Consider the following 144,179-nt stretch of genomic DNA (forward strand, 5'->3'; position numbering starts at 1 on the left):
CCATTTCTCACATTTGTAGCACGTCTGCATTCAGATCCGCCACATTTCCAGTGCCCACTGCCACACGTGGCTGTGGCTACCATGACGGATGAGGCGGGTCTAGAGGCAGCGTGAGCTGGTTATCATACCCAACAAAATTATTTCTGCTTCTGGAATAGGGCCACTAGACCAACTAGATCAACTGCTCATCAACGGCGTCCACATGCACCGTCCACACATGTTGTTACGTAATTCTCTGAAAAAGCCAAGACCAAACAGACTTCTTTAATGATCTGTGGGTGACAGTCTTTGTGGTAGACCCAGCCATGTTCATTCTATGCACAATGATTCAACTAAAGTAGTATTTTTCTTTTTTTTTTTTTTTCTTGAGACGGAGTCTTGCTCTGTCGCCCAGGCTGGAGTGCAGAGGCACGATCTCGGCTCACTGCAAGCTCCGCCTCCCGGGTTCACGCCATTCTCCTGCCTCAGCCTCCGGAGTAGCTGGGACTACAGGCGCCCGCCGCCACGCCCGGCTAATTTTCTGTATTTTTAGTAGAGACGGGGTTTCACCGTGTTAGCCAGGATGGTCTCGATCTCCTGACCTCGTGATCCGCCCGCCTCCGCCTCCCAAAGTGCTGGGATTACAGGCGTGAGCCACCGCGCCTGGCCTAAAGTAGTACTTTTCAAAGGTTTTTGGAACATGACCCCAGTGAGAATTTATTTTATGCCAATCCCAAACACATAAGCAGGTAATACACTTTGGGAGGGACTCTCTGCCCTTCTGAGCTCTCATCATGTGCTGTTTGTGAGGCTCCGGGGTGTTTTCTCAATGTGGCTTGAGGTCTACTGAACCCACACAGGACCCAGCAGGGGCCCCAGCCTCACTGTGAAAGCCTGGGTCATGCCTGGATTTGTGGTGTGAGCTCCTTCCCTGAGGGAGAAGCTCCACGATCCCAGGATGACACAGGACAGGCGGGGACAGAGGACACCACACACAATAAACACACATGCACCACACACAACACACATGCCACACACACCATACGCAACACACACATACCACATACACACCACACATGCCACACACACCACACATACACCACACACAATATATACACAACACACCCACCACACACACACCACACACACACCACACACCACATATACCACACACCACATATACACTACACGCACGACACAACACCAGACACACCACACACACACACCACGCACACTGCACACATACACTGGACTCACACCACATACACTGTATGTAACACAAACACACAGCACACATCACACAGGCACACCACACACCACCCAAACACACACACACCACACATCAGGAGCAGGGCCCAGGGCCTGTCCTGGCGTCCCAGTGGCCGCACTCTCTCGCTAGTGCTTTGCCTGGACAGAGTGTGGATTCTTCAGCTGCCCTGCGGCTCACAGGGTCCAGCTTTCGAGTGTCCCACTGCGATGACTTTGTCAGCTGGGGTGGTGACTTTCCGAACAAGAGAATGGGTGGCCCAGTCCCCCGCATTTGTGATGGCAAGTTCACATCCCTGTGAGGCCCTTGAATGAGGTGGCAGAGCGCATAAAGGGTCCTCTCTGGCAGACACAACTGCACGGTGTGACATAGCGGGGACACCTACATGAGAAGACCTCACAGAGAAGTCTGTTGGTGACAGAATGAAGACAAACACCAACCAGTGCGTGTGCATGCATGCTGCGTGCATGTGCCTGTGTTTGACAAAGAGGAGAGGACACAAGGACACGAGCACATATACATGACACACACAGCCACGCATGACTCTCGCCTCCAGCGCTGGGCGAGGCCAGGCTCCCTGGGCTGGCCCTGCCCTTCTCCTGGCCCTCTGTCCCTCTAACCGAAGCAGCTGCAGCTACCTGGCCCAGGGCCTCTGCCCCTTCCCTAACCCACTCCTCCCACTCCCTGGGCCTCGCTGCAGTGTCCTCTCCACAGGTGGATCTTTCTCCCCAGCCTCTGTCAGGCCAGTTTAGCTCAAATGGTGCCCTATACTATTGGCACTCAGCATGTTTTGCACGTGGAGCAAAGCAGCCAAATCTCTGTTACATGTATTTGTCTAAGGGTTCCCACGTGCGCAGCATAATGAGGAGTGTGACATTCATCTCCCCATGGCTCTGAGCATCACAAAGGGGCTGGTGGCTGTCACTCAGTGCTGGCCAGGTGGGCTGCTGTAGAGCCTGCGGTGAAAGTGGACGGGCCCCGCCCCTCCTTCCTCTGCCTGAGGACATCCAGGTAAGACCAGCTACAGAGCTCGAATGTTTGAAATGACCGCAGTGAGGATGAAGCAGCCCACTGTCGCCCAGGGCCTGACTCAGGAAGAGGTAAGAGCCTCAGACAGTGGCTTGGCCATTCGTGTCTCTCTCAACTTTGCTGTTTCCAGAGAAACCGGCCTCAGTCACTCTGCAGTCCAGTCCTGCTGTGGCCCCATCCACACAGGCCTGCTTTGCTTCAAGCCTATCAACACATTGCTGCACTTAACTTTACCCCAGCTCCATCCTTCTCCCCAATCCTGGAAGGGCTGTCTCTTCCTGTTTCCTAAAGATGCCAGAGGTTCTCTTAGTGAGCAGTCTCCCTCAGTCTCACTGTAATGGGTCAATCAATCAGAGGATAGCCTTGTCCCAGAGCAAGCCTCTGGGGCTCCCAGTAAGAGTCTCAGCTCAGATGTCACCTCCCCAGGATGTTTGAGAACGCACATCCCAAAGTACTGTCCCCACCCTGGGCCCACTGCCCTCCTGTCCATCTTGCTTGTGACTTGCTGACTTACTGTCTTCTTGCCAGACCATGAGCCTCAAGGGCCAGCCCACATCCCACTCACCGTGTAGGCAGGACTAGAGCAGAGCCCAGCACACTGGAAGGCCCCAGTAAACTCGGAACTGTTGGGCACATATGAGGGTAAATGGAGCTGCAGAGTGAGGAACAAGGGGAGGAGGCGCGGCCTGGGGGACACAAGGAGTATGGCAGCCACCTGTGTGCTGACTCGGCTATCCAGGCCACAGTGTGAATCTGTTCAGGTCCCCAGGACACAGGCAGCACCAGGTCAGGATGCTGGCATGACAAAGGGGCTGCAGCCTTTGTCCTCCAGGCTAGATCATGGAGATCTTAAAAACGGAGAGATAATTGACACACTGTAAAATTCACCCCCTGAGAGCATTATTCAGTGAGTTTCAGTAGATTCACAAAGTCAGACTGCCATCACCACCAATGATCTCCAGAATATTTTCATAGTCCCCAGGAGAAACCCCAGACCCATTGAACAGTTACTCTCCCTTCTCACCTGCCCCTCCCAGGCCCCGGAAACCACTAATCTACTTTCTGCCTCTACAGATTTGCCAATTCGGGACATTTAACATCAGTGAAGTTATATGAAATGTGGCCTTTTGTTACTTCTTTCACTCAGTACTTTTTTTTTTTTTTTGAGACAAGGCCTTGCTCTGTTGCCCAGGCTGGAGTATAGTGGCATGATCTCGGTTCACTGCAACCTCCACCTCCCGGGTTCAAGAGATTCTCCCGCCTCAGCCTCCTGAGTAGCTGGGGATTACAGGTGCACACCACCACGCCTGGCTAATTTTTGTATTTTTAGTAGAGACAGGGTTTCGCCATGTTGGCCAGGCTGGTCTCCAACTACTGTCCTTAGGTGATCTGCCTGCCTCGGCCTCCCAAAGTGCTGGGATTATAGGCGTGAATCACAATGCCTGGCTACGCTTAGTCCATTTTTAAAATGCATTTATTTTGTAGGATGTATCAGAATGTCATTCCTTTTTATGGCCCAAATAAAATTCCATGCTACAGATAAACCATATATCCATTCGTCAGCCAATGGACAGTTAGCTTGTTTCTGCTTTTTGGCTATTGTGGATAATGCTGCTGTGAACATTTGTGTGGATATGTCTTTTCATTTCCACTGAGGAGAAGAATTGCTGGGTCACATGGTAATCCTGTGCTTCACTTTTTGAAGAACCTCCTGTTTTCCATGACAGCTGCACCACTTTATTTTTATTTTTTGAATCTTTATTTTATTTTTATTTTTTGAGACGGAGTCTCTCTCTTTCACCCAGGCTGGAGTGCAATGGAGCGATCATGGCTCTCTTGCAGCCTCGACCTCCAAGGCTCAAATGATTCTCCCACCTCAGCCTCCCTGGGACTACACGCACGCGCCACCACACCCAGCTAAGTTTTGTATTTTTTATAGAGATGAGGTTTTGCCATGTGGCCTAGGCTGGTTTCCAATCCCTGGGCTCAAGTCATCCACCCACCTTGGTCTCCCAAATTGTTGAGACTACAGGCATGAGCCACTGCACCTGGCACAGCTGCGCCCCTTTGTGTTGCTTCCCACCAGCAGGGCAGAAGGGTGCCAATTTCTCTACCTCCTTGCCAGTGCCTGTTATTGTCTTTTTTACTAGAGTCATTCTAGAGGGTATGAAGCAAGTATGAATACATATCTTTTGAGAGCAAATATCTCTCTCCTATCATCCCCAAATTTTAAAACTCTTTCAGTGACACATAATAATAAACAGATTCCAGCCGGGCGCAGTGGTTCACACCTGTAATCCCAGCACTCTGGGAGGCCGAGGCGGGCAGATCACCTAAGGTCGGGAGTTCGAGACCAGCCTGACCAACATGGAGAAACTCCGTCTCTACCAAAAATGCAAAATTAGCTGGATGTGGTGGCACATGCCTGTAATCCCAGCTACTTGGGAGGCTGAGGTGGAAGAATCCCTTGAACCTGGGAGGCAGAGGTTGCAATGAGCCGATATCGCGCCATTGCACTCCAGCCTGGGTGACAAGAGCGAAACTCCATCTCTAAATAAATAAATTAAATTAAATTAACAGATTCGAATGCCCCACAAGTGCTGTGGCTCAAGAGGTGTGGACACATGGATGAGGCAGACCAATTCCTACTAAAGTGACTGTGCTAGTTATTTACCATCCCTCTGCCTCAATTTCCACATCTATAAAAAGGAGACAGTAATATCGTTAAATGAGGAATTAATGAGATGACATACGTAAATCATCCTGAAAAGTGCCTGAAAACAGTAAACTGTCATTTCTTCTTATTACTTTCAAATAAGCTCCTATTAGCAACAGAGATACTTTTTTTTTCTTTTTTTTTGAGAAAGAGTCTCACTCTTATCATCCACAATGCATTCAGTGGTGCAGTCATAGCTCACTGCAGCCTCAACTTCCTAGGCTCAAGTGATTCTCCCACTTCAGCCTCCCAAGTAGCTGGGATGACAGGCACACAGCATCATGCCTGGCTAATTTTGCTCTGTTTTGTTTTTTGTAGAGACAGAGTCTTGCTGTGTTGTCCAGGCTGGTCTTGAACTCCTGGCCTCAAGTGATCCCCCTGCCTTAGCCTCCCGAGTAGTTGGGATTACGGGCATGAGCCACTGTACCCGGCAGAGCAACTTCATTTGTTGCAGCAAATTAGAAACAGCGATCCACTGGCTATCGTGTGATCTTATCAAGGGATAAATACAACAGTGACAATCTCAAAGACAGCTGGTGGGGTACAGGGCCCCAGTCAGAGACCCTCTTATATATGTGACTGACTTCAAATTGTCGCATTGCTGAGCAAGAAGAGCAAGATGGCCTGGAGTGATCTGAACAGAAGCCACCGGAAAAGTCATACTCAGAGACTAAAGGGAGAGGCTGGAGGAGGCAGACCACAACCTTTCAAAGTGTGGGATTTACCATGCATACTAACGAGTATTAACACTTAGCTAAACAGCTTAAAGAACAGCAATAAAGAGACGACCCCTAGGTTAAGACGCAGAGTACTGCTGGCACCTCGCCTGCACTGACACAAGAGCTACTGGCCACACATGGCTATTTAAATTAAATGAAATAAATCTTGGTTTTTTTTGTTGTTGTTGTTGTTGTTGTTTTTTGAGACAAAGTCCCGCTGTTTCACCCAGCCTGGAGTGCAATAGCGCGATCTCGGCTCACTGCAACCTCCACCTCTCTGGTTCAAGCGATTCTCCAGCCTCAGCCAACTGAGTAGCTGGGACTACAGGCACATGCCACCACACCCGGCTAATTTTTCTATTTTTAGTAGAGATGGGGTTTCACCGTGTTAGCCAGGATGGTCTCAATTTCCTGACTTCGTGATCTACCTGCCTCAGCCTCCCAAAGTGCTGGGATTACAGGCATGAACCACCACGGGGGAAATATAGAGGGGATCCCCAGTCACACCAGTAAAGCAAGAATATCCCTTGAATGACAGCAGTGGAACCTGACACGGAGAAACCTTGTGACCAAAAGCACACACGGAAGGCATTAGAACAGCAAAAATAAGGTGCTCCCTCCAGCGAGGGATTCCAGTAGGAGAGAGTCTTGAAACCCATACAAATTGTTATCCCAAACAGCCTCCGCAACATCTCGCCTGCAGACTATCCCCGCCAGTATCTGCTCCTGGATGGCATTCTGCTTCTCAAATGACTTTCCCTTTCCCCGCCCCAAAGGCCTCTGACATGTTTGATCTGTTTCTCCCTCAAAGTCCAGGGACTTTGGCAGGAAAAGATTAAACATACGTTTTGCTCCCTCCTCTCATCCATGTCCATTTTGCACACAGGAAGGAGGCAGCACAAGGGAACGTGAAGAGCCAGGCCTGACTCTCAGGCGAGCCCCATGCGTGATCTGGTGTCGGTGGATGTGCTAGGGAGTGCACCCAGTCCGGTGCAGGACCTTGATGGGATATTTTTCCATATACATTGATCCTGGTGCTGGGCTGACTTGTAAGATGGCCTCCATAGCTAATTTTTCTCAAAAAAACTTTCAAAAAACCCCACAGAACCACAGATGTCAGACGACCACCACTGTTTCTGGCCCTCCACACTGTCATCTATGTGCTCTCACATTTGCTCCAGCCAGCACATTTCAAATCCACACAAACATGGTGCGGGGCATATATGCACGGAGCAAGGACAAACGAGTTTCTTTCCATCCCCAAAGTGGACTCTGGAAGGTTCTTTGGCAGAGCTGGTTCCTCACAGCAGTAGCCTGAATTTTTTTTTTTTTTTTTTTTTTTTAGACGGAGTCTTGCTCTGTTGCCCAGGCTGGAGTGCAATGGCATGATCTCAGTTCACTGCAACCTCTGCCTCCTGGGTTCAGGTGATTCTCCTGCCTCAGCCTCCTGAGTAGCTGGGATTACAGGTACCCACCACCACACCCAGCTTATTTTTGTATTTTCACCATGTCGGCCAGGCTAATCTCAAACTTCTTTTTCTTTTGACGGAGTCTTGCTCTGTAGCCCGGGCTGGAGTGCAGTGACCGGATCTCAGCTCACTGCAAGCTCCGCCTCCCGGGTTTGCGCCATTCTCCTGCCTCAGCCTCCCGAGCAGCTGGGACTACAGGCGCCCGCCACCTCGCCCGGCTAGTTTTTTTTTTTGTATTTTTAGTAGAGACGGGGTTTCACCGTGTTAGCCAGGATGGTCTTGATCTCCTGACCTCGTGATCCGCCCGTCTCGGCCTCCCAAAGTGCTGGGATTACAGGCTTGAGCCACCGCGCCCGGCCGAACTTCTTTTTCTTTCGAGAGAGAATTTCACTCTTGTTGCCCAGGCTGGAGTGCAATGGCATGAGCTCAGCTCACTGCAACCTCTGCCTCCCAGGTTCAACCAATTCTCCTGCCTCAGCATCCCAAATTGCTGGGATTACAGGCATGCACCACCACGCCTGGCTAATTTTGTATTTTTTAGTAGAGATGGGGTTTCACCACGTTGGTCAGTCTGGTCCCGAACTCCTGACCTCTAGTGATCCTCCTGCCTCAGCCTCCCAATTACAAAGTTGGGATCGCTTTGTAGTCCCAAAGTGCTGGGATTACAGGCGTGAGCCGCCACGTCTGGCCCAAATTTTGATGGAGGGAAATCCTGGTGAGACTTCTCAATAGTAGCAAAAAGGGCGCTCTTGGCCACAGCCCGATGAGCCTAGTCCACCTCCTCAGAGTTCCCACCCTGAGGGCCGTGCCCTCCCTGGCACAACCAACTTAATTCCCAGCCAAACTCACCTAAAGTAGATTTCAGATAAAGAACTACAGGGAGTGAAAATAAACCACACGAGGGTCTCATACTCGGTCAGCCTAGCTATTTTGCTTGTTATTCTTGGGTTTTGGTTTCGGCCTTTTGCACTCTCTGGTCTGTGGGCCGCCTCCTGGGGATCTGCCTTTCTCACTGGCTGACCTTCCTTGAGACTGAGCCCTTCCTAGTCTCTGGGCAGGATCAGACTTCCAGCATCAAGAGGGCCTGCCCGGGACCGAGGTACTTCGTTGAGCGCTTGGTCACTTGTGGGCCTTGCCGCACGGTCTCGCTCACTCAGCCCTGTCCCCTGCAGTGCCCACAGGCCGAGTGACAAGCTGCCTCCTGGAGCGCATCTCTGTGGTTGTGCCCGGACGCCCAGCTCAGTTAGCACTTGTAGCTTCCTTTCTTGTGTTCCTGCTCTTGATCTCAGCCACTCCTCCTGCGCTTTTCAACAAGAGCTTCGTAGCTCATGACAACCTCCTCCTCAGGATCTTTTGGTTTTCACCATTTTCTTTCCTAAAAGGGAAACCTTTAGCTTTTCAGGACTTCAGCCCTGTCACTGGTCACCAGATTTTACCCAGCGCACCATGGAGATCAGGGCCCCCCAACCGCCGCCGCCTCAGGCATTCACCTCATTCAGACACCAGTGGATATCCTACCACACAGGCGCCGGGTCTAGCCCCAGGGCTTTGAATGGAAGCAACACGCCACCTGGGAGCTTGTTAGCAATACAAGTGCTAAGGCCTGGCGCAGTGGCTCACATCTGTAACCCCAGCACTTTGGGAGACTGAGACGGGCGGATCACCTGAGGTTGACCAGCCTGGCCAACATGGTGAAACGCCATCTCTACTAAAAATACAAAACTCAGCCAGGCACGGTGGTATGCGCCTGTAATCCCAGCTACTTGGGAGGCTGAGGTAGGAGAATCACTTTAACCCGGGAGGCAGAGGCTGTAGTGAGCTGAGACTGAGCCACTGCACTCTAGCCTGGATGACAGAGCAAGACCCTGTCTCAAACAAACAAAAACAAAAAACAAATTCTAAGGCACCAGCCCACAACCACAATCATAATCTTCTTCCCACACTTTCCTTTTAGAATTCATGTCTCATCTCAGGAGCCTTGAACAACTTTATTGAGGTGGAATTTACATACAGGTCATAAAATCACCTATTTTCGTAAATTTTAACCAATCTTAAACATTCCCCTCATCCCAAAAGCGCTCCTTGTGCCCATTCGCAGCTACTGTCCACAGTCAGCCCAAGTCCCAGCCCCCTGCTAATCCACTTCCTGTCCCTACAGTTTTCCCTCTTCAGGACATTTCACACAAATGGAACCATACAATACATGGTATTTTCCCCTTGGCTTCTTTCATTTTATCAGTTTTTGAGGTTCATCCATGTTGTAGCATGTACTTTGTCCCTTTTCATATCTGAGTAAGATTTCATGTGTGGATATAACCTACTGTGTTTATCAATTCACTAACTTATGGAAAGTTGGGTTATGTCCAGTTTGGCACCAAGAATAGAGATACAAAGATCTACATGAACTACATGATGCAGCTACAAGTATTAGTTTACAAGTTTCCTATAGACATATTTTTTTAAATTCACATGGCTCTATTCCTAGGAATATGGTAAATTTGTATTTACCATAGGAAATTGCCAAACTGCTATCCGAAGGGGCTGCAACTAGTTTCTCCACACCCTGACCAACACTTCTTACTGCGTATCTCTTTTATTATAGCCATCCTAGTGTGAGAGAAGTGGTATTTCATAGTTTTAATTAGTATTTCTCTAATGGCCAAAGATGTTGAGCATCTTTTCAGTATTTATTGGCCATCTTATATCTTCTTTTAGAGAAATGTCTGTCTATTCAAATCCTTTGCCCATCTTTTACATGCATTACTTCTTATTGAAGATTTCTTTATATATTCTAGATATAAATCCTTTATCAATATGTGATTTTTTTCATGTCCATAATGGTGGCTTACGATACACAAGTTTTTAACTTTTAATGAAGTCCAATTCATCTTTTTTTTTTTTTTGAGATGAAGTCTCGCTCGATCACCCAGGTTGGAGTGCAGTGGTGCAATCTTGGCTCACCTCAACCTCTGCCTCTTGGGTTCAAGTGATTCTCCTGCCTCAGCCTCCTGAGTAGCTGGGATTATGGGTACCCACCACCATATCTGGCTAATTTTCTAGTATTTTTAGTAGAGACAGGGTTTTTCCATGTTTGCCAGGCTAGTCTTGAACTCCTGACCTTATGATCCACCTGCCTCAGCCTCCCAAAGTGCTGGGATTACAGGCATGAGCCACCGCGCCCGGCCCAATTCATCCATTTTACCTTTGAAAGATTGTGCTTTTGGTGTCACACGAGGTATTTTTCCCCAACCCAGAGTCATGAAGATGCTTGCCTATGTTTTCTTCTAAGTTTTAGAGTTTTAGCTCTTACATTTGGGTGTGTGGTCCATTTTGAGTTAACTTTTGTGGAAAATATAAGGATCTAAATCCATCATTTTACATGCGAATATCCAATTCTTCAAGCCTCATTTGTCGAAAGGGCAAATCTTCTCCACATTGAAATGCCTTGGCACCTGTGAGCAAAATTGATTAAGAATGAATCTAAGGGCTAATTTCAGGACCCTCAAACCTTCAGTTTATATATATACACATATATATATACATATATATATGTCTATCCTTATACCACATGGTCTTAATTACTATACCTTCATAGTAAATTTTACTTGGAAATGCTCCAAATTTATTCTTATTTTTCAAGATTTTTTTGACTATTCTGAGTCCTTTGCATTCCCATAAAAATTTTAGGATCTGCTTGTTAATTACTGAAAAAAAGTCAGGTGGGATTTTGATAGGGACTGCCATCTTCAGTCTTCCAACCTATGAACATGGAATGTCTCTCCATTTATTTAGTCATTAATTCCTCTTAGCAATATTTTGCAGTTTTCAGTGTACAAAGCTTGCACTTTAGTCAAATTTATTCTGAAGTATTTTGACTTTTTTTTTTTTTTTTTGAGATGGAGTCTTGCTCTGGGGCCCAGGCAGGAGTGCGGTGTCACGATCTCTGCTCACTGCAACCTCCACCTCCCAGGTTCAAGCGATTTTCCTGCCTCAGCTCTCCAAGTAGCTGGGACTACAGGTATACACCACCACACCCAGCTCATTTTTGTAGTTTTATTAGAGACGGGGTTTCACCATGTTGGCCAGGCTGGTCTCGAACTCCTGACTTCGTGATCAGCCCACCTCAGCCTCCCAAAATGCGGGGATCACAGGCTTGAGCCAACATGCCCAGCCCTATTTTGACCTTCTTGATGCTACTGTGGATGGTATTGTTTAGTTTTGTTTTCACAATTTATTGCTATATTGCATATAGACATATACAACTGATTTTTGCATATCTTGTATCTTGCAACCTTGCTGAACTCATTAGCTCCGTTGCGTGCACAAGAGTGTGAGTATATGTACCCTTTAGGATTTTCTACATACAGAATTATGTCATCTTCAAACAAAGACAATTTTATTTCTTCCTTGCCAATCTGGATGTTTTCCCTTGCTTTATTGCACTGGTTAGAAACTGCAGTACGATGTCAATGAGTGGTGTGTATAGACACCCTTGACTTACTACTGACCTTAGGGGTATATTCTCTCATCCTAAGTAGAATTTTATTTGTAACATTTTTTTATGGATGTCTTTTTTCTGAGACGGAATCTTGTTCTGTCGCCCAGGCTGGAGTGCAATGGCACGATCTCAGCTTGTTGCAACCTTTGCCTCCTGGGTTCAAGCGATTCTCCTGTCTCAGCCTCCCAAGTAGCTGGGACTACAGGCGCCCACCACCACGCCTGGCTAATTTTTGTATTTTTAGTAGAGACGGTGTTTCACCATATTGGCCAGGCTGGTCTCAAAGTCCTGACCTCAAGTGATCCGCCCACCTCGGTCTCCCAAAGTGCTGGGATTAAAGGCATGAGCCACTGCGCCCAGCCTATGGATGTCTTTTATCAGGCTGAAAAAAATTCTCTTCTATTCCAATTTTTTTCTGTTTTTATCATGAATATGTGTTAGATTTTGTCAAATGCTCTTTCCCCATCATTTGAGATGACTCCTGCCTTCTGCCCTTTAATCTATTAATATGGTAAAATGCATTAATTGCTTTTCTGATATTAAACATGTCTCACTTGGTCATGTATCTAAATCTATATGTTATTTAACTTGTTCATGGGTTTTTACAACTATTAATATTTTCATGAGGGATTTTCTATCAGGGTAATACTGGTTTCACAGAATAAGTTAAGTATTCCTTACTCTTCTGCTTCCTGAGTCTGTGAAAAATGGTATTTCTTCTTTAAATGTCTGGCAGCATTCTTCTTGTTTTGTATGCTTTCAGGAATAAACAGGAGGTCATCTGAAAGTGACTGAGCTTCATTGCTGATGAAACTACCAACATCACTGGCACTGAAGCCTGAAGGTTCTTCCCCATCTAGAATAGTCCCTTCTTAATAGCCAAAGGCAGATAAGGGTCACCTGGCTGGGGCTATAGGTAAAACTAAGCCTGGCTCATGAATGGGCAAGTCACAGTACAGCTGGTCTTCCACATCTGTGGATTCAACCAATCATGGATCAGAAATACTTGGGGAAAAAAAACAAAAATAATATTCATTAAGAAGTACAGAACAGGCCGGGTGCGGTGGCTCAAGCCTGTAATCCCAGCACTTTGGGAGGCCGAGACGGGTGGATCATGAGGTCAGGAGATCGAGACCATCCTGGCTAACATGGTGAAACCCCGTCTCTACTAAAAAAATACAAAAAACTAGCCGGACGAGGTGGCAGGCGCCTGTAGTCCCAGCTACTCCGAAGGCTGAGGCAGGAGAATGGCATAAACCCGGGAGGCAGAGCTTGCAGTGAGCTGAGATCCGGCCACTGCACTCCAGCCTGGGCGAAAGAGCAAGACTCCGTCTCAAAAAAAAAAAAAAAAAAAAAAAAAAAAAAAAAAAAGAAGTACAGAACAGCTATTTATATAGCATTTACATTGTATTAGGCATTATAAGTAATCTAGAGATGATTTAAAGTATACGGGAAGATGTGGGCAGGTTATATGCAAATACTACACCATGTTACATAAGGAACTTAAGTCTATGTGGTTTTTGGCATCTGTAGGGGTCCTGGAAACTGAGGGACTATAACACTATGTGCTGATAATCTCAGCAATCTGGAAGGCACATGCACAACTCCAAACTCAACAATTTTAATCGATCCCACAGTTTCAAAATCTTTTAAGATTCATATATTGATATAAAACTTAATCAGCAGGTTTAAAACAGGAAGATTCAGGTCATTAGGAACATAAAACCATTTTCTCCTCATCCCTAAGATATAGCCTTGCAAGTATTCGAAAATAAAAAACTCCATGACTTTTAACTATCTCTAAAATCTAAAATGGTAGTTCTCAAACCTGAGTGATGGTAGGTCTGTGCCTCTAACATTACTTAAGGGTAATGGGGAACTTAAGGGTAAAGGGGAACGTGCTTCTTAAACTGCAGTTTCCTGGGCCGTAATTTCAGTCTGGGTGAAACCCAGGAATCTGCACTTTCAATATCCCTCAAACAGCTGCTATAGCCGGCACTCACACTGCACTCAGCACAGTCCTGAGGCGGGTTAAAAGTATTTGGCCTGAGGACGCCTCAGTACCTAAGTCCTTAGGGTAATGAACTGCAACCTAACTTAGTATGTAACTAACTAAAAGACCAATTTAGGAGTACAGTCATGCATGGCATAATGACATTTTCATCAATAGCAGACAGCACATAGACAGTGGTCCCGTAAGATTATAATACTAGGCCAGGCACAGTGGCTCACGCCTGTAATCCAAGCACTTTGGGAGGCTGAGGCGGGCAAATCACGAGGTCAGGAGTTCGAGACCAGCGTGACCAACATGGTGAAACCCCGTCTCTACTAAAAATACAAAAATCAGCTGGGCATGGTGGTGCATGCTTGTAATCCCAGGAGGCTGAAGCAGGAGAATCGCTTGAACCCGGGAGATGGAGATTGCAGTGGGCTGAGATTGCATCACTGCACTCCAATCTGAGCGACAGAGCGAGACTCCGTCTTTAAAAAAAAAAAAAAAAAAAAATTACACCACTGTATTTTTACTGCACCTTTTCTGTTTGGTATGTTTACATACAAATACCATTGTATTCCAACTGCCTACAGCATACAGTACAGTGACACGCTATACAGGTTGGTAGCCTAGGAACAACAGGCTATCCCAGGCAGCCTAGGTGTATAGTAGGCTATATCTTCTAGGATTGTGTAAGTACACTCTAAGATGTTCCCACAACAATGAAATACAAAATTTTGCAAAAAGTATCCCCACCAAAAGCGATGAATAACAGTACAATGCATAACGGTATATGTTTTCATGCTTTTGTGTCAAACAGTCTCAGACAATCATAGCAGCCAAGCTTCAGTCAACACGGGCACTAAACTGTTTAAATTATATAAAAAGGTAAACATCACGTTGTACTCAATCAAGCTGTCTCCGTATATCAGTTGTTTTTCTCTACCTCATTTCTATTTTCTGTTCAAAAACGCTGTCTGGCCATGTGACAGACAGGAGTTCTTTGAACCTATCCTGGTTTGGAGGGCTATCCAATTCTAGAATCTTGAATAAATGCCAGTTAAGATCTAAGCTAAGTTTGTAATTTTGTCTTTAATGGCAATAACAATCTCTCATTCTTACTGATCACTCTTAAAGACCATCCATCTCCGATGAGTAACAAACTTAATGTGCAATAAACTCCTGTCTCTTGGACCTTTAATTCCTTTCTGCCCCAGAGGAGTAACTTAATGGTGACTTAGAAGCACTTTGGCAGATACTGATGAACAAAAAGCACACAAAACACCACTTTTTAAGGATCTAAGGTAGCAACTGAATTTTCTGGAAGGGGTGATTTGGGCTCAAGACCTTTTAAAAAGTGTTAACTGTTGATAAGGCAAGGGAAATAAAGGCATGAAAAGACTGGGAGGCCGGGCGCGGTGGCTCACAACTGTAATCCCAGCACTTTGGGAGGCCGTGGGTAGATGACAAGGTCAGGAGTTCGAGACTAGCCTGGCCAATATGGTGAAACCCTGTCTCTACTAAAAATATAAAAATTAGCCAGGCTTGGTGGCACATGCCTGTAGTCCCAGCTACTTGGGAGGCCGAGGCAGAAGAATTGCTTGAACCCGGGAGGCAGAGCTTGCAGTGAGCCGAGATCATGCCACTGCACTCCAGCCTGGGTGACAGAGCGAGACTCCATCTCAAAAAATAAAAAAAAATAAAGACTGGGGAATAATTTGTAATAATTTGTATAAGAGAAAATGGTCATACCAGTCAGCAGCTAATTAAGTTACATGATACCTAGCTAGTTGCTGACTCCCAACAAGCAACCTGAGGCTGGCTGACAGCTCTTTGCCCTGCAATCCTGTCTCCAACAGGTGGTTAAAGTAGAAGCAACCAATTAGACTCTGACCGGCCTTCCCTTCTACCACTCATTCTGCTACAACATTAAACTGGAACAACACCACCGAGGCTATAAATCCAGCCTGGTCCTGTAGGATTCAGATTAGGCTTTTCTGTCTGTAAACCTGTGAAGACCTTTTCCACAGTCCTCCTGACCATCTACAACAGGAGCATAACCATGGAAAGGTCCAGCCTTCCGTTTATGACTCAATGAGCACCATTTCTCCCACGAGACAGTAGCTCATTGAGGGGTGGCCGGGCAGCACGGGCTCCAGGACAAGCAGATACCTTGACTTTCTGAGGTTTAAGAGTCATCCTTGCATCCAGCTGATGGGATGATTATCAATTAAGAACTGCATTTCCTCACCAGGGACTACAACCCTCGCTGGGCACCAGGTCTGGACTACTTCTTGGATCTTACAGAGGCCTCTGTAGGTGACACCAGCAACACTTAAGCAGCCTATAACACCAATCATCACATCATAGGAAATGCTATACTTAACCAACTCCACGCTCAGCCAGAGAACCATGATGGAGGGGACCTGGGGTGCCTTGATAGCACAACTGGAGGTGCCCCTTAACCACAACCTGGGTCTCAGCACCTGAAAGCCTGACATGGAGACCGATCTAAAGACTGACTGCTGAACTTGAGAGGAACTTGCTCAGAGCATTTCTTCCATTGCTTAAAGGCACCTCAGGCACTATATCAATTAACTTGCTCGTTTTTTCAATTATGTACTGTCATACGTTTCTTTTGGGGGGATTTTCTTCTCAAACTCACTCAAACCCAGAATGTTTTCACTAGATAGTACTTCCCAAACACTGATGACCTAGAACATAATCTGAAAAAAATTCTTCATGACATGAGAGTCTTAAAATTGTTCCTTTAAAAACTAAAAAAAAAATACAGCACAAAATTATATCCTCCCAAGAATCCTCAACAAAAGTACGACAAATTTACTTTAAGACATTCCGGTTTTTACAAAGTGCAAAGGCAGTTGATATTATGGTTAGTTATAAAAGGAACTTTAAAGTCCCATTTTAATAGTTTCCCAAAATTCTATGAACCTTTTTTGAAATCCATTAAATCCCACAATATGCCCATCGGAAAGATAAAGCTGGTATTTTTTCCATGGAAGTAGAGCTCAGAACACGAGACTTTAAGTCGGTGATTCACCCAGTTCCTTCAAGACTGTGTCCAACCAGAATCACATCAGCACCTTGTTCCCCTGTTCTAATTTGACACTGTTAACTACAGCTATTTTTAAACGGTAGGGGGAAAAAAAAAACATAAAAATGATCTTAGGAAATTTTTTAGTATAAAGACATAGAAACTAGGAAAGTTTTTGGATATTTTTCTGTGGAATGCGGAAAGAACCTGAAACTTCATCTTTCAATTCATGATAAAACTACAGAATAGTGTGTGCATAAAACATAAGTAGTAGTAGATACAGTGCCTGACAAGCCAAAGGTCTTGACCGTAGCTAAAGGAATCCTGCTGGAACACAAATCCTGTGCATTTGTGTGGTTCTGGGGCACATGCAGAAACGGCGATTCCAAAGTGTTAACATTCTGTCCGCTAATGCTCAGCTAGGAGAATTATGACTGTAAACTGAGAATATGCTTCAATTGGTATTTTACTTTTTATTTTCTCTTCCTGAAAACTACACCAAAATGGCCATCTTTAGACCTAAGCTCCTCAATGTATCATCACAGACCACCACAAGAACTAATGCCTTCATCAGCTTGACGTTTCTAGTCCAAAGTCCAGACGTCATTACTAGTTTTAAGACACCAACAGTGGAAAGTGCTTAAACTAAGTGAGCAGCTGGGTGCGATGGCTCACGCCTGTAATCCCAGTTTTCGGGGGCTGAGGCAGGTGTATCACTTGAGGTCAGTAGTTCGAGGCCAGCCTGACCAAAACAGTGAAACCCTGTCTCTACTAAAAATACAAAATTCGCCAGGCATGGGGACGCATGCCTGTAATCCCAGCTACTCAGGGGGCTGAGAGTGAGGAGAATTACTTGAACCTGGGAGGCGGAGAGCTGAGATTGCGCTACTGCACTCCAGCCTGGGCAACAAGAGCGAAACTCTGTCTCAAAAAAAAAACACCTTATAAAAACTGAACAATGGAAAGCTTATCACTAGTCATACTTAGAATAGACACAAATGATTTACAGATAACATGTTAGTGGCTGGGTGCAGTGGCTCACACCTATAATCCCAGCACTTTGGGAGGCTGAGGCAGGCGGATCACCTGAGGTCGGGAGTTCAAGACCAGCCTGACCAGCATGGAGAAACCCTGTCTCTACTAAAAATATAAAATTAGCTGGGCATAGTGGTGCATGTCTGTAATCCCAGCTACTCGGGAGGCTGAGGCAGGAGAATCGCTTTAACCTGGGAGGCAGAGGTTGCGGTGAGCTGAGATCATGCTATTGCACTCCAGCCTGGGCAACTAGAGTGAAACTCTGTCTCAACAAACAAACAAACAAATGTGATTCGAATTATGTTGCTAGTTTTATGGGCAACGTACTGTCACTGAATGTGACAAACTTTGCAAAACCAAATTAATCTTTCCAAAGTGTTTTTAAAAAAATAGGAAATCATACTATTATTCTAGATAAAGAAATCAGAAGGTCAAACATGTTACAAAAATCATGCAAGGAAAGAAACTAAGGCACAGAGACATTTTAAAATAGAGAACAGAACGGACTCCAAAATCCCTGCCTAAGGCTAATTCTGATCGGAATCTCAGTCCAACTGCCACCTGGGACGGTACTCCCTAAATCTCCCCAAATCATAACCATCATATAACTTCAGGCGTTTTTTGTTTTGAGACAGTGTCTCACTCCGTTGCTCACTCCGTTGCAATGGCACCATCTCGGCTCACTGCAACTTCAGCCTCCTGGGTTCAAGCGATTCTCCTGCCTCAGCCTCCTGAGTAGCTGGGATTACAGGCACCAGCCACCATGCCTGGCTAATGACTTTTTATATTTGTAGTAGAGACAGGGTTTCACCATGTTACTCAGGTTGGTCTCCAACTCCTGACTTCAATTGATCCACCCACCTTGGCCTCCCAAAGTTCTGGGATTAAAGGCGTGAGCTGCCATGCCCAGCCTGGCACATTTTTATAATGTAACAGTGACCACAAATTTTAGGAGCCATCTCTGCTAACTGCATCTCTGAAGATAGGTGGTGGAACACCACATCAATTTACATTTATCTAGGAAGAAAGAATTATTCAACCTGACAGTTATAAAAATTTGTAATTATTCCTTTTGGCCCCAACCACCATCTTCCAGTAATTTGCCAAAATTATGAACACAAAAGGGAAGAGGAGAGGCACCTGATATACTTCCTCTAAACCTTTTAGAAAACATGGAGTTGTTCCTTTGCCCACATATACGCATACCTGTAAAGAAAGGTGATACAGTAGACATTAAGGGAATGGATACTGTTCAAGGAGGAATGCCCACGTTACCATGGCAAAACTGGAGCAGTCTACAGCGTTACCCAGCATGCTGTTGGTATTGTTTGTAAACAAGGTAAGCACAAGATTCTTAAGACAATTAATGTGTGTATGTATAGAGTATAATGAGCACTCTTAAGAGCCAGGATAGCTTCCTGAAACTCGTGAAGGAAAATGATTGGAAAAAAGGAGGAAGCCAGAGAAAGGTGCCTGGGTTCCACTAAACACCAACCTGCTCTACCCAGAGGAGCGCACTTTGCGAGAACCAATGGAAAGGAGCCTGGGCTGCTGGAACCCAGTCCCTATGAATTTATGGCGTAATAGATGTTAAAAAATCATAATTACATGGCAAAGAACTTTCTAAGGACAAAATTATTTATATCCACTTTGTTCCATAAAATATTTTAGGTGGGTTATGAAGTTATTTTTATATATCCACATTTTAAAAATATACTAGAAGAAAACATACACTTTTGCTACTATGTAAGTAGCACTGAAGCCAATTTAAGTTGGAACTGATTTGCTTATAAGTTACAATAAAAACTTGAATACCGAGTGTGGGTGCCTCACGCCTCAAATCCCAGCACTTTGGGAGGCCGAGGTGGGAGGATCTCTTGAGGCCAGGAGTTGAAGACCAGCATGGGCAACATAGAGAGATCCTGTCTCTGAAAAATCAGCTGGCTGTGGTGGCACCTGTCTGTAGTTTAGCTACTTGGGAAGCTGGGAGTACAGGATCCAAAGTGCTGGGAGTACAGGATCCAAAGTACACTCCCAAAGTGCTGGGAGTACAGGATCACTTGAGTCCAGGAGTTCAAGGTTACAGTAAGGTGTAACTGTACCACTGCACCCCAGCCTGGGACAAAAAGCAAGATCCTACCTCCAAACAAAACAAAACAATGCTTGGAAGATAAAACGTGAAATTCCAGTCTAAAGAAGTTTAATTAAACCTTCACCTGCAGTTACACTTTCTTGTTTTTTGTATTTTTGAGACAGGGTCTCCCTCTGTTGCCCAGGCTGGAGTGCAGTGGCGTGATCTCAGCTCACTGCAACCTCTGCCTCCCGGGTTCAAGCAATTCTTGTGCCTCAGCCTCCTGAGTAGCTGGGATTACAGGTATGTGCCACCACACCCAGATAATTTTTGTATTTTTAGTAGAGACAGGGTTTCACCATGTTGGCCAGGCTGGTTTTGAACTCTTGACCTCAGGGGATCTGCCCACCTTGGCCTCGCAAAGTGTGGGATTACAGGCATCAGCCATGGCACCCAGCCAACAGTTACATTTTCTAGACTAGAGGTCTAGAATGTCCCTTAAATTGCTAACCCTTTAGGAAGGCAGCCTACTACCTTCACTTTCTCGGGACCAAAATACGCAAGTGTTCTTGCCATACTATTGACACCATTCACACCCTCTGCCACGTCACAAAGCTCCACATGGTAGAACATACAATGACCCACTTGCCTTTAGAAATCACTCCCGCAATCTTGGTAGTTATTTTTTTGAGCACACATTAAGAGAATGGGATTCTGTTGGAAGTGATAAAGCAGCTAGCTTTACTCAGAATGTGAGGACCAATGTTATAACTCCATACCAGAAACTGAATTAGTGATGCAATGTAAAAAAAAAAAAATTTTTTTTTTTTTTTTTGGAGACGGAGTCTTGCTCTGTTGGCCAGGCTGGAGTGCGATGGTGCAATCTCACCTCACTGCAACCTCCATCTCTCGGGCTCAAGCAATTCTCCTGCATCAGCCTCCCGAGTAGCTGGGATTACAGGTGTGTGCCACCACGTCCAGCTAATTTTTTTTGTATATTTAGTAGAGATGGGGTTTCACCATGTTGGCCAGGCTGGTCTCAAACTCCTGACCTCAGTAATCTGCCCACCTTAGACTCCCAAAGTGCTGGGAGTACAGGCGTGAGCCACCACGCCCGGCTGGGATGTCCAAAAATTCAAGGTGAATTTTAACATCTGCAAACTTCTCCCCCTAGAAATATAACCAACTTTTAACACTTTTCCAAAGATCAACTATTTCAGGTTATATTTGAAAGAAAAAGACTAATTAAAACATCCTGCATCTAAGGCTTAAAGGTAGAAACAAAGATAATGATGGTTACTTTTCTGTAGTATTCAACAGATAAACTTTATTGGGCACAACTGTCTGTTTTAAAAGAATGTAGCTTCCCTCTCTGTAGGAATACATTCTGAAAGCAGACCTGCTATTTAAGTCACTACTTATCTAGTCATGAGCTTAGACTGCAACCTCCAGCCCCATGTTTTACAAATGAACTAAGAAGACAATTTAGTGTTCATGAACGCTAAGACAATGCAAAAGCAAACGTAAAACACAGATATATCTCTTTGGGCGCAGTGGCTCATGCCCACTGCACTTTGGGAAGCCAAGGCGGGTGGATCAGCTGAGGTCAGGAATTTGAGACCAGTCAGGCCAACATGGTGAAACCGTTTTTATTAAAAATAAAAAAATTAGCCGGGTGTGGTGGCAGGCACCTGTAATCCCAGCTACTCGAGAGGCTGAAGCAGGAGAATAGCTTGAACCCAGGAGGTGGAGGTTGCAGTGAGCTGAGATCATGAAACTGCACTCCAGCATGGGCGACAGAGTGAGACTCCGTCTCAAGAAAAAAACAAACATAGATGTGTCACTTTATTCATAAAAATTAGATGTACAGTCTTCTCAATCACAATGAAGTAGAAAACGTGAAACATCCTACTAAACTTTTAACACTGCTTATTACAATTTTTATGTATGCTAGAAGATGCTAGTGTTCTAAAAAAGATGTAACAACTAAAATATTCCTAAAACCAAACATTATATGACAAGCAAAATCGACTGCATGGAACTGAAAGTGTAATCTCAAACATCAAAAATAAAGCCAGCCGGGCGTGATGACTCGCACCTGTAATCCCAGCACTTTGGGAGGCTGAGGTGGGAGGAACACTTGAGTCCAGAAGTTTAGGACCAGCCTGAGCAACACAGTGGAGAACCCATCTAAGAAAGAAAGAAAGAAAGAAAAAAAAGAAAGAAAAAAAGGAGAGAGAGGGAGAGGGAGAGGGAGAGGGAGAGGGAGAGGGAGAGGGAGAGGGAGAGGGAGAGGGAGAGGGAGAGGGAGAGGGAGAGGGAGAGGGAGAGGGAGAGGGAGAGGGAGAAGCAAAACATGGTAAGGCCTTAAGTGATGCCCGATGATGACAGGCCAGCTGAACGGCGGCATGCCCTGTGCCAGGCATAGGCCTGCACTGTGCTCACTTGTCTTTGACACGCTGCTCTCTCCTAAAGGACTGCTCTGAAAATGACCACAGTTTTGTCCTTAGTAGCATCCATCAGATTTAGATTAAAGTAAGAATCTAGTAGCTACTTTAATCTAGTGCTTAAAGCTACTTTACCACAGTATTACAGAAAAACTAGAAGTAACATTTTGTTAAAACCAGGTCCCCAGTACATAAAACAGAGTAAACACAGTGCAGGATAAAGACTGACTTTAGGAAAAAGAGTTACTGCTGATGTCATTTCTCTAACAGTCGTCAGACTTTTCTATGAGAAGGCCAGAGGCTCACACTTGTATACACAACGTGCAGGTGCAGGGAAGACCAAGGAAAGCAGCTATCCAATTTTTTACAAAGCCATACAGAGACAAGTTCAAGGAAAAAGCTTTAAGAGTTATTTTCACAATCTGTACGTGAACACAATTCACAATGCTGCCACTCAACCCTGGGTTGTTAACAACTGTTAACCTATGTTAACATCAAGGTTGGTTTTGTTTTGTTTTCTATTTTTTTAAACAGAGTCTTGCACAGACTCTGTCGCCCAGGCTGGAGTGCAGTGGCACGATCTCAGCTCAATGCAACCTCCGCCTCCAGGGTTCAAGCTATTCTTCTGCCTCAGCCTCCCGAGTAGCTGGGATTACAGGCATGCACCACCACACCCGGCTAGCTTTTTTGTATTTTTAGTAGAGACGGGGTTTCACCATACTGCCCAGGCTGGTCTTGAACTCCTGACATTGTGATCCATCCACCTTGGCCTCCCAAAGTCCTGGGATTACAATAGGCATGAGTCACTGTGCCCAGCCCAACATAAAGTTTTTAAAAGACTTTCTGTCCTTTCACATTATAATGTGCTTCAGTAACTCCAACATAGAAACAGATAATTTTAAATGTATATATAATCTTCTTACCCTATTAAGGATTTTAGGTAGTTTGTGTGGTACATAAAGCTCTTAACTTTCCCCCCAGAAAGCATAAATTGAAAATGAGAAAGAGGATGGTAAAAGCAGAGCCAGGAGTAAGCCTACTCACTCACTGAACAGTCAATGTAAAAAAACAAATGCGGCCGGGCGCGGTGGCTCACGCCTGTAATCCCAGCACTTTGGGAGGCCGAGGCGGGCGGATCACAAGGTCAGGAGATCGAGACCACGGTGAAACCCCGTCTCTACTAAAAATTACAAAAAATTAGCCGGGCGCGGTTGTGGGCGCCTGTAGTCCCAGCTACTCGGGAGGCTGAGGCAGGAGAATGGCGTGAACCCGGGAGGCGGAGCTTGCAGTGAGCCGAGATCGCGCCACTGCACTCCAGCCTGGGCTGGGCGATAGAGCGAGACTCCGTCTCAAAAAAAAAAAACAAAAAACAAATGCACAGCAAGGCCCCGTACTTTTGTGTCACCTCAGAGCTGGGGAGGGGCCGACGCACCACTTGGACCAGTGTCCTCACTAAAAAATTAAGTAGCAGCTGGGCGTGGTGGCTCACGCCTGTTAATCTCAGCACTTTGGGAGGCAGAAGCAGGTGGATCACCTGAGGTCAGGAGTTTGAGACCAGCCTCAACATGGAGAAACCCCGTCTCTACTGAAAATACAAAATTGGCTGGGTGTGGTGGTGCATGCCTGTAAACCCAGCTACTCGGGAGGCTGAGGCAGGAGAATTACTTGAACCTGTGATGCGGAGGTTGCGGTGAGCCGAGATCGTGCCATTGCACTCCAGACTGCGCAACAAGAGTGAAACGCTGTCTCAAAAAAAAAATAATAATAATAAATAAATAAATAAATGCATACATACATACATAAGCAGAAAGAATGCCAATGTCATGTTTAGGCAAACTTATGTGCCATGACATTTTTCAAAAACCGTCTGCTACTTGGTTTACCAATATCAATCATAAGGGAAGACGGAGACTCTAGGAATGGCTGGAGAAGTAACTTAGACTCAATGAAGTCTCTCAACTCCACATGCTGCCTAAAAACTTAGTACATGACACAGAACAAACCAATTACTATAAAAATTAAGTATAAGATTGCAGATTATGAGCAAAAGAAATCTAGGCTTTTTAAGTCTCCTGTATGGTTAAAAAAAACAGGTTTATGAAGATATTACTTTCATGATATATTGAAGTGTCTTTAAAATATAAAGTTATCTGGCTAGGTGCCATGACTCACGCCTATAATCTCAGCACTTTGGGAGGCTGAGGAGGGTGGAATGCTTGAGCCCAGCAGTTCGAGACCAGCCTTGGCAACATGGCTGAAACCCTGTCTCTACCAAAAATACAAAGATTAGCCAGTCCCATAACCCAGTCTCAAAATAAATAAGCAAATGAATATATTTAAAAATTAAAGTACTACTCGGGAGGCTGAGGCAGGAGAATGGCGTGAACCCGGGAGGCGGAGCTTGCAGTGAGCTGAGATCCAGCCACTGCACTCCAGCCTGGGCGACAGAGCGAGACTCCGTCTCAAAAAAAAAAAAAAAAAAATTAAAGTATCTATATTCTTGTGATGAAAAATTTTTTAAATTTCTTCAGCATACTTTCTCTCCAAAAAGACATCGTTTATTTACTTTTTTTAGTTATGGAAAATTTTTTAAGTTCCGGGATACATGCACAGAACGTGCAGGTTACATAGGTATATGTGTGCTATGGTGGAGGCATTTATTTTTTAAGCACAAAAACAATTTTGGGTTATAATTCCTAGTATACAGAGACACAGATGCCTACATTCTAATGACTAATATAAAACCTTTTATTTGGCAATTTGGAAATAAACACTTTTTAGATATTAACTTATGAAATATGGTTACAGAAAATTATTCACAGAAAATATTACACTATAGATGGATTACTCAAATCACTCCAATGAAGTAATTTACTTGAGGTGTTCATAAAGCAGCTCAGAGTCTGGGCACAAAATAGAGATCTGAGTCTTCATTCCTCTGTAATCCTGCGTGAGATACTCAATCTCTGCCCCTTCCTCAAAAGACTGTTAAGAACAAAATAAAATAGCGTGGAAAGTGCTTGGCAAGGTACTTATTAAGCATTTATGAATGCTTTATTAGTATCAAATGCTTTTGTCATCACAGAGTTTAATTGTACCAGAAACAAAAATTCTCCAACAGAGTGATGACTGCTTTAAATAGGGGAGTTGATTCATTCGTTTACAAATACTAGTCATCAACTTTCAAACTTCAGACTAAACTCTGTTATATTTTTGGAGCGATATTTACAGAGCTGTACCCGCGATAGATACCACAGACAGAATAATCTACCTTCAGCAAGGAAGGTCAGAAAATCCAGACTCAAGACGGGCACCTGTGCTTCCCAATGGCTCATTTCCTCCCTAAACTACAGACTTCTTCCACCAAAGCCGAGGTAGACCCTGTCTTCAGTCCACCTCAGTAACCTCCACGGTCTTGGGGCATAGACACTGCACTGACACAAACCTAGAAGCCCGGTGTCCCGAAGCCCCAGTTTGCACTCATCCCTCACCAAGTATCAACCATTCTCCCAAAAGCAGGTCAATATCCTGGACTTAAGCACGAGATCCTTTGGCCAAAATGAATTGGGAAACATTTTTTTAAAAAAACACTAATTAAAACATGCCATAAATTCCACTTTTTACCTCGTTGATTAAAATAATCAAGAAAGATAAAACATACATAGGTGTTAATATTAGGATGGTGCAAAAGTAACTGCATTTTTTGCCATACAAGCAATGGTAAAACTGCTATTACTTTGGCACGAGCCTGTATTACTTTCATTTTTTTATATCTTAGCATTGAGAAATAGTGATTTTTCACTATAGAATCCCATTGTTTATTATTTAAATATGAGTAAAAGCATTATAAGAAATATTCAAAGCAAGAATAGATATGAAAGTATAAAATACACATTATTTAACTCTATTTAAAAGAATTTTTTTAAAGATCTTGTAAAGTTGAATTTTATCAATGTCAAACTGCAAACTTCAATATTTAATATATGTGTGGTATCGATGATTGCCTCCTCTTCTTTCAGGTATTATTGAATATTATCAATCAAATAAAAATTCTATTTCTTTCCGTTTCTATGCATATCTGACATTTACATGTGGTGAAAAGGTTATTTGGCCCAAAAACTTCTCAGAATCAAGTTTAACACATCACAATTTGCTCATGAGCACAAACTTTACAGTCAGGAGTTGCACATAAAGGGTTTATTTTAAATGTTTTAAGGATAAGATAGAGTTACATCATAATTATAAAAATTACTTACAGAATTAACAGATTTATATTGTGTATACTTCTAAATGCAGAGAACAGGGAACTGTCTACACATTGTATAAAATAAAATTAAAATTAAAAATGAATTCAAGCTTGAAAGATGAGGTCATTTACCTAATTTTAAAATGTGAACACGAAGACCTCTGACCTGTACACATTCATTCCAACTGCACTAATGATGGAAAACACAAAGAGCGCAGCATTTCCAAGGAACCACAGACATTTCAACCATAATTATTTTGTTATAATAATTGTTCCTGTTTTGTCTTTGGAGAACTTTCATTTTTTTAAGACAATCAGCTTAAGAGTGTTTTCAGGCACTACAATTTGTGACAATCGGAACAGTCTTCTAATGGGTCTACAGTGTTCAGAGATTCAAGCCCAATGCACTTCGTGGTTTGGCACATAAAACGATAAAAGAAACGAAATCTGATTTAGAAGTAACTGTGATTTTTTTTAAAGAAAACACAGTCCCTTCAAATGCTGCATGACATTTACAACTGGAAAATCACCTTCTGTTGGCACTACATTTGCTTCACCAGTGCATTTTTATCCTAAAACCACTAAAACGGCACAGTAAGCAAATATACAGGAAACTGAAAACAAATAAAAATAAAGAAAACAAAAAAACCTAAATATCTTTAACATGCAATTTTAGTCAGTTACATTGAACATTCTACTTAGAATAGAGCATGCAAAAAAGGATGGTCTGCTTTTAAGATTTTTCTCTGAAGTTTTACGTGGCAGCCTGACATCACACACGCACGCACACACAATACAATAATACTAGAGCAGGTAAATGAGAAAGGCCGATAAATTTTATACATAGATTCATGTCTTGTGTTGTCACAAGTCCCATGATACTTTTGGAAATTAATGTTGAATTCCTGGAACAAGGAACCAACATTCAGATACCAGAAAAATGCAAGCAATGCATGCAGATCTGACACGTGAGCCTAAAACGAAGCCCAAGATACAAGGGCTTGGGAGCAGAATTAGTCATAGCGTCATTAAGTGTGGTGTAAGCCACCAAAAGAAAGACAGAACGGGGGAAAATGGGGAGAGAAAAAAAAAATCTTCCCTTTCCCTCAGCCCTAAAGGCAATAAATGGAACAATGATTAAACTCATCGTCATCATCACCATCATCATGTTGCATTCACCTAGAAACTGGGAGACCATGTGGTATAAAAAAAGTCATTAAAGTTGCTTGCAGAAAAACCACAATGCAAGTCATTAAGTAATGCTAGAAATGTCTCAATTGACCCAACCCTCAAGATACTTCAAAATGAACTTTATTTTTCCACCCAAAGTGACCGAGCCAAGTTCTGCACAGTCCGTGCATGCTGGACACACTTGCAAACTCCTGCGCTGTAATGTCAGTCTGGCCTCCGGGAGCCAGGCTCAGCTTCGAGATTTACATGCAGGGACTCTTAAAGAGTCAACAGGAAAACACATAGCAGATCTGCAGAATAACACCTGTTCGCACACGAGAAGCACCTATGACTTGGGTATCACACTGCTTTCAGAAGCTTGTCCCTGGCTGCCCACAGTGAAGCACCAGGGACAGAGCGACTGCAGCTGTGGACAGAAAACTGAGGTACTGTGTTTACATGGTGAGTGGTCGTTACCATCCAACAGCACAAGGCACAAAAAATGGGCATCAAGCAAACCATGCATAACGAGGCCTGGAAACCATCAAGAACAGCCACAAAAGAGGTCACTCGGACCTCTGATTCAAACTTTTGGTGTTTGAGTGATAAGCATGCACGTTTAGGCTCTGCCCAAATATCAGGGAGGATTTCCAATCTCCACAAGAGACTGGTTTCACATATGGCCTTTCTCCTGGTTATCAAACCACCAGGGTTCCTCCAAAACAAAGTGAGAGCAGCTGTTTTGCTGATCAACCAATCACACTAGCAGTTCTATTTCAGTTTAAAACAACCTTGCAGGAATTAACCACATAAAGACTCCGTGGCTAAGGGCTGCTATTACTTACACCCACCAAGCGAACACAAACGACTGGCTTTCTTCTATGGTAACGCATCACTGACATGCAAACCCCAAGGGGCCACTGAATGGAATGAATCCACATTAACAGCACACCTGGAGCAGGAACATGCACCCCACAAGGTGTCAGGAGACTAAGCTGCTATTTGTCTAGACATTCTTTGTGAGGAAAAGCCAGGGGGTAGGGGAAAGGGGTGGGTTGAAAGTTTCTGACCATAATTATACATTAGCAATAATAGTAATAAAAATTTAAAAGTCCCAGAGAGCTTGTTAGAAGGCAACAATGCCACTCAAAACTTACACTTCCAATATAAAAGCACAGTATTCTTCCAGAAACTTACCAAAAACACGCAAACCAGTCATGTATTGTTGCCTTTTAAATTCATGTACTGAAATCCAGATTACCGATTTGTACACAATGTACCACATGTGCTGTCCAAAATACACCTACATTACACTGTGTGGAACAAGGACCTGGGCTTTGCTAAAAAGAATTTATGATTAAAATGTAACAACAACAACAAAAATTCAAAGCTTAGAATTAAAGGTAGCCTTTTACCCAGATTCTTCACCAGATTGTAAAATTCTAATGAGTCATTAACTGTTCACAAGTAATTCATATTTGGACTTATGGTTTAAGGGCTCCAGATTGAAAAGGTGCTCTGAACTTCTGATTTTTTGAAACAAGCTGAAATGTTCCCATATGCTTCCTGTGCCCAAAGTTTAATTTGAAATAAAGAGCAGTAATATCATAACCATGACTGACTTGGGTAAAGCACTCCTGTTAAACTCAAGAAAATTATGTCACCCCCATACTAATAATCCACAAAGAAAAGACTGCCAGTGGGGTGTGTGGGGAGTATGGGGTGTGTGTGGGGTGTGTGTGTGTGTGTGTGTGTGTACACATGTATCTGTGTGTATATATTATATATGTATACACACATATAGATATAGGTAGATACAGATACATATATCTCAAAAAAGGCAATAACGAAAACATCAAACTATGCTTGCATTGTGGCGGCAGAATAAGAGGGTTAAGGTGAGGGGGAAAATGGTTAAGATCTATTACAATTTTAAATGACTATGATACTAGCTTAACTTTTACCAAACTTGCCTGTAACTCCCCTCCAAATAGACAGACTTCTTTTAAAAGAAAGGGGTTCTCCTTACACAAAATGCTTTGTGTTCACATCAATCTGTACTATTCAGAACAAAACCAGTTCTGCTGGCAGAGATTGTGGGTTCGCAGGGACATTTAAGCTTTCATTAAACTGGAAAGCAATCAAGTCTTTATGTCTACAAATAATACATTTCATAGTTCCACAAATTTGGCAGTTTGTGATGACATCTAGGATGTTTTCACCAAATCGTAGACATAAATATGGAAATCATCATCAAACTTGATGAAATAGACGGAGGGCTTGGCTTCTACTTGATGAATGACCATGCCAGTCCTTTTGGAGCCATCTTCTTTGGCATATTCCACTTGTTTGCCTACCAGGCTGTCCACAACTTCTCCTGGTTCCCTTTCTGCTGGAGGTGAATCATCTATATTTAAAAAAAAAAAAGAGAGAGAGAGAGAGAAAATTTCTAAAACAATTTTTAGATATAAATCAACTCATATTTATTTTCATAACTTAAAAAAAATTTTTTTTAATACCCTGAATTCATGATTATCTAGACCAGGAGTCAGCAAACATTTCGTAAAAGACAAGGCAATAAATATTTCAGGCTTACGGGCATATGGTCTCTGTCCCAACTGCTGAACTCTGCCACTGCAGCACGAAAGCAGCCACTGATGATATGCATATAAACAGATGTGGCTGTGTTCCAATAAAACCTTTTATCATAGTTTGCCGACCCCCATCTAGATATATGAACAATTTTAAAAATCATAACCAAAAATTCATTTGGTCCATATTTAATCTGTAGCTGTAATTAAATGAAAATAAGTTTGAGTGGCTTTGAAAGATAACTTGAAAGCAGACAATTCCTACAGGGATTACTGAGAATATGGCACATATTTAAAATGCCTAAATACCATTGGTTTACTCTGAATCCTTAAAGCCTCTTCCCCCTCAACTTCACTGCATTTCACATCATCTTCCTAACTCAGTTCCAAAATTTAAGTTTTCTATGCTTTAAAAATTGGTACTGAATGAACTTCACCCCAGGACAAGTACAGGGGAATCTCTGAGGATGGCCCAGGCATCTGTACTGCCTAAAAGGTCCCCAAGATTAATGTACTGCTTCTGGCCTCTAAGAAAACCCACAGCAACAGCAAACCATTACCACCAACCAAAACAAACAAAGTAAAAGAAAAAAAGAAAGGGGGCTTGCTAAGCAGTTACAATTCTATTTTAAGAAACTGCATGGGTTCTGAAAAACTCAAAGCTCTTTTCCTCACAGTGGCAGGTGGCCTTCAGGTAGGGAAACCAGAGGTTCCAGCTACATAAGACAGTCCACGTTATCCTGGCACAACTGGTAGCAATGCCATTTTACTCTCACAGGTATCCTGGTGTGGACCATATAACGTACATCTATTAACAGTAGTCTGCCTCTTTGGTTACAATAAATTCTCTCACTGAATGACAATCCAAAAACTGCTACTGTGATCTCTGGTACTAAGAGTCACAAGCAATAAAAATAAAACATCTGAGCATAATCAGTTCTTTTAAAAGAATAAAGAAATATAAGCTGAACTCTTTTCTTTAAAAATTATCTTCCCTTAAGCAGTATCATCATACTGTCATATTTTTATGGCACTTTCATGTTTACAAAGGAATTACAAATACACGATCGCACATAAATTTTATAGTAACTGAGCTAATCAAGGGAGTCATGTAGAGGCCTGTTTTAGCATCAGAGCTAGTACTCGAACAGGACCCTTTCAGAACTCATTAGATCAGAGCACCACCACTGTTTCTAAAGGTAAATACGCTTCCACAGCGTGTACATGCACGCACACACACGTGCACACACACACAAATGTAAGTTTGGAGAATTAACGGAGAGGGAAGATCAAAAAATGGTTAGGAAAAGTGATGGAGAATTGCAGACACCCTTGCATTTCCTATGATTAGGTTAACAGTACTTACTCTATCCATAAAAAATGTTCAAGTTACCTCATAAAGGATGGAGAAATGCTTTTTAAAGAAATGTTCTCATGACAAATTCCTGAGTACATAATTTGAATTACCCCTTTATAACAAATGTACACAATTTTTTTTTCTTTTTGAGACAGAGTCTTGCTCTTGTTGCCCAGGCTGGAGTGAAGCAGTATGATCTTGACTCACTGCAACCTCCACCTCCCAGGTTCAAGCGATTCTTCTGCCTCAACCTCCCGAATAGCTGGGACTACAAGCGCCCGCTACCACACTCGGCTAATTTTTTTATTTTTAGTAGAGACCAGGTTTCACCATATTGACCAGGCTGGCCTCGAACTCCTGACCTCAGGTGATCTGCCCGCCTCGGCCTCCCAAAGTGCCGGGATTACAGGCATGAGCCACAATGCCCAGACCCAAAATTTTAAAAATATATATCAAAGTAGTAGAAATTCAAGGCCAGATGAGCAAATTAGTACATTAACTTCTTCATAGGAAGAATTAAAAAAAAAAAAAAGAAATAGAAATGACTGACACATGGCTAATGTATGGAGAGGGCCTATCAGTTACATCTGTCCAAGGTCAGAGATTCATGTGTTTGAAGAAAGGCCACTGAGTAGTTTTTAAAGGAACAAACTTAACCAAAAGCAAAATTAAGAAAACAATTCAATTCATATGTATAATAGCATCAAAAAGGATAAAATCCTTCGAAGTAAATTTAATAAAAGAAATGCACGGCCGGGCGCAGTGGCTCACACCTGTAATCCCAGCATTTTGCGAGGCCGAGGCAGGAGGATCACAAGGTCAGGAGATTGAGACCATGCTGGCCAATATGGTGAAACCCCATCTCTACTAAAACTACAAAAATTAGATGGGTATGGTGGCGCATGCCTGTAATCCCAGCTACTTGGGAGGCTAAGGCAGGAGAACTGCTTCAACCTGGGAGTCAGAGGTTGCAGTAAGCCAAGATTGTGCCACTGCTCACCAGCCTGGCGACAGAACAAGACTCCATCTCAAAATAAATAAACAAATAAAAAGCGGCCAGGCACGGTGGCTCAACCTGTAATCCCAGCACTTTGGGAGGCCGAGGGTGGGTGGATCACCTGAGGTCCTCAGGAGTTCAAGACCAGCCTGGTCAACATGGTGAAACCTCGTCTCTACTAAAAATACAAAAATGAGCTAGGCGAGGTGGCGTATGCCTGTAATCCCATCTACCCGGGAGGCGGAGGGAGGAGAATCGCTAGAACCTGAGAGGCAGAGGCGGCAGTGAGATCAAGCCACTGCACTCCAGCCTGGCCGACAAGACGACTCTGTCTCAGATAAAAGGAAAAAAGGGGAAAGCAAAAGTGAAAGGAAAGGAAAAAGAAATGCAATATTTTCAAAATATTGTTGAAATCAATCCACCAATCAATGAAAAAACAACCCATGCTCATGGATTAGAAGACTTGTAAAGTCTTGTTAACACTGTTAAGAGGGCAATACTCTTCAAACTGATCCACAGATTCAACACAGTCCCTATCAGAATCCCAGGGGACTTCTTTGTTCTGACAAGTTGATTCCAAAATTCGTATGAAATTGCAAGGGACCCAGAATAGCCAAAACAATCCTGAAAAAGAAAGCAGGGGCCGGGTGCAGTGGCTTACACCTGTAATCCCAGCACTTTGGGAGACTGAGGCAGGCAGATCACTTCACTCCAGGAGTTCGAGACCAGCCTGGCCAACATGGCAAAACCCCATCTCTACAGAAAATATTAAAGTTCGCCAAATGTGGTGGCACGTCTGTAATTCCAGTTCCTTGGGAGGCGGAGGTTGCAACGAGCCAAGATCGTGCCACTGTACTCCAGCCTGAGCAACAGAGTGCAACTGTCTCAAAAAAAAAAAAAGGAAGAAAAAAAAAAGCAGGACTCAAACTTTGTCAACTGATTTATTTATTTATTTATTTTTTTGAGACGGAGTCTCGCTCTGTCGCCCAGGCTGTAGTGCAATGGTGCGGTCTTGGCTCACTGCAACCTCCACTTCCCAGGTTCAAGCGATTCTCCTGCTTCAGCCTCCCAAGTAGCTGGGATTACAGGTGCCTGCCACCATGCCTGGCTGATTTTTAGTAGAGATGGGGTTTCCCTGTGTTGCCCAGGCTGGTCTCGAACTCCTGACCTCGTGATCCACCCGCCTGGCCTCCCAAAGTGCTGGGATTACAGGCGTGAGCCACTGCGCAACAAGGATGCCAAAACCATTCAATGGGGGAAAGAATAGTCTTCGCAAAAAATCGTGCTTGGACAACTAGATAGGCAGTCACAAGCAAAAATAAAATAAAAAAAAAAAAGAGGTTGGACCCCTACCTTGAAGCACAAACAAAAATTAACTTGAAAATGCATCAAAGACCTGTAAGTAAGAGCTAAAACTATAAAAACTCTTACAAGAAAACAAGGGTAAATCTTTATGACCTCAGATTTGGCAAAAGATTCTTAGGACACAAAAAGCATACTCAGCAAGAGAAAATGTAACTTGGACTTCAAAGTTTAAAACTTCTGTGCAAAGATCATCATCAAGAAAGTAAAAACAGCCCATGGAATGGTTTCTATTTGCAACATGTATCTGATAAAGGTCTTATATTTTAAAAATCGTCACAATGCAATAATGAAAGACAGATAATTCAATTTAAAAATGGGCAGGAGATATGAATAGACATTTCACCACAGATGATATAAAAAGGGCCAATAGGCCGGGCATGGTGGCTCACATCTGTAATTCCGGCCCTTTGGGAAGCCAGGTGGGTGGATCCTTTGAGGTCAGGAGTTCAAGAGGAGCCTGGCCAATATGGTGAAACCCCCTCTACTAAAAATACAAAAATTATCTGGGCATCGTGGCACGCACCTATAGTCCCAGCTACTCGGGAGGCTGAGGCAGGAGAATGGCTTGAACCCAGGAGGCGGAGGCTGCCAGTAAGCTGAGATCATGCCAATGCACTCCAGCTTGGGCAACAAAGCAAGACTCCATCTCAAAAAAAAAAAAAAAAAATTTTTTTTTTTGTTTAAAGGGCCAATAAGCATATGAAAGATGCTTACATCATTACTCATCAAAGAAATGCAAATCAAAGCCACAATGAGATACCACTTCACATCCACTAGCATGGCAAGAATCAAAGTCAGGTAACAGTAAGAGTTGGTGAGAATGTGGAGAAATCAGAACTCTCATAACACTACTGTTGGAAATGTAAAATGGTCTTTTTGTTTTCAAAATTAGCCTTGCAGTTCCCCCAAACGATTCAACATAAAGTTACCATTATGACCCAGCGATTCCATTCCTAGGTATATACCCAAAGGAAATAAAACATGTCCATAGAGAAACTTGCACACAAATGTTTACAACAGCATTATTCATAAAAACCAAGAGGTGGGGAAACAACTCAGATGTCCTTTACTGGATGAATGGCTAATCAAAATGTAGTATATATCCATACAATGCAATTGTATTTGGCCATTAAAAGGAATGAAGTACTGATATATGCTACAGTGTGAATGAAATCTCAAAACATGCTAAGGGAAAGAAGCTAGTACAAAGGACCTCACACCATATAGTCCATTCACAGGAAAGTCCACAACAGGGAAATTGACACATCAAGCACTACTGGTTGCTTAAGGCTAGGGGGTTGGAGGAATAAAGGACTGACAGCTAATAGATACAAGGCTTTCTTTTGAGGTGATGAAAATGTTCTAAAATCGACTGTGGTGAGGACTGTACCTATCTGTGCATATATTAAAAAGTACAGAATTGCACATTTAAAATGGACTAACTATATGGACTAACACAGCCGTAAAGGCTCACACCTGTAATCCTAACACTTTGGGAGACCAAGGCTGGCAGACTGCCTGAGCTCAGGAGTTTCAGACCACCCTGGCCAACATGGTGAAATCCATCTCTACTAAAATACAAAACAAAACAAACAAACAAAAATTAGCCAGGCGTGGTGGTGGGTGCCTGTAGTCCCAGCCACTTAGGAGGCTGGGGCAGGAGACTTGCTTGAGCCCAGATGGCAGAGGCTGCAGTGAGACAAGACCACACCACTGCACTCCAGCCTGAGCAACAGGGCAAGACTCTGTCTCCAAAAAAATAAGTAAATAAATAAATAAATAAATAAATAACACAATAAAGCTTTTCTAGGCCTAACGAAATTAGCCCAGGTCACATCCTCTTCTACCTTATCTGTGCGAACAGACTAGTTGTGGAAATAGCTAATCATCTGTCTAAACACTGACTCTGTACTCCAGTTGCTACTGAAAAGTTCTCCCAATTAACTGTTTTCTGAAATCGATGTTCTCTAAATCAGGAGTCCCGGACACCTGGGCCACGCTGCAGAGCAGATGGTGAGCAGTGGCAAAGAGAGCACTGCCACCTGAGCTCTGCCTCCTGGCCAATCAGCAGGGGCATCAGATTCTCCTAGGAGCACAAACCTTACTGTGAACTATGCATGTCAAGAATCTAGGTTGCATGTTCCTTATGGGAAATCTAACGCCTCCAAAACCACCATCTCCACACCCAACACTCCCAACCCATGGAAAACTGTCTTCCACGAAACTGGTTCCTGGTGACAAAAAGGCTGAAGATTGCTGTTCTGAAGTTCAAGTATTTACAGATGAAATAATCAACGTCTTGGGGTTAGCTTCAAAATAATTGCATTGGGGGAATTAATAGATAAAACTAGACAAGCAATGAGACAATAACCGTTAAAGCTGAGCAGGGGTACACAGCGACGTATTTTACTGGTCCCTATTCCATCATGCTTTTAAATAAAAGCAGTAAGTAATATGCAGTAGTGTTAATTATAAAAAAACTTGTATCTTATTATAGAAGTCAAGCAGAACTGATTATCAAATATTTTCTTATCTAAAATTCATGACAACCGGATGAAAAATTTCAAAGGCTGTATTTGTGCATGACTAAAATAATCATCATATATCCAGAAATAAAAATGTATCTGCAAAAAAGCCAATCAAATATCTTGCACTAAAGTCCAAATCCCTTGTAATTACCAAAAATAAAAGTTGCCAATATATACTTACTGGAATCAGGCATAATGCGAAGGTCGCCTTCTTTGTAATCATCTAAGAGTTGGTACATGTACAAGACAGGGTCTTTCTCATAGGTAATGTAAAACCATGTGTTCATGACAGGTGCACGTGCTAAGACCATTCCCCTCCACTCATCTTTAGAACCATCCTCTGTCTCAAACATATGTTCCACTGCTTTGCCAATCATTGTGTCTGCCAAGTGTGCATCGCTGATTCGAGATGTTGCTGGGGATTAAAAAAAAAAAAAAAAAAAAAAAGTTGACAAAGCGTTTCACTGATTACCGACTATGAAGACTGAATCTACAAAAGAAGGCTACCTGAAATTTTGTCCATGCAATGTATTAGCAAGCATCAGAATCTGGGAAAGCTTTAAAAAGTACAAAAACCAAAGACAAACTACTGGGCCCCAGCTCAGAGATGGATTCAACAGGAATAGAAGTATTTTGTCCCAAGTTGGTTAACTGAAAAAAACATGATTTTTTAAAAAATTTTTCTGGACTTATCTGCTCTTGGTTCTGTACCCAAATCAAAAGTTTTAACTGTTCATTCAAGGTATAAAATAATTTTTGTTACTGTTTACTTAACAGTTAAATTTTGAGATAATTTCAGACTTACAGAAGAATTGCAAAAACAGTAGAGTTCCTGTATATGGTTCACTTTGCTTCTCCTGTATTAGCATCTTACATAACCACAGAACGTTTATTTAAAACTTAGAAATTAACCTATTCAAGGCACAGAGTTTTTTTTTTGTTTTTGTTTTAAAGAAATTGGTGTTTGTTTTCCTTCAGTCTTATTTCCATTTTTTATTAAGGCATAGGTTTTTACTCTTTTGCTCCTAAAATCTTATTCTTCGCTGCAACCAAAGTAATCACTGTGTCATTGATACCACATTGTGTGATTTAAAATGTTCCCATGCCTTTCCTTCGTAATTTGAAAAACAACCAAACTGCTCACCACGCCCCCCAAGCCCTAAGCCATCACGCCTCTGCCCTCAAGTTTTCCCATCTTCCTCCTCACTGCTCATGCCTTCTCTACTTGGCTCTTCTTCCTCTCCCATCAGGACACACTCTCCTCTGCCTGATAAGCTCTTCCCCACATCTTCAGAAGGCCGGTTCCTGTTGGGGTTCTCCTCACCAACAAGGTAGCCCCACAAATTCCAGTCACATTACCCAATTTTACCTCTTAGTAACATTCACCATGATCTAAAGTTATCCCATTTTATGCATTTGTGTACTTGTTAGTTGCCTGTATATCCCAATGAAAGCAGAGACCTTCCCTTTCTTGTTTCATAACTAGATCATAGCAGGTCAGTATTTTGTATGATTTAATCAGATGCCCCATGTGGTTAGGAGCTCAGGTCTCTGAAATGATAGATTAACAGTCCTAGCCCTTAATACTTTTCTAATGAGGTGAAAATTATCACCTTCATCTTTTTAACACTGGAAAAACTATGAAGGATCCTATTGGTTTTAAGATCTCTCCAGTCCACAATTTTAGGTAACTGTCTTTATACAAAATTAAAACAATTTTCTTAAAAAAAAAAAAAAAAAAAATTAGCGACAGGTATGGTGGCTCACGCCTGTAATCCTAGCACTTTGGGAGTCCAAGGCGGGCGAATCACTCGAGCCCAGAAGTTTGAGGCAAGCCTGGCCAACATGACAAAACCCCGTCTCTACCAAAAATACAAAAAGTTAGCCAGGTGTGGTGGTGCAGGCCCGTAGTCCCAGCTACTCAGGAGGCCCAGGTGGTGAATCACCTAAACCTGGAAGTCGAGGCTGCAGTGAGACAAGGTGGCGCCACTGCACTCCAGCCTGGGCTACGAAGCGAGGCCCTGTCTTAACAACAACAAAAACAACCAGTTAGCACTCCTATTTTCCTCATTCAACAGAGTTCTATTTCTGTTAAATCAAAATAAACAAAAAAGTTAGATTTTCTTGATAAATGTATCGCTATTCAATTTTATCAGCATACCCTAAACTAATACATGGTTGGTTTTCTTTAAGTATGCAGTAATAATAAAAAATTACATAGAATTCCCCCCGTTTACGATACTAAAAAACCCCCACTAGTTTCTTAGGGCCAGTAGATCTCAGACTACTAGATCTCAGAACTCCATTGCATTCTTAAAAATTACTGGCTGGGCACAGTGGCTCACACCTATAATCCCAGCACTTTGAGTCCCAGGTAGGAGGACTGCTTGAGGCCAGGAGTTTGAGACCAGCCTGGGCAACATAATGAGATTTCATCTCTACAAAAAGTTAAAAATTAGCAGGCTACTGTGGTGCGCGCCTGTAGTCCCAGCAACTTGGGAGACTGAGGCAGGAGGACTGCTTGAGCCCAAGGTGTTGAGACAGCAGTGAGCCCTGATCACACCACTATACTCCAGCCTGGGTGACAAAGTGAGATCTTGTCTCTAAAAAAATAATTAAAACTTAAATAGAAATTACTACACACCTAAAAAAGCATCTGTTTACATAGATAATGCCTACCAATATTTACTACTTCGGAAAATAAAAAATATAGAAACATTTAAAAATACCTATATATCAATGTATTTTAAATTAAAAATAACTATTTCCTATCAAAATATAGTAAGAAAAGTGGCTTAATTTTTACATTTTTGCAAATCTCCTAATGTCTAGGTTTTAAAAAGAACAAGCAGATTCTCACATCTGCTTTAGCACTCAATCTGTTATGATCCGCTCTTTCGGTTCATATATAAAATCCAGCCTCTCAAAGATATGATACTGAAAAGAGTATTCTAATTGTCTTTCAGATAATTCTAGATATTCTTATATGAAACTACAAAAGTCAACAGTTAGCTCCTTAAAGGTTACAATGCAGAATCTGAAACCATTAATAAATTTGTCATACTGTTACATTAAAACTCATGTCTCCAGAACATATAAAGAACTCCCACAACTCAACAAAAATCAAATAACCTAATTAAAAAATGGTCAAAGGACGTGACTAGGTATTTCCCCAAAGATGATTTACAAGTGGCCAACAAGCACATAAAAAGATGTTAAACATCACTAATCATCAGAGAAACAGAAATCAAAACAAAATGAGGTATCATATCACACCCATCAGGATGACCACTATGACAAAAACAGTAAATAGCAACTGCTGACTAAGGGATGGAGAACTGAAACCCTTGTGTACTGTAGGCAGGACTGGAAAATAGTACAACTGCTGTGGAAAACAGTATGGTAGTTCTACCTAAGAAATTAGAATTACGACATTAAAATTAAAATTATAATTACCATATGATCCAGCAATCCCACTCCTGTGCCTATATCCAAAAAAACTGAAAGCAGGATCTCAAAGAAATATCTGCATATCCATGTTTACAGCAGCGCTAGTCACAATTTTACATGGTACAATTTTACATTCTACCAAGAGGCAGAAACAATCCAAATGTCCATTAATGGGTGAACAGATAAACTGTGGTATATAGATACAATGCAATGTTCTTTTCAGCCTTAAAAAGAAAGGAAATCCTGTCACACATTACAACATGAACGAACTTTGAGGACATTATGCTAAGTGAATTAAGTTATTCACAAAACAAATATTGTGTGATTCTACTTCTCTGAGATATCTAGAGTAGTCAAATTCATAGAGACAGAGTGTAGAACAGTGGTTGCCAGGGGCTGGGAATGGGAGAAACGGCATGCTGTTTTGTTTAATAGGTAGAGAGCTTCAGATTTGTAAGATGAAGAAGTTCTGGAGATCTGTTTCAACAATGTGAATGTACTTAACACACTACTGAACTGTACACTTAAAAATGGTTAGGACAGGGCCGGGCGCGGTGGCTCAAGCCTGTAATCCCAGCACTTTGGGAGGCCGAGATGGGCGGATCACGAGGTCAGGAGATCGAGACCATCCTGGCTAACACGTTGAAACCCCGTCTCTACTAAAAAAAATACAAAAAACTAGCCAGGCGACGTGGCGGGCGCCTGTAGTCCCAGCTACTCGGGAGGCTGAGGCAGGAGAATGGCGTAAAAAACCCGAGAGGTGGAGCTTGCAGTGAGCTGAGATCCGGCCACTGCACTCCAGCCTGGGCGACAGAGCCAGACTCCGTCTCAAAAAAAAAAAAAAAGGAAAAATGGTTAGGACAGTACATTTTATGCTATGTGGGTTTTTTTACAATTAAAAAAAGTAGTTAGTCTTGCACTTAGAATAGCTCTTTCACCAGTGCATGATCTGGTACCATGCACTGTTCATAAAGAAAATACTGTATTCACTAAGTTATGCAAATATTCCAAATAGATAGTGGGAAACTCTACTGTGTAACTGAGAAACAAAAGAGAGTGAAAAGCACGAATTACAGCTTAACAATATGAAATATTTCTGACCTTGCAAATCTCCTGAATGGGCTTCAGAGAACCCAAGGGTCCCCAGACCTTGCTTTGGGAACCACTGCTCTGTGACATCACATGCATTCTGGCTGACTGACTTTTTTCTCCAACTTTAGCTTAAGAAAAACATAATTTTAATTATACTCTAATGTACTGCCTGAAGCAATTGCTTCCTATGTAAAACGAAAGTGAAGAGCAAGTAATTTTTTAGACTAAAGTAGGTTGATGCCAAAGTAACTGCTGTTTTGGCCATTACTTTCAATGTCAAAAACCGCAATTACTTTTGCACCAATTTAATACGATAAATACTAAAATTAATAGCAACTATTAGCTGAATGAGGCACATACATCGCTGATTTACATAAAAGCTCTTGGATTTCTTTTTATATTGCTTTACTGTTTACAAAATCACTATTGTTGGAAACTGAGATAATCCCAAACTATGAACAACATGTAACCCTTAGTCCCATCACCAGATACTTGTATAGTTTCTATCCTTCGATGACAAAAGGACCAACCACCACAGGTCACGCAGCAATACGCAGGAACCTTCAAGTGAGCTACTTGTCGTTTCAGAAGGGGCAAAGACTAAAATTCTGCTGTTAAGATTCTTAATATATTAAAGTTTCTTATGTGGGAAATGGATTAATGCCATGATCAAGGAAGAAACGTAGGATGTGCATCAAGAGGAAGAGAAGGTGTTCAGTCACACTTAAGAAGAGATGAGAATGTTGAAAATAACAAAGATTTAATATCACTTATAGGAGTAGTAAGAAATATTTACACTTAACGAAAGATTTCTTTGAAAACTGAACCATATTTATACAGAGGAGTAAAGATTTAGCATTTGATATCTAAAGAGAAGATTAACAAAATAACTTGCTACTAAGGCAGAATTAAATTCCTAAGGAAACTCATCATATCCCAGGGACACAATGGCACAGTCTGAAGAAAAACAAAGCGAGGAGACTGAACTAATTTCTTCCCGTGACAATTTGATCCCAAAATTCCTACCTAGATATGCTGAAGCTTTATTATTTAATGGTATTGACTTTTAAAGACAATTCTAAAACTACAAACCAATATTTTAAACAAGAGCAGCATCACTGTAATAAGAAAATATTTCAAAATAAATGCTTCAAAAAAAGTATTAGTTTGGGTGTATCCCACCCTACTAATAAAATCAGTAATTTATTATTTACCTTAGACCTTACGCCTTAAGGAACACTTGCAAGGCAAAACTGACATTGTATGACATTTAAAAAGAGCCATTCATTTCCACAAACATTCTTCAGTCAAGCTCTGTGTATAATAAAGATCACGTTTTGGTTGCCTAAATTTTGGCTCATAGTCCAATTTATCATTTACATTGTACACAATCAAAGATACACTTTCACAGAAAGATTCTAAAATAAATGCACAGCATTCTCTTATCTTTTGTATCTGATGAGATTAACACACAGGATATTTGAGCTACTGATAACCTTACCCATCAGAGTCCAGAAAACAGTGAGCAAAAATGTTAAAAATAACCATATTATAAATGATTAAGTGGCAAACTTCTTGGGGGGAAAATACACATCTCTATATCCCTCACACAGTTCCTTGAACTGCTTTGGATCAATTTTTGTGGTTTTCGGTGATTTAATACAATGTTTATCAAGAGGGGTGCTTGTGTTCCAATAAAAGTGAAGGATTAATAATGTAAAATAATTTAAAAAGCATCCATTTCAATATCATTTTTATAGCATATAATGCACAAATTATAAAAAGAACTTACCAACTCTATCAGGGAGGACTTCAAGCGCAGAAACTCTTTCATCTTTATTAAGTTCTAGTCCATAAACACAGTCAAATCCATCGTATTTTATAAGATACAAAGAAGGATTTACAGGCACCTGGTCCAGAACGGTTCCTTTCCACTGGGTAACAGGGCCATTCCCCTCTTTCCACCCATGCTGAATCCTGCAGCCTACGATGTTCCGCCGGGGCTGGGAAACAGGTTTGCTCGGACCCACACTGCTCCGATGTTTTCTGTATTCACACATATACACACATAAGGTATTATCTCAAAAGTATGCATGCCTAGAGCTAACATAACCACTGGCTAGCATGATCTCATTACAGATGGTCCCAACATATGTACAAACTCATGTTTGCCACATTCCTGCTTCAGGTGACTCAAGGTGGTTATCTTCCACCCCTGTATCAGTGGTGGTGACTGTGTAACATGGTACGTTAGTAATACGAGCTTGTTGTGCACTTCAACTGTGTATAGGCAGAAAAAACTACTAGTCAATAGCAACTTAAGCCCTACCATTAAGCATCAGGTTATCAGCTTTCTGAGTTTATTTTAATCCAATCAACTCAAAATTATCCAAGTTAATTAAAGAAGAAGGACTGATCCATGAAATACATGTTATCAATAATCACACAGGTATATAGCTTTATATAATATCCACTTCAAATTAAAAAGAAATGTATAACTATTCAATCTCACCCATTCCCGTGCCCAAATAATTCTGCCTGTACAGGCTTAATAAAAATAAACTAGACAATCTTCTCTTAAACTGAAGTCCAGATTAGCTTGTATCAATGCACTATAGAAACATTACTTGTCTAGGAAACACATAATCTTAAAACTGAAGTTTATAACAAACAATGTAATATTACAAATTATTGAAACATCAAACTACTTTTTTTTCTGGTTTATTATTAGCAACTGAAAACTCTACATAGAAAGTTTATAAATAATACACCTGGCTCTTGATATCAGGAAAAAATCTTCATTTCACCTTGAAACCTTGGCTTCTTGGATGCAAGCTGAAGGCCAAAACCAAGACAACAGATGCTGATATATGCCAAGAATGAAAAGAGCTGAAAGGAATCCCCTTCCCACAGTTTTATGGGTATAAAGCTCTCATTTTGTACACCATGAATAAAAGTGACTAACATCTGATATATAACACAAACAAGTTTTAAAGAAACAATTTATTGTAGGTTGTAATAGTTAAAACTAAAATTACATATTTTCTAAATAATTTACTTTAGACTGGTAACATAAATTTAGCTAAGTCAGAGGGGAACAGGCTATGAGAGACAATAAGGAGTACTCGCCGCAGAAGGGAAGCTTCTCCCCTGGGGTGAAAAACTAAGCAAGGGGATCTGAACCTAACCAAGGAGACTGGGAAGGAGATTCACAAGGCTAAGTGCAAGACTGTAAGGCCAGAAAACTCAGGTCTGCCTAAGCCCCTCGGGACTGTGCAAAAACCCAGGAAACCTTCCTTCCAGAAAGACAAAGCCCCTCTGAGTACACGATCCTCACTGACCAGGACAGCACCACAGGGTAAGGAAAGCAGGATTCAGGCAGAAATGAGGGCGGCAGGTCTCAGAAAGCATGACAGAGGTGGCTACATAGAGAGGTCTTAAGCTAGGAAAGCTTTCCTGGAATCCTCTCGTTTACACGGGTCTGGAAGCATCACAGTTGGACAACATACGAAAGTATTTTGAGGAGGAAAGAGACTAACAATGTGACAGATGTTCTGACAGGTGGGAGCAGGCCTCAAAAACAGGCTTGTGAAGTAGATGAAAACTACTATCAAACACTGAACAAATGACAGAAGCCACAAGAGAAACTGTGATGATTAATTTATGTGTCAACTTAACTGTGCCACAGAGTGCCCAGATTAAACACTGTTCACGGGTGTGTCTGTGCATTTATATCAGCAGACTGAACAAAGAAGATGCCCTCACCAATGTGGGTGGCCATAATCCATTCCGTCAAGGGCTTCAATAGAACAAAAGGTAGAGGAGGGAGGAATTTACCCCTTTTTCTTCCTGCTGGCCTGCCTGAGCTGGGACATCAGTCTTCTCCTGCCCTTGGACTGGAACTGACACCACTGGGTCCCCTGGTTATAGGCCTGCAGACTGAATTCCCCTTCCAGCTTTCCTGAGGCTTGGCTTACAGACAGCACTCCATGGGACTTCTCAGCTTTCAAAATAGCATAAGCCAATTTCCTCATAATAAATCTCCTTCATATTTTATCTATTTCCCAACGGTCCTACTTCCCTGAAGAACTCTAACATAAAAACATGTATCAGAAACAGAAAAGATGAGAAATGAGATCGCTAGACAAGATGTGAGAATTACCAGACAAAGTAAAGAATTTGAAATTTTTTTTTTCAGAAATTAAGACTAGAAGAACATGAGAAGAAACAGACACCATGGGAGCATGTGAGGAAAGTGGATGATGAAAAGGGGACAGATGGGGACAAAAGCAAAAAGAATTAAGAGATGGTAACAAATATTCCAACTTCTGTGTAACAGAAGAACCTAAAAACTAAAATCAAAGTTCACAGAAGAGAGTACTAAAAACCGTAATTCAAGAAAACTTTCCTGAAACAAAACACTTGAACATACAAATGCACCCCATGGGAAAACCCAAAATGACTGGCGCTAAGGCATATCCAAGTCAAATAAACGAATTTTAAAGAAAATAACACCCTTTGGGCACTTACACAAAAGGACCAAATCATGTGTAAGGGACAGACTCAGAATTTGACAGCAACACTCTATGCCAGAAGGCAACAGAGTAACAAACTTAAGGTTCTCAAGGAAAAGAAAATGTGAGCCAAGGATTTGTTCATCAGCCAAGAATGCACGCAGACCTTCGGACCTTCGAGTATGAAGGCCTCCAACAAAACTGTAATGAACATGTCAGAAGGCAGGGGTACTGTTTTTATAAAGTTACATGACAGTGAGCTTCAGATAATCAAAGAACTCACACAGAAGGTTCAGCACTGAGAGGAAGCAATGAATACATTTAACTGTAGAACAAATGGTGACAAGGAGAGACAATAGTGTGTAACCGTTATCTGTTCTGATATTTCAAATTTAACACAAGTGTCCAAAACAGGAGGAAAGAATATGTAAAGTAGAGTAAGTATAGTGAGTGCCTTATAAAACTTAGATCAAAAAAAGAATTTAAATTAGGATTGTAGAGAGAAAGGAGATGACAAAGAGCTAAATTCAGTATTGTTCACAGTAAGGAATCTATATATATATATTATATATATATATAAACATAAAAATAAATAAAAAGTCTGTAACTTTACTACTCAGAGATAGAAGAAAGTTGATTTCTAGACAACTGCATAATCTCTAGGAATATACAATAACATCCAATTGGCCTCTTCAGGAAAACAGCTGGTGAAGGAGATTACATTTCCACTTTAGAATACAAGAATCCTTTGTAGTAATACTTTTTTTCTTAAACTGACAACCAGTTACATATCTTCTTTTGATTTCTAAGCAGAAGATCCAATGAGTTACTCCCTGTACAGGATGGGGCTTTCTTCATATTTAGCGCAAAGGCTAAGGTTAGTTCCCAAACCTCACTAAGGATAGAATTCAGTCATGTGTCCCATTTTGTAATTTACACAGACATTCCATGATTACTACCAAAATTATAAGCCAATACAGCATCTTCACCCATATGGTAGTTAACTTTGTGTGTCAAATTTGGTTACACCACAGTACTCAGATATGTGGTCAAACACTACTCTAGATGTCTCTGTGAAAGCATTTTTCAGCTGGAATGAACATTTGGATCGCAGACTATGAGCATCAGCAGACTGCCCTCATAATGTAGGTGGACCTCATCCAAGAAAAAAACTGGCCTCCCCAGAGAAGGGAGGAATTCTGCCTCCAGACTGGCTGTTCGTGCTACAGCTTCAACTCTTCCCTGGGTCTCTAGATGGCTGGCTACCCTGCAGATTTTGAACTTGTTCAGTCTCCCCAATTGCATTAACCAATTCCTTAACATAAATCTTCCCCACTTCCCTCCCCATGTGTTTCTCTCTCTCTCTCTCTCTAGAGGCATGAAATTTTCTACCCTTGATTTTCAAGAAAACCAACATAAACATGACCTATGACAGCAGAATTTTTCGTTGTCGCTGCTCCCTCCTACACTTGTTAGTAGCATTCCTCTGCAAATGGGAATTATCTGCAGTCGCTCCTGATAATGGCTGGAATCACATGTCAGAATAAGCAGTTTTTGTACTAAACACTTCCAAGGAGCAAACAAGGTCTCCTCCCTCTTGAGCATTACACAAAGGGCTTGCATCTTGCCAGGAGTCCTTCTCAAACCGGACCGGGGTCCTTTAATTCTGAGGATGCATATTCCTCCCTTTATGAACTGATTTTATTTCCTCATCTTCTTATTAAGAGTTAGCTTTTGCTGTAGTAAATGATACCATGAGTCTCATACTTAACATTTTGTTCTGTGTTGTCTACCTGTCTTCTGTTTTCCTCACTTTCCTCTCTTCCTGTATCTGTGCCGCTAGAATGATTGAAGTTTCTAGGCCGGGCGCGGTGGCTCAAGCCTGTAATCCCAGCACTTTGGGAGGCCGAGACGGGCGGATCACGAGGTCAGGAGATCGAGACCATCCTGGCTAACACGGTGAAACCCCGTCTCTACTAAAAAATACAAAAAACTAGCCAGGCGAGGTGGCGGGCGCCTGTAGTCCCAGCTACTCGGGAGGCTGAGGCAGGAGAATGGTCTAAACCCGGGAGGCGGAGCTTGCAGTGAGCTGAGATCCGGCCACTGCACCCCAGCCTGGGCGACAGAGCAAGACTCTGTCTCAAAAAAAAAAAAAAAAAAAAAAAGAAGTTTCTTTTCACTAAAGCCTCTAATGCAAATGATGTATCTTATTTCTAGTCTTCCAGCAATTATCTTTAATGTTCCACATATTATACCTAAACTTTCATTTTTCTATTACAATCTGTGATTAATCAAAACCTATACTTTTCATCCCCCAACCAAAGCAACACTAAAACCAAACAAGAAAAAATCCTTAGTAAAAGAAGAAAAACTTAAAACCTTACCTGGCTAATTCTACTGCATTGCTGAACTGTAGACTTTTGTTCCAAACTGATATTTTTCATTTTGCTACTATCTTAACAACTTTTTAATTTAGAAACAAGAAAGGTTTTTTGGTGGCTTTTGGTGTAGTATTTTCACATTTTTTTTCTCATGTATATTCTGTCTTTCTAGGTACATCCTCTGGTAATTCTTTCAGGTAAAGTTCAGAAATACAAACTTGCTAGATTTTTGCAAGCCTCAAATTATTATTTTGCCCTCATCCCTGAATTGCCTATGTATACAAATCAGGTTCAAAATCTTTTTCCCCTCAGTACTTTGAGAGACAAAAAAACTTTCACTGTCTTTTATAATCTAGAATTACAGACGACAGAAACCAATCTGATCCTTGTGTTCCTTTGAGGGGCAATTTTCTCTTCAAGGTATTTTATTTTATTATTATTTTTGGAGGGAGTCTCAGTCAGTCACCCAGGCTGGAGTAGAGCGGCGCGATCTCAGCTCACTGCAACCTCCACCTCCCAGGTTCACATGATTCTCATGCCTCAGCCTCGCTAGTAGCTAGGATTACAGGTGTGCACCACCACACCCAGCTAATTTTTGCATTTTTAGTAGAGACAGGGTTTCACCATGTTGGTCAGGCTGGCTCAAACTCCTGGCCTCAAGTAATCTGCCCCACCTCAGTCTCCCAAACTGCTGGGTCTTCAAGGAGTTTTAGAATTTTCTTTGTTCCTAGATTCTAAAATGTCACAAAGACTTGAGGCATGTGTTTTTAATTATCCCTCACAAGAAGTTGGTCAATCTAAAGAGAGCAGAGCAAAATTTTCACCCATATGTAGTCTGGATTATTCTCCTCCTCCAACCCCTTTTGGAATGTCATCAGACAAATGCTAGCACTTTTAGATCAATCCTCCATGATTCAACTGCCCTCTCATATTTTTCATCTTGAAGAAATCTTTAGCTCAATTGTTAGTGAATTAAGTAAACTCTACTTTCAGCCTATTGAATATCTTGCATAATATTTTTAATGTCTAAAAACTAGTTCTTTGTCATCATATCTCGAATGGTTTTTCTTCTCAATGAACATGCTTTCTGATATCTAAGTTTCATTTTTTCCTGATTCTTCTAGGAACTCTTTAGGATCAGGTCTCCTCTGTTTTCTACACATACATGGTGATTCCTGGCTTGTACTTCTGTTTTGACTAGTGACGGTCTTTTATGTGGTTAGTGCTCTAAGATGCCTCATGATTCTTGGTGTTCGTATTTGTAGATGCAAGTCAAGATGAAGTGGCATTTGTAGATACAATGTATGTCTGCAGTTCAAGTCAGACTCTCTGGCCTCTGAGCAGTAAATGCAGGTTCTGATGACAGAAGCCACGACCCTCGTAGCTACACAGAGGCTAAGAAGTGACAGGTATCTTTAAGTCAGGAGGAGGTAAGCTGAGCATCTTCTGTTCCAATGTCAATTCTGTACAATCAATTTTCTTACCCTTTTAATATCTGGTGACTGTACCCAACCCATTCTCTCTCTGATCCTGGCAGTAATCTAAATCTAGTTTATTTACTTTTTGGCACCAGAGTTCCTCAGCGGAGTCTTGACAAAAATTTGTTCCTATCTGCTTGAGATCTAGAAACTTCTTAGTGCTCTGGTCTGCCAGCAGGATGACCTTTTTATATTAACAGTAACAAAAACTTAGAATTTTGATAATTTCATCATAATTTTACTACAAATTATGATGACGTACTATTTTCTATCTGCGTATAAAATGAATAAAACCTTTCTAGTGATCAGTCTGGCAATATCTGTCCAAAGTCTTCCCATTTGGAGTTTCCATTGTTCCAGTGAGTCCACATCTACAAATTTATCAAAAGAAAATAATAACAGATGTGCACAAAGATATTACTAACAGGGGAAACTAAACATATAAAATGTTTAACAATAGGCCCCATTAATTTAAAAGTTCAGAGCGTATCTCTATGATGAACTATATACGTATTAAAAATCATGAAAAAGAATTTAATTTTAAAGAAATGGGGTCTTGCTATGCTGCCCAAATTGTCCTCAAACTCCTGGGCTCAAGCAATCCTCTTGCTTCGGCCTCCCAACTAGCTGGAACTACGTAGGGGTGCCCGCCACCATGCCCAGCTAATTTTTAATTTTTTTGTACAGACAAGGTCTCACTATGTTGCCCAGCCCGGTCTCAAACTCCGGGGCTCAAGCAATCCTCCCACATTGGCCTCCCAAAGTACTGGGATTATAAGTGTGAACCACTGTACCCAGCCTTAAAAACTTTTTATTTTAAAAACCCACAGGTGTAAAACATATGGCCACATGAAAAATTTTTATACACAATCCTTACAGGTATGTAGGAAGAAGTTTTTTAAAATATACATTAAATCATTAAAATCTCTGGGTGATGGCATTATAAATAACTTTTCTTCCTCTCTGTTTACCTGTTTTCAAAATTTTCTACAACTTAAGTATTTCACTTTTGCAGCCACATAAAACACAATTGTTTTTTCCGAGACGGAGTTTCACTCTTGTTGCCCAGGCTGAAGTGCAATGGCGCGATCTCGGCTCACCACAACCTCCATCTCCCGGGTTCAAGCAATTCTCCTGCCTCAGCCTCCTGAGCAGCTGGGATTACAGGCATGTGCCACCACGCCCGGCTAATTGTGTATTTTTAGTAGAGATGTCACGTTGATCAGGCTGGTCTCAAACTCCTGACCTCAGGTCATCCGCCAGCCCTGGCCTCCTGAAGTGCTGGGATTACAGGTGTGAGCCACCGTGCCCGGCAAACCACAATTTTTAATTACTGCTACATTCATGCAATGTGTATACTAATTCGGCAATAATTTATATAAAAACAGATTTGCATATTTTAAGGATGGCAATTCCTACATTTATTTCTATTGCCTTTTTGTGATTCAAGAGCAATTCTTCTTTCAGAATGTAACTCTGTTGTTTCCAAGAGAAGGATTAAAGAATATCTGTTATAGATACTATTTCTGTCCAATTTTTTTTAATGAATAACTACATTTGACTGAAAAGGCAAAGGAAACAAAGGTAATTTTCCCCTCAAGGCTGAAGGCAAAAAACCAGTAATTTAATAATATACTAATTGTTAAACCTGGAGTCCAGCTTTCCAATTACGGGGCCTTGAACGCACAGGCTGCTGAGCAGCCAAAGTTCACAAGGCAGAGTGTTTAAACAAACCGAGACTGTGCTCACCGCTAAGAGCACTGAAATATGGAAGCCGTTAACAAATTTATTTCAGTTCTTCCAACTAGTACCTACTTGAAGACAGGTTTAGATACACTAACAATATCTGATACTTGATGTAGATTACTAAAGCTAGGTGAGGAATGCCAAGATTTATTATATACTACTATACATTTTTCTGTATATTTAAAATCTCCCACAGTAAAAAAAGTTATTTATATACTGAACAATTCCTAAAAGATATTTTAATTTCTTATCATTTATTAGGAGTTCTAAAAAATAATTTTAAAATACTATTAATAACAAAAGTTAAAGCTTACTTACATGAGCTGAAATAGTGTATATAAAAGCAAACTACTAGGGATTACTAGAAAGGAAATAAAATGACCAAACACCCTTTGGTCATATCTGGATCATTCAGTCTAAGAATATCCCAAATAGAGTAAACTGATTAGCAACTTAAATGTGATTTAAAATGAAGGTTCTTTGAATATAATGATTTTAATTTAAATACTCTCTGGATATATATATTGTTAAAAGCCCTTCAGTCTCTTATATTTTCTTGGAAAAGGTGTAAAATATTCTTACTCTCATTTATCAGTTAGTAACATCCCCTCACAGGGCAATACTGTACAACAAATATCAAGATACTTCATTCAACCTGGGACATCTTGAAATGCAGCCAGAATTAAACATCTATAACCTCTTTTCTCGTTTCATAACTCCAGAAGCTATTTCTTGAAATAATTCAAGAAAAAAATAAAGTGATTGAAAGGTATTTAGCATCATTAGGGATAAGCTGGTATCAGTGTAACGGCTAAAAACACTTTTCTTGTAGTTTTGAGTAAATGGTGAACAATTACACAGCACTGCAACCATCTTTCACTGCTATAATTCTGTGTACTAATCTCCAACCACAATTTAACTTAGTTCTTCAATGTGCTTTAAGATACTGTTCCAGGGCGGGCACGGTGGCTCACACCTGTAATCCCAGCACTTTGGAAGGCCGGGCGGGTGGATCACCTGAGGTTGTGGGTTCGAGACCAGCCTGACCAACATGGAAAAACCCTGTCTCTACTAAAAATATAAAATTAGCCGGGTGTGGTGACACATGCCTGTAATCCCAGCTACTCAGGAGGCTGAGGCAGAAGAATCCCTTGAACCAGGAGGCAGAGGCTGCAGTGAGCCGAGATCGTGCCATTGCACTCCAGTCTGGGCAACAAGAGCAAAACTCTGTCTCAGGGGAAAAAAAAAAAAAACAAAAAAACCATTCCAACAACGATTTAGGCCAGTGCTTCTCAAATTTCAGCATGCATGTGAATCATCTGGAGATCCTCTAATGAGACTCTCCAAACCAGCCCCCAAAGCCTCTTGGATTCAGCAGCCTGAAGAGGAACCAAAGAATTCCTATAAGCTCCCAAGTGCCGAACTGGTGCTGCAGTCAATCCACGAACCACACCTTGGGTGGCACTGATTTAGAACATATGTGTTCATGTTCCCAAAAAAGTAAACTGAGATTGTAGGAAACATTATGTACTCTTCTCAATACTTCAAAGTACCATCACTTTGTGCTGAAGTCTTGTGTTGAAAAACCTGTTTAGGAGTGCAAAAGGCTTATTGGGGAAAAAACAGACAAATAAAGAAATGGAAAGGAAAGGAAAGAAAAAAGACCTTTCATCTTTTTACCTAGACTCCCTTAATGGCTTGAATTAATTCCTATTCCTAATCAGCATTTCAATATCTAATCTTGGTAGCCAATATTTACAGACATCATACAAGTTAAATTTTCAACAATCACAATTCTACCACATACCTGTAAATGCCTGTCATACACTGTATACTAGGTTGTAAGAATTAATTACTGATACTCTTGGTCTATTTGGTATTGTTATAAAGCAATTCTCCTACTCTGGGCTACGGTAGATTTTAGAAGAAAAGGCCAGTTAAATCAAGATAACTGTCTTTTTGCAAGATGCAAACCAGAAAGAGAGGGAAAAACCTGCTTTGCTGGTAATTGTTATTCAATAAAAGTTCTATGCCAAGTACTGCCATTTCCCAGATTAAAATGTCAACAATAAAACAAGATAGATCCTTAAAAAGTCAGTTCTCCGTCCACATTAGCATGGTTCCTTTCACTACTTTGTCTACACACTGTGTACTTTGGGAATACCGGAGATGTCCACGGCAAACATTCCAACAGCTTTAGGGCCTCCAAGTGCTACTCTCATTGCTGGCATGAATGACTTACTGCAAGGTGATTAAAAAGCATTCAATGTTCTGACCAACTTAAGACTGTAAACACCGTGGTGCACATAGATGCCCACACCAAGAGTTACCCAGTCTTCATGTCCACGACTGAAATAACCAATTTCTGAGAAGAGAAAACAAAACGTGCAGTTCAGTAAATATGGCGTGGTACTTAATAACACGGGCTCTGGAATCAGACTGTCCTATTTGAGTCCTAGCTCAATCACCTACTAGCTGTATGACCTCGGACAGGTTACTTAATGCCTTCATGCATCAGTCTCCTCATCTGCAATAAGGGGTCATAGTTCCTACTTGACAGGGCTATCATGAAAACTACACGAGAACACACCAGGGACAAGGTGGAGTACGACGACATTTTTGCCAGTGACTAGTATTTGTGTCTTATAAAATGGGAGGAAAAAAAAATCCCTGGAAATACCTCTATTTAGTGTTTAGCAGATTCTAGTCCACTTTCTAAGTTAGTGGAAAATACACCAAAATCCAATCACCCCTTTCAACAGTAGCATGGAATGGAAATCTATTCCCTATTCAAATTGCAGGATGGGGGAGGGAATTTACATTTGAAAACTGAAAAGAAGTAATAAATTTGTCTTAGACACCCCCAACTATATTTTCCCGCCAAGATGTACTTTTAGGCTGGGCACGGTGGCTCACGCCTATAATCCCAGCCCTTTGGGAAGCTGAGGTAGGTGGATCACTTGAGGTCAAGAGTTCGAGACCGACCTGGCCAACACGGTGAAACCCCGTCTATACTAAAAATACAAAAATTAGCTGGGCGTGCTGTGGCTCGCCTGTGGTCTCAACTACTTAGGAAGCTAAGGCAGGAGAACCAGTTGAACCTAGGAGGTGGAGGTTGCAGTGAACCAAGATTGCAACACTGCACTCCAGCTTGAGCAACAGAGCAAGACTCCGTTTCAAAAAAAAAAAAGAAAAAAAAAAAACACAGATGTACTTTTACTGCAAATGTTTGTCTCAAATCATGGACAGCCCAGAAAGGTGTATCCACCAGTTCCACCCAAAACACTGCAAGGTGCTCGGCCTATAGGAAAAAAACAAGCTTGCTTCTATTTTCTTAAAAAACAAAAACCCAGCTATATAATGTTTCCTGTGTGGTCTCAGTACTTCACACCAGACTCCCTGAACCTTCCTAACACCTTCAGGGACAGGTGCTACTGCTCACTCAGTGCAGTTCTGTGACTTTTCCCTCAAGCAACCAGAGGTTCTTTCTCAGCCCCCCAACACTGACTTGAGAAAAGACAGAAGGGGTGGCCACCGTCACTGAGCCCCAGTGTCAAGCCAGGTGGCCCTTATTCCTTGCAACTCCCATGAGTCAAAAGTGGAGAAAGTGAAGGGATGCTATAGTTCTGCGTTTTTCTATATTTGATTTTCATAAAAATTGCATTTTAGAAAGGAATCTATGCTAAAAAGCTGCAAACCTCTCATTGTTCCAGTTCAATACCTTGATTTTAGACAGGATTAAGCCAACCTTAGATACATTAAGGAACTTCCACAGGCCTAACAGCCAAACTCCATCAGGCTTCCTAACTCGCCTGGGAGAGCCTACCTCCCCACCAGGCAGCCTCTTCAAAGCTCCATGCAGCCATCCCTGCTCACTCCATGTGAAAAACAGTGGAAACTTCTGTTTCAGCCTTTCCTTCTACCCATCATCAGATTCACACTGAGAACAGGAAAACGGGACTCACAACTTTTCCTTTCAGTTTCTCCCTTTTGCTAGAGAGTAATATGCTCAAGGCTTCCAGGCTTCAAGACAAGTATGTGTGCCTGTGAAAGCACTAAATCAAGGTCCCCAAATGTGGAACATACAGGATGAGAGACTTTTTCAGTTACTAGCATATGAACTTCAGGTGTTTCGTTTCTTATGCTTTAGGGAATCAAACCTATGAATTAATGAACAGTACTGCTTATTAGGATGAGGCAGATGGAATCTTATTGCACAAATAACACGCCCAAGAGCTCAAACCTATTAATATCTGAAATCCTAAGTAAATGAACTTTTAATCATAGATGATTAGAAAATACGGAAAAATGATTAGAACGCACATTAATATTCTAAAAGCCTTTAACTTAATTTGCAAAATCTATTTTGAATGAACTGTTCTGGTCTTGCAAAGTTAAGGTTTAATTTGCCTTTGTCCCCATTGTATTTAAGTTTTTCATCATTACCTAATATTTATGGCTTACATTTGTTTTTATTGCTATGCTTTATTTGTGGCAAGACACAGCTTAGTATTTATAGTAACGACATGATAATGAGCAAAAACATATCACTGGATATGGCAAAACCATGAAGATGATGAGCACATGGATAAAATTCCAGAAACTTAACCTCAGAGATACAAAAACTTATGTAGCTTACCTCCACATTTTTACTTTCCAGGTAGTTTCTTATGCTAAATATTACAAATATTTGTATTATGTATCACGTACACATTTTGGAGACTTTTGTTTGGTCCACTCACTAACAATTACTGAAGGGCATTCATCCAGCCCTTCCCTGATAGCCAAGAGGTCTCACATCCTCTTCAGCTATTACATTGTCGTGTCTGAGGGGCATACACTTTCAATACCAATATTTTGGGGAAAAAATGTTTTAAAGAGTGCCTCACATGGTGGTAGGGTCAAGGAGTGTCTTCTCCATATTTAATCATCTATGACTAAGAGTCTTACAATCAGAACAGATTGTTCGAGTGACATTTCCAGTTTGTAATGGCATAGTCACCAGTATAGGATAGACAGCTGTGAAATCAATTATACATAACAAAGTAAAAGTGAATATTATAATTGAAGACATTAATAGAATCTTAATTTTCTTTTTTGGATGTAACTATGTCACACACAAAAAAAATTTAGGGAAAAAAGTGGCTTCTGTAAGCTGGTATTTATAGAATTTAGGATGGAGAACACATTGTCGGTTTAAATACATGGCTATTGCATTATCTTTTAACATGGATATGCTTTCTCTAAATTCATAAGCTTTTCCTTCATATAAAAATGCTATAAAACAGTGAGCGTGTGACCACATGTTAGGCAGGCCCTCCCAGCACAAGACATGGTCTCTGCCCAAAAGGAGCTCCTTGTCAAACAGTGGACCAAGACCAGGAGAGAAGCCTGCACACAAGGCCCACACAGGCATTACAAGGAGAGAAGAGGCAGAGGTTCACCATGCACCTGCCACATTGACTACAACAGTTTTCCTTCCATTGGCCCAGTTCCCATTAAACTGGAGACAAATCACGTCCCAAAGGCTTTTAAAGGCTGAAGGGTAGAACTGGCACACTTCAGCCAGGCCAAGGCGAAGGGAACAGACAGAGAAGATGACTACATACTATTCCTCATCGCACACTACATCTCCTGTGAGCTAGGAAGCCCTCGATCACAGGGGAGGGGGCCTTACCTAGGTGATCTTGTATGCTGCGTAACAAAAGGTCAAAAAACACTATTCTAGAACCAGTTTCAGAACTGCTTACTTGTGGGATGTCCTCTTCTTCATCATGTTGGCAGATACTCCAGCATGGCCTGTAAGAGAGATGCATATACAGTCGATGAAAACCAGATTTAAGAATACCTCAGAACGCAGGAAATCTTAACTTCTGAAAAACTGCTATACAGAACATGAAAATACACCATTATCAGCAAACATGTAAGAAAGCCACTTGTTTACTGAACTTTTAAAAAGGAGATACACACAAGAGATTCTTGAAAGACAAAATAGCAGAAGCAACAGTTCTCTACCCCCTCAAATCAGCCATAAAAGCACAAAACCAGAATTGTATGGACAAGAACTACAAGAAAAACTAAGTGTCAGTCTGGTGTGGAGGCTCATCCCTGTAATCCCAGCACTCTGAGAGGCCAAGGCAAGAGGGTGGCTGAGGCCAGGAGTTCGAGACAGGCCTGGGTAACATAGCAAGACCTTGTCTCTACAAAAAAAAAAAAAAGAATGAGTCAGGTGTAGTGGTGCGCACCTGTGGTCTTAGACACTCAGGAGGCTGAGGTGGGGGGAACACTTGAGCCCAGAAGTCGAGGTTGCAGTGAGCTGTGTTTTTGCCACTGCAGTCCAGTCTGGGTGACAGAGTAAGACCTTGTCTCAAAAAAACAAAAACAAACAAAAAAACCTAACCAGGCACAGTGGCTCAGGCCTGTAATCCCAACACTTTGGGAGGCCAAGTTGGGTCGATTACCTGAAGTCAGGAGTTTAAGACCAATCTGGCCAAGATGGTGAAACCCTGTCTCTCCTAAAAATACAAAAATTAGCCAGGCGTGGTGGTGTATAACTGTAATCCAGCTACTTGGGAGGCTGAGGTGGGAGGATTGCTTAAACCCAGGAGGCAGAGAGGCTGCAGTGAGCCAAGATTGCACTACCGCACTCCAGCCTGGGCAACAGAGTGAGACCCTGTCTCAAAAATACAAAACAAAACAAGACTACGTGACAATCCTAGCCATAAAGTCCTAAATGGTACAAAACTGTCTTACTGTCATAAACAACTGAAAAACAGGATGAAATATATGAAACACCTGGTTTCAGATGCTGGGCGATAGGCAGCACAGGTGTGTGGGATCTGGGAGCAGAAAACACACATGGGGAACCCTGCACACGCCCTGACCTCATTCCTGGAAGCAATTTTTGGGCATGGTATATGAAGGGGGAACCAAGAACACTATCCTTTTACCATGTCGTGAGTCAGTCTGGAGTTGGGAAGGGTGGGCTGGCTGGAATTTGTGGAACTACATGTGGGCAAGAAGGGATCTACTCAGAAGGGAAGCTCAAAAAGTCTGCATTTGGGGGTGGATGTCTTAAGTCTTTGGCTAACACAAGTCTGCACATAATTCTGAGAAGTCACAAAGGGACAGTTGTCCAGATTCCATCGCCACCTCTTAACACTTGGGGCAATCAATAAAAATGGCAACAGATGGCCCTAACTAGGAAATATGAGGCAGCCTGGAACAAAAGCTCAGCACCTGCTTACCAAAATAGACTCCAATACTCTCTAAAGGGCATCCACAAAGTCCCAACACTCAACAACACAAGGTTTCAAACGTTCCACACCAACAAAAATTATTAGACACAAAAAAATTAGCAGATTGTAATTCCATAGTTGAGTTGGCTATGAGTGAAACACAGTATTTAGCAGGCAAGGACATTGAGAACACTAATAAATAGGTTAAAATATTTAAAGGAAAATAAAAATACTTAAAATACAAAGTGGAAAATATAAAGAAAACAAATGAAATTAGTGAAAAATACACAATCTGAAATTTAAAATTCACGGAATGTGAGATACAAAGATGGGTGACTTTGACACACAGCAATACAAACTACTCAAAATAGCACACAAAGAAAAACCTGGAAGAAAATGAGCACAACCTCAGTGACCTTTAGGACAATATTAACTGGCCTCACACATAGGAAAGCAGAATCCAAGACAAAAAGTAGAGAGAGGAGTGAGGGGAAAATATAATGGCAGAAAGTTGTCCAGATGTGATAAAATGCATGTAACCACAGGGCTAACAAGCTCAGCAAAGCCCAAGTAAGATCAAAAACAAAGGAAACCACACCAAGGCACTTCTTCATCAAATTTCTAAAAACCACTGATACAAATAAGTTTTTTTAAATAGCTAAAGAACAGAAGATACATTAAATACAGGAAAACAAAAATAAAACTGACTCCAAAATTGATGTCAGAAACAACGTAAGCCTGAAGACAGTGGAATACATCTTTAAGGTGCTAAAACATAAGCAAACCAGGCTGGTGCAGTGGCTCACGCCTGTAATCCCAGCACTTTGGGAGACTGAGGGGGGCGAATCACATGAGGTCAGGAGTTCAAGACTAGCCTGGCTAACACAGTGAAACCCTGTTTCTACTAAAAATACAAAAAATTAGCTGGGTGTGGTGGCGCACGCCTGTAATCCCACCTACTCGGGAGGCTGAGGCAGGGGAATCGCTTGAACCCAGGAGGCGGAGGTTGCAGTAAGCCAAGATTGTGTCACTGCACTCCAGCTGGGGCAAGAAGAGCAAAACTCCGTCCAAAAAAAAAAAAGCAAACCAACTTACCTATGGACTTAAAATGCTATATTCAGCAAAAAATACCTTCCACTTGCAACACATTGATAATTAAACTAAATAGAAACAGTCTAATTGTACCAATTAAGACTATAAAGGGAAAAGCCAAACAAATTAGCCTCAAGACAAAATGTTACCACAAATCAAAGGACAATTCCAAATTCTAAAAGAGTGAATTAATTAAAAAGCCATAATAATCTTAAATGCATATGAACTCAATTACAGAGTACCGAAACACATGAAGTAAATCTGACAGAAAGACAAAGACATATCCATAATTATACTTAATTATACAACTCTTCTCTCAGCAGTTGATATAACAAGTGGATAGGAAAATCAGAAAGATTATCATGAATACGCCAATTAAAAAAATAGAAAAATTTAAAAAAGAAAATCAAAAGGAATATAGAAGACCTGAACAACCTGAACAACCAACCTTACTTAGCTGACATTTAAAGAATACTAAACCATTAACGCCAAAATAGTTTTTCAAGTTCACATGGAAACATTCACTCAGATACATATTTCTGAATCATACAGGTCTCAGGCGGAGCATGGTGGCTCACATCTGTAATCCCAGCACTTTAGGAGAGGCCAAGGTGGGCGGATCACTTGAGGTCAGGATTTTAAGACCAGCCTGGCCAACATGGTGAAACGCTGTCTCTACCAAAAATACAAGGGGTGGGGGGGTGGAGAAAGAAAAAAAAAAGCCCAGGCATGGTGGTGGGCAACTGTAATTCCGGCTAAGGCAGGAGAATCGCTTGAAACTGAGACGTGGAGGTTGCAGTGAGCCAAGATCACGCCAATTCACTCCAGCCCAGAGCCAAGACTCCATCTCAAAACAACAATAACAATAATAATAATAAAAGTCTCAACATGTTTAAGATAATACAATCTGAAAGCAAAGTTTACAGTTCTTCCATGGAGACTAAAACTGGGAGATGGGCTGACTGCCAAGAACCGCTCTGCCCACTTCACCCAGCATGTTCATACGCACTGAGATGTGGACAGAAGCTCAATAATAGCTAATGGGTGAAGAATTAAGCATGTGATGGCCTCAAACAGTGAAGACAAGATACAGACAGGAAGCAGGAGCAAGTCTACCTGAAGCATCTCTGGAACATGTCTGGTCTTAGAGTAGACAAGGATGGAAGGAGGTAAGAAATGAAAAAAAGAGAAGTAAAAGTAAAAAGTATTTCAAGAGCTATTAGAATTGCACCAAGTGTCAAGAACCCTTTTCAATCCCCAACATACACACAACCCCACACTGGATGTACTGAGTCCTGGGTTCTAGGAAAGGGTGCCTCAAATGCTAAACATCCCCCTATGTCCCCAGAGTCAACACTTCCATTTAGAAGAAACAGAATTTTGCTATTTATCACTCAAGAAAAGGTAAGCCATTCATAATCAAAGAATTGAGAAAAATGAAAGTGAGCAGCACCACTATCCCTGAAATGATATGAGATCTAAAATGATTATAAAGAATTGGCATCTCCAAGGAAACTGAAGATATTATAATAACAGAATGGGAACAAGAGACTATGAAAAGGGAAAGCAGCTCCTGAAAATTAAAAAATAAATAAAGAGAATCTGGCATTTAAAAAGCTTGCAAGTTAACTAATTTGTCCATAAAAAGCTAAACAAACTGAAAAAATCAACAACTTCTTAGACTAGTCAGAGAACTGAGGTCACAAGACAAACAACTGTCCGCAAAACTGGAGAGACAGGCAGAGACAGAGAATCACAACTTACTAGATCAGAAACCTCCACACAGGAACCAGGGCCATGGTAAGAAAAACCTAAACTGCAACCGACATTGCTGGAGAATCAGCATGGGCAAGTCTGACAAAAACTCCAGGGGTTGGGGGCTGTCTTAAGAGGACCCCCACACTTTCCTGAATTTTTCCTCTACAAGCTGAAGAAGTTGGTCAAGCCATCCTGTCCCACAAGGGGTGGGGGTGGGGAGACTGAGAAGCACAAGCAAAGGTCACAACCCAGGGGTACAAGCCTCATGAAGAGATTGACAGGCAATCACAGGACTACAGACTGCTTCCCCTCCCCAGTACACCTTACCACCACCTTGCTAAAGACCTGTTATTACCACAGCTCCTCTTACCCGACATCATGTGCGCCTTTCAACAAGAAATCACAGGCTTATTGAAATGCAAATACTAGTATTAAGAGACAAAACAAGCATCAGAATCAGACTCAACTAGGCAGGGAATTACCAACTAGGTCTGTTAATTCCACCCAGACCAGGAATTTAAATGAACTATGATTAATATGCTAAAGTCACTAATGAGTAATATAGACAACATGAAAGAATAGATGGACAATATATACAGAGATGGAACTTCTAATAATCAAAGAAAGCTATGAATAAACACTTTAACAAAAGCAAAGAATGCCTTTCAGATATAGGCTTATTAGTAGACTGGACGGGAAGAACCAAACAACGTCTGAGTTTAAGGGCATGTTAATAGGAACTTCCAAAACTGAAAAGCAGAGAAAATCCCCTGAATATCCAAGAAGTATGGGACAGGTACAAAAGACATAACTTACACATTATGGAAATGCAAGTAGGTAAAGGAAGAAAGGAACAGAAGCAATGTAAAGCAAAGACTGAGTTTTTTTTTTTTTTTTTTTTTTTTTTTGAGTCTTGCTCTGTCGCCCAGGCTGGAGGGCAGTGGTACCATCTCAGCTCACTGCAACCTCTGCCTCCCAGGTTCAAGCGATTCTCCTGCCTCAGCCTCCCAAGTAGCTGGGACTACAGGCATGTGCCACCCCAGCTAATTTTTGTATTTTTAGAAGAGATCGGGTTTCACCATGGTGGTCAGGCTGGTCTCAAACTCCTGACCTCGTGATTCGTCCGTCTCGGCCTCCCAAAGTGCTGGGATTACAGGCATGAGCCACCACGCCCGGCCAAGACTGAGATTTCCCAGAAATTAATGCCAGACACCAAACCACAAATCCAGGAAGCTCAGAGAATGCCAAGCCGAATAAATGCCAGAAAAAAACCTACACCAAAGAGTATCATATTCAAACTGCAGAAAAATCAAAGGTAAAGAAAAAAAAATCTTTGCTGGGCATGGTGGCTCACACCTGTAATCCCACTGCTTTGGGAGGCCGAGGTGGGTGAATCACTTGAGGTCAGGAGTTTGAGACCAACCTGGCCAACAAGGTGAAAACCCATCTCTATAAAAATACAAAAATTACCAGTAATCCCAGTTACTCGGGAGGCTACGGCAGGTGAACTGCTTGAACCAGGGAGGCAGAGGTTGCAGTGAGCTGAAATCAGGCCACTGCATTCCAGCCCAGGTGACAGGAGCAAGACTGTCTCAAAAAAAAAAAAGAAAAGAAAGAAAAAGAAAAACATCTTGAAAGAAACCACCTTACCACAGAGGAATAAAGAATTATACGAGACTTCTCCTCAGAAGCCAGGCAAAGTAAGAAGACAGTAGAAGGAACTATTTAAAGTGTTGAGAGGAAAAAAACTACTAACCTACAGTTTTATATCCTGCAGAATTACTTCAAGGGAAGGAGAAATAAAATACTTTCTCAGACAAACAAAAAGTGATGAAATTTGTCACCAGCAGACCTGCCTCGTAAGAAACGTTAAAAAGAAGGTCTTTAGAAAGAAGGAGGCCGGGCGTGGGGGCTCAGATCTGTAATCTCAGCACTTTGGGAGGCCGAGACAGGCGGATCACGAGGTCAGGAGATCAAGACGATCCTGGCTAACATGGCGAAACTCCGTCTCTACTAAAAATACAAAAAATTTAGTCGGGCGTGGTGACAGGCGCCTGTAGTCCCAGCTACTCGGGAGGCTGAGGCAGGAGAATGGTATGAACCTGGGAGGCAGAGCTTACAGTAAGCCCAGATGGCGCCACCACACTCCAGCCTGGGCGAGGGAGCGAGACTGCCTCAAAGAAAAAGAAAAGAAGGAAAATTTAGCTGGGTGTGGTGGCAAGTGCCTATAATCCTAGCTACTTGGGAGGCTGACGCAGGAGAATTGCTTGAACCTGGGAGGCAGAGGTTGCAGTGAGCTGAGATCGCACCACTGCACTCCAGGCTGGGCAACAGAGCAAGACTCCATCACTCCATCTTTTCAAAAAATAAAAATAAAAAAAGAAGGAAAATATAGGTCAGAAGCTCAGATCTATATAAAGGAAGAAAGAACATTAATGAAGAAATAAGTGAAAATAATATAACAACATACAATATACAATTACAATAAAAACATATTTATAATAAAAATAGAATATAAAAACTTTTTTTCAGACAGGGTCTCACTCTGTCACCCAGGCTGGAGTGCACTGATGTGATTATGGCTCATTGCAACCTCAACCTCCCAAGACTCAAGTAGTCCTCCCGCCTCAACCTCCCAAGTAGCTGGTACTACAGGAATGCACCATCATGCCTAGCCAAATTTTTTTTATTTTTCATAGAAATGAGGTCTCACTACATTGCCCAGACTGGTCTGGAACTCCTGGGCTCAAGTGATCCTCCAACTTAGGCCTTCCAAAATGCTGGGATTATAGGCATGAGCCACAGCATACTGGCCTGGCCTATTTTTCTTAATCGAGTAACAATGTACGTACACACACACACACACACACACACACACACACACACACAATGAATGGCAGCGATGATGATACAATCAGACTGGAGAGAGAATTAGGAATACAGCCATCCCTCCGTATCTATGGGGGACTGGTACTAGGACCCCCTTCGACACCAAACTCCATGGATGCCCAAGTCCCTTACATAAAATGGTGTTGTATTTGCATCCAACATAGGCACATCCCCTCCCATATACTCTAAATCATCTCCAGATTACTAATAATGCCAAATACAAAAGCTATGTAAATCGTTGTTACAATGCATCATTTAGAAAAAAATGACAATAATGTACTTGTTTATATTATAGGCACAATGATATTTTTCTGGATATTTTCAATGTGTGTGTGGTTAAATCCACAGATGTAAAACCCACGGATGCAGAGGGCCAACTAAATTTTATCATTATAAGGTACATGGCACTACCCCTAAAGCAATATAATGTTATTTTAAAGTAGGCTTGGGGAGGGGGAGTTTTGTTTTTGTTTTTTAAGAAAAAAAAACGGGGAGAGGAGGGGAGGGAAAAGGGAAGAAAGGGAAGGAGAAAGAAAGGGAGAGGCCAGGCGCGGTGTCATGCCTGTAATCTCAGCACTTTGGGAGGTCGAAGCAGGTGGATTACCTGAGGTTGGGAGTTCGAGACCAGTCTGGCCAACATGGTGAAACCCTATCTCTACAAAATTACAAAAAGTAGCTGGGCATGGTGGTGTGCACCCTGTAGTCCCAGCTACTGAGGAGGCTGAGGCAGGAGAATTGCTTGAACCCGGGTGGTGGACCAGGTTGCAGTGAGCTGAGACCACGCCACTGTACTCCAGCCTGGGCGACAGAGCGAGACTCCATCTCAGGAAAAAAAAAAAAGTTCAAAAACTTAACTGGCTGGGCACGGTGGCTCACGTCCGTAATCCCAGCGCTTTGGGAGAGCAAGGTGCATGGATCGCTTAAGCTGAGCTCAGGAGTCCGAGACCAGCCTTTGTAACATGGTGAAATTCTGTCTCTATTTTTTAAAAATTTTTAAAAATTAACAAAAAAATCCTTGATATGCTAAGAAATGGAAAAAAAGTGGAATAATATAAAACGCTCAATTAAAACCACAGAAAGCAGAAAAGAGTGGAAGGCAAAAAAAAGAAAAAAGGACAAGGGCAAAGAATAGACAACAGTAACATAAATATGACACGGTATTACTCCACCTACATAAATAATCATTTTCTATGTTACTGATCTAAATATACCAATTAAGACAGACTCAGAGTGGATCAAAAACAAGATGCGCCGGGCGCGGTGGCTCACGCCTGTAATCCCAGCACTTTGGGAGGCCGAGGCGGGCGGATCACAAGGTCAGGAGATCGAGACCACGGTGAAACCCCGTCTCTACTAAAAATACAAAAAATTAGCCAGGCGCGGTGGTGGGCGCCTGTAGTCCCAGCTACTCGGGAGGCTGAGGCAGGAGAATGGCGTGAACCCGGGAGGCGGAGCTTGCAGTGAGCCGAGATTGCGCCACTGCACTCCAGCCTGGGCGACAGAGCGAGACTCCGTCTTAAAAAAAAAAAAAAAAACAAAAAAAAAACAAGATGCAACTTCATGCTAGATATAAGACATCCACTTTAACTATAAATACACACACATTTAAAGTAAATGGATGAAGAAAAGATACAGCTTGCTACCAATAATCAAAAGAAAGTGGGAAGCTATATTAATTTTAGAGAAAGCAGAGTTTGGAGGAAGAAAAGTTATCAAAGATAAAGAGGGGCAATACATAAAACAAAGGTGTCAACTCTCCAAGAAAACAGAACAATCCTTAACGTGCATGTGCCTAAAAATGGAGCATCAAAATATGTGAGGAAAAAAACTGACGGAACCATAGGAAGAGACAGATTAACTCCACTAAAGGTTGAGTATCTCTTATTCAAAATGCTTGGGACCAGAAGTGTTTCACATTTCAGAATATCTGCATATGAAATGAGGTATCTTGGGAATGGGACCCAAGTTTAAACACAAAATTTGTTTCATATAAACCTTCTATATACCCCCTGAAAATAATTCTGTGTAATATTTTAAATAATTTTGTGCATGAAACAAAGTTTATACTCATTGAAGTATCAAAAACCAAAGGTGTCATACAAAAAATTAGCCGGGCGAGGTGGCGGGCGCCTGTACTCCCAGCTACTCGGGAGGCTGAGGCAGGAGAATGGCGCAAACCCGGGAGGCAGAGCTTGAAGTGAGCTGAGATCCGGCCACTGCACTCCAGCCTGGGTGACAGAGCGAGTCTCAAAAAAAAAAAAAACCAAAGGTGTCACTAGCTCAACTCATGTGGACAATCTTGTTTGCTATCATCATCATTCCTGACACTGAATTTATATGCTACCAACAGCAACCATTCTCTTACACTAATTCACACACAAGTTCTTAACAGGAAAAATGATAGCATACCATTAACACAGTGAAAAAATAATATGTTCAGGATACCTAAGCAGCACAGTAGCAGCGCCAGAATACCTATGTCAGCTATTAACAGCAACAACAAACAACAGTTTGCCTTTACTCTCCACCTACAATGCTGTGTTTTGTGTGTTTTATTTTTTTAGGTGAGAAAAAATATCAGAAGCAGTTGAGGGACCAGAAAGTGGGTCCTTAGGAATGAGCAAGCATTCTACTGGATGGTTTTTCAAAGTGTTTCCTCTAGTCAACTGCCTCATGAACAAGTTTTTATCTTAAGTCTCTCTTTGATAGTATAAATTGACATGGTTTCTTGCTGTGTTACAAATGCACCCTGCTCTAGTCCTCCAATAAGCCCATCACACATTTTCCCCATGTCATCAACAGGCACTTTTTCTTTAGTATTAATGTCATCTTCATCACCCAATTGTGGAATCACGTGAGTTACTCAAAAAGTTTCAGATTTTTAAGTATTTTGGATATCAGGTTTTTGGATTAGGGATGCCCAATCTATATTATGGTTACGGATTTCAACATCCTTTCCATCAGTAATGGACAGATCCAGAAGACAAAATCAGTAAGGATATGGATGAACTCAACAAGCACCATCAAATCTATCTGACTACAGATCAAATCTAATCTATATATTTGATCTATAGTCAAATCTAAAGACTACTTCACCCAACAGCAGCAGAATACAAACTCTCTCAAGTTCACATGGAAAAAATACACCAAAACGGACCACATTATGAACTGTAAAACACAGCTTCACAAATTTAAAAAAATACAAATCATATAGTATATGCTGTCATACAACGATGGAATTAATCTAGAAATCAGTAACAGAGAGATGCCTGAAAAATCTCAAAATACATGGAGATTAAACAACACATTCCTAAGCACATGGGTCAAAGAAGAAACTGCAAGAGAAATTTAAATATATTTTGAAGTAAATGAAAATGAAAACATAACTCACCAACATTCAGCAAAAGCAGTGCTTACCAGAGAAATTTATAGCAATTAATGCATTAATTTATAGCAATTAATAATCTTTTTTTTTTTTTTGAGACAGTGTCTCGCTCTGTGGCCCAGGCTGGAGTGCAGTGGCATGATGTTGATGCGCTGCAACTTCTGCCTCCCAGATTCAAGTGATTCTCCTTCCTCAGCCTCCCGAGTAGCTGGGATTACAGGCGCACATCACCACGCCCAGCTAATTTTTCTATTTTTAGTAGAGACAAGGTTTCACCATGTTGGCCAGGCTGGTCTTGAACTCCTCACCTCTGTCCCCCTTAGCCTCCCAAAGTGCTGGGATTACAGGCTTGAGTCACCACGCCCAGCCAAAGAAAGATCTAAAGTTAATAATCTAAGCTTCTTAGGAAGCTAGAAAAAGAATCCACGGTGAGGAGAGGAAAATAAAATTATAAAATTATAAAATAAATTTTATTTTTTTATAAATAAAATTATAAAAATTAGAGCAGAAATCACTACAATTGAAAATCAAAATCAATAGAGAAGAATCAATGAAACCAAAAGTTAGTTGCTTGTGGAAATGCAAAATGGTACAGCTGCTCTGGAAGACAGTTCGGCAATTTCTTGCAAAGTAAACATACTTTTAACCGTAAACCAGGAGTTGTGCTCCTTGATATTTATCCAAGCGTTGAAAATATCCCTACACAAAAATCTGCACAAAGATATATATAGCAGCTTCATTCATTTTGTTGTGTTGTTTCTTTTTTTTTTTTTCTTGAGACAGGGTCTCACTCTGTTGCCCAGGCTGGATGAAGTGTGGTAGCAAGATCAGTGCTCACTGCAGTTTCTCCCCCCTTGGCTCAAGCCATCCTCCCACCTCAGCCTCCCAACTGGCTGGGACCACAGGTGTGAGCCACGGTGCCCTGCTACTTTTTGTATTTTTTTGTAGAGATAGGGTTTTGCCATGTTGCCCAGGCTGATCTAGAATTCCCAGGCTCAACAGATCAGCCTACCTCGACCTCCCAAGATACTAGGATTACAGGTGTGAGCTACCACCCCCGGCCTATAGCAGCTTTATTCAAAACTGCCACAATTTGGAAGCAACCAAGATGTTTCTTCAGTAGGTGAATGGATAAACTGGTGCATCCAAACAGTAAAATATTATTTGGTGCTAAAAAGAAATGAACTATCAAGTCATAAAAAGACACAGAGGAAATTTATGTGCATATTAATTACTAAGTGAACAAATCCAATCTAAAAAGACTCCATACTGTATGATTCCAACTGTATGCTGTTATTCTGGAAAAGACAAAACTAGGGAAACAATAAAAAATCAGCACTTGCCAGGGGTTAAAGGTGAGAGAGAGAAGAACAATGGGAAAACAAGGGATTTTCAGGGTAGTGAAACACCAAGAATGAACCTTAATGTAAACTATGGACTTTGGGTGATAATGACACGTCAATGTAGGTTCATCAACTTTAACAAATATACCACTCTATGAGATGGTGGGGCGGGGATGGGGCAGGGTATGCTGCAAATTTGTGAGGGAAAGGAATATATGGGAACTCTGTTATTTTCCTGAGTACCTAAAACTGCTCTAAAAAAATAAAGTCCATTATCTCTTTGCAACTCTAAAACTGTATCAAGCAAGATCATAAGTTTAAAAACTGTTAGTCTAGACTTATTCTTCTGTCATCAACGTTGAGCTAGAAAGTCAGGCACTGTGGGGCACACCTTTAGCCCCAGCTACTCAGGTGGCTGAGGCAGGAGGATCACTTGAACCTAGGAGCTTAAGTCCAGCCTGGGCAATACAGTTAGACTCCTTCTCTTTAAAACAAACAAAACTGGGCCAAAAAACAATAAGACAAGAGAGTAGTATTGTCAATATTGTAGCAAAATGATTTTGAACTCTGAACTTCATACCTGGTTAAATTATTAACTGACAGTATACACATTTCTATACACATATGTGTATAGAAATTATATTTCATATACATCTAAATTAGCTGTATATTTCATATACAGCTAAAAATTATATTTCATATACATCTTCTTTGGAAGTTACTGAAGGATACATTTCAGGAAATAAGAAAAGTAACATAAACACATAGGATCTGAGAAACCATAGATATAACCTAGAAGAGCAGCAGGTTCCAGCAAGACTTATGTGATATAGGCTGACAGACCCATACAGGTGGGAGTGAGACACCAGGGACTCGAGAAAGGCTGTTTCCAAGAAACTGACTCCACGCAACGGAAGTGTAAGAAGGTAAATGACCCCTATCACAGATTAAAGGTTAATAACTGATGTAAAAAAAGTCTATGAAAGTAATGAAGAAAAATAGATGTAATATCAGAGAAAGGAAGGCCAAATAGGCCCTTACAAGCCAAGATCACAAATAACACTGCACAGAGACACCGTTTCTCACCCACAAGACAGACAAAACCACATATTTGACAACATATGTCACTGGCAAGACTGTGAGAAGACAGAAACTCTTTACATATTTTATTACTGGTAAGAATGCAAAATGGGCCTGGCACCATGGCCCACAAAGCTCAGGAGCTCACGAACAGCCTGGTCAACATGGTAAAACCCCATCTCTACAAAAAACACAAAAATTAGCCGGGCGTCGTGGCACATGCCTGTAGTCCCAGCTACTTGGAGGCTGACGTGGAAGAATCGCTTGAGCCCAAGAGGTTGAGGCTGCAGTGAACCCTGATCATGCCACTGCTCTCCAGCCTGGGTGACAGAATGAGATCCCATCTCCAAAAACGAAAAAAGAAAAAAAGAATGCAAAATAATACAGAATTGATGGAGGGGAATCTGGTGAGCTCTCACAAAATTATACATGAATTGAAGATTTGACTCAATTCTATTTCCAGAAATTTATCCAGTGACACAACACCAAGACATACTGACAAATCAAAGGTAAGCCTTTTTTTTTTTTTTTGAGCCGGAGTCTCACACTTTCACCCAGGCTGCAGTGCAGTGGTGTGATCTTGGCTCACTGCAACCTCCGCCTCCCAGGTTCAGGTGATTCTCCTGCCTAGCCTCCCAGGTAGCTGGGATTACAGGCACCCACCACCATGCCCAGCTAATTTTTACATTTTCAGTAGACATGGGGTTTCGTCATGTTGGCCAGGCTAATCTCAAACTCCTGACCTCAAGTGATCCACCCGCCTCGGCCTTCCAGAGTGTTGGGATTACAGGTGTGAGCCACTCCGCCCAGCCCATTGTAGCTATTATCTGTAAGAGCGGAAGAGTAGAAACAACTCACATGTCCAGTAATAACGGATACCAAATGAATATGGTACAGCCACACAATGAAGTACTATTCATCTGTAAAAAACAATGAGGAAGAGCTAGCTCTACATACTGCTAGAGTGGTCACGAACACACACTGTTAAGCAGAAAAAGTAAAGAACAGTAAGTTAATGGGTACTTATTAACTGGACCCTGTTATCAGTTTGTCACTAAAAGGGGAGTTATATCACCCATCACTGACTTCCCAGTGGGAAACAGAAGATCCTTTAATATATAGCTTTATTATATCTATTTGTTAAAGAAAATAGAACCGTAATTTATAAAATAAACTATTCTATGATTCTAAAACAGTTAAACTATACTGAACCATAATATGCAAGAAACAAAATACAATCAAAACTGTTTTAACAGAGACTTACTCAGGCACATGTTCCAAAATAAGACCAACTGTTTTAAATGAACTTTGTGTACACTCAGATGCTCCAATGATAAAGACCAATGTCTGATCCAGCAGCTCATCTGGACTAGAAATTCTAAACCAATCCCCATCTATATCATACTTCCTGACTTCCAACCCTATGACTCACTCCTCCCCTTGAGTTCTCACTTAACTATTGATAAGTTCTTGGAAACTGAGACTTTACACAAAACAATATAAAGCAGGTCCTCGAACACTGTCAGTTCAATGTTCAAAGTTGTTTCCTTGTAACACTGGAAAAACTGGTTTTGTTTTCCTTGAAGTCACAGTTTGCAAGAACTTACGGACAACATTAAGTGAGGACTTACCATATCTTTCTTTGAAAATTTCACTGAGAGTCCACCAAGGTGATACTCTCCTTGTTGCTCACTCAGCTTTGTATGACAGACAGTCGTCTCTGGGGATGCAGCAGATAAAGAAATATGACTACATAAACTTAAAAGAGAAATAAGAAAATATAAGAGATGAGTGATCATCATCTATGGAGGACACGTGATAATCCATCTCCAAAGAAAACACTTCACAGACTCCCCAGTAAGGCAGGAGAAGTCCAGGCAACAAGAGGCATTTCCTCGCAGACAGCTTGCCATCATCTTGGTGCCTTCCTAGAGGAACATCCTAGGATCAATAGACTCAAGGAAAGCCTCCAAATGAAACAGAAACTAATAGCAGAGACACAAAGAAACTCATAAGCAACAAGGCTAATACTAGAAAGGCTGTTTAAAAAGCAATTTATCAGCAGGCACAGTGGTTCATGCCTGTAGTCCCAGCACTTAGGGAGACCAAGGCCAGTGGATCACTCCAGCTCATGAGTTCAAGACCAGCCTGGACAACACGGCGAAACCCCATCTGTACAAAAAATACAAAAATTAGCAGGGTGTGAGGGCACTCACGCCTGTAGTCCCAGCTACTCAGGAGACTGAGGTGGGAGGATCTCTTGAGCCTCAGAGGTTGAGGCTGCAATGAGCCAAGATCATGCTACTGTGCTCCAGACTGGGACACACAGCGAGACCCTCTCTCAAAACAAACAAAAAGTAATTTATATCCCCAGAAACATAAGCTGCTTGCATCTATGAAATAAACAAGTATGAGAATAAAAAAGCTGGGTGTAGTGGTACATGTGCCTATATTCCCAGCTACTTGAAAAGCTGAGATGGGATGATCTCTTGAGCCCAACAGTTTGAAACCAGCCTGGGTAAAAGCAAAAGGAGAAGGAAGAGGGAAGGCACTTAGAAATTAAGTTGCTGACTGAAATAAAAACACAAAACAAAACAGAAAAGGTGGGAAAATATAAAGTCAATAAGCTCCCCCAGAGAATGGGAAAATGTGCCGGGTGCAGTGGTTCATGCCTGTAATCCCAACACTTTGGGAGGCCGAGGCAGACGGATCACAAGGTCAGGAGTTCGAGACCAGCCTGGCCAACATAGTGAAACCCCAACTCTACTGAAAGAAAAAAAAAATAACGAAAAAACAAAATTAGCCGGGCATGGTGGCGTGCGCCTGTAATCCCAGTTACTCTGGAGGCTGAGGTAGGAGAACAGCTTAACAGGGGAGGCAGAGGTTACAGTGAGCCGAGATCGTACCACTGCACTCCAGCCTGGGTGACAGAACAAGACTCTGTCTCAAAGAAAAAAGGGGGGGGGGGAAGGGGGCCGGGGTGGCTCAAGCCTGTAATCCCAGTACTTTGGGAGGCAGAGGTGGATGGATCACCTGAGGACAGGAGTTCAAGACCAGCCTGGGCAATATGGTGAAACCCTGTACTCTACTAAAAATACAAAAAAGTTAGCCGGGTGTGGTGGTGCATGCCTATAATCCCAGCTACTGGGGAGACTGAGGCAGCAGAATCGTTTGAACCTGGGTTTCGGTGAGCCAAGGTCGTGCCATTGCACTCCAGCCTGGGCAACAAAAGCAAAACTCCATCTCAAAAAAAAAAAAAAGAAAAAATATATCAGAAAAGGAAAATACTGCAACCTTTGCTAAAATACTAAAAATGGAGGTTAACACCAGTGGAAAACATGTGAAAAAAAATTTTACCATATACCTGAATAGTACTTGTTACCCAATGTCATTAGGCATAAACTGCGACTTAGTAACTAATTAAATTTCAACATAATTATAGATAAACATACGTTATTTTCAAAATAGAAATTCCTGATACGGTGAATGAGATAAAGAAAATATAAAATTATTACTTTCAAATTTTTCCTCTATCATTCACCCTCTATGTTAAAGACAGGTACTGGGGGTCATGGCAAATGTTGGAAGTTGCCTACCCAATCTATTTACCACTGTAGTAGTTTTAAAACATAGCCACAAATTCTTTGCTACTTCTCCCACCAAGTATAGTGTCTATGCTCCCTCCCTGGAAACTTGGTGAGCCTTTGTGACTGCCTCAATGAATAGAATGCAGTAGAAGTGAACCTGTGTAAGTTCCAAGACCAGATAAAGGCCACAGAGCTGTAACAGTTTCTCTTAGGGATACTATCTGGAAGCCTCCTTTAAAGGTCCCCATAAGAAAAGAGATGCCCCAGGCGGCCAGGTGGCTAAAGCTCCAGGCTATTTAAGTTCTATCAGCCTATGTGAGTGAAGAAGCCTTTGAGATGACACCTGCCTGAAGGCATAGCTGAGCCACCTAACCAACTCTAAAATGCCTACCTGGGCTTCTTGCTGCCTGAGACAAAACCCTTTTTTGGTGATTTTTCTTTCATTTGCAAACAGACACATTGGTGACTGATACAGGGACTTAAAAGCAGCAGAGCATTTGTCTATGCTAACAGGAAGAATGATTAAGACTCTATTTTACAAACAATACGGATCCCAGGGTCAGCAATCTTTCCAAAATAGGGTATACTTCTGTAATACTGTGAAATATATATATTTGGCCTTCCTCCTCCTCTTGACTTACAGCTTCCAACACCCTTGGAAACTCCAGAGTGGTAAGTGTCTTCCGTTTGCTAATGGGATAACCAGAGACAGCTTCAGGATGGCAACTGGTCTCTAGTAGGACCAAGGAATGACTAGAGGATCAGAACTTTCAACCACCCACTGTTACAGGACAGGGGCTGAAGGCTGAGTTGATCATCAATGGCCACTGATGTAATCAATCATGCCTACACAATGAAGCTTCCATAAAAACCCCAAAAGACAGGGTTTAGAAGAGCTTCCAGATGGCGCGACACTACCTGGAGGTTCCTGGAGGGTGGTAGATGCGCCAATGCCCCTTTCTGCATGCCTTGCCCTGTGCATCTCTCCTTCTTCCATCTGGCTGTTCATCTGTATCCTTTGTAATATCCTTTATAATAAACTGGTAAAAGTTAAGTATTTCATTGAGTTCTGTGACTTGCTCTAGCAAATTAATTGAGCCCAGGAACAGGGCTGTGGAAACTCCAATTTACAGCTGTTCAGTCCAGAAGTTCCAGAGGCCCAGATATGCACCTGAACTGGCATCAGAAGGAAGGAGCGGTCTTGTGGAACTGAGCCCTCAACCTGTGAGATTTGACGCTGTCTCCAGGTGGACAGTATCAGAACTGGATTGACGTGAAACGGTATGCTGCAGAACTGCTTGGTTGCTGATGGGAAGCAACTCTTCCTCTTCGCACATTTGGGTGACCAGAGGTACTGTGTTGTATTGAATTACAAGAGAATAGGTGGAGGCCGGGCACAGTGGCTCATAAGTGTAATCCCAACACTACGGGAGGCTGAGGCAGGAGGACCGCTTGAGCCCAGGAGTTCAAGACCAGCCTGTGCAACACTGCGAAACCCTGTCTCTACAAAAAAATCAGCCAGGATGGCACACACCTGTGGTCCCAGCTAGTCAGGAGGCTGATGCAGAAGGACCGCCTGAGCTCAGGAGTTCAAGGCCACAGTGAGCTCTAATTGTACCACCATACTCCAGCCCATGTGAGAGAGAGGGACCCTGTCTCTTAAAAAAAGAGAGAGAGAGAATAGGTAGGAAAAAGCACTTTGGTTTGTTTTTCTTGTATCTTCTTACACAACATTAAAAAATAAACTCACGGTCTCTTATGCTAAAATATCTAACACGCCAACTAGGATTTACACAGAACCTATTTATCTTTACACCTATGCCATATGCTATTTAAAAAAAATTAAACAATAAGAAAATTTCAGATCAAAGTACTTGTTAGGATTAACAATCTCCCCCTTAAGAAAAATAAAATCTCTTGGTTTAGTTCCTTCAGTTACTTTTACCATATTACACTTCACTTTACTCAGCCTGCTAGGTTTCTCACAAGATGACTTCAATATCGATGAAGAAAATAACAATGTTCACAGCCATGAAAAACGATGAAATCATGTCCTTTGCAGCAACAAGGATGCAGCTAGAGGCCATTATCCTACGTGAACTAATGCAGAAAGAGAAAACCAAACATTGCATATTCTCACTCATAAGTTGGAGTTAATCTTGGGTTCATGTGGACATAAATATGGAAACTATCAATACTGGGGAATCCAAAGGGAAGGAGGGATGTAGCAAGGGCTGAAAAACTTCCTGCTGGAACTAGTATGTTCACTATCTGGGTGACAGGATCAATAGAAGCCCAAACCCCAGCACCATACAATATACCCTTGTAACAAACCTGAACATGGACCTCTGAATCTAAAATAAAAATGGAAATTTAAAAAAAGAAAGAATGTTGAATCTGGAATGCTGTATGCTTACATAATATGAACTTTGGAAAAGGAATTACTATTTCAAATGACAGAAACCTAGGAGGTTTCACAAGTCAATAAACACCTGACAGCAATTTTTTCAATTAATGAGAAGAAATAAAAGTATCTTATTCTAAACATTATGATCAATAATAATACTATTAAAAGTGCCAGGCAACTACCTAAACATTTGACTCACATCTCATTTAGTCCTTAACCCCAATAGGTACATTAATAGTCCTATTTTTTGGCCAGGCGCGGTGGCTCATGCCTGTAATCCCAGCACTTTGGGAGGCCGAGGCAGGAGAATTACTTGAGGTCAGGAGTTCAAGACCGGCCTGGCCAACATGGTGAAACCCCATCTCTACTAAAAATACAAAAAACTGGCCAGGCATGGAGGCGCATGCCTGTAATCCCAGCTACTGGGGAGACCGAGGCAGCAGAATCGCTTGAACCCAGGAGGCAAAGGTTGCAGATCGCCTGGAGCCAACATTGCCTGAGCGACAGAGCGAGACTCCGTCTCAAAAAAAGAAAAAGAAAAAAAAAAAGTCCCATATTTTTAGATGAGAAAAACTAAGGCTCAAGAAGACTAAGAAATGTATCCATCTTTATACAGCTAATAAGGGCTAGGATTCTGAATAAGCTCTCATATGCCTTAAACTTCAGTCATCACCAACCCAAATTAATCTTACTGACAAATATTAAATACTTAGATGAATATTACCTTTGTAAAACAGAATCTAAAATAAAGACAAGGGGTACTTAGAGATCTTAATTCTTGTGGTTTTTCTACAATGGAACTCCCAATACTATAGTAAATAAATAGAAGAAATTGTTCTAAATCACTTAAGTTTGTACTATTAATAATAATTTTTATAGAATAATTCTGATTCATTTGTCAAAAAACCCTAAAACATTATGACAGACTTTTTTCAACATTCAAATGTATGTCTGAAATGGAGAAGAATGCTTTTCAAGTCCCAAAGAAAGTATGACTTAGCTATTTTATAGGGTATCCTATAAGATTTTGTTTATCTTTATTGGGAGGGTACACTAAAAATCAGGCAAAGACTAACTTCTATTCGAGTTATACTAGCTATGTGCCACAAAAATAAGATTGATGTAATTTTTATTAAAATTTCCACACCAGTAAACTTCTTTCAAATAAACACAAGAAATTCCAAGTTTATCTTACTTAAAGCTGCTCCAACTCATGTCACCTCACTTTAACTCTTTCAAAAAGAACTCCTTTTACTATAATCCTATTAACAGATATTTACAACTCACTTGCTAAATTTATTTAGAGTTTTACAACCTGCTAGAAGATTATACAGAAATTTCATGTGACTACTTCCCTTTCAAGAAACTTAAATCTGCTTAATATATGCATATGTGTGTAACATACTAGAAACGACAGTTTTTCACTAGCTATTATGTGAAAGTACCCAATTTTACACTTGTCTGAAATGTATTACACTAAAATACGTATTTAAGTATGTGCAGAACCGCAATGCCTACCTGCATCAGCTCTGGACCGCTGGCCAGGTGTCTTTCCGAATGGGGTCTTCATTCATCTGTATTTAAGTGAGCAGCAGAGCTGCTGGACTAGGGTGAAAATTCAATATTCTCCAATTTGAAACTTTTCACAGAATGTTAGTGTTCTCGTTAATCCACCATCCAAGTGTCTCTTTTACAAGTCCAGCAAAAATACGTGAAATCACAAGCACTCTGTAAAATAGTGAAACAGTTCATTACTAGAGTATCAAGAGAGCAAAATTATGCCTAGTGAGCCATTAAACATAAAATTTTAAGCAAAAGTATTAGCTAAAGTGCATTTTGTCCCAAAGCAATTAACTTTATTTCCTAAGACCTGGGTTCTCAGGACATGACAAAGTAGAAAGGAGAAAAAGAGGTGATAGACTCTTAAAAAAAAAAAAGCCTGGGACACGTGCAAGACCCAAAAGTGAAGTTCTTCCAAGATCATCTGGAATATAATACAGTTGCTGTCTGGCATCCCCATTATTATCCTAAAGCATCCTGCTGCTAGAAACCAGAAAAGGGTGGATGCTGGGATTTCACAGAAGATTTAGACAGCACGGCCCACCTCTCTAACGGAACACCAAGAACCAGAGTATGGGGGTGGGAGACAGGGGTGTGAGGTCACTGGGGAGGCAGAGTGGAAGGACAGCATGGGGGCAGCACAGGAAATCATGTTCAAGACAGAGTAACACCAAGGCTGAAGATCAGTAGGCCAGGGTCTTGGGCAAGAGAAAGAATTCTAGCCAAACACGTCTCTATGTTTCCCTTTCTGCTCACAAGCTTCCAGAAAAACTAAAGAAGGTCCAGGAATTTCAGAGGAGTCTCAAAGAAAGTTTCTCACCCATGCAAATGCCAAAGTCATTTTATGGAAGCAATGTTATCTTTTATTTATTTTTATTATTATTTTTTTGAGACTGAATCTCGCTCTGTTGCCAGACTGGGATGCAGTGGCGCAATCCTGGCTCACTGCAACCTCCGCCTCCTGGGTTCAAGCAATTCTCCTGCCTCAGCCTCCGGAGTAGCTGGGACTACAGGCGTGCACCACCACAACCAACTAATTTTTGTATTTTTAGTAGAGATGGGATTTCACCATGTTGGTCAGGATGGTCTCGATCTCCAGACCTTGTGATCCGCCCGCCTCGGCCTCCCAAAGTGCTGGGATTACAGACATGAGCCACTGCACCCGGCCAGAAGCAGTGTATCTTTTAAACCAAATTTGGTTCCTAGAGGTATAGCAGGTCTGTCTCACCACTCAATGATCTAGAGAGACTAGGCCTAAGATGAAGGCTATCAGGACAACTGGTTGCTTACTTGCCTTTCCCTGAGAGCCTATCCAGCTGCCACATCAAATCTCATATCCCTCTTTTACCTCATTCAACTCTCTTCCCACTCAGACCTGTCGAATGGGCCCCTATCACTCTCTTCCCCCAGCCTATCCAAACCTCTCCAGAGGGTAAAGTCGTTCTTCAGTAAAGTGCAGTCTACTTTGACCACATGACCCTACCACCAGTAGCTCCCCCAAAAGACGGTTGTTTGTATTTCTCACCGCATACCCTGGCACCATCTCTCCTACCCCAATCCTCACCCTAGAAGCACATGTCGTAACACTAGTCATAATAGTTACCCCTTTTTGTTACTTTTCTACCTGTTAATCTTCCACCAGTCATCTGCACACATTTGTTGAAGATTATATTATCGTCTTTACTTCTTTTCCTCCATGATTCTCATCAACATTCTTGGCAACCTCAACGTCCACACACGATTCATTCAACCTGCCCTCTGGCTCTTAGACACCCTCCCTTCAAACCACTTACCCTACACTTCATCTATGCTCATAGTCCCAACATAGACCTTTTTATCAACAATAACTGCAATAACCCCAAAACCTTTTATTTCAAATATCTCATACTCAAAACCATCTCTGATCATTCCAGTTTTCTTACACTGACACTCCCACTCCAACAATTCTTTGATGCAACCAGTACCAATCTACAGCTTTACTGTTTTTCCAGGATCCCATTACCTCCCTCAGGGACTAACTTCCCTCATTACTCTGCTTAGATTTTCATGGATGGTCAACCACATTATGATGATTATTATTCCACTGCTTTTCTCAATTCTCTTACCCTTCTCTTCTTGTCACTGTTGTATGGCAAAACCCTAACCCAAATCCCTTCCTAGAGTGCTTACAACGTAAAGTGGTTAAATGTGGATGAAAAACATACACAAATTTCACTGCGAGCATTCAACAATACGAACCACAGCCTCAATCTCACATCTCAAGTGAGCAATCAACAATACCAACCACAGCCTCAGCAGATAGGCTTGCTACTGGCTAAGAAAACAGAAGCAAAGAGAACTACTCAACTACTCATCACTTCACCACCAAATTGACTGATCAGTACCCTTTGTCTCCCTAATAAAAGATGTACTATCTCTGGGCCACGTTCAACCATGTTACTTGCCTAATCAATCCCATCCTTTTTCTCTGTATACATTTACCACTAGCATAGTTCCATCAGCATACAACACATGATGTAAAGGCCAGGCGCAGTGACTCACACCTGTAAACCCAACACACACCTTGGGAGGCCAAAGTAGGCAGATCACTTGAGCTCAAGAGTTCGAGACCAGCCTAGTCAACATGGCGAAATCCTGTCTCTACAAAAAACGAACAAAAAAAGTAGCCAAACATGGTGGTGTATGCCCTTAGTCCCAGCTACTCGAGACGTTGAGGCAGGAGAATCACTTGAACCAGGGAGGCAGAGGTTGTAGTGAGCCAAGATGACACCACTGCACTCCAGCCTGGGTGACACAGTGAGACCCCATCTCAAAAAAATACAATAAATAAGATCAAGAGCTTTTTATATAAAAAAAAAAAAAATCATGATGTAGGCCGGGCACAGTGGCTCACGCCTATAATCCCAGCACTTTGGGAGACCAAGGCAGGCAGATCCGGATCACCTGAGGCCAGGAGTTCGAGACCCAGTCTCTACTAAAAATACAAAAATGAGCCAGGTGTGGCGGTGCACACTTTTAATCCCAGCTACTTAGGAGGCTGAGGGAGGAGAACCGCTTGAACTCGGGAGGCAAAGGTTAGAGTGAGCCAAGAATGCACCACTGCACTACAGCCTGGATGACAGAGCAAGGCTCTGTCACAAAAAAACAAAAAAAAAAACAAACAAAAAAAAAAAAACCATAATGTAGTATTTCCCAATTTTAAAACACAAACCATGACTCTACTCCCTTTCTGTGCTCTTTAGAGAACGACTTCAAAGATTAAGAAAAAAAAATTTTTTTGAGATTACAGGCATGAGCCACTGCGCCCGGCCAAATTAAAGAAATTTTTAAACTACATAAAATCAATTTATCCTAACAAATTCATTCGATCAAATGAGAATTTTAACTTACTGATATTCTGAAGTGTGCACCCTTCTATCAGATTTAAGCTTATCTTAGCAATATTTTCTGCTGCTTTCCACTTCATTAACATTTCAAGTTGAACTTAATAGACTAAAAATTTAAGACAGGAGATGAAGGAAGAGTTGCAGTAGGGGAAGGATACAAGGTGGCTATTTAAATAATATTAGAATGCAAAACTCCAGATAAGAGCCCTTCCACTGGCTGGGTGTGGTGGCTCACACATGCAATCCTAGCATTTTGGGAAGCTGAGGTGGATGATCACCTGAGGTCAGGAGTTCAAGACCAGCCAGGCCAACATAGTGAAACTCAGTCTCCTCTAAAAATACAAAAACTAGCCGGGTATGGTAGTGGGCACCTGTAATCCCAGCTACTCGGGAGGCTGAGGCAAGAGAATCGCCTGAACCCGGGAGGCGGAGGTTGCAGTGAGCTGAGATGGTGCCACTGCACTCCAGCCTGGGCGACAGAGCGAGACCTCATTTCAAAAAAAAAAAGAGTCCTTCCCTCATGATGAGATGTAGTCTAAAAAATAATAATAAAATAAAATAATGACCCTGGTTTTAACAGCTGCCACGTAAGGCTTTCAAAATTCAGATGAACTAGAGCTTTCCTAAAACAAATCCTACTCTCCTTTGACTGGAAAAGGCTAAACTTAATTTGCTCAGGTTTGTTTAAAGATATACCATCTTCACCTTAAGTTATTCTACTAAGTGATTAACTTTGTAGATGAAAACTGAAGGAAACAAAAAAAATTTAGGTTCAGAGTTAGCATTATTTCTAGGTTAGCAGAACCTTCAAGTGTTATGGAAAATATTGTCAAATGGAGCTTAATTACAAGACCATTAAGAAGAAGGTCCTGCATTCAGAGAGACCCATCAATAGTTGCTAAAACCATCAGGAGAAAGGCTGCTGGAGAACAATAACTGTATGGTATCAAAGGATCGCTCCATAAGTTACCTGTTAATTATAAGGGGAAAATGTTGTTGCTTTACAATAGAGCAATCTTGACCCTTCACTACAATAGAACGGAAAGATAAAACAATTTGGCATCATTAAAAGGGAATCAACCTCTCTTTATCCACTTCTTAATGTGATATGACAACTTGTTTTAGCTCCAGGTGAAGTGTGGCAATATAGTAAAAAAAAAAAAAATCTAGTCAGGCTTTTAGATCGAATTTCTAGTTTATATGAAATACAGGTGATGCAAAAGCAACTCAGATCAACACCACGAGGAAACAGACAAATTAGTAAGGTGGACTTTGCACTTGAAAAGTGGGCCATACTCTTCAAAAAGTCAGTGTCAAAAAAGAAAAATGGTAGACATACTGCTCTAGACTAAAAGAGACTAAAGACTCAACAATAAGACACAATGAATAAACCACATGGTTTGGTTGGGGGTTAGGGGGATGGCAAAAGTTACAAAAAACACTTAAGGCCAGGCACAATGGCTTCCACCTGTAATCCTAATCCTTTGGAAGGCTGAGTGGTGTATCACTTGAACCCAGGAGTTCAAGTGATCAACACAGTAAAGATAGCTGGGTATGGTGATGCACATCTGTAGTACCAGCTACCAGCTACTCAGGAGGCTGAGGCAGGAGGATCACATGAGACCAGGAGGTCAAGGCTGCAGTGAGCCATGATCGAGCCACTGCACTTCATGATCAAGCCTGGGCAACTGAGGCCCTGTATCCAAAAAAAAAAAAAAACAACACACACACACACACACACACACACACACACACACACACACACACATACACATTTAAGACAACTGGGGAGATTTAAATGCAGACTAAATATTAGATATTGTAAGATTATCGTTGAATTTTAAAAGCACAAGGACATTGTGGTTATGCCTGAGAACGTATTCTTTGGAAACACATGCTGAAATGCCTAAAGAGATAGACTCACAATTTCTGTAAGTTAACTTCAAATAATTCAGGGAAAGAAAAGAGTACATACATGAGGGTTAACATAAGTATCAAAAGACAAAATTACAATAATGTGGTTTAAGGATCTTAAATAGCTTTATTTACGATTCTAGAATCAAGCAACGCTTTGTTCCATAAAATAGAATGAGCATTCCAGTGAGCAGAGCAGAGGCTACATGTACAGAAACAACAGGCCTGAAGAAAGCAGAAACAAAGAACTGTGAAAATAATTCAAAATCAAATCTGCTGGAAGTTTTTAAATTATTTTCAGCCTTAAAGAAATGTGATAGGCCGGGCGCGGTGGCTCAAGCCTGTAATCCCAGCACTTTGGGAGGCCGAGATGGGCGGATCACGAGGTCAGGAGATCGAGACCATCCTGGCTAACACGGTGAAACCCCGTCTCTACTAAGAAATACAAAAAATAGCCGGGCGAGGTGGCAGCGCCTGTAGTCCCAGCTACTCGGGAGGCTGAGGCAGGAGAATGGCGTGAACCCGGGAGGCGGAGCTTGCAGTGAGCTGAGATCCGGCCACTGCACTCCAGCCTGGGCGACAGAGCGAGACTCCGTCTCAAAAAAAAAAAAAAAAAAAAAAAAGAAATGTGATAATGGGACCTGAGTCACATGACAGGCAGCTTTAGTCCTCCGATTATAGATCAGCCTTTTACCTACAATGTTTTGTAAAATGTTGGAAAAGACTAATGGGCTCCAGAGAAGACCCCCATCCCTCTAAACTTAATCTTCATTGTAGATTAACTTCCTTCTCTTACACAAAAACACTAAGATGGAATGTTAAATAAACTCTTTTAAATTGGAAAAGGAAAAGAACTGTAACTAATCAAATTGCTATAACTCATAAACCAACCTTGTATGGAAAATGTGGCAATCCTGTTAAATTTGTTTTCTGCCTAAATAAGCAAGACCTTAAACTCTTCGGTTTCAGAGGACTGGCTGGCTCTATTCCTCTGGATTCTGTGTTACCCAGTTGGCTGCTCTCAGTTTTGCATTTAAGTAAAACTCTTGTTTGTTTTTTTGTTTTGTATTGTTTTGTTTTTTTGAGATGGAGTCTTGCTCTGTTGCTCAGGCTGGAGTGCAATGGCACAATCTCGGCTCACTGCAACCTCCGCGTCCCGGATTCAAGCTCTTTTCCTGCCTCAGCCTTCCGAGTAGCTGGGATTACAGGCATGCGCCACCACATCTGGATAATTGTGTAATTTTAGTACAGACGAGGTTTCTCCATGTTAGTTAGGCTGGTCTCAAACTCCCGACCTCAGGTGATCCGCCCGCCTCAGCCTCCCAAAATGCTGGGATTACAGGCATGAGCCATCATGCCCAGCCTGAATAAAACTCTTTTAAACTTGACTGTGATCCTTTTGATTATTTCAGGATGGCAGAACAAAAAGTGCATTGGTCATTTCAAAGTTACTTTCCTTGTAAGGAAGGAATGAAAAAACAGGACCATAGAGAAATAACTGATTGGGAACTGCATTATCATGCCAACTGGAACTGTCTGGTTTGAGAAATTAAGGCTATTCCTCTCTCCTGATTTCTGGGAAGGTCCAATAACACCTCAGTTTGGTGGTCTGGAACCATGAGTGGCTCCATTTAGATTTTAGTCTGGTCTATTGTGGCCTAGTGCAGGAGATTAGCTCAAAACAATGGCACCACCTACAATTTTTAATCAACATGAACATGGCAAAATCTTTTTTAACGTAGGTGAAGAGCATATTAGTGTTCACTAATGTTATTCTTTGAACTTTTATTTCAGTTCAAATTTTTTAGAAATTCATAGAAAAAAGATGCTGGATTTTCCTTTGCTAAGTCCATTTTCATTAAATATAGTTAAGTACTGTTATAAAGTTTCAGTGCTGCAAAATAAATGGTACTCGAATATAAAATTTTATTTTTCTTCTTCTCAGCAAGGCAATTTACTTCTATAGAATGTTGCACCCTCACAGATGGAGCAATGGTGAGCATACTACCTGGACAAGGGAGGGGAAGGGGTTCTTATTCCTGATGTATGTGGCCCCTGCTGCTGTGTCGTTCCCCTATTGGCTAGGGTTAGACCACACAGGCTAAACTATTTCCAATTGGTTAATTTAAAGAGAGTGATGGGGTGAGTAGTTTGTCGGGAAAAATGGTTATGGCAGAGCAGGAAATCAGAATGAGTCAGGGCGGAGAATGAGTCAGGGTGGAGAATGAGTCAGGGCAGAGAATGAGTCAGGGTGGAGCAGGTAATCAGAATGAGGATGGGAAAGGTTGCTTTAAGAGGAAGTTAATTTTAAAAGCAGAAGGCAAAGAATTGAACATACTGACATATTGATTCTTGGAGGAGAAATTCAGAACTCATATCTAACAGTATCCAGGCCTGCAATTTTTCTAATCTTAAAAATGTGTCATGAACTTAAATTCTGAAACTCAAAATTCTCATTCTATAATAATCTCAAAAGAGATCAAAAAATTCTCCAACTACTTACCAGAAAAATGATCGTTCACTGAGCACTCTCTATGTGTCATGCACTCCTCACAACCGTGAGGAGGATACGTACTATAACAATTCCATCTTGGAAACTGAAAAACTACAGCACAGACATTAAAGTAACTTGGTCAAGGTCACACAGACTGAAACTAGCATTGTCGAGATACACTTCCTCTTTAAAAATAAACACATAGATTGCTTCAATAAATGAATATGGTATCACGAAATCAATGACCATGTATTCTCTCCAAAAAGGCTAAAACATGAGTATTTCAACATTTCAGATATAAAAGCAGTAATCTCAGGAAGTAGAGTCATATCAAAGTATTTGTTGCCTGCTGCTATCACTGAACAGTGTTATTTATAAAGAAAATAGATTCCTAAAACTATGCAAAAATACTAAGTTCCCAAATGTTAACACCAGGACCACTAATGAAAAAGTATACAGGAGCACTAATAGTGAAACATGTCAAGCCCAAACTGAAGCTTGGGCTGTCAACAAGTTGTCTTAAAACTGCTGTCTTGGTATGCAACAAGACCTAAACAAAAAAGAAAAAAATGGTTGTCACACAAGGTTAAACATGAAGAAATACACACTTTGTTCTTCCATTTCCTGGCACCCAAATTCCTAAAACTCTAGGAATACCAGTGTCTTTTTTATGCTAATGAGATGAATGATGTCTGATGGCTTCTGGATAGCCTCAGGAAGTGGTTTGATTGCCAGGGGAACCCGCCAGTGGTGAGAGGGCTGGAACTTTCAGCCCTACCTTGGGAAGGGAGGCGGGTAGAGCAGAGGGCTAAAAGCTAAGATGATCATTAGTGGGCAATGACATAATCAATCATGCCGGCTTACTGAAGATTACAGAACAACCCTAAAGGACAGGTGCAGAGAAACTTAAGGTTAGTGAACACATGGAAGTACTGGGAGGGTGATGAGCCCAGAGTAGGCAGGGGAGTTCCACACTCCTCCTCTGCCTTATGCATCTCTCTTCCATCTGGCTGTTTCTGAGTTGTATTCTTTATTATAAAATGATAATCTAGCAAATACACTGTTTCCCTGAGTTCTCTGAGTGATACTAGCAAACCTGAAGGAGGAATGATAGGAGCCTCCAATTCATAGCTAGTGTGTCAGAAGCACATAATATAACCTGGACTTGGCTGGGGCATGGTGGCTCATGCCTGTAATTCCAGCATTTTGCAGGCCAAGGCCAGGAGAACACTTGAGGTCAGGAGTTCAAGACCAGCCTGGCCAACACAACCCTGTCTCTACTAAAACTACAAAAATTAGCTGGGTGTGGTGGCACGCACCTGTAGTCTCAGCTACTGGGGAGGCTGAGAGATGAAAACTGTTTGAACCCGGGAGGTGGAGATTGCAGTGGGCCGAGATGAGATCACACCACTGCACTCCAGCCTGGGCAACAGAGTGAGAACTCCATCTCGCAAAAAATAAATAAGTAAATAAATAAAATGAATAACCTGGACTTGTGATTGGCATGAGAAGCGGGAGCAGTCTGGTGGGATGTTATGCTATTTCCCGGTGGATACTCTCAGAATTAAGTTAAACTGTAGGACAACCCACTGGAGTCATCAGAGAAAATGAGACACAGATAATGTAGAGAAAACCCACACACATTTGATCACAGAAGTGTTGTGCTGAATATGAGTATAGAGAATACGTATTTGCTTTTCCTTTAAAACATAGTGGGGATTACATGTATTACCACAAACATTTATACGAAAAAAATATAGCTAAAATCTGAATACAGGACATAGATATTAGATATGAATGGCTAATCAGCTTTCTTAAATATGGTATGTAGTTACAAAGAATAACAACCTTACTCTAAGAAGTGTCATGATGGCCGGGCGCGGTGGCTCAAGCCTGTAATCCCAGCACTTTGGGAGGCCGAGACGGGCGGATCACGAGGTCAGGAGATCGAGACCATCCTGGCTAACACAGTGAAACCCCGTCTCTACTAAAAATACAAAAAATTAGCCGGGTGAGGTGGCAGGCGCCTGTAGTCCCAGCTACTCGGGAGGCTGAGGCAGGAGAATGGCGTGAACCCGGGAGGCGGAGCTTGCAGTGAGCTGAGATCCGGCCACTGCACTCCAGCCTGGGTGACAGAGCGAGACTCCGTCTCAAAAAAAAAAAAAAAAAAAAAGAAGTGTCATGATGTTTGCAATTTAATGAGACTTTCAAATGGTTCAATAGCAAAAAACAGAGCAAAATGTAAGCAAATTAAAATATTGATATCAGGTATACAGGCTGGGTCACTCTGCTATAGTTCCAACTTTTCTATGTGTAGAAATTTCATTTACAGCCAGGCGCAGTGGCTCACACCTGTAATCCCAGCACTTTGGGAGGCTGAGGCAGGCAGATCGCCTGAAGATGGGAGTTCGAGACTAGCCTGACCAACATGGAAAAACCCCGTCTCTATTAAAATACAAAATTAGACAGGTGTGGTGACGCACGTGTAATCCCAGATACTCAGGAGGCTGAGGCAGAAGAATCTCTTGAACTCAGGAGGTGGAGGTTGCAGTGAGCCGAGATCATGCCACTGCACTCCAGCCTGGGCAACAAGAGCGAAACGCCATCTCAAAAAATAAAAAAAGAAAAAGAAAGAAAATTTCATTTAAAAAGTTTGGGGAAAAAACAGCAGGGGAAAGAAGTAACTAAGTTTAGAACTAGCAGCAGCATCACAAGAGTTTACCAGTTAAGTTTTTAACTAAGACATCATTATTAATAGTAGACAAATGCCAGATGTGGTGGTATGCATCTGTAGTTCCAGTTCGGGAGGCTGAGGTGGGAAGATCCCATGAACCAAAGAATTTGATGCTGCAGAGAGCTATGATCAAGCCACACTGCACTCCAGCCTAGGTGACAGAATGAGAACCCATCTCTAAAAATAAACAAATAAAACAGGCCGGGCACGGTGGCTCACGCCTGTAATCCCAGCACTTTGGAAGGCCGAGGCGGGCGGATCACAAGGTCAGGAGATCGAGACCATGGTGAAACCCCGTCTCTACTAAAAATAGAAAAAATTAGCCGGGCGCAGTGGCGGGCGCCTGTAGTCCCAGCTACTCGGGAGGCTGAGGCCGGAGAATGGCGTGAACCCGGGAGGCGGAGCTTGTAGTGAGCCGAGATTGCGCCACTGCACTCCAGCCTGGGCGACAGAGCGAGACTCCGTCTCAAAAAAAAAAAAAAAAAAAAAATAGGGTAAGAAAGGACAGTTTAGCAGAAAAGAAATTTAAAAACATAAAAAGGAAAAGACAGCAAAATATCTGCAATTCCTGAATGTAGATGTTGAGTACAGATATTAACTGCCTGTTTCTACTTTTCTATGTTTGAAATGTTTCACAACAAAAATTTAAGGGTCAATGGTTTTAGGTTTTACAGTTCTGGAAAGAAAAAACACTCAGAGCACAACTCAAAACCTTCCTAGGTAACTACAAGAATTTATTAGATATTCTTGGGCCGGGCGCAGTGGCTCATGCCTGTAATCGCAGCACTTTGGAAGGCCGAGGCGGGCGGATCACAAGGTCAGGAGATCAAGACCATCTGGCTAACATGGTGAAATCCCATCTCTACTAAAAAAAAAAAAAAAAAAAAAAAAAAAAAAATTAGCCAGGCATGGTGGCGGGCGCCTGTAGTCCCAGTTACTCAGGAGACTGAGGCAGGAGAACGGCGTGAACCCGGAAGGCAGAGCTTTCAGTGAGCCGAGGATGCGCCACTGCACTGCAGCCTGGGTGACAGAGCGAGACTCCATCTCAAAAAAAAAAAAAAAAAAAAAAAAAAAAAAAAAAAATTTTATTAGATAAACATTTAAAATTTTATTAAATATTTAAAACATTTAAAATGTTACAATGGGCAGGGTGGGGCTCACATCTGTAATCCCAACTTTGTAAGACCAAAGTGGGAAGATCACTTGAGTCCAGGAATTCCAGACCTTTCTGGGCTACACAGTGAGACCTCATCTCTATAAACATTTTTTTTAAAAAATTAGCCAAGTGAGGTGGTGCATGCCTGTAGTCCCAGCTAACTGGGAGGCTGGGGTGGGAGGATCACTTAAGCCTGGGAAACAGAGGTTGCAGTGAGCCAGGATGGCACCACTGCACTGGGTGACAGAGCAAGACCTTTCTCAAAAAATAAATGTTACAATCGATGGAACCTAAGGACGATGTTCTAGGGGCCCATGGTGTAGGTTCTGCCTTTAGCTGAAACTTCAAAGATTAAAATAAAGGGCTCAATCCTTATAAAGTATTGCTAATTACACAATGTTCAGCTACTTAAGGATCCTGGCAAAGCAGCTATTATATATACCAAGTAGATATCTGAAGGTCTTCAGAGCCCAAATTCTCCCATCAATATAAAAATTATTAGGCCAGATGCGGTGGCTCACGCCTGTAATCCCAGCACTTTGGGAGGCTGAGGCAGGCGGATCACAAGGTCAGGAGATCGAGACCATCCTGGCTAACACGGTGAAATCCTGTCTCTACTAAAAATACAAAAAATTAGCCAGGTGTGGTGGCATGCACCTATAGTCCCAGCTACTCAGGAGGCTAAGGCAGGAAAACTGCCTGAACCCAGGAGGTGGAGGTTGCAGTGAGCCGAGATCATGCCACTGCACTTCAGCCTGGGTGACAGAGCGAGAATCCATCTCAAAAAAAAAAAAAAAAAATTATTAAACACCCTAAACCTCTAAACATCTAAACACCAAGTTTTAATACAAGTATAATACACGATCAACATTTATAAGGACCATGGATTTGGACAGGAGAAAAATTTTATCTTCATCTTTCCTAACCTCTACCTGAAGTACAGCAGTTCCTTCTATCATGAATGTAAACAAACCACAGTATCAGTAATACTTCCAACTTCTCAACAATAGAAATCACATATATTTCCATCCCATTGAATTTGTTGTAGCTCAAAATACCATTTAAACTCATCAACTGACACTTGACTAGACTTGCCACCAGAACAGACAGAGCACACAGTCTTCTCGTGCAGGCGCTCAGGCACAGCTCAGGTCAGCTATGTGGTATCACTAGGCCTGGTCCTTACGCATCAAACTGAAAGCAGAATTGCTGACTGTGGTATAACAAAGAGCTTGGATGGCCTTTGTCCCAGCTCCAGTTGGTGCCCTTTAAATCCCTGAAATGTCCTGAGAGGGACAGGGCATCTCTGTGATTCACGGTGAGCACCTAGTTTATACTAACAAGATGTCTCAGGATGTGGGGCTGGGGAGCTGGCCAAACCAGAAAGACCAATCATGGCATTAGAAGGCTGGGGCTCTGAGCCCCAGGACAGCAGCCCAAAGTTCTGAGAGGGGAGCTAGAAATTGAGTTCAAGTTCAAGGCCAATGATTCAATGGATCATGCTGACATAATTAAGCACCAATAACTCTGGACACAGAGGCTCACATGAGCTTTCCTGGTTAATACTCTGTGCATATAGTCACACATGGAGACACCAAGATGATCCACTCTGTCTCCATAGGAGCGCATGAACACTTCACATCTGGGACCTTCCCAGACACTGTCCTATATGTCACTTCTGATGGCTGGTCCTAAGTTGTATATTTTTGCTACAATAAACTGTAAGTACTGGACTTTCTTGAGTTTCGTGAGTCATCCTAAGTGAATTATCAAACTTGAGTGTGACAGAAACCTCCACATTTGTACTCGGTCAGAAATCAAAGTAACACAGGAGCCGCTCAAGTTTGCAGCTGGCATACGCAGTGAGAGGGCAGTCTTGCGGAAACCTATTAACTCTGATCTAAGTCGAAATGTATCACAATGATACATTCCCCATCAACAATTATGTGCTGATGAATATATAAACGGAGATAAGCCAAAGACCACCACACAACTGATTTTTATTAAACATCAAAACCTTAATTTTGGCCCGGTGCAGTGGCTCACACCTGTAGAGTGTGAGGCCTTGGGAGGCCAACGCTTTAGGAGGCCAAGGCAGGCGGACTGCTTGAGGTCAGGAGTTTGAGACCAGCCTGGCCAAAATGGTGAAACCCCATCTCTACTAAAAAATTAGCCAGGTGTGGTGGTGCGCACCTGTAGTCCCAGCTACTGAGGAAGCTGAGGTACAAGAATCACTTGAACCTGGGAGGCTGAGGTTGCAGCATGCCAAAATTGCACCACTGCACTCCAGCCTGGGCAATACAGGGAGACTGCCTTTAAAAAAAAAAAAAAAAAAAAAAAAAAATACGGCCGGGCGCAGTGGCTCACGCCTGTAATCTCAGCACTTTGCAAGGCCAAGGCGGGCGAATCATGAGATCAAGAGATTGAGACCATCCTGGCTAACACAGTGAAACCCGGTCTCTACTAAAAACACAAAAAATTAGCTGGGCGTGGTGGCGGGCGCCTGTAGTCCCAGCTACTCGGGAGGCTGAGGCAGGAGAACGGAGTAAGTAAACCCAGGAGGCGGAGCTTGCAGTGAGCCGAGGCTGCACCACTGCACTCCAGCCTGGGTGACAGAGTGATACTCCGTCCTCAAAAAAAAAAAAAAAAAAACACAACCTTGGCCAGACAAGTGGCTCACGCCTGTAATCGCAAGACTTTAGGAGGCCAAGGCAGATCACCTGATGTCAGGAGTTTGAGACCAGCCTGGCCAACATGGTAAAACCCCATCTCTACAAAAATCAGCCAGATGTGGTGGTGTGCACCTATAGAGCCAGCTACTTAGGAGGTGGAGGCAGGATGCTTGAACCTGGGAGGCTGAGGCTGCAGTGAGCCAAGATCACACAACTGCACTCTAGCCTGAGAGACAGAGCAAAACTCCATCTAAAAAAAACAAAACAAAAAAACCCTTAATTTTAATATCTTAAAAAACAAAATCTGAATTACCTATGTATCAACAATATTGTCTTGTCACTTCAATTACTGACAAAGAGGCCTGGCACGGTGGCTCACACCTGTAATCCCAGCACTTTGGGAGGCTGACGCAGGCAGATCACGAGGTCAGGAGTTTGAGACCAGCCTGGCCAACATAGTGAAACTTCGTCTCTACTAAAAATACAAAAATTACCCGGGTGTGGTGGCATGCGCCTGTAGTCCCAGCCACCAGGGAGGCTGAAGCGGGATAATCGCTTGAACCCGGGAGGTGGAGGTTGCAGTGAGCTGAGACTGTGCCATCTGAACTCCAGCCTGGGTCACAGAGCGAGACTGTCTTAAAAAAAAAATTACTGACAAAGACGTCAGTCTTCTGTTTAACAGGGTAGTAATATTTGTATAACTGTTTAAACATAATTGGTTTCTGTTGTGATCCTGTGTATTTCATTCACTGTGTTCAGAAAGATTCTGAAGAGGCATCCATAGGTTTCATAAAACTGGCAAATAGTCCATGGCACAACCCTAAGTGCCCAAAACTATGGACAACAAGCAGTCTCTCTGGGTCTCTGATGGGTTTCTGAAGGTCACCCGCAAGGATCAATGTAAATGGCCAACTCTTGGTAATAATGGACTGGTAATTTAAACAATCCTCCCAACAGCTACAAAGTTAAAGTAAAATTTACACAGACATCCCTCTTAAAAACTATCAGAAACCAAAGTTTCTTAGAGAAATAGCCGATTGCAGATGAGAAGGATATTAGAGGAGCTTGAAATATCCTGTCATACCAGAAGCAAGGAAGCTCTATCAATGACTGCTGGAATTGTGTTAAGGAAACAAACAGGGTTGTTTTGAACTATTTTCTTGACTGCTGCATATAACTGAAAACTACCATGAGAAAAAGTTGAAAATAGGCCAGGCACAGTGGTTCACACCTGTAATCCCAACACTTTGGAAGGCAAGGGAGGGAAGATTGCTTGAGCCCAGGCGTTCAACATCAGCCTCAGCAACATAGGGTGATCTCATCTCTACTAAAATTTTAAAAAATCAGGCATGGCAATGCATGCCTGTAGTCCCGGCTACTAGGGAGGCTGACACAGAAGGACAGCTTGAGCCCAGGAGGCCAAGGCTGCAGTAAGCCGAGATCATGCAACTGCACTCTAGCCTGGGTGACAAAACGCGATCTTGTCTCCAAAAAAACTCTACAAAAAAGATTTTAAATAAGCTCTGTATTACCTCTTTGCTCAAAAGCAACATGGCCTGTGAAAATCACATATCTGAGCTGTGGATTAATTGGTCCTGCCTTCCAATTCTGTCTTCGTCCTTTGTGTGACCTGGCCACGTGTACCAGTTAGGGCTGTCAAACTCTAGTAAAAGGCAGTTTTTGGAATATGTTGGGTGGCTCATAGACTTTAAGAGAAGGCTGGAGAACTAGGCTTAAAAGATTAACAGGACCCAAGTGGGAAAATGGGAACCACACCAGGCATTTCAAACATAAAGAATTTAATAGACAGATGCTGTAATCATAAGAAATACACAAGATTTTTAAAAATTCTAGTATATACTGGCTGGGCACGGTGGCTCACAAGGTCAGGAGATGGAGACCATCCTGGCTAACACAGTGAAACCCCGTCTCTACTAAAAATACCAAAAAAATTAGCCGGGCGTGTGGCGGGCACCTGTAGTCCCAGTTACTCGGGAGGCTGAGGCGGGAGAATGGCGATGACACGGGAGGTGGAGCTTGCAGTGAGCTGAGATTGCGCCACTGAACTCCAGCCTGGGCAACAGAGCGAGACTCCAACTCAAGAAAAAAAAAAAATTAATTCTAGTATGTATTGTTAGCAAGAGAATCTTTCAAAATGTAAGTACAGTCATGCCCCATACAGTGATGTTTCAGTCAACATGCCCCATACAGTGACGTTTCAGTCAACAATGGATCACATATACAACGGCAGTCCCATAAGATTATAACAGAGCCAGGCACAATGGCTCACACCTGTAACCCCAGCACTTTGGGAGGCCAAGGTGGGCAAATCACTTCAGTCCAAGGGATGGAGACCAGACTAGGCAACGTGGCAAAACCCCACCTCTAAACACACACACACACACACACACACACACACACACAAGTCAGGCATAGTGGCACGTGCCTGTAGTCACAATTACTAGGGAGACTGCGTGAGGATCACTTGAACCCAGGAGGCAGAGGCTGCAGTTAGCCAAGATCGCACCACTGCACTGCAGCCTTGGCCACAGAGCGAGACCCTGTTTAAAAAAAAAAAAAATTATAACAGAGCTAGAAAATTCCTATTGTCTAGTATTTCATAGCCATTTGTGGTGATGCTGGTGTAAACAAACCCACTGTGCTGCAAACAAAACTACCGTGTTCAAAGTCATATTATAGTACAGGCCCGACACGGTGGCTCACGCTTGTAATCCCAGTACTTTGGGAGGCTGAGGTGGATGGATCGCCTGAGGTAAGGAGTACAAGACCAGCCTGGCCAACATGGCGAAACCCTGTCTCTACTTAAAAAAAAATGAGCCAGGCATGGTGGCAGGCGCCTATAATCCCAGCTACTCAGGAGGCTGAGGCAGGAGAATCGCTTGAACCCGGGAGGTGGAGGTTGCAGTGAGACGAGGTCACGCCATTGCACTCCAGCCTGGGTAACCAGGGCTAAACTCCATCTTGGTGGGGGGAGGGGGGAGTACAGTACAGGGCGGGCACGGTGGCTCACGCCTGTAATCTCAGCACTTTGGGAGGCCAAGGTGGGTGGATCACAAGGTCAGGAATTCAAGACCAGCCTGACCAACATGGTGAAACCCCATCTCTACTAAAAATACAAAATAGCCGGGGATGGTGGCACATGCCTGTAATCCCAGCTACTTGGGAGGCTGAGGCAGGAGAATTGCTTGAACCCAGGAGGTGCAGGTTGCTGTGAGCCTAGATTGTGCCACTGCACTCCAGCCTGGGAGACAGAGTGAGACCCCGTCTCAAAAAAGAAAAAAAGTATAGTACAATTATGTACAGTACATAGTACTTGACAATAAACAACTATGTTACTGGTTTATGTATTAACTATATGTTTAATCATTAGTTTAGACTGTACTCATACTTATTTAAAAAAAAAAAAGTTCAGTGTAAAACAGCCTCTGGCAGGTCCTTCAGGAGGTACTCCAGAAGAAAGTACTGTTATCACAGATGACAACTCCAAATGTGTTAATGCACCTGAAGACCTTTCACTGTGACAAGGAGCCGAGCTGGAAGACAGTGATACAGATGATCTTGAATATTAGTTTTCTTTCACCACTCACTCACCCAGAGCAACTTCCAATCCTGCAAGCTCCATTCATGGTAAGTGGTCTATACAGTTGTACCATTTCTGTATCTTTTATACCATGTTTTCACTGTACTTTCTTTGTGTTTATATACATAATTACTTACCATTGTGTTCCAACTGTCTACACTATTCAGTTCAGTCACATACTATACTACACAGGTTTGTAACCTAGGAGCAAATAGGTTTTACCATTTAGCCTAAGTGTGTCAAAGGCTATACCATCTAAGTTTTGTGCAAGTACATGCTATAATGCTCACCTAACAATGCATTTCTCAGAACATACTCTCATCATTAAGCAACACATGCTTGAAAAATAAGTAAGACTGAAATTAAAGAGTAAAAAAGGATATACCCTGCACATACTAACCAAAGGAAAACTCTGCACCAACATTAGTATCAAGCTAAATAACTTTACCTCTACTAATACTTCTCCCTTAAAAAGAACACTTAATAGTGGTTTTCTACTTTTTCCCCGCTTTGGAGACAGGGTCTTACTCTGTCACCCAGGCTAAGTGCAGTAGTAAGATCAGGGTTCCTGAGTGCATCCTTCATCTCCCAGGCTCAAGTGATCCACCTACATCACCTTCTCGAGCGGCTGGGACTACAGGTGTGTGCCACCATACACAGCTAATTTTTTTTTAATTTTCTGTAGAGATGGGGTCTTGCTATGTTGCCCAGGCTGGTCTCAAACTCAAGACTCAAGTGATCTTCCCGCCTCAAGCCTCCCAAACTGCTGGGATTACAGGCATTAGCCATCACACCCAGCCAATAGCGATTTTAAAAGACCTGGTTGATATACAGCTCTAAATACCAATGCATCTAAGAACATACCCTCATATGACAATGTATAAAGCACAAAGTGTCGGAGCTAAGGAGAAACTGACAAATGCAAAATCAAAGTATTAATATATCTCTTTCAATAACCAATAGAACAAGCTGAAAAGCTTCTGCACAGCAAAGGAAACAAATGACAGAGTGAAGAAACAACCTGTTGAATGGGAAATGATGTGTGCAAACTATTCATGACAAAGGACTAAAATCCATAATACGCAATGAGCTCAAATAATCAACAATTAAAAAAAAACAATCCCACTAAAAAGTGGGCAAAAGCCATCAAAAAACATACACATGGCCAAATGATATACGAAAAAATGCTCACATCAGTAATCATCAGGTAAATGCAAATCAAAACTACAATGAGATAGCACCTTATCAATTAGGATAACTATTATTAAAAACACAAACAACAGACGCTGGCAAGGATGTGGAGAAAAGGGAATTCTTACACACTGGGAATGGAAATTAGTAAACCTATTACAAAAAACAGTACAGAGATTTCTCAAAACACTAAAAATAGAACTACTACATGATCCAGCAATCCCACTATTGGCTATTTATCCAAAAGAAAATAAATCAGTATATCAAAGGGATACGTACACTCACCTGTTTATCACAGCACTATTTACAAAAGCAAAGATATGGAATCAACCTAAGTATCCATCGATGAGCAGAGAGATAAAGAAAACGTGGCATATAAACACAACGGAATGCTATTCAGCCAGAAAGAAGAATGAAATCATGTTTGCAGCAACATGGATGAAGCTGGAGGTCATTATGTTAAGTGAAATAAGCCAGGCCAGGCACAGAAAGACAAATATCACATTCTCACAAATACATGGGAGCTAAAAAAAAAAAAAAAAAAAAAAAAAGTTAACCTCATGGAAATAGAGAAAACAATGACAGGTATCAGAGGCTGGGAAGGGATGGGGGGTGAGGAAGAGAGGTTGGTTAATGGGTACAAACATGCAGTTAGAAAGTTCTAATGTTCTATAGCAGAGTAGGGTCACCATAGTTAGCAAATATATACCATATATTTCAAAGTAGCTAAAAGAGAAGGCTTGAAATGTTACCAGCACACAGAAATGATGTATACTCAGCCAGGCATGGTAGTTCACACCTGCAATCCCAGCACTTTGGGAGGCTGAGGAAGGTGGATCACCTGAGGTCAGGGGATCCAGACCAGCCTGGCCAACATAGTGAAACCCTGTTTCCATTAAAAATACAAAAATTAGCCCAGCATGGTGGCACACACCTGTAATCCCAGCTTACTCAGGAGGCTGAGGCGGGAGAATTGCTTGAACCCAGGAGGCAGGAGGTTCCAGCAAGCCGAGATCGCACCACAGCACTCCAACCTGGGCAACAGAGCGAGACTCTGTCTCAAAAACAAAAAAAGATAAATACTCAAGGTGATGGATGCTCCAGGTACCCTGACTTGATTATTATACATTCTATGCATGTAACAAGTATTCATATGTATCCCATAAAGATGTAAAATATTATGCAATAAAAGGAAAAGATAGGAATTTAGCAATGTATTTCTATGCAAAGGCTTAAAACATATAACATCTCAACGTAAGCGAGAACATACAGTTCCACAACTTTTGTCTCTCATTAAATGGTACATTTTTCGTGTAATAAAGTAGGCCCTTGGCCCTCCTATCCCTTGAATTCCACATCTGTGGAGTCAACTAACCTCAGATTTCAAAAATCTGGGGCAAAAATGGTTTCATCTCTACCAAACACATAAACTTTTTTCCTTACAGTTATTCCCTAAACAATACAGTATAATGATTTGTGTAGCATTTACACTGTTACATACTATGAGTAATTCAGAGATTAAAGTATACAGAAAGATGTGCATAGATTATATGCAAATACTACACCATTTTTATATAAGAAACTTGAGCATCCATGGATTTTGGTATCCACGGGGGCCAAGGGGAGGGGGGGAGTGGGTCCTGGAACCAATTCCCTAATATGGAGGGATGGTTGTATGAATTTTTTTTCCTATCAAACTCTTCTTAACAGTGGCAGAATATTCCAGTGTATGCATATAATGGTCGTTTACTCTATCTTAACTCCATTATTAGACAGTTGTTTCTAATTTTTCTCAATTACAAACACTGATATAATGAAAACCCTTACACATACATATTTGTATACTGTCCAAATTTATCTATACAATAAAATCCTAGCAGTGAAACTGCTGGATCAACAGAGTACATACATTTTAAATTCGGTTTTAGTGTAGCTATCCTCCAGAGTCCTAGCAAAGTACAGTTTCACCAATGATGTAAATTATTTATTTAAGGGCTATGCATTTAGGTGAACCTTTCCTTATGAACTAGTATTTTATTAGTCTCGCTCTGTTGCCCAGGCTGGCTCACTGCATTTAGGTGAACCTTTCCTTATGAACTAATATTTTATTAGTCTCGCTTTGTTGCCCAGGCTGGCTCACTGCAGCCTCAACTTCCCCAGCTCAACTGATCCTCCCACCTCAGCCTCCCAAGTAACTGAAACTACAGACACAAGCCACCACACCCGGCTTTTTTTTTTTGAGCAGAAGTCTCGCTCTGTCACCCCAGCTGGAGTGCAGTGGCGCGATCTTTGCTCACTTCAACCTCCACCTCCTGGGCTCAAGCAATTCTCCTGCCTCAGCCTGCCAAGTAGCTGGGATTAAGGCATGGGCCATGATGTCCAGTTAAATTTCTGTATTTTTAGTAGAAATGAGGTATCGCCATGTTGGCCAGGCTGGTCTCAAATTCCTGACCTCAGGTGATCCGCCTGCCTTGGCCTCCCAAAGTGCTGGGATTACAGGTATTAGTCACCATGCCAGGCCAAATATAGACTCTCATACAAGGTGAGTGAGTGTTCAGTGGAGTTCCTCGTTAGGCGGGAAAAAATCTAATTGAGGCATCAGGCCTTGTGGGATGGGCCTTAGCCAATCAACCCAACTGTTAAGAGCCCTTTCTAACCCCATGAACTATAACACTGAATCCAGAACCTCTATTTAGTGAGCCCATATCAATAAATTCTGCCTGACCCAACTTTATGTTCCTTCTTCTATTATACTACACTCCTAAGCTCCAATGCCACAAATACTCCTCCAGGCTCCTGACTATATAGTGGCAAAGCTACACAATCTTTTGCAGTGTAGCATACCTTTCTCACAGGTCACCTCACTCTCTGGGGCCTGCTGCAACTACAGTCCAGTCACAGATCCACAAGAAAGGAGGATTACAGGGCAGATTATCAGGAAGACAGTACCATGCACAACAACTACCCAAAGGGAGGCCAATTACAGGTTTTTCAGGCAAACAGAGATTAAGTTCCTCTGGGAAGGGCTGGAAACGCTGTTTCTCTGGCAAACGTAGCAGAGCAGCATTTAAGGATTGAAGATTTCCAGCTTAAACAGAATCTGACCATACGCCTCCAATCCAATTTTCAGGATTCCATTCCTATCAATCAATGATCTCACCCACAAATTGGGAATTACATTTGCATTTTTACAGCAGTCACAGAAACCTTCAGGTCCCTTACATGCAACCTGAGCTAAAAATTTAAAAGTCTGAGCTCATCATTCTGCTTTGTCTGGTTTGAACTTGGCTGAGCTGAATTATATTCCCCCGAATTTCCTTTCCTTTATGTCTCCTTACATGGCTCACAGAGATTCTTGTGCAGCAGGTGAAGGGTGCAGGAGATGAAGCAACCACCTTGCAGCCTGCACACACTGTTGCTGCTCATCTTCTGACTCACCCCATTCATGTGAGGCACTGGTTGGCCGAGAATCGCAGCTGCATCCACTCCACCTTCCTCTGGGTTCTCCTTAAGCTTCTCTGCTCCTGGGCTACATGTGCCAAGGATCCAACTTACAGGCCACCCACACAACCAGGAACAAAGGCAACTAGAACTAGCATGGTTTCCATGTACCTTGCCTCTGGCCTCCTGTGTCATCTTCTTCCCCACTTTATATCCATCTTTCTTTCTCAAATGACTGCCCTGTGGACTTCAAACTCCAGCATCTAGCACAAAGACAACAGCCTAATAGAAACTGCTTAGCCAGCTTCTACACTGTGTGAACTCAAGTCACTGTAGCATATGCCTTAATACATACACAGACATATTCCATATGTTTTTCTTTATCCATCCTAGTGGTTTCATTTTTCTAAACCTTATGAGGTCCTGAAAAAAAATTACAATTGCAAATCAACAAGGCCAGGTGCAGTAGCTCACGCCTGTAATCCTAGCACTTTGGGAGGCCGAGGCAGGTGGATCACCTGAGGTCAGGAGTTTGAGACCAGCCTGACCAACATGGAGACACCCCGTCTCTACTAAAAATACTAAATTAGCCGGGTGTGGTGGTACATGCCTGTAGTCCCAGCTACTCAAGAGGCTGAGGCAGGAGAATCACTTGATCCCAGGAGGCGGAGGTTGCAGTGAAACAACAATGCGCTACTGCACTCCAGCCTGGGCAACAAGAGCGAAACTCCCTCTCAAAATAAATAAATAAAAGTCAACAAACTGTTACTTAATAATCCCTGTATGACAAATACCTGTGCAGCAGACAAGACATTTAACCAACTGGACAGCCTCAATTTCCTTATGATTTAATTCTAGCTACTGCACAGGGTAGCTTGAGCCCTCACAATTCAGACATTGAGCTAGATACCAGAAAAGTAATTACGGGCAAAAACAGGAACGGTTCTGCTTTCATGAAACTCAGCCTTTGTGGGAAAACTAAAATTAATTAAATCACATAAACTAATATAACACTGCAATTCTGATAAGCACCAAGAGAACTTGACTGCAGAAGGGTCAAGAAAAAACTTCAAGAACTTCAGACAGCCGGGCACGGTGGCTCATGCCTGTAATCCCAGCACTTTGGGAGGCTGAGGCAGGTAGACTGCTTGAGTCCAGGAGCTCGAGACCAGCCTGGGCAACAAGGCAAAATCCTGTCTCTACTAAAAATACCAAAATAAACTAGCCAAGCATGGTGGCACATGCCGTAGTCTCAGCTATTCAGGAGGCTGAGATGGGAAGATCACCTGAGCCCAGGGAGGTCCAGGCTGCAATGAGCCAAAACTGTGCCACTACACTACAGCCTAGGCAATAGAAGTGAGACCCTGTCTCAAAAAAACAACTTCAGGCCGGGCACAGTGGCTCACACTTGTAATCTCAGCACTTTGGGAGGCAGAGGAGGGCAGATCACTTGAGGTCAGGAGATGGAAACCAGCCTGGCCAACACGGTGAAACCCTGTCTCTACTAAAAATACAAAAAATTAGCTGGGCGTGGTGGCAGGCGCCTGCAGTCCCAGCTACTCAGGAAGCTGAGGCAGGAGAATCGCTTTAACCGGGAGATGGAGGTTGCAGTGAGCTGAGATCTCACCACTGTACTCCAGCCTGGGCGATAGACTCCATCTCAAAAAAAAAAAAAAAAAAAATTAGCCAGGTGTGGTGGCACACACCTGTAGTCCCAGCTACTTGGGAAACTGAGGAGGGAGAATCGCTAGAACCTGGGAAGCGGAGGCTGCAGTGAGCTGAGATCGACCACTGCACTCCAGCCTGGGCAACAGAGCAAGACTCTGTCTGGAAAAAAAAAAAAAACTTCAGGCAACTGATGCTTGTTGGAGTGGGTGATGAATATCAGTACACTCCAATCTCTTTATCTTATGAAAATCTGCAAGCACGCACACAGAAAATTTCATTAAAAAGTGATGCTTGAGCCAAACTCTAAAGACCAGGAATAACTGTTAACAAAGAAAGGCATTCCAGGCAGAAGAAAAGAACGAGTGCCAAGATTCCTGGTGGAGAAGATGGAGGAGATTCCAGGAGAATGAAGGAGGCCCCATACAGCTGGAGCAAAGAAAGCAAGGGGGAAAATAGTACAAGATGAGGCTGAGGCCCAAAAGTAATTAGTCATGCACCACCTAATGATGTTTCTGTCAACAACAGACCACATAAACCAGTGGATCCATATCATGAGGCTGTTTTAAGCTAAGTGCTATTTAAAAAGACAAAAAGTTAAAAAAAAAAGTTAAAAAGCTTATTAAGTTAAAAACTTACAGTAAGCTAGGGTTAATTACTGAGGAAACTGTTTTTATAAATTTAGTGTAGACTAACTGTAGTGTTTACATACAATCTACGGTAGTGTACAGTAATATCCTAGGCCTTCACATTCACTCACCACTCACAGACTCAACCCAGTGCAACTTCCAGTCCTGCCACTCCATTCATGCTAAGTGCCCTACACAGGCATGCCATTTATCTTTTATACCACGTCTGTACTGTGCTTTCTCTGTGCTTAGATATGTTTAGATATATAAATACTTACCACTGTGTTCCAACAGTCTACACTATTCAGTTCAGTCACATAACGTACAGGTTTGTAGCCTAGGAGCATTAAGCCATACTACATAGCCTAGGTGCCAGTAGGTTGTCCCATATAGGTCTCTGTAAGTACGCTCTATGAGGTACACAATGAGGTTCTCTGAATCCCATTGTTAAGGGATGTAAAACTATATGTACACCAAATATATGTGTACCCTTGAGGCTACTTTATAAACTTTTGTCCTTAAGGCACTGAAAAGCCATTCGGAGTTTGTTTTGTTTTGTTTTGTTTTGTTTTCTGAGACGGAGTCTCACTCTGTTGCCCAGTCTGGAGTGCAGGGGCGTGATCTCAGCTCACTGCAGCCTCCACCTCCCAGGTACAAGCAATTCTCCTGCCTCAGCCTCCTGAGTAGCTGGGATTATAGGCATGCACTACCACGCCTGGCTAATTTTTGTATTTTTAGTAGAGATGGGGTTTCACCATGTTGGCCAGGCTGGTCTCAAACTTCTGGCTTCAGGTAATCCGCCCACCTCAGCCTTCCAAAGTGCTGGCTTTACAGGTGTGAACCACCATGCCTGCCCGGCCACCATTTAGAGTTTTAAGTAAAAGGCTGACATGGTAAGATCTGCCTTTTAAAATGTAATTTTTTTTTTTTGAGATGGAGTCTCACTCTGTCACCCAGGCTGGAGTATAACAGCGTGATCTCGGCTCACTGCAAGCTCCGCCTCCCTAGGTTCAAGTGATTCTCATTAGGAGTAGCTGGGATTACAGGCGCGTGCCACCATGCCTGGCTAATTTTTGTATTCTTAGTAGAGACGGGTTTTTGTTGTTGTTGTTGTTTTTGAGATGGACTCTCCCTCTGTTGCCCAGGCTGGAGTGCAGTGGTGCAATCTCAGCTCACTGCAGTCTCTGCCTCCCGGGTTCAAGCGATTCTCTTGCCTCAGCCTCCCGAGTAGCTGGGATTACAGGCACGCGCCACCACGCCCGGCTAATTTCTGTATTTTTAGTAGAGATGGGGTATCACCATGTTGGTCAGGCTGTTTTTGAACCCCTGACCTCATGATCCACCCACCTCAGCCTCTCAAAGTGCTGGGATTACAGGCATGAGCCACCACGCCCAGCCTGAAAATGTTATTTTTTAAGCCTGTATTGGTGCCTGACGCCTGTAATCCCAAGATTTTGGGAAGCCCAGGTGAAAGGACTGCTTGGGGTCAGGAGTTCAAGATCATCCTGGGCAACACTGTGAGACCTCATCTCTACAAAAAAAAACTTTTAAAAAGAAAATGTAACTGTTTTGCCACTAACAAAATTACAAATGTGTTTACCTTTCACCCCACAATCTATCTTAAAGCTGTATTTGCACAAATACAAAACATTATACCCACAAGGTTATTCATTGCTGCAATATTTATAACAGCCAAGAGAACATAAACAACCCAAATGTTCAATAGGAGATGAGTTGCAAGCACAAAAGAATGCACTTCTATGAAGCGATCTCCGGAATATATTAAGAGAAAGCAGAGCAGTGTGCATAGAACGCTGCCTATTGTGTAAGAAAGGGAAATAAAAATATACACATATGCTTACATTTGCAAAAATGAAGTATCAGAAAAATAAAGCAGAAACAACTGGGGCAGGAGAGAAATTCGTGGAGGGACAGAATTAAAATGAAGCTGTGAACATAACTTTTTAGCACAGATCGGATTTTTTAACTACATAAATGTTCACATAAATGTTCTACATGTTAAAAAATACATTAAATGAAAAACTAAAGCAACTCTTGAAGAATTTCAGGCAAACAAACCAAATTATCAAACACAAAATCAGAGAAAAGCTTTTCAAATGGCCTTACAAATCAGAATGTCAACTGTACATGCTTATGCGGATACATTTTAAGAACAAAAGGAACCATAACCAAACATAAACCTAGAGTTGCTTGTTATTAGTGTTCTTTTCAAACTACTACATTCTTACTATAAGATAATGCAATTATATTAATGCTGCTAAGAACGTAAGTTTTCAACATTAGAAAAAAAGGATAAGCTCATAGTAAAAACTCTGTGATGTTAAATTCGAACTGGAAATACCAATATAAAAATCAAAATCTGTATGTTTCCCATGTCTGTCCTATAAAAGCATGGGCATCCTAACAGTCAGAACATGTAACAATTTAGATTTTTAGATACAAAAATTCTACTCCTCAATAAAACAAGCTGCAAGAAATGGCTGATAGGTACTTGGCAGGAAAAGCACAAAGTGAACCTCAGACATCTCGTGTCAGAAAGCAAGAAAAGCTTCAGAGATTACGTGTCACGTCAAAGCCAAGAGAACTAGGTTGAAAGGACCTCAAAACGTCCAAGTTGTGACAAGTTACGGAAAAACAGTGAGTATTTGATTAAAACACATTGGATAAAGCCAGATGTGGTGGCTCACGCCTATAATCCCAGCACTTTGGGAGGCTGAGGTGGGAGGATTACTTGAGATCAGGAGTTTGAGACCAGGTGGACCAACAAGGTAAAACTCCGTCTTACTAAAAATACAAAAAATTAGCCAGGTAGGGTGGTGCATGCCTGTAATCCCAGCTGCTTGGGAGGCTGAGCCAGGAGAATAGCTTGAACCCAGGAGGCGGAGGTTGTAGCAAGCCAAGGTCCCACCACTGCACTCCAGCCTGGGTGACAGAGCAAGACTCTTTCTCAAAACTAAAAACACAAAAACACACACTGCGTGCTAAAAACCCATGGGTCTACAATGATGCTCAAGAGAGAAAGAAAAAAGAAAGTAATTCAAACCCCTACCTCCAAAAAAAAAAAAAAAAAAAAAAAATCAGGCCAGGCGAGGTGACTGACACCTGTAATCCCAGCACTTTGGGAGGCCAAGGTGGGCGGATCACGATGTCAAGACATTGAGGCCATCCTGGCCAACATGGTGAAACCCCCATCTCTACTAAAAATACAAAAATTAGCTGGGTGTCGTGGCGCATGCCTGTAGACCCAGCTATTAAGAGGCTGAGGCAGGAGAATCGCATGAATCCAGGAGGCGGAGGTTGCAGTGAGCCGAGATTGCGCCACTGCACTCCTGCCTGGCGACAGAGCGAGATTTCGCCTCAAAAAAAAAAAAAAACCCAAAAGTACGAAAAAGGACATTCTTTTCTCTCCTTATGGCCTGTGTCAGGTTAAGTAATAGTAATTCAAACATATGATTTGTTAAATAATTTAAAGACAGGCCCAAGCATAAACAACTACAAAGAAATATAATCTAGTTTTTAAAAAAAATCTGCCTATTTTGTTAACATGCTACTATAATCTAACATCTCAAATGGTATAAAGATGCCTTACTAGTCTTTTCATCTATTCTCTCAACATTTGGGTAAAATAATATTCACATTGAATAAATCCTTCCTCCTCCCCACCCTTCAGAGAAAAAAAAAAAAAAAAGCACATTTAACATAACATTAAATATTCCGAGTTCAGACCAATACCCCCCCCATGCCTCAAATGACTTCACCAGCTTCTCTAACAGACTAGACTCTGGGGATTAAAGAGCCTACGCAGGCAAATTCCTCTAACCCACCTTTCAAACTGTTCTAAAACACAGGTCCAATCCTGTCCCTGCCTTTCAATGGCTTCCCCCACCTACAAATTCAACATCAAAGACCTTAATGTTACATGCAGAATTTAAAATGTGGCCCCCAAATTCACCCCTAGACAGATCAGCCACAGGAAAGAAACTACAGGTGGTGTAGGCAGTGGTGACATCATCATCAATATCAACTGGGCATTTACTGTATACCAGGAGCCTATGAATCATTTTACTTCATTTAAGCTCACCCCGATGAGGTAGGTGTTCTCGGCCCCTGCTATATGTAAACACACTCACAAAAGAGGATAGAAGATAGATAGTAGGTAGGTAGGAAGGAGATAGTAAAAGAAAGATAAGGGAAGGAGGGAGGGAGGGAGGAAGGGAAGGAGGGAGGGAGGGAAGGAGGGAGGGAGGGAGGGAGGGAGGGAAGGAAGGAAGGAAGGGAGGAAGGGAGGAAGGGAGGAAGGAAAGAAAATAAAAAAAAAAAAGATTAGAGAAGAGAAGAGAAAAAAAGAGAAGAGAAGAGAAAAGAAGGGGCTAACTTTTGGCTGGGATTGAAATCCCCGATGGCCTCTTTAACTCCTAGCCTCTGCTCCTGCTTTCCTGTCCATCCAGATGTCTTTCCTCTCCCATTCTGGTATTCTGTAGAATCACCTTGGGCCGGGCGCGGTGGCTCAAGCCTGTAATCCCAGCACTTTGGGAGGCCGAGACGGGCGGATCACGAGGTCAGGAGATCGAGACCATCCTGGCTAACACAGTGAAACCCCGTCTCTACTAAAAATACAAAAACTTAGCCGGGCGAGGTGGCAGACGCCTGTAGTCCCAGCTACTCGGGAGGCTGAGGCAGGAGAATGGCGTGAACCCAGGAGGCGGAGCTTGCAGTGAGCTGAGATCCGGCCACTGCACTCCAGCCTGGGTGACAGAGCGAGACTCCGTCTCAAAAAAAAAAAAAAAAGAATCACCTTCTCTTCCCAGATACCCTTCAGCACAGAATTCCCTCATTATATGCATGTGTATCTCCTCTATCAGACTATAAAGTCTGTAAGGATACATCTGTGTTTATATATTTAGCCAAACATGACTTGTTCTATAAAGGGTTTATGGCAATTTTAAGGTCATGAATAGGTTCCCAGTAAAGGTGTAATTTAAAACTAAATTGGACTGAATACTGATGCACAACTAAGCCAACTGTTTACTTCACATTTAAAAAAATGCTAACAACTACAGCAAAGTTCAAAAGCAGAAAGGAGAAGGAAATCAACATCTACTGGCGTCAGCTGCTGTATTTCAGGAACTGTACTGAAAACTCTATAAATCCATTTCACGTAATTCTCAGAACAGACTTACACCATAGGTTTTATCCCAGTTTATAGTTAAGGAATTGAAGGTTTTAAAAGGCTTTGCGGGTTGGCTCTTTCACCATTATTTGCTGGAGTTTGGGTTTTCAGGCTTTCTGGGTCATAGATTTCTTTCCAGGTTACCTTGTAGCAATTTGAGAACTGGCATCACTTTCCGCTGGGTCCCAAAGATCCAGGAAGAGCTTAGTGCTGTTGACTAGACCTCGGATGGACCCACCACAAAAGTTTAACCCAACCTTGACCCCAGAATCTTCACAAATGCTCACTGAAGAAAATTCCCAGGATGACTCAGGGGCCTTTCTTCTGCTCAGAGATGTCAATAAAGAACTTTAGTAACATGACTTCCAACCCTAGTACCTAATTCCCTTCCCTTCTACCAGAGATTCATTCCAAAAACTGGATAGGAGAGAAACGACCTTCCAGGACATCAGAGATGGCTTGCCTTAGGAGTAGAAGTAAGAACACTGCTATCTATGCAGAAAGTAAGTATTGTAAAATTGAGATACCTGTTCCTCAACAGATGTTCTTGGCTTGAAAAACAACTAGTAGACACTGGGCCAAAGGGAGAATTCAGAATGAATCAAGAAGAGAACCATTCGAATGAGCTGCAGTTTCTGTATCATAGATAGCCTGAGAATGCTAGAACAGGGAATCATGACACCAAGCCAATTCAACCATAAACTGTCATTCTTGTACTTTTTTCCTTGCTGATAATTTTATGTATTAGGTTGAGAAACCTACTCTATGCTAGAACAGCTTGTATACCAATAATTTTGATGAAGAGTTCTGTGATTTTTTTTGGTGTATTTTCATTTCTGCCACGATACCAGTAATTTATAAGAGATCCATGTAGCTTGAATGTATTTGAGTAACTTCAACATACTTTAGCTCTCCTCTCTGATGTGACCCAAAGAGCCAGTAGGTCCTAAATGTCCTTTGTGTGTCAGAAGCCTGAAGTCAGTGAGATGAAGTCCAACATCAAGAATTTAAGTAAAGCAACTTGTGGAGCAAGAATGTAAAGAAAACACTGGGTAGTTTGGCAAGAGCGTAATTATTGAATTTTCTGGTTTCCAAAAATGTGAACTCCAATAAAAGGATCTTTAATGTGCTATTTTTGCAATTTTCAGTAACAAATAAATGTGTGTATAGAGAAAATAAAACTGACATATTCGAGTAGCTTTAAAAAAAAACTTTTTTTAAAAAAAGGCTGCATGATGAATCAGTTATGTGGCTTTGGACCAGTAAGGAGTCAATTTCAACCCAGATTGTACTGACTTGGAAGGCCATTGTGACTCCATGTCAAACTCCAGACTACACTGTTTTCACAATACCATAGTATCTTCTAAACTGAACAAAATACTTGCACGAAATAGTTGATTCTCTTCTTCCAGTTTCTTTTCATTCATGGAAAGGGAAAGAAGACACATTGAATTAAACGTCCAGCAAATGTAAATACAGTATTAACATTTAAATGCTTTCTCAGCACATATTTTAAAGGATAAACCAAAAGAATGTATATCAAACATACTAGAAAAAAGATGCTAGCAATTAAGGAGTGCAACCAGTAACGTTATAACTAAGTGCAATCAGGTAAGTCACTCGGAAGTGAAAACCATCTAAATAAAAACCAAATTAATAACTCTCATCAATATGATAGCCAAATTTGAGACACTACCCACAAAATGCAGAGGGGCACACATCAGCCACATCAATATTGTGATCCCTCAGTTCACAAGAGACACACACAATTATCTGAGATACACTGTAAGGACACCAATGATCAACATATGGCATCGCAATGGCTGTTCCAGGGAACATCCATTTTCACTGTTCCCTGGATTTCAGGCATAAAAAGATGACTGAAGACATATACTGGCCCTTTTGCCTTAACCCAATTCATAACCATTGTAAAAGTAACCATTTCGCTACTCAAAAGATTATAAAGAAATTCTATTTTTCGTAAGAATCTACGATCTACTAGCACACACATACTGTACCTTAATATATAATTATCAAATCTGATAAACGTTCTGCAAATTACCAGCTACTACAATATTTTGGTGTTTGCCTTTTAACTAAAGCTGATGGGGGGAGTAGGGAGGTTGAAAGAATACTCATTTTACCTGCCCTTCCCAAATTTCACTTCAAAAGAGTGTTTAAAAACTCAGTATGTCCAGATACAAATCTCCAAGGTTAATTTTCACTGTTTAACAAAAGCGATGTAGAAAGCAATTACTGTACCCTCCATCAATCCTTTCGGATTGCACAGAATTCCTTCCAGAAAATTCCAATAGAAAAAAAGTTAGACAGGTATTCGCGTTTTGGTGCGTAAGTAGTCTTTGGCACACGTCATGTAGCGTGAAATCCTTTAAGACATTTAAATGTTCCTGGTATTGTTTTGCGATGAACGTGATAAAATAGTCAAACAATCCATATTTACCAAGAGTAAAAACACTTCCACCACGCACGGAAAATCTCTCCAAAACACAAAATCTGATTCAAAAATTATAAATAAAAAGAGAATAAATGTAAAAACAAATGCATAAACAAACTTCGAAATGCGTATGCGATGACATTACTGAAGCCATTACTCAAAACGAACCTCTGTAAAATCGAGAACGCACAATCAATGCAATAAGATGCTCGAGAAAACCAAACCCGAGGCGCTGCGCAGTTCCCGCATCGCACAATTCATTTCAACACATTCCTTGACGAATACATCCAAGGTCACTCACGATGGAGAGGAAAGTGCCTGTCTCTCTCCAGAGCACGCAACCCGTTCGCCGCGCCCCCACGGAGGGCGGCGAGGAGACGGGCGCATCAGGAAAGGGGCTGCGCGGGCGCGAGGACTGGCCGGTGGGCGTTCCGGCGCCGCGGAAACCCGCGGATCCGCGGAGCCCGCAACTTGCAAGGTCCGCGGCCATCCCCCGGGCCTGGGAGGGGTGGCCCGAGGGCAGGCCCGCGTCCCCGGGGTGACCCGACCCGCCGCGCCGGGGTCCCGCCCCTCCCCCCGCCCCGCCCCCGTCGCCGGCCCGGGATTATGCAACGCTCCCCCTCCCCGCCCGCATTCTGGCGCAGCGCCCCCTCCCCGCGCCCGACTGCGCAGCGCCGCCGCCCCCTGCCCGCGGGCCTCCCCGCCCGGCTCCAAACAAAGCGCGCGCTAAGGGGCCGGCGGCGGCCGGGGAACTGGGGACGGGAGGGTGGCGGCCATGTTGGCGGGGGGCGGCGGAGATGGGGGGACTGAGGAGTGGGGGCCGGCGAACAAAGGAGCGCGCGCCCGCCCGGAGGCCCAGGCCCGCCCCGCCCGGGTCCCCGCCGTGGCCCGGCCGGCAGGGGGCGCTGTGCGGGCGCCGCCCGCTGGACAATGCTCCGCCGGGCCCCGCGCGGGCCGCGCTCACCTGCGCCCCCGGGCAGGCCGCCGCACCCCTGGCCTGCCGGCGGCCCGCACCCTCTCACGACCCACGCCCGCCCTGCGCGAGCCTCACCTGCTGGCCGCCGAGGCTGCAGTCCACAGGCCCACGGGTTCCGCCGTCGCTCGTTCGCGCTCCCGCCGGCCCCAGACCGAGCCAGACGGCGCCTCCCCGCCCCCGCTCCCTCGCCGCGGACGCCGCCCGCCCCCCAGCAGCCAGGGCGCACGCGCACTGCGCCCGCCGAACTGCGACGGCCGCGCCGCCCCGGCGCCTGGCGCCGACGGCCGACTGCGCAGGCGCAGTGGGGCGGGGCGGGGCCGGCGGGGGCGGGGCCCGGTCCTTCTCACCTGGCGGGCGGCAGGGCGGGGCCGGAGACCCGGAATGCCAGGTGCGCGAGGTGAATGGGCGGTGGCAGGCGCGCGGAGCCCAGGCGCCTGAGGGGGCGCAGCTTCTCCCGGAAGGCAGGCAGCCTCCGAAGGACTTCGTTTTTGCGCAGGAGGACGTTGAAGAAAGGACAAGCCCCCTTTGTCCTGGGACGTAAGCTGCAAGTAGTCCTGAGTAGTGCACACCGCGAAGACTGAGGAAGCTGGATCACAGGGCTGGGCCGTGAGCCCTGAACCTTGGAGAACGCCGCATTACTGCTCCAGCGCGCCGGTTCAGGACCGCGGGACGCGAGCCCTTTAAAAGGATGGATTTGCTTCCTGTGACTCCCTGGAAGAGACGTCTTCACCACCGCACTGCGTAGAGGCCGGCGTCGTCGCCCGCTCACCTCGCTTGCTGCCTCCCCGCACAAAGCCCAGCCCAGGTAGCTCAGGTTAGCTGGAGCCCCGGAGCCTCACCTACAAATAGCTGGCCTGGCCTAGGTTGTGTGGGGACGGGATGTGGCTTCTGCAAGCCCAGAAACCTGTTTCCACTTCCCCACCAGAAATGGAAGTCACCCAGCTCTACTCGCAAGGTTAGGAGCCAAAAATTCCCATGATCGCACGCGAATTCATTTGACTTCCGTTTCAGTTAAGATGCCTTTTCAGCATTTTGTTGCTTGTTTGCAGGAGAAGGGAGAGAGGTAGCGTCAAGAATAGTTTTTACTCCTGCAGAGTCGAGTGCAGGACTTGGAGGCTGAGTTCAGGCGCTCTCCCCTCCCCGCCAGCCCCGTGTCCTGCAGCAGGTCACTGACCCGGTTCCTCGAGTGCGACAGCGCAGCCTCATCGTAATAAACCGCCTCCCAAAGCGTTGTCAGATCAAATTTCAGAACATGGTATTGGAAAGCACCTTAAACACTCTAAACTGCAGCACAATTATTAGTTAGCAATACTCTTTGGGGTTTGACTGGCACCTTTTCTTCCAAATAAGAGTGATAGATTCCTACTCAAATGGAAATGCTTGTCTCAGATGACACACTTGGCAGGCATGGGACGTTCACAGGCCAACTAGAGGGCTGATTTCAGTACTGAGATATAAAAGTGTAACGCTGTACTTACAAGTTCCCAAGTGTTGAGAAATTACTCACTCATTTGTGTATTTAATGTCTTTTTTGTGTGTTTGTTTAGACGGAGTTTCGCTCTGTTCCCAAGGCTGTAGTGCGGTGGCATGATCTCGGCCCACTGCAACCTCTGCTTCCTGGGTTCAAGCAGTCCTCATATCTCAGCCTCCCGAGTAGCTGGGATTACAGGCGCGCACCACCATATCCAGCTAATTTTTAAAAATATTTTTAGTAGAGGCGGTATTTCACCATATTGGCCAGGCTGGTCTCAAACTCCTGGCCTCAAGCAATCCGCTGGCCTCAGCCTCCTAAAGTGCTAGGATTACAGACGTGAGCCACCATGCCCGGCCTGTTTAATGTCTTATAGTGGGATTATCTCAGAAACAGGAATGGGAAGAAGGTAGGTGCCAAGAAATCTGCTGGTTGCAAGATTTCATCTCGTTGGTGAGACCCCTGGGTTTCTCCACCTCAGCACTGTTGGCTTTTGGGATGGGATAATCCTTTCGTGTGGGGTCGGTCCCATGCTTTGTAGGATGTTTGACGGCATCCCTGGCCTCCACCCACTAGATGCTAGTAGCACACACGCTCCTCCAAAATTCACAGAAAACGTCTTCAAAGTCAAATATGTTGCCCCACCTCCATCTCCATCCGCCAACCCCTGATTTAAAATGTGCCACTAGTAATGATCACATTGGGAGCTGTTGAGAATACGCAGGACTGTGGCTTACACCTGTAATCCGAACACTTTGGGAGACTGAGGCTGAAGGATGGCTTGAGCCCAGGAGTTCGAGACCAGCCTGGGCAACACAGCAAGACCCCAACTCTAAAATAAATACAATTTAAAAAAATTTTACAAAGGCCAGGAACAGTGGCTCACACCTGTAATCCCAGCACTTTGGGAGGCTGAGGCAAGTGGATCACTTGAGGTCAGGAGTTTGAGACCAGCCTGGCCAACACAGTGAAACCCCATCTCTGCTAAAAATACAAAAATTAGCCAGGCGTGGTGGTGCATGCCTGTAATCCTAGCTGCTCCAGAGGCTAAGGCAGGAGAATCGCTTGAACCCAGGAGGCAGGGGTTGCAGTGAGCCGAGACTGTGCCACTGCACTCCAGCCTGGGTGACAGAGTCAGACTCCATCTCAAAAAAAAAAAAAAAGAGAGAGAGAATACACAGCGTTGTGGCTCATGCCTGTAATCCTAGCACTTTGGGAGGCCAAGGTTGGGAGTCTGGCTTGAGCCCAGGAGTTCAAGACCAGCCTGGGCAATATAGCAAGACCCCAACTCTACAATAAATAAATAAAATGTTTTAAAATTTAAAAAAGGCCAGCCGGGTGCGATGGCTCACGCTTGTAATCCCAACACTTTGGGGGGGCTGAGGCAGGCAGATCACTTGAGGTCAGGAGTTCGAGACCAGCCTGGCCAACATGGTGAAACCCCATTTCTACTAAAAATATAAAAATTAGCCAGCCGTGGTGGCGGGCACCAGTAATCCCAGCTACTTGGGAGGCTGAGGCAGGAGAATCGCTTGAACCCAGGATGCAGGGGTTGCAGTGAGCCGAGATTGCACCCCTGCACTCCAGCCTGGGCAACAGAGTGAGACTCTGTCTCAAAAAAAATTTTAAATTAAAAAAAAAAAAAATGTACAGTCCAGTAATGTCACCCAGACCTATATCAGCAAAGGTCATACTCCAGAGGAGTACATATCTCAACTGCATCTAAGGCCTTGCTAATTAGCTCATTAGAATGTCACAAATGGGTTTTTATATTACCCATGTATAACTGCCAAAAATGTTTAAGTGACTCAAGTTGGGAAAAAAAAATAAGAAAAATCCAGGTTGGAAGACCTTCAGCAAAACAATTTCCCTGCACTGTAGTCTTCAAAAATTCAAGCTAGGGAATTGGTCTAGACAAATAACAACTGGGTCAGTCCATCAAGTGACCCCTGATGCAGCACTGCATTGAAGGCAAAAAAGTTGTGAGAGAGATTTGAGGGACAACTGAGAAACTTTGTTGTTATATATGGACTATATATTAGGCAGTATTATTGTGTCATCATTAGATTTTTCGGTGTGACAATGGCTGTTTACAAGAATGCCCTAGTTCTTAGGATGTTAGTGCTGAATCATTAGATAAGAGTCCTAATGGCTACAACTGACATATAAATGCCTCAGAGACTGATGTATTTTATATGGAGGTAAAGCAAATGTAACAAACTGTTAATAGTTGGTGGATCTAAGTGGTGAGTCTAGGTGGGTTCATTGTGCAGTTTTTTTTTTTCAACTTTTCTGGAAAACAAACTTTTCAAAATAAAAAATTGGAAAAATAGAATTCAAGTTAATTTATGAATTTCTAGGATACTAAGACACATTGATTCAACTTGCCAGGCAGCTCCTGCTGTCCTCCAACTTGCTAATGAAATATTTTGAGAAACTTACATATATAGCAAATTTCTTTTATTTTGCTTTTGTTATATTTTGGAGAAGGGGTCTTGCTATTTCGCCCAGGTCTGCTTGAACTCTCCATCGTTCACCTTGGCTTCCTGAATAGCTGGAGCTACAAGCATGGACCACCAGCCCTGGCATATAGGTAATCTCTTTACAGTTTCTCAACCATACTTCTAAATTGGATCAGAGGTTCTACATATGTTTTTCCTCCTGTAGCAAGCTTATTAAATACAAATTGGCATGTTAAAAACCTTGGCCAGCTGGGCATGGTGGCTGATGCCTGTAATCCCAACACTTTGGGAGGCAGAGGTGGGCGGATCACCTGAGGTCGGGAGTTAGATACCAGCCTGGCCAACATGGTGAAACCCCTTCTCTACTAAAAATACAAAAAAATTAGCTAGGTGTGGTGGCGGGTGCCTGTAATCCCAGCTAGTCAGGAGACAGACAGAAGAATCGCTTGAACCTGGGAGGCAGAGGTTGCAGTGAGCCAAGATTGCGCCATTACACTCCAGCCTGGGCAACAAGAGCGAAACTCCGTCTCAAAAATAAATAAATAAATAAAAGCCTTGGCCTATACTAAATGTATGTCTCCTTTACCTCTGGGTTCCTGGGCTCCTACTTGGGAGGATTTCTGCCCTAAGGATGAGTATACTTGTGATTTGGAGTGGAAGAAGGAAGAGATACCAAAGTCATGAGGGGTTGTTAATATCTACAGTGAACCTTGATATGTTCACCCCACTGGCATTGATGTAATAATGGGGAACTGACCCTAGGGATCCTTTTCAAATTAGTATATTTATTATAGAATTATTCAACACAGCAAAAAGTATTCAGTATCCAGTATATACCCCAAGCCCATGGATAATTATTTGATTGGCTTAACCTCTAGGTGGGTGAGCTTGAAGATCCACCTTTAGGAAAGGATGCTGTCTTCCCAGTGCTTGCCTGTGTCATACGCAGATTGGTCAGGCAGCAGTCATCCAGCTAGGACCGCTCAGGTTCTCCCACTGAGTGAATAGTAACATGTTGGCCCTCAATATGAGGGCTTGATGTTCATGCTGGCTCTCCCACTCACACTCGTAGCTATAGATTTATGGATGTGCTGATGAGGCAACTCTAAATGCTGTGGTTTGAATGTTTGCCTCCTCCAAACTCATGGTGAAATTCAGTCCCCAATGTGGCAATATTGAGAGGTGGGGCTTTTCAGAGGAATAGTCCATACATGGATTAGTGGATTAATGGGTTATTGTGAAAGTGGAACTGATGGTTTTATAAGAGGAAGAGAGACCTGAGCTAGCAAGTGAGCTCACTCAGCCCCTTCTCCATGTGATGCCCTGCACGGCCTCAGGACTCTGCAGAGAGTCCCCACTAGCAAGAAGGCCCTCTTGAGCTTGGACTTCCCAGCCTCCATAACTGTAAGAAATAAATTTCCCTTGTGGCTGGGCATGGTGGCTCATGCCTATAATACCAGCACTTTGGGAGGCAAAGGAGGACGGATCACCTGAAGTCAGGGGTTAGAGACTAACCTGGCCAACATGGTGAAACCCCGTCACTACTGAAAATACAAAAATTATCTGGGCATGGTGGCACGTGCCCGTAGTCCCAGCTATTTGGGAGTCTGAGGCACAAGAATTGCTTGAACGTGGGAGGTGGAGGTTGCAGTGAGTCAAGATCATGCCACTGCACTCCAGCCTAGGCAGCAAAGTGAAACTGCATCTCAAAAAAAAAGAAATTCCCTTTCTTTATAAATTACTCAGTTTCAAGCAACAGATAGTACACTAAGATACCTAACATGTGAATCCTGATAAGATGGTGGCCTCACTGAGACAGAGGCAGCTCTTCTGTGTTGGATGTGATGAGGCACTGGGGCCGAATCTCTGACTGAGAGCCACAAGTGATACAGGCTCTATGTGAGGAAATGTGGAGTCCATCCAGGCTGTCGGTCAGAACCGAAGTGACCAGCACCTGGATGGTCAGCATTAGGACCAGAGGAGGGGAACAAATAAGGAAAGCACAAACAGAGATGGGGCAGAAACAAACTGAGCACACACAGCCCTGCTGGGAGCCTCTCCGGGTGTTGCCTGCTCACCTGGATTCCAGGGGGCTGGCAAGGATGGGAGCATGCTCCATGCCTCCTCTAGCCCTCTACCACATTATCATAGTCTTGTAAGCTCCCAGAGCATACATCCTTTCCTCTATTCTGTGCTGTATCTCCACTGCCTGGACAAAAGTCTGGTGAGAGTAGGGGGTCAATAAAGACTTAAGGTTGGGCACTGTGGCTCACCCCTGTAATCCCACCACTTTGGGAGGCCTAGGCAGGAGGATTGCTTGAACCCAGGAGTTCCATACCAGCTTGGGCAAGTTCCAGAACGGCTCAGGGCTTATTGACAGTTCAGAGCCTGCGGATGGCTTCCCCATGTTCATGCTACAACTTCAATACAGAAGTTATTCTTCCATGGGAAGTAATTGGTTTTAAAAAAACAAAACTGGGTGGTCTCTGGAGAAGCCACACCCAATCCTAGGCCCAGCCCCCATCCTCTGACCCTTTCTCCCACCATCCCATCACCTTGCTAGAGTGTGAGTCTTGAATGGTGGGAACCTGTTTAGTTCTCAGGAAGCCTCAGACTACTGGACTCCACACCAAAGCTTCTTCCTGATAAAGAAAAATACCAGACAAGATAAGTTTAACAGAGTTTCTTTGACCAAAGAACAATTCACCATCATGCAACCCTCAGAACAAGAAGAGATTTCAAGCGCTCATCTCCGCAATGTGGGCAGTGAGTATTTTGGATGGATATGTTGAGAGTAAACCTTTAAGAGATTTATTCTTAGCCAAATATGAGTGACTATGGCCTGTGACACCGCCCTCAGGTGGTTCTGATATTAGATATGAGTTCTAAATTTATTTTCAAACAATCAATATGTCAGTATGTTCAATTCTTTGCCTTCTACTTTTAAAATTAACTTTCTCATAAATCAACCTTTTTGGATTACCTGCTCCACCCTGACTCATTCCGATTACCTGCTCCACCTTGAGTCATTCTGATTACCTGCTCTGTCATAACCATTTTTCCCACCAAACCACTCACCCCATCATTCTCTTTAAATTAGCCAATCAGAATTAGTTTATCCTGTGCCCTCTAACCCTAGCCAATAAGGGAATGACACAGCAGCAGGGGCCATGTGCGTTAGGGATAAGAACCCCTTCCCCTCCCTTGTCCAAGTGTGCGCTCACCATTGCTCCATCTGTGAGGGTGCACCCTTCTATAGAAGTACCTTGCCTTGCTGAGAATTAAAAGAAAATTTTATATTCGAGTGCTATTTCTTTTGTGGCACCAAAACTTTATAACACTAAGAACATGAGCCCAAGGTGGTCGGGGCACAGCTTGATTTTATGTATTTTAGGGAGGCCTGAGATATCAATCAAATACATTTAAGAAATACATTGGTTTGGTTCTGAAAGACGGGACAACTCCAAGAGGAGGCTACCAGGTTATAGGTAAATTTAAACATTTTCTGATTAACAATTGGTTGAGTTTATCTGAAGACCTGGGATCAGTAGAAAGGAAATGGTCAGGTTAAGATAAAGGATTGTGGAAACCAACTTTATTGTGCAGAGGAAGCTCTCAGATAGTAGACTTCAGAGAGAGCAGGTTGTGAAATGTTTCTTATTGGACCTAAAAGGGTGCCTAGTACTTAGTTGATTATCTCCTGGATCTGGAAAGGAAGAAAGGTAATAAATAAATAAATAAATAAATAAATGGGGGAAAGGGGATTCTCTGTAGAATATGGCTGTTTCCCATAAGACATGGCTTTGCCGGGCCATTTCAAGATAATGGCAGAGAAACATGATTTGGGGTAAAGTATTTTGATTTTCTTCCTTGTTATGCCAGATTGGAAAGTAAGTCACAATATACAAGGTTAAATAAAACCCATCTGATATGATTTGTAGGGCATGATTCCCCAGATCCTTAGATAGGAATTTTGGCAAGATAAAAAAAAAAAAATCAGAGCTTAGTCCTTAGGTAAAAGGATGAAGAAAGCAGAAACAAAGAACAAAAAGCAAATTGGTAGGTTCAAAGTTGCTTTCCTTATAAGGTTAAAGCAGAGGAGACTCCCTTATCAAGCCAGCTAAAGCTGGCCTGTTTGGGAATTTGACTTCTCTCTCTCTCTCTATTTAGTTTCAGTTTGGTGACATCAAACTTTAGCAGGAGGGACTCCATCTTGGATTGGTCTGTTGGCGCTGGTGCAGGAGCTCAGTGGAGATCAATGGCCTCCTAGGAATGTTATTTACATTCCTATTAAAGGGAGAGGGAGCCAATGGTGGAGTTCAGCACACGCCACCCCAAAACATGTCTGTAGAAGACCAGTATATGCCATTCCAAATATGCCTCTTTGACATAAGATTAAACTGATTATTTTGGGAAACAGCAGACACAGGAGAAACTGAAAACAGTTAACAGTTATCCTTTTGTAAGAGAAACTTATTCTGTAAAGAAAATCTGCATTTGTAATAGTGTTTTCCTCTCTGTACCAGGAAGGCAAGGATGACTAAATCATTGCAAATTCTTATTTTATTTTATTTTATTTTTTTGAGACAAAGTTTCGCTCTTGTTGCCCAGGCTGGAGTGCAGTGGCGCTATCTCAGCTCACTGCAACCTCCCCTTCCTGGGTTCAAGTGATTCTCCTGCCTCAGCCTCCCGAGTAGCTGGGATTACAGGCATGCGCCACCACCCCCACCTAATTTTGTGTTTTGTTTTGTTTTGCTTTAAGTAGAGACAGGATTTCTCCATATTGGTCAGGCTGATCTCAAACTCCCAACCTCAGGTGGGCCGCCCGCTTCGGCCTTCCAAAGCGCTGGGATTACATGTGTAAGCCACCATGCCCAGCCCTGGAAACTCTTATTAATGCGAAAAACACAAGCTCAATCTGCATCACAAACCTGGCTTTTGTTTACCCTGCACCTCTTGGCCAGGCAGTCCTAGCAGAGGATGAGGGTGGTCTGGCCCACGCCTTTCATTATTTGTGTCAGGGAATGATGGTAGGGAAGTCTGAAGCTACCTCTTTGAGATCTACTCTTGAGATTGTCTCATTTCTCTGAGTTATCTCCCATGTATTTATAAGATAGTCATGTTAAAAAACGTGTTTGCTTTTCTCTTGTTAATCTGTCTTTTGTTCTAGCCGTCCATCTCAACAAAGAACTCAGAGAGGGTTGAGGGAAAAATATTTTGTTCTCCCCCAAACTAGCCTGCCACTGTCTGCTGGAAGCCAGGCAGCGGTGGGACTACAAGGGGCAAAGAGAACCCAGGAACTGTGTCTCTTGGAAGGCACCCCCTCTCCATACTCATTTATACTGTGGCTTAATGCCATGCTCCTGGAGCCTCAGCAAAATCACAAATTGTAGTGCCATGCCCTTCCAAGCCTCTCTCAAACAACTGTCCCTGTCTGTATAAAGAAAACCAGAGGCCAGGCACGGTGGCTCATGCCTATAATCCCAGCACTTTGGGAGGCTGAGGCGGGTGGATCACCTGAGGTCAGGATTTCGAGACCAGCCTAACCAACATGGAGAAACCTCGTCTCTACTAAAAATACAAAATTAGCTGGGTGTGGTGGCGCATGCCTGTAATCCCAGCTACTCAGGAGGCTGAGGCAGGAGAATTGCTTGAACCCAGGAGGCGAAGGTTGCAGTGAGCCGAGATCGCGCCATTGCACTCCAACTTGGGTGACAAGAGCAAAACTCCGTGTCAAAAAAAAAAAAAGAAAGAAAAGAAAACCAAAACAGCCCTTCCATTCCCTGGTTCAGCAGATACCATTATTCATTAGCCTCTGGAGGGGGCACAAAGTCTGTATCCACAAGAACATTTACACATCACAGGGTCGGGGAGCGGGGAGACATCACATGGTACTCAGGAAATGTTCACTCGATGAAGGACTTGAGGACAGAAACAGCAGGAGCAAAGTTCAGCCATCTGGTCAACTTACCAGGCTTCTTTCCATTTCCCTTGGCTGACTCCCCACCTCCCTACAGGTCATTTTCTGCACAGCAGGCAAATAAATGCTTTTGAATATCACCTCCTCAGAGAAGCCTTCCCTGACCACCCGCACAAATAGATTGCCCACTATTATTCTCTTTTACTTACACCCTTGTTGTTTCCACTTGTAGCATAGATCCCTTTTTGTAATTGCATAGGTATCAATTTGTTTACTTGTGTATCCTCTGTTCTCCCAGCCCATTATAAAGTCCAGGGGGAACAACAAACTCTGTTTTCATTGTCAGTATACTCCTAGAGCACAGTAAGGGTTCAACAACTGTTCATTATAAATAAATGCATGACATGGTCTGGGAATACTTGGTCATGTGGATTTATTAGGACACAGGGGTTGTGAAGCGCCAGGATATTGGGGGAATTTAAACTCTCATTGCCCATTCTTACAGAGTTATGTCAAGGATCAAAATAAGTTATATACAGAACTACACTTTTATAAAGGAATTTCACCATACAGTTGGAAACCATTTAAGTTGTTCGGTCAGGTTTGCGGGGTAAACTTTGCTGAGTCAATCTGGTGCTATCTAGAGGAAAATGGAGAGGAGGAATTATGAGATATAATAGACGATGTAGAAGACTCTAATAAACTTTTGGGGACAGGATTTGACCTGATGGAGTGCTCATGAAAAGGATAGTATAGTAATTGTCAGGCTGGGTGCAATGGCTCACACCTGTAATCCTGGCAATTTGGGAAGCCTAGGCGGGCGGATCACCTGAGGTCAGGGGTTCAAGATCAACCTGGCTAAGATGGTGAAACCCTGTCTCTACTACAAATACAAAAATTAGCCAGGTGTGGTGGCGGGTGCCTGCAATTCCAGCCACTCAGGAGTCTGAGGCAGGAGAATCCCTTGAACAGAGGTTGCATTAAGCCGAGGTAGCGCCACTGCACTCCAACCTGGGTGACAACAGTGAAACTCCGTCCCAATAATAATAATAATTGTCAAACAGCAAGTATACCGGGTACTCGAAGATCACGGATCATTATTTTATTGGGGAGTGGGATGATGGTGACATGATGGTTACGTTGAGAAGCAGGATATTATATAAATGTATAACCACCTTGCCTGCTGGCTAGACAGAGCCGATTTATCAAGACAGGCAAATTGCAACAGAGAAAGAGTAATTCGCACAGAGCCATACGGAGATGGGAATTTTATTATTACTCAAATCGGTCTCCCCAGGCATTCGGGGATCAGAGTGGGTTTTTTTTGTTCGTTTGTTTTTAAGACGGAGTTTCGCTCTTGTCGCCCAGGTTGGAGTGCAATGGTGCGATCTCGGCTCACCACAACCTCCACCTCCCAGGTTCAAGCTATTCTCCTGCCTCAGCCTCGTGTGCACCACCACACCCGGCTAATTTTTGTATTTTTAGTAGAGATGGGGTTTCACCATCTTGGCCAGGCTGATCTCGAACTCCTGACCTCGTTATCCACCCGCCTTGGCCTCCCAAAGTGCTAGGATTACAGGTGTGAGCTATCGTACCTGGCCGGGGATCAGAGTTTTTAAGGATAATTTGATGAGTGAGGGGTGGCGCCAGTGATTCGGGAGTGCTGATTGGGTCGGAGATGACATCATACGCTGTCCTCTTGTGCTGAGTCAGTTCCTGAATGGAGGCCACAAAATCAGATGAGCCAGTTGATCAATCTGGGTGGTGCCAGCTGGTCCATCAAGTGCAGAGTATACAAAATGTCTCAAGCAGTGATCTTAGGTTTTACAATAGTGTTGTTATCCCCAGGAGCAATTTGCGGAGGGTCAGAATCTTGTAGACTCCAGCTGCATGACTCCTAAACCATAATTTCTAATCTTTTGACTAATTTGTTAGTTCTACGAAGACAGTCTAGTTCCCAGGCAAGAAGGGAGTTTGTTTTGGGAAAGAGCTGTTAACATCTTTGCTTCAAACTATAAACTAAGTTATTCCCAAAGTTAGTTCAGCCTACCGCCAGGGATGAACAAGGACAGCTTGGAAGTTAGAAGCAAGATGGAGCTGGTTAGGTTAGATCTCTTTTACTGCCTCAGTTATACTTTTGCAATGGTGGTTTCAGAATTCTGAAGAAAAAGTATGAGTATTTGTCTTAATAGATACCATACCTACACAATGATATCATCTATGCAATGATATCAAAATTTTAGATCTTTGCCAATTTAGTAGGCGAATTTCTCATATCCTGTGGTAATCTGGATTTGCATTTATCTTATTATTATAGGAGAAGTTGATCTCTTTTCATATATTTAAAAGTAATTTGTTCCTAAGGAATCCACTAAAAAAACTCTTAGAACTAACCATCCGGGCGCAGTGGCTCATGCCTGTAATCCCAGCACTTTCGGAGGCCAAGGCAGGTGGATCACCTGAGGTCAGGAGTTCGAAACCAGCCTGACCGACATGGAGAAACCCTGTCTCTACTAAAAATACAAAATTAGCTATGTGTGGTGGCACATGCCTGTAATCCCAGCTACTCAGGAGGCTGAAGCAGGAGAATCGCTTGAACCCGGGAGGTGGAGGCTGTGGTGAGCCAAGATAGTGCCATTGCACTCCAGCTTGGGCAACAAGAGCAAAACTCTGTCTCAAAAACAAAACAAAACAAAAAAAACCTCTTAGAACTAATAAATGAGTTCAGCAAGATTTTAGGATATATGATCAATATACAAAAATCAGTTGTATTTCTATACAGTAGCAAATGAACAAACTGAAAATGAAATTAAGAAAAGAATTCTACTTATAACAGATTCCAAAAGAATAAAATAATGTTGAAGGTAATTAAAGGCCAAAATAAGTTAAAAAGCATCCTATGTTCATGAATTGAAAGACAAATTCATGGAGACAAATTATATTGACGCCTAGGACTGGGGGGAATGGGGAATTGAGGGGTAACGGCTAAGGAGTGCACGATTTCTGAAACTGCCTTTGCAAAATCACTTAAGTGGTTACCAGACATTATTCCAGAGGTCACAAGATTAGCAACTTCCCCAATTATTCCCATAAATAACATCACTATTGTAGAGCCTAAGATTGGCCTTTTGAAATGTCTTTCCAGGGTTTGCATTTTTTACTACTAGATGGCCCCACCCAGGCCCATGACTCAGCCAGTCCTGGGACACCCACCAAGAAGCCGACTCAGACATAAGGATCATTTTCCATACCCCTATGGTTGAATCCTCAACTAGTCATCAGCACCTATACCCTAACTCCCTGCCCACCGAACTATCTTTAAAACACCCCTAACCTTTAAGCCTTTGGTAATATTGATTTGAGTAGTAACTCCGTCTAACATGTGGTGTAACCAGCCTCGCATCAATTAAAGTCTTTCTTTACTGCAATTTCGTGGTCTCAGTGAAGTATGATAATTTCGTCTTTGCAATTGAAACCACCTTTGTAAAATTATGACTGAGACAGTGAAAGAGATCTAACTTAACCAACTCCATCTTGCTTCTAATCTCCAAGCTGTCCTTGTTCATTCCTGGGGGTAGGCTGAACTAACTTTGGGAGAAACTTAGTTTATAGTGTATAGTTTAAAACAAAGACCCTAACAGTCTTTTCCCAAAGCAGACCTCCTTCTTGCCTGGGGACTAGACTGCCTTTGTAGGACTAACGTTAGCCACAAGATTAGAAATTATGGTTTAGGAGTCTTGCAGCTGGAGGCTACAAGATTCTGACCCTCTCTAAGTTGCTCCTAAGATCAGTGCTTGAGATATTTTGCAGACCCTGCACTTGATGGATCGGCTGGCTCCACCCAGATCAATAAACTGGCTCATCTGATCTTGTGGCCCCCAACCAGGAACTGACTCAGTCCACGAAGACAGCTTCAACTCCCAGTGATTTCATCACCGACCAATCAGTACTCCTAGCTCACTGGCTTCTCCCAACCCAGGAAATTGTCCTTAAAAACTCCGCTCCCTGAATGCCCAGGGAGACTGCTTTGAGTAATAATAAAACTCTGGTCTCCTGGACAGCTGGCTCTGCGTGAATTACTCTTTCTGTATTGCCATTCCCCTGTCTTGATAAATTGGCTCTGTCTAGGCAGAGGGCAAGGTGAACCCGCTGGCCAGTTACACGATGGGCAGGAAGAACTTCTCAGGTGCTTACATTTCTTTCTGGAGTAATAAAAGTATTCCAAAATTGATTATGATAATAGATGCATAACTATGAATATATTGAAAGCTGACTTGTATAATTTAAATAAGTATATAGTACATGAAATGTATCTCAAAAAAGCTGTTAAAAGAATAAAACAAAAAAATTTGAAATGTATTTCTTGTGAATTGTCCACGTTGTGGTCTAATCTAGTTGGATTTTTGTTTTTTCTCCTTGTTTTGCAGGAACTCCTTACATGTTGAAGACTATTAGTCTGTTGTCACATATGTAGCAAAATTTTTAACCAATTTTTTATTTCGGTTTTTATTTTGTTTATGGTATTTATTTTCCTGCAGTGGTGCACTCATCAGCTCACTGTGTCCTTAACCTCTAGGCTCAAGCAATCCACCCACCTTCTCAGCCTTCCAAGTAAATGAGATCTCAGGCCCATACCATCATGCCCTAGCCAATTTGTTATTCTTTGTAGAGAGGAGATCTTGCAATGTTGCCCAGGCTGGTCTCAAACTCCTGGGCTCAAGTTATCCTTGTGCCTTAGCCTCCTGAAGTGCTGGGATTACAGGCATGAGCCACCATACCTAGCCTAAAATTTTGTATAATCAAATTTGGCACTATTTTCTTGCACTGCTTCTTTAGTTTTTACACTGTTTAGAAACATCTTTCCCATACTAAGATAATGCATTTTTTTTTACTCTCATGTTCAGACACACTTGTTCGTTGTTTAAAAATTTAAAATTATAGAATAAAACCTTAAGCACTGGAGAGGTTTAATTTTGATTTTGTCTTTATTTATTTATTTCTGAGAAAGAGTCTCTGTCGCCCAGGCTAGAGTGTGTTGGCACATGATCTCAGCTCACTGCAATCTCTGCCTCCCAGGTAAAAGTGGTTCTCGTGCCTCAGCCTCCCAGATAGCTGGGCCTACATGCATACGCCACCATGCCTGGCTAATTTTTGTATTTTTAGTAGATACGGGGTTTTGCCATGTTGGCCAGGCTGGTCTCCAACTCCTAACCTCAGACGATCTACCCACCCTAGCCTCCCAAAGTGCTAGGATTACAGGGGCAAGCCACCAAGCCCAGCCTATTTTGTCTTTTTTTTTGAGACTGAGTTTTGCTTTTGTCACCCAGGCTGGAGTGCAGTGGCATGATCTCAGCTCACTGCAACCTCCGCCTCCTGGGTTCAAGCGATTCTCCTGCCTCAGCCTCTCAAGTAGCTGGGATTACAGGCATGAGCCACCACGCCCAGCTAATTTTTGTACTTTTTAGTAGAGACGGGATTTCACCATGTTAGCCAGGCTAGTCTCGAACTCCTGACCTCAGGTGATACAACCGCCTCGGCCTCCCAAAGTGCTGGGATTACAGGCGTGAGCCACCGCACCCGGCCCACCTATTTTGTCTTTAAACATGTTTTTCATATGACTCACAATGTCAAATAATCAAAATAGTCCACTTTCATTCTCTATCAAGTGTAAACATTAGTTTATATAGCCAGCCCACAGATAATTCCCTTAAAACAAAAGACAGGCTTTCCAAAGGGTCACTAGTTCTCCATGTGCATCTGTGTTTGAGACCATCTGTTCCTGTGTGTGAGAGAGACCAACCAATCCCCTCCTCCCCTGGCCAGATTTTCCCTGAGGGTGTAAAGTGTAAGTGCTCACTTCTTTGATGTGAAAACCATAAATCACCAGCGTGTAATGAATAGATTAAATCTAAGAAACCACAGTGCTTTCAAACAGTGACCTTGGGGGGTGATTACTTTCACAGTTTTTCTCCAAGACTAGGTCATCTACTGACTGTAGTCAGAGTGTACATGATAAGTGCCCAGCCTCAGTGGGGATGCTAGGCCTGTCCACAACCTCTCTGGGTGTCACGATGAATCTGAGTGCTGCACAAAGGCTGGGGCCCAGGCAGGGGAGCCTTGGCATTCCAGCAGATAATACACATCCTGAATAATACTTAACTAGTGTTCCATTATTGGAACTCTAAGCTTGTGGGAGTTATTTATACCCTACTGCTCAAGATCATTGCCAAGATCTGACTTTTCACACACAAAAAATTGCAACCTCCGGGATAAATGAGTTAAGAAGGTATAGCCAGGCCAGGACAGAAGTGACACCCCGAGACTCAGCCAACACACTGACTCCTAGGCAATGTCAACCAAGAGCTAGAGAACAAATACTCTCATGCCCTGATCCAAAGCCCTCCACGTTTCATGGTATTACCAACTTTCTCCTGCCCAGGCAGAGGAAGGGGTCTTTATCACAGGGGGCAGGAGAGCGCTGATCTCACCCAATCTTTCCATATTCCTGAAGTAAATATATCTTTAGAGATTTGGCATTTAAAAAAAAAAAAAGAGGCCGGGCGCGGTGGCTCAAGCCTGTAATCCCAGCACTTTGGGAGGCCGAGACGGGTGCATCACGAGGTCAGGAGATCGAGACCATCCTGGTTAACACGGTGAAACCCCGTCTCTACTAAAAAAAAAAATACAAAAAACTAGCCGGGCGAGGTGGCGGGCGCCTGTAGTCCCAGCTACTCGGGAGGCTGAGGCAGGAGAATGGCGTGAACCCGGGAGGCGGAGCCTGCAGTGAGCTGAGATCCGGCCACTGCACTCCAGCCTGGGTGACAGCGCGAGACTCCGTCTCAAAAAAAATAAAAATAAAAATAAAAATTAAAAATAAAAAATAAAAAGAAAAGAAAAAAGAAATTTGGCGTTTGAGTCTCAAACAGACCTTGCAGACTTGGAAACGTAGTCTCAAACTAAAATCTTTGCCTTGAAACCTCAGAAGCCTATTTTGCAAACCAAGGGCCAAGCATTGTGTTGGTTATCTTCAGTCTTCTGATCAACCATCCTTTGAGGCAGGAGTGTTGGAATGTTCTACACAGATGAATTCCAAGTGTGTTTGGGCAGTTAAAAACCTGTTGAGCATGCCTATATGTGAATGTATTGCGTGTGCGTGTGTGTGTGCGTGTGTGTGTGTAGCTGTTATCTACATATGAAAAAATGGCCCAAGTTTAGCTGATTTTTCTATGCCTTAGTTATCAACTAAATATGTCAACATTCTCATCACCTCTCCCCCTCAAACTACATGATTAAAAATTATTGCTTCAGATTCCTGGGTTGAGGGTGAACCATTGCAGAACAAGGAAATGTGGGGGTTCTTGGTGGGAATAGATCAGTGGGTACTTCCCAGATCATCTGCCCAAAAGGAGCCATGCCTGGCCAGAGGACTTGGGGTGAAGTTGTGCTAATGAAGATGTTGTGTTAATAGGAGGTGAAGACTTAGAGGCCTCCCAAAGCATGAGCCACCGCCCAGCCTGAATTTTTTTTTTGAGACGGAGTTTCGCTCTGTCACTCAAGCCATCCTTCCACCTCAGCCTCCCCCTGAGTAGCTGGGACTACAGGTCTGTGCCATCATGCCTGGCTAATTTTTTTTTTTTTTGGAGAGACAGGGTTTTGCCATGTTGCCCAAGCTGGTCTCAAACTCATGGACTCAAGCGATTCACTCACCGTGGATTTCCAAAGTGCTGGGATTACAGGCATGAGCCACCACACCTGGACAGCAATTTTATTATATTGTGCTTTGGTGTGATTTTCTTCATTTTCCTTCTGCTTGTGGTTGTTGGGTTTTCTTGTTTGTTTGAGCTGTGGGTTTATAGTTTCATCAAATTTGAAAACACAGGCCATTATTTCTTCAAATGTTTTTGGCCATCCCTCCTTCCACCCCATCCCGATACATCTGGACCTCAAATTACAAATATATTAGGCCATTTGATGTTATCACACAGCTCACCGATTCATTTTTCAGTTTATTCTTCTTTTGAGTCTTTCCCTCAAAGACTGTTTCTTTGTCTCGCACATTGTATGTGTTCATTTATTTTTTTCTTTTTCTTTCTTTTTTTTCCTTCTTTTTTTTTTTTTTTTTTTTTTTTGAGACAGCCTTGCTCTGTTGCCCAGGCTGGAGTGAAGTGGTGTGATCTCATCTCACCGCAACCTTCACCTCCCCGATTCAAGTGATTCTCATGCCTCAGCCACCCGAATAGCTGGGATTACAGGCACCTGCCACCATGCCTGACTAATTTTTGTATTTTTAGTAGAGATGGCGTTTTACCAATATGTATTCCTCCCTGAACATTGGGAGGATCTTTTTTTTCTTTCTTTCTTCCTTCTTTCCTTCCTTCCTTCCTTTCTTTCTTTTTCTTTCTGTCTTTCCTCCTTCCTTCCTTTCTTTTTTTTCCTTCTTTCTTTCTTTCTTTCCTTTCTTTCTTTCTCTCTTTCTTTCTGTCTTTCCTCCTTCCTTCCTTCCTTCCTTCCCTCCTTCCTTCCTTCCTCCTTTCTTCTCTTTTTTTCTTTTTTTTTGTTTGAGATAGAGTCTTGCTCTGTCGCCCAGGCTGGAGTGCAGTGGCGAAATCTCGGCTCACTGCAAGCTCCGCCTCCCGGGTTCATGCCATTCTCCTGCCTCAACCTCCCATCTTCTCTTGTTTTCTTTCTTACCTTTTTTGTTGTTGTTGTTCTTTTTTTTCTTTCTTTCTTTTTATTTTTTGAGACAGAGTCTCACTCTGTCACCCAGGCTGGAGTGCAATGGTGCAATCTTGGCTCACTGAAACTTCTGCCTCCCAGGATCAAGCAAGTCTCTGCCTCAGCCTTCCAAGTAGCTGGGATTACAGGCATCCGCCACCACACCCAGTTAATTTTTTGTATTTTTAGTTGAGACAGGGTTTCACCATCTTTTCCAGGCTGGTCTTAATCCTGACCTCATGATCCACCCACGTCGGCCTTCCAAAGTGCTGGAATTACAGGTGTGAGCCACTGTACCAGGCCCTTGAGTTTTTCTATACAATATGAGACTTGGCTGAGATTTATTTTTTTGCTTTTTAATGTCCAATTGTTCCAGTACCATCTTTTGAAGAGGCTGTCTTTCTTCTGTTGAATTGCTTTTGCCCAATCGGTTGGGCATATTTATGTGGGTCTATTCCTGGGTCTGTTATGTTATGTTATGTTATGTTATGTTATGTTATGTTATGTTATGTTATGTTAATCTATGTGTCTATCCCTCTACCAATACCAAACTACTTGATTACTGTAGCTATATTATGAGTCTTGAAATCAAGTGAACTGATTGCTCCTACTTTATTCTTTTTCAGAATTGCTTTAGCTATTCTAGTTCCTTTGCCTTTCTACACACATTTTAGAATAATATTGCATCTATATCTACAGATAATCTTGCTGCAATTTTCATAGGAATTGCATTATACCTGTATATCAGCTTGGAAATAATTGCCATTTTTACTATGTTCAGTCTTTTAGTCCATCAGCATAGTGTGTCTCCTTATTTATTTAGAGCTTCTTTGATGTCTTTCCTGAAATTTGTGTAGTTTTTAGCAGGTAAGTCATGTACATGTTTTGCTATATTTATACGTGAGTACTTTTTGAGTGATTTTAAATGGTACTCCATTGTTAATTTTGATGCCTTCATGTTCATGCTAGTATGTAGAAATACAATTGACTTCTGCACTACTTCTAGGAAATTTTTTTTTTTTTTTTTTTTTGCTTTGAGATTTTCTACATAGAAAATTATGATATCTGGCCAGGCACAGTGGCTCACCCCTGTCATCACACTGTGGGAGGGTGAGGTGGGTGGATTGACTGAGCTCAGGAGTTCAAGACCAGCCTGGGCGGCCGGGCGCGGTGGCTCAAGCCTGTAATCCCAGCACTTTCGGAGGCCGAGACGGGCGGATTACGAGGTCAGGAGATCGAGACCATCCTGGCTAACACGGTGAAACCCTGTCTCTACTAAAAAAATACAAAAAACTAGCCGGGCGAGGTGGCGGGCGCCTGTAGTCCCAGCTACTCGGGAGGCTGAGGCAGGAGAATGGCGTAAACCCGGGAGGCGGAGCTTGCAGTGAGCCGAGATCGCGCCACTGCACTCCAGCCTGGGTGACAGAGCCAGACTCCGTCTCAAAAAAAAAAAAAAAAAAAAAAAAAAGACCAGCCTGGGCAACACTGTAAAACTCCATCTCCAATAAAATGTTAAAAATATATATGCTAGGGGCGGATCACGAGGTCAGGAGATTGAGACCATCCTAGCTAACACGGTGAAACCCCGTCTCTACTAAAAATACAAAAAAAAAACAAAATTAGGGCATGGTGGCAGGTGTCTGTAGTCCCAGCTTGGGAGGCTGAGGCGGGAGAATGGCGTGAACCCAGGAGGCAGAGCTTGCAGTGAGCCAAGATTGCTTCACTGCACTCCAGCCTGGGCGACAGAGCGATACTCCATCTCAAAAAATATATATATGAATATATAGATAATATATATATTTATATGTACATATATATAAGTATACTTATATATAAGTATATAGATATATATCTATATATAAAGTATATCTATATATAAAGTATATAGATATATATCTATATAGATATATATCTTTATAATGATACAGATATCTATATAATTATATAGATATCTTTATATATAAAGATATATAATTATACAGATATATAATTATTTATATAATATAGATATGTTATAATTATATATCTATAAAATATAGATATGTTATAATTATATATCTATGTAATATAGATATGTTATAATTATATATCTATGTAATATAGATATGTTATAATTATATATGTAATATAGATATATATAATTATGTAGATATAATTATAGAGATATATTATTACATAGATATATTATAATTATATATAATAATTATATATCTATATAATAGATATATATCTATCTATAAAGATATCTATATAATTATGAGATATATAGATATATATCTTTATATATAAAGATATATACAATTATATAATATATAATTATATAATTATATTATATAATTATATATAATTAATTATAATATAATTATATAATATAATTATAAAATATATTTAAATATAGTATATATAAATACATATGCATATATAAATATTCATTTATATGTATATATAAATATATAAGTATATATGCATATATTTAAATATATTTTATATATATATATCTATGCTATCTGCAAGTAGGGACAATTTTGTTATTGTTGTTGCTATTGGTTTGAGATGGAGTCCTGCTCTGTTGCCCAGGCTGGAGTGTAATGGTGCGACCTCAGCTCACTGCAACTTCTGCCTCCTGGGTTCAAGTGATTCTTGTGCCTCAGCCTCTTGAATTGCTGGATTACAGGCACGTGCCACCATTTCCAGCTAATTTTTGTATTTTTAGTAGAGATGCAGTTTCACCATGTTGCTCAGACTGGTCTTGAACTCCTGACCTCAGGAGATCCACCCGCCTCAGGCTTCCAAAGTGCAGGGATTACAGGGGTGAGCCACCATACCTGGAAATTTTTTTTTTTTCAGATGGAGTCTGGCTCTGTTGCCCAGGCTGGGGTTTAGTGGTGCCATCTGGGCTTACTGCCACCTCTGCCTCCCAGGTTCAAGTGATTCTTGTGCCCCAGCCTCCTGAATACCTGAGACTACAGGAGTGTGCCACCACGCCTAGCTAATTTTTTGTATTTTTAGTAGAGATGGGTTTTACCATGTTGGCCAGGCTGGACTTGAATTCCTGAACTCAAGCGATCCTCCCATTTTGGCCTCCCAAAGTGCTGGGATTATAGGGGTGACCCACTGCGCCCAGCCATGGACAAGTTTACTTCTTCCTTTCTGTTCCATATGGTTTGTATGCCTTTCATTTCCTTTTCTTGCTTTATACACCGCATAGAACTTTCAGCATTATGTTGAGTAAGACTGATAAGAGCTGATACCCTTTCCTTGTTCCTGATCTTATTTTTTTTTCCTTGTCGCTGGTCTTAAAGGGAAAACATTATGTCTTTCACCATCAAGTATGTTAGCTGTAGGTTTGTTTGTTTGTTTTGGAGACAGGGTCTCACTCACTTTGTCACCCAGGCTGGAGTGCAATGGTATGATCACAGCTCACCACAGCCTTGCCTCCCAGGCTCAAGTGAGCCTCATGCCTTGCAGAAGCCACCATGCCCAGCTAATTTTTTAAATTTTGTTTTTTGTAGACACAGGGTCTCTCTGTGTTGCCCAGGCTGGTCTCTTGCCCCTGGGCTCAAGAGATCCTCAAAGTGTTGCAGTTACAGCCATGAGTCACTGTGCCTGGCAGCTGTAGGTTTTTTGTAGATGGAAGAAGTATTTTTCTCTATTGTTTTTTTTTTTGAAAGTTTTTTATCATTAATGGGTCTTGAATTTTGTCAAAAGCTTTTTCTGCATCTATGGACATGATCGTGTGATTTGCTTCTCTTTATGCTGTTAATATGATAGATTACACTGATTTTCAAATATTAAACCATGCTGGCATCCTTGGAATCAACCCTACTCAGACATGTTGTATAATCTCTAAAGATATATTGTTGAATTCTATTTACTAATATTTGATTAAGGAGTTTTGCATCTCTACTCATGAGGGATATAGGTTTATAGTTTTTTGTTTTAATTAATTAATTTTTAAATAGAGATGGGATCGCACCAGGTTACCAATATTAGTCTCTGGAACTCCTGGGCTCAAGCAACCCTTCTACCTCAGCCTCCCAAAATGCTGGGATTACAGATGTGAGCCACTGTGCCTGGCCTGTGTTTTTAATACTTTCTTTGATTTTGGCATTAGGCAGATATTAACTTCATAAAATGAGTTGGGAAATATTCCCTTCTCCCCTATTTTCTAAAAGAGATTGTGTACAACTGGTGTTAACTTTTTAAGCATTTGGCAGGAGTCTGCAATGAAACCATCTGGCCCTGAATTTTTCCTTTTTGAGAGTTTTAAAATTATGAATTCAATTTCTTTAATAGTTATGCAGCTATTCAAATTATCTATTTCATATGTGTGAGTTGTGGTAGTTTCCTTATTCCTCATACTGAGTACAACTAACAGTCCTGGGTATTATGTATGAAACAAACATCACAAGATTTGAAGGACAGAAGACAGCCGACTGACCAGGAACCTCAGGACCACAGGGATGACTGGGTGGTGAGTTCCCTGGATTTTCTTTTTGCCTCATAGTCAACAAACTATCATTTAATATTTAAATTTATCCAAACTTTCTTCATTTTTTCTGATACAATGTTATATCCAAGAAAAGTATGTCTTTGTGTTTAGTTTAATCACATTTAAATAACTCTTCTGGGCTCATGTACTATGCCAGGTCCACACTACACAAAGGTCTTGAAACTACGTTTGCAAAATTATGACTGAGACAGTGAAAAAGATCTAATTTAACCGACTCCATCTTGCTTCTAACCTCTAAACTGTCCTTGTTCATTCCTGAGTGTAGGCTGAGCTAACTTTGGGAGAAATTTATAGTTTAAAACAAAGAGGAAAACAACCCTTTTGCAAAGTAAACCTCCTTCTTGCCAGGGGACTAGGTTGCCTTTTAGGACTAACGTTAGCCACAAGACTTGAAATTACGACTTAGGAGTCAGGCAGCTGGAGGCTACAAGATTTTGACCCTTCCTAAACTGCTCCTAAGATCAGTGATTGAGACATTTTGCAGACCCTGTACTTGACGAATTAGCTGGCTCATCTGATCCTATGGCCTCCACCCAGGAACAGATTCAGTCCAAGAAGACAGCTCGGATTCCCTATGATTTCACCCCTGACCAATCAGCACTCCTGGCTTACTGGCTTTCCCCCACCCACCAAGTTGACCTTAAAAACTTTGATTCATGGGCTGGGCGAGGTGGCTCACGCCTGTAATCCCAGCACTGTGGAGGCCAAGGCAGGCAGATCACGAGGTCAGGAGTTCAAGACCAGCCTGGTCTTTAGTAGAGACATAGTGTCTCTACTAAAAATACAAAAAAATTAGGTGGGCGTGGTGGCTCACGCCTGTAATCCCAACACTTTGGGAGGCTAAGGCGGGTGGATCACCTGAGGTCAGGAGTTTGAGACCAGCTCGGCCAACATGGTGAAACCCCATCTCTACTAAAAATACAAAATTAGCCAGGCATGGTGGTGCGCACCTGTAATCCCAGCTACTCAGGAGGCTGAGGCAGGAGAATCACTTGAACCCGGCAGGTGGAGGTTGCAGTGAGCTGAGATTGCACCATTGCACTCCAACCTGGGCAAAAAGAGTGAAACTCCATTCAAAAAAAAAGAAAAAAAGTTTCAACTGAATTGTTAGACAACCTGCTCGGGTCCCCTTGCATGCTGTGGAAGCTTTGTTTTTTCACTCTTCAAAATAAATCTTGCTGCTGCTAAAACAAACAAACGAACAAACAAACAAAAAATTGCATAATGTAAGTGGCCCCTGGGGCTTAGGGGCTGTCTCTTAGTTGTCTGGTACCTGGCTCTGGGATGATTAGGGCAGGAGTATGGTAGCCCAGAGTGTGAAAACCCCATAAAGGAGGTGATTGGGACTGTCAATCAGCTGGTTTTGTCTACCAAAATTGAGGCTGTTGAGACAGAAATAATTTTACAAGGGATTATTGAAAGCTGAACGTGAGAATTGGCCCAGGAAGACCCACCAACAAACTTGCAGTTGTTCTGGAGTCTGTCACTAGGTGAAAGGTTTTGTTTGTTTTTGTTTTGTCTTTTTAGTGTTTTGTTGTTGTTGTTGTTGTTTTGAGACAGAGTCTTGCTTTGTTGCCCAGGCAGGTCTCAAACTTCTGGCCTCAAGTGATCCTCCTGCCTTGGCCTCTCAAAGTGCTGGGATTAACAGGTACGAGCTGCCACGCCCCACCATGGCGAAAAATTGTTTTTTATTTTTTATTTTTTTCTGAGACGGAGGCTTGCTCTGTCACCCAGGCTAGAGTGCAATGGCGCAGTCTTGGCTCACTGCAACCTCTGCCTCCTGGGTTCAAGTGATTCTCCTGCCTCAGCCTCCCGAGTAGCTGGGATTACAGGTGCCCACCACCAAGCCCAGCTAATTTTTGTATTTTTATTAGAGACAGGGTTTCACCATGTTGGTCAGGCTGGTCTCCAATTCCTGAAGAGTTTTTTATAGGAAAGTTTAAAAACAAGGAGGAGGACTTCTCAAACTGGAGTTGTTCTCTTTTCATAGGAGGGTACAATACAGAAGTCACGAGCATTAGCTACAGATTACATCATGTGGGCTAAAAAATGCCTACATGCAAGACAATCAGTAGAACTTCATGCTTCAGCTAATCTTAAAATAAATCAGCGTCCTATTCAGTGTCAGCAGGCTATGCATTCATCAGTACATCAACAATTTGCAGTACTTTCGATAAGATTCTTTACTCAGAGACAGAATGTCACCATCAAGTCACAATATCTTCCCCAGGGGGATTAATTTGTAAGCCTGCTTACTTCTAAGGTAAACTGTCAAATGTGACCAGAAGGTTATCGGTTTTTATTTGAAAAGTGTGGTCGGCCGGGTGCAGGGTGGCTTATGCCTGTAATCCCAATACTTTGGAGGCTAAGGTGGGTGGATCCCCTGAGGTTGGGAGTTCAAGACCAGCCTGACCAACATGGAGAAACCCTGTCTCTACTAAAAATGCAAAAATTAGCCAGGCGTGGAGGCACATGCCTGTAATTCCAGCTACTCGGGAGGCTGAGGCAGAAGAATCGCTTGAACCCGGGAGTGGGAGGTTGCCATGAGCCAAGATTGCACCATTGCACTCCAGCCTGGGCAACAAGAGCAAAACTCCATCTCAAAAAAAGAAAAAAAAAAAAAGAAAAGTGTGGTCACAGGAGGATAGGAGGTGGACTCCTGTAAGGGGCTTGGGGACAATAAGAGAGGTAGGAGGCCAAGGTAAGGTGACTCAGACATAATAACAGGTTGTCCAGAACAATGCATATCTGACATATGCAGATGTTAAATACAGATTTACAGACACTAGAAACATGGCTGATACATGTACACATATATTATCACTACAAATGACAAGTGTTGTGTTCCTCTGTTTTCATTCTGCTGATAAAAACATACCCAATACTGGGAAGAAAAAGATATTTAAATGGACTTACAGTTCCACATAGCTCGGAGGCCTCTGAATCATGGCAGAAGACAAAAGATACTTCTTACACAGTGGCTGCAAGAGAAAATGAGGAAGAAGCAAAAGTGGAAACCCTGATAAACCCATCAGATCTTGTGAGATTTATTCACTATCATGAGAACAGCACATGAAAGACCAGACCCCATGATTCAATTACCTCCCCCTGGGTCCCTCCCACAACACATGAGAATTCTGAGAGATACAATTCAAGTTGAGATTTGGGTGGGGACACAGTCAAACTATATCATTCCACCTTTGGCCCCTCTAAATCTCATGTCCTCACATTTCAAAACCAGTCATGCCTTCCCAACAGTCCCCCAAAGTCTTAACTCATTTCAGCATTAACCCAAAAGTCCACAGTCCAAAGTCTTATCTGAGACAAGGCAAGTCCCTTCCACCTATGAGCCTGTAAAATCAAAAGCAAGCTAGTTACTTTCTACATACAATGGGGGTACAGGTATTGGGTAAATACAGCCATTCCAAATGGGAGAAATCAGCCAAAACAAAGGGGTTACAGGGCCCATGCAAGTCCAAAAATCCAGCAGGGCAGTCAAATTTTAAAGCTCCAAAATGATCTCCTTTAATTCCAGGTCTCACATCCAGGTCATGCTGATGCAACAGGTGGGTTCCCATGGTCTTGGGCAGCTCTGCCGCTGTGGCTTTGCAGGGTACAACCTCCTTCCTGGCTGCTTTCATGGGCTGGCATTGAGTGTCTGTGGCTTTTCCAGGTGCACAGTGCAAGCTGTCAGTGAAACTACCATTGTGGGGTCTGGAGGATGATGGCCCTCTTCTGACAGCTCCACTAGGCAGTGCCCCACTAGGGACTCTGTGCTGGGGCTCCAACTCCACATTTCCGCACTGCCCTAGCAGAGGTTCTCCATGAGGGCTCCACCCCTGTAGCAAACTTCTGCCTGGGCATCCAGACATTTCCATACATCTTCTGAAATCTAGGTAGAGGTTCCCAAACCTCAATTCTTGACTTCTGTGCACCCACAGGCTCAACACCATGTGGAAGCTGGCAAGGCTTGGGGCTTCTACCCTGTGAAGCCACAGCCCGTGCTCTATGCTGGCCTGTTTTTTCCATGTTTGGAGCAGCTGGGACCCAGGGCAACAAGTCCCTAGGCTGCACACGGCATGGGGACTCTGGGCCTGGCTCATGAAACCACTTTTTCCTTCTGGGCCTCTGGGCCTGTGATGGGAGGGGCTGCCATGAAGGTGTCTGCCATGGCCTGGAGACATTTTCCCAATGGTCTTGGGGATTCACATTAGGCTCCTCGCTACATATGCAAATTTCTGCAGCTGGCTTGAATTTCTCCTCAAAAAATGGGTTTTTCTCTTTTACTACATCATAAAGCTGCAAATTTTCTGAACTTTTATGCTCTGTTTTCCTTTTAAAACAGAATGCTTTTAACAGCACTCAAGTCACTTTTTGAATGTTTTGTTGCTTAGAAACTTCTTCCGTCAGATACCCTAAGCCATCTCTCACACGTTCAAACTTCCACAGATCTCTAGGGCAGGGTAAAAATCCCACCAGTCTCTTTTCTGATTTTTTTTTCTTTTTTGAGATGGAGTCTTTCTCTGTCACCCCAGCTGGAGTGCAGTGGCACTATCTGGGCTCACTGAAAGCTCCGCCTCCCAGGTTCATGCCATTCTTCTGCCTCAGCCTCCCGAGTAGCTGGGACTACAGGTACCTGCCACCACATCTGGCTAATTTTTTTTTGTATTTTTAGTAGAGACGGGGTTTCACCATGTTAGCCAGGATGATCTCAATCTCCTGACCTCATGATCCACCTGCCTCAGCCTCCCAAAGTGCTGGGATTACAGGCGTGAGCTGCTGCGCTCAGCCCACCAGTCTCTTTTCTAAAACATAACAAGAGTCACCTTTGCTCCAGTTCCCAAGTTCCTTATCTCCATCTGAGACCACATCAGCCTAGACCTTATTGTTCATATTTCTATTATCATTTTTGTCAAAGCCATTCAACAAGTCTCTAGGAGATTCCAAACTTTCCCACATTTTCTTGTCTGCTTCTGAGCCCTCCAAAGTGTTCCAGCCTCTGCCTGTTACCCAGTTCTAAAGTTGCTTCCACATGTTTGGGTATCTTTTCAGCAACACCCTACTCCAGTACCAGTTTACGACATTAGTCCATTTTCATGCTGCTGGTAAAGACATATCTGAGACTGGGAAGAACAAGAGGTGGTTTTTTTTTTGTTTTTTTGAGATGGAGTTTCCCTCTTGTTGCCCAGGCTGGAGTGCAATGACATGATCTCAGCTCACTACAACCTCCGCCTGCCGGGTCAAGTGATTCTCCTGCCTCAGCCTCCCGAGTAGCTGTGCCACCACTCCAGATAAGTTTGTATTTTTAGTAGAGACGGAGTTTCTCCATGTTGGTCAGGCTGGTCTCGACCTCCTGACCTCAGGTGATCCACCCACCTTGGCCTCCCAAAGTGCTGGGATTACAGGCGTGAGCCACCGCACCCAGTCCAGAACAAGAGGTTTGATTGGACTTGCAGTTCCACATGGCTGGGAGGCCTCAGGATCATAGCAGGAGGTGAAAGACACTTCTTACATGGTGGCAGCAAGAGAAAATGAGGAAGCAAAAGTGGAAACCCCTGATAAACTCATCAGATCTCGTGAGACTTATTCACTGTCATGGGAATAGCATGGGAAAGACCAGCCCCCATGATTCAATTACCTCCCCCTGGGTCCCTCCCACAACAGGTGGGAATTCTGAGAGATACAATTCAAGTTGAGATTGGGATGGGGACACAGACAAACCATATCAAGTGCTAAGTCAACTGTAGATATGGCAGCCAGGTATTAGCACTGAGCCCAAACTGGTAGTGTCTGAGTTAGTTTTTCTCTTTTTCTGATATGTTAACTCCAGGATTTTTGCAGATGGTATTTATCGAGTTGAGGATGATCCCCTCTATTCCTAGTTTGCTGAGATTTTTATCCTGAATGGGTGTTTAATTCTGTCAAAAGATTTTTATACATTAACTGAAATGATCACATTTTTCTTCTTTTTTCAATATAATGTAGAGAATTATAATAATTGACTTTCGAATGCCAAACCTTCTTATTTCTAGAATAAGCCCACTTGGCCATGATAAACCCAATCCTACAAATGTATTGCCAAAGTAGATCTGCTAATATTTTATCAAAGAGTTTTGCATCTATATTTGTGAGGTCTATAATTTTCTTGTAATGTAATGTCCTTTTTTTGTTTGGTTGGTTGGGTTTTTGTTTTGTTTTGTTTTGTTTTGAGATGGAGGCTTGCTCTGTCACCCAGGCTGGAGTGCAGTGGTGCTATCTCAGCTCACTGCAGCCTTTACTTCCTGGGTACAAGCAGTTTTCTTCCCTCAGCCACCTGAGTAGCTGGGATTACAGATGTGTGCCACCACAACTGGCTAATTTTTGTATTCTTAGTAGAGATGGGATTTTGCTGTGTTGGGCAGGCTGGTCTCGAACTCCTGACCTCAAATTATCCACCTGCCTCAGCCTCCCAAAGTTCTAGGATTACAGGCATGAACCACCACTCCTGCACGTAAAAATATATATATACACACACATGTGTGTATATAGATATATGTATGTGTGTGTATGTGTGTGTGTATATATGTATGTGTGTATATATATACATGTGTGTGTGTGTGTATATATATAGTCTCTGCTTTGTCACCCAGCTGGAGTATAGTGGCATGGCATGATCATGGCTCACTGTAACCTCAAACTTCTGCTCTCATGTGACCCACCTGCCTCAGCCTCCTGAGTAGATGGGACTACAGGAGTGCAGCACCACACCCAACTTTTCTTGTCTTAATCAAATTTTTGTTACAGAATCACACAGGCCTCCTAAATAAAGCTGTGAAGCATTTCCTCCTCCTGTATTTTCAGAAAGAGCTTGTCTAGTATTAAAATTATTTCTTCCTTATTTGACAGAATTCACTAGTAAAGTCCTTTCTATAGGGGGAAGATTTTTTTATTGTGAATTAAGTTTCTTTATAGATATAGGACTCTTTACATATTCTATTTCATTGTGTCAGCATTGCTAATTGTATGTTTCAAGGAATCTGTCTAAGTTTAGTAAATTTTGAAAGTGAGTTGTAGGCCAGGCATGGTGGTTCTTGCCTGTAATCCTAGCACTTTGGGAGGCTGAAGTGGGTGGATCACCTGAGGTCAAGAGTTCAAGACCATCCTGGCCAATATGGTGAAACCCCGTCTCTACTAAAAACACAAAACTTAGCCAGGCGTAGTGGTGAGTGCCTGTAATCCCAGCTACTCAGGAGACTTGAACCTGGGAGGTGGAGGTTGCAGTGAGCTGAGATCATGCCACTGCACTCCAGTCTGGGCGACAAGAGTGAAACTCGATCTAAAAAAATAAAAAAGAAAGAAAGAAAGTGAGTTGTAGACTAAAAGACAGAAAAATAGCTTAAGCGTAGAAAACCATGTGGTCAAAGATGTGGCATGCACTTGTGTGTGTACACACAAGCTATTTGTTGCAAGAGCATAAAGGGTGAAAAGTGGTAGAAACATAGATCGGAGGCTGAACCTGAATCAGGCACCTCTGAATCCTCTTTTCCTCTAGGCCTCGTTCTGGGTCCCGTCTTTAGCCGGACAACTCCAGTGGGAGCTGTTGAGGCCAAGGGAAAACTTCCCCTTCACTCTCTGAATGTAACTGCCCCATGGGTTCACCTTGCCCACTGCCTAGACAGAGCCAATTGATCAAGACAGGGGAATTGCAATAGAGAAAGAATAATTCACACAGAGCCAGCTGTGTGGGAGACCAGAGTTTTATTGTTACTCAAATCAGTCTCCCTGTGCATTCGGAGAGCAGAGTTTTTAAAGACAATTTGGTGGATGTGGGGAAGCCAATGAGCCAGGAGTGCTGACTGGTCAGGAATGAAATCTTAGGGGTCAAAGCTGTCTTCTTGAGCTGAGTCAGTTCCTGGGTGGGGGCCACAAGATCAGATGAGCCAGTTTATTAATCTGGGTAGTGCCAGCTGATTCATCAAGTGCAGGGACTGCAAAATATCTCAATCACTGATCTGAGAAGCAGTTTAAGGAGTGTCAGAATCTTATAGCCTCCAGCTGCTTGACTCCTAAACCATAATTTCTAATCTTGTGGCTAATCTGTTAGTCCTACAAAGGCAGTCTAGTCCCCAGTCGAGAAGGAGGTTTGTTTTGGGAAAGGGTTGTTATCATCTTTGTTTAAAACTATAAACTAAGTTCTTCCCAAAGTTAGTTCAGCCTATGCCCAGGAATAAACAAGGACAGCTTGGAGATTAAAAGAAAGATGGAGTTGGTTAAGTTAGGTCTCTTTCACTGTCTCAGTAATAATTTTGCAAAGGCGGTTTCGTTAAGGTTTGCTGAAAATCACTGACAAGATGCAGATTAACAGGAGAATAGGCATGCAAATTTATTTGATCATAGCTTTATGCGACACGTGAGTCTTCAGAATGAGGACCCAAGGATACAGGGGAAAGTGTCCATTTTTATGCTTAGGTTCCTCAGAATGCACAGCCATGCAGAAATATGATAGGACAGAAAGAGTATGGTCTATTGCGATTAGACGGAGTGGGGTATCCAGCAAGGCCTGTCTATCTAGACTCTTCTTGCGTTCTCTGAGCAGCCTTCCTTCCTTCTGCGTGTGGGACAGGACCCTCTCTGGAATGAGGGTCTAATGACATACAGTCAAATAAGGTAGGTCACATAAGTTATTTTTTAAAAATCGTTTTAATTGGCCGGGTGCGGTGGCTCAAGCCTGTAATCCCAGCACTTTGGGAGGCCGAGACGGGCGGATCACGAGATCAGGAGATCGAGACCATCCTGGCTAACATGGTGAAACCCAGTCTCTACTAAAAAATACAAAAAAACTAGCCGGGCGAGGTGGCAGGTGCCTGTAGTCCCAGCTACTCTGGAGGCTGAGGCAGGAGAATGGCTAAACCCGGGAGGCGGAGCTTGCAGTGAGCTGAGATCCGGCCACTGCACTCCAGCCCGGGCGACAGAGCGAGACTTCGTCTCAAAAAAAAAAAAATCTTTTTAATTAAAATAAATATTTTAAAGAGACAGGGTCTCACTATGTTGCCCAGGTTCAATTGGAACTCCTGGGCTCAACCAGTCCTGCTGCCTCCACTCCCCCAAAGTGCTAGGATTACAGGCATGAGCCACCACCCCAGGCCCAGATAATTTCCTTCTGACCAGTTTTTACACAGAAAGGTGGGTTGGTGGTGGGAGAGTTAGAATAATATTTCTAGGTTTTATGACTGGCTTTGGAGAAACAGAGTTCAGGTTTCTACCACCCCCTTGGGGAAGATGGATTTTTTTCTATGGCTAGCCTTGGGGGAGAGGGAAAATGAGAAAAAGAGGGAAGGAGAAGGTCAGAGAAAAACTTGCTTCTGAGGCCTTCATTTTGGGGAATTGATTTCTGAGTCTCAATATAGCAAAAATACTACCACACCAGTTTGGAGGGAATTAATCCTCCGCTCTGGATATCTGATTCTCTGGCCTGCCTTCAGCTAAAATCTTAGTAAATCAGTTTAGCAAGAATTCCTGCCCCCCACCCACTCCAGTTCCCCTAAGTAATTTTCCAACCTCTGACCCCCTCACTCTGCTCCTTAGCTTTTCTTGTTTTTGCTGTATTGAGAGTTTTGTTGTTGTTTATTTTCACTTTTTCTTGAGACGGAGTCTTGCTCTGTTGCCCAGGCTGGAGGGCAGTGGCGCAATCTCGGCTCACTGCAACCTCCACCTCCCAGGTTCAAGCAATTCTCCTGCCTCAGCCTCCCAACGAGTAGCTGGGACTACAGGCACATGCCACCATGCCCAGCTAATTTTTGTATTTTTATTAGAGGTAGGGTTTCACCATATTGGCCAGGCTGGTCTCGAACTCCTGACCTTGTGATCCACCTGCCTCGGCCCCCCAAAGTGCTGGGATTATAGGAATGAGCCACCATGCTCGAACAGAGTTTGTTTAATTTTAATTTTTATTTTTTTGAGACAGCGTTTCATTCTTGTTGCCCAGGCTGAAGTGCAATGGCATGATCTCGGCTCACTGCAACCTCTGCCTCCCAGGTTCAAGCAATTCTCCTGCCTCAGCCTCCTGAGTAGCTGGGATTACA

The 144,179-nt window shown here is 42.6% G+C and overlaps 1 protein-coding gene across 8 annotated transcripts; it reads right to left on the minus strand.

Moving 5' to 3' along the window:
• Nucleotides 1–25,012: 25,012 nt before the first annotated feature.
• LOC105498793 (spindlin 1) lies at nucleotides 25,013–111,519 on the minus strand. 8 transcript variants are annotated; one of them, XM_071077585.1, is made up of 7 exons: nucleotides 111,385–111,519; nucleotides 77,491–77,700; nucleotides 74,484–75,665; nucleotides 56,944–56,992; nucleotides 42,867–43,120; nucleotides 36,714–36,947; nucleotides 25,013–30,101 (listed from the first exon to the last, which is right to left on the minus strand). In XM_071077585.1, exons 3-7 carry the CDS (start codon nucleotides 74,572–74,574, stop codon nucleotides 29,902–29,904), a joined length of 828 nt encoding a protein of 275 aa, XP_070933686.1. In that variant the 5' UTR covers nucleotides 74,575–75,665; nucleotides 77,491–77,700; nucleotides 111,385–111,519; the 3' UTR covers nucleotides 25,013–29,901. The 8 variants fall into 8 exon arrangements, with proteins under 8 accessions (XP_070933686.1, XP_070933687.1, XP_070933683.1 ...); XM_071077586.1 differs by lacking the exons at nucleotides 74,484–75,665; nucleotides 111,385–111,519 and adding exons at nucleotides 70,837–70,898; nucleotides 111,113–111,232; XM_071077582.1 differs by lacking the exon at nucleotides 111,385–111,519 and adding an exon at nucleotides 111,113–111,232.
• Between the last annotated feature and the right edge of the window lie 32,660 nt (nucleotides 111,520–144,179).

Source organism: Macaca nemestrina, chromosome 14 (genome assembly GCF_043159975.1).
Source record: "Macaca nemestrina isolate mMacNem1 chromosome 14, mMacNem.hap1, whole genome shotgun sequence".
Classification (NCBI taxonomy): domain Eukaryota; kingdom Metazoa; phylum Chordata; class Mammalia; order Primates; family Cercopithecidae; genus Macaca; species Macaca nemestrina.

Coding starts and splice junctions, on each gene's coding strand:
- LOC105498793 (XM_071077585.1), bottom strand. CDS start 74,574: ATGAACAGCCAGATGGAAGAAGGAGAGATGCACAGGGCAAGGCATGCA. Junction 36,948..42,866: donor AGTCCTCCCTGATAGAGTTG/GTAAGTTCTTTT, acceptor TTTAATCCCCAG/CAACATCTCGAATCAGCGAT. Junction 30,102..36,713: donor TCGCATTATGCCTGATTCCA/GTAAGTATATAT, acceptor TTTTAAATATAG/ATGATTCACCTCCAGCAGAA.